General features: G+C 39.5%; 8 protein-coding genes and 1 pseudogene across 8 annotated transcripts; all 9 read left to right on the top strand.

The window, feature by feature from the left end:
• The first annotated feature begins 6350 nt into the window (after positions 1-6350).
• Positions 6351-7601, top strand: LOC104420582 (monooxygenase 2). The gene is made up of 2 exons (XM_039310601.1): positions 6351-6588; positions 6727-7601. The coding sequence occupies exons 1-2, from the start codon at positions 6513-6515 to the stop codon at positions 7251-7253; spliced, it is 603 nt and encodes a 200-aa protein (XP_039166535.1). The 5' UTR covers positions 6351-6512; the 3' UTR covers positions 7254-7601.
• Positions 7602-39911: 32310 nt separating this feature from the next.
• On the top strand, positions 39912-42090 carry LOC120286054 (monooxygenase 2-like). Its single transcript, XM_039310914.1, has 5 exons — positions 39912-39985; positions 40130-40276; positions 41187-41352; positions 41521-41749; positions 41861-42090. Exons 1-5 carry the CDS (start codon positions 39912-39914, stop codon positions 42088-42090), a joined length of 846 nt encoding a protein of 281 aa, XP_039166848.1.
• Positions 42091-57712: 15622 nt separating this feature from the next.
• LOC104418964 (monooxygenase 2) lies at positions 57713-60745 on the top strand. The gene is made up of 7 exons (XM_010030452.3): positions 57713-57731; positions 58040-58164; positions 58313-58459; positions 59103-59171; positions 59352-59517; positions 59681-59909; positions 60021-60745. The coding sequence occupies exons 2-7, from the start codon at positions 58091-58093 to the stop codon at positions 60554-60556; spliced, it is 1221 nt and encodes a 406-aa protein (XP_010028754.2). The 5' UTR covers positions 57713-57731; positions 58040-58090; the 3' UTR covers positions 60557-60745.
• Positions 60746-64611: 3866 nt separating this feature from the next.
• Positions 64612-67405, top strand: LOC104418965 (monooxygenase 2). The gene is made up of 6 exons (XM_010030453.3): positions 64612-64748; positions 64899-65045; positions 65676-65744; positions 65930-66095; positions 66259-66487; positions 66599-67405. The coding sequence occupies exons 1-6, from the start codon at positions 64675-64677 to the stop codon at positions 67132-67134; spliced, it is 1221 nt and encodes a 406-aa protein (XP_010028755.2). The 5' UTR covers positions 64612-64674; the 3' UTR covers positions 67135-67405.
• Positions 67406-81353: 13948 nt separating this feature from the next.
• Positions 81354-84234, top strand: LOC104418967 (monooxygenase 2). Its single transcript, XM_010030454.3, has 6 exons — positions 81354-81476; positions 81618-81764; positions 82389-82457; positions 82640-82805; positions 82972-83200; positions 83340-84234. The coding sequence occupies exons 1-6, from the start codon at positions 81403-81405 to the stop codon at positions 83873-83875; spliced, it is 1221 nt and encodes a 406-aa protein (XP_010028756.2). The 5' UTR covers positions 81354-81402; the 3' UTR covers positions 83876-84234.
• Positions 84235-85744: 1510 nt separating this feature from the next.
• On the top strand, positions 85745-88440 carry LOC108953843 (annotated as a pseudogene).
• On the top strand, positions 85961-87742 carry LOC104420577 (monooxygenase 2). Its single transcript, XM_039310913.1, has 4 exons — positions 85961-86034; positions 86097-86243; positions 87133-87298; positions 87464-87742. The coding sequence occupies exons 1-4, from the start codon at positions 85961-85963 to the stop codon at positions 87740-87742; spliced, it is 666 nt and encodes a 221-aa protein (XP_039166847.1).
• A 3673-nt stretch (positions 88441-92113) lies between the features above and the next one.
• LOC104418968 (monooxygenase 2) lies at positions 92114-94853 on the top strand. Its single transcript, XM_010030455.3, has 6 exons — positions 92114-92248; positions 92390-92536; positions 93180-93248; positions 93431-93596; positions 93763-93991; positions 94103-94853. The coding sequence occupies exons 1-6, from the start codon at positions 92175-92177 to the stop codon at positions 94636-94638; spliced, it is 1221 nt and encodes a 406-aa protein (XP_010028757.2). The 5' UTR covers positions 92114-92174; the 3' UTR covers positions 94639-94853.
• A 13449-nt stretch (positions 94854-108302) lies between these two features.
• Positions 108303-111236, top strand: LOC104418970 (monooxygenase 2-like). Its single transcript, XM_039311567.1, has 6 exons — positions 108303-108462; positions 108602-108748; positions 109392-109460; positions 109643-109808; positions 109973-110201; positions 110313-111236. Exons 1-6 carry the CDS (start codon positions 108389-108391, stop codon positions 110846-110848), a joined length of 1221 nt encoding a protein of 406 aa, XP_039167501.1. The 5' UTR covers positions 108303-108388; the 3' UTR covers positions 110849-111236.
• Positions 111237-119567: the final 8331 nt, after the last annotated feature.

Raw genomic sequence — 119567 nt, 5'->3', positions numbered from 1 at the left:
TCAAAGATTTGGGACCTCCCAAATACTTTCTTGGCATTGAAATTGCCAGATTTGACAAAGGAATTTCTCTCAGTCAAAGGAAATTTGTCTTGGAAATCTTTTCTGAAGCAAGGTTATAGGCTGCAAACCAGCAGTAATACCCATTGAACAGAATGTCAAATTGACGACACATGAGTATGATCTTGATTCTCCTTCATCAAACAAGAACCCATTGCTTAAGGATCTATCAGGGTATCAGCGACTTGTTGGAAAGTTGATATATCTTACCATGACAAGACTTGATATATGTTATACTGTACAGATACTCAGTCAATTCATGCATATGCCAAAAGAATCACACATGAATGCAGCTTTGAGAGTTGTAAGAATACTTGAAGGGATGCCCGGGATTCGGTATATTTCTATCTCGTGAATGTGATATGGGGATGACAGCATTTTGCGACACCGATTACGCCACTTGTCCGATGACTAGGCGATCTATCACCGGCTTTTGTATCAAATTGGGAAAGTCGCTAATTTCGTGGAAGACCAAGAAGCAGTTTACCGTATCATTGTCATCAGCTGAGTTTGAATATCGAGCCATGGCAAAAACTACCTGTGAGATAATCTGGATACGAGGACTTCTTTCAGATTTGGGAGTACAAGTCAGTGGACCAAGCAAATTGTTCTGTGATAATGATGCTGCACTTAAGTTAGCAGTGAATCCAGTTTTTCATGAGAGAATGAAGCACATAGAAGTTGACTATCATTTCACTCGCAACAAAATCAAAAAAGGAGTTCTCGTGACAAAAGGCATCGGAACAGTGGATCAACCTGCAGACATTTTCACTAAGCCACTATGCTAAAGACAACACAAATTTCTATTGAGCAAGCTAGGTGTCCTCGACATATATAGGCCACTAGCTTGAGGGGGAGTGTTGGAAGATCTTAGTGTAGATGCTGATTATAATTGATTCTAGTATATCTTTGATTAATTCAGTAAATAGGAAATTCTGATTATTGTATAGTCTTTCCTAGTTTATTTTTCCTCCTTACATTATAAGTGTACATTGTACTGACATACAGAAATCAATACAGAGAAAACACTTTTCCATATTTCCTTCTCTCTTCCTCTTTTCTGTCATGTTAGAAGGTTTCATGATCGATGCGCGAGACTCTGTTCTTTTTTATCTAGCGCTCGTTGAAAGAAAAAGTCTTGACGTCGAGCAAGATATATAGACCTGCCATTAATATGATCAATCTAAGACGACGGTGCAACGAAAGAAGGGTTACCTGAGAGGCAACGTCAGCCCTAAGGACAGACTTGAGACGGTACACCAATTACAGCAGCACAGTCCTGCAATGGCATTTTGGACGCTGGATGAGCCAGGCACCGTTCGCAGATGCTGGCAATGCCTCCTTGCAAATTTCCCGACCGAATGAGTCCAGCTAAGAATCTCCAGAGAAGGTTCATGCAAGAGCAACCGAGAGGAAACAAAGGCTATCGATGGTGGCAGTTGCCGCGGTTGAGGAGGTGAGGGTTTGTCAGGGTTTTGAAGTTGGTCCTGCATCATCATACCTTCACTTGGAAACAAGAGACAAGAGGAAGTAACGTGGCGGCCCTCTTGGCATCATAGGTCCCTTTAATTGCATCGCCCAGGAACACCCGCTATTCGACATTCGTGCGTGAATAATTCTAGCTTTTGAACAAAACCAATCCGTACAAACGACACAGACAAATTCTTCTCGAGTGCTTGTGCTCGGCTTGCATGGTGAGAAATCGGCTTGCTACTGCTGTGTCACGCCCCAGTCATCGTGCGTGACGTTACTATTCACAGATTGTGAGTGAACTCACTCGAGCAAATTACTTACTAAAATCATCCACGACACCCGAAAAAAAACGAATTGCCAAGACGTCCGTCCACACTCGTCCACGATCAAGTTCATCGGGATGCAGGTCACTGTGGACAGTATTCATGGGAGTCATTCTTCGAGCTAGAGTCATGATTTTCAAAATAGTACATAAATGTACAAATTCGACAATTGGAAATGAAATTATTGAAACCGGTAATTTGAAAGCATAACCCATTCCCTTGCACTTCTCTTCACGTCACTTTAAAACAATTAGTCTTATACCAATAATATTTAAAAACTTAATTATTCCATTTATCTAACATTAATGTTACTTAAAAATATGAGATAAGTGCACTAATATTTTAAAACTTGTCACAAAAGTATAATTTAATCTTAAAACTTACAAAAATTACGATGAAGTTCTAAAATTTATGAAATTGGTGCAATCAAGTATTTCCATTAACTTAATCTAATTTGATAACAAGAAATGCTGATGTGGCTTTTTTTATATATTATTTTGCTCTCTGCTATGGGGTGTTTTTTTAATGTTGGTCCTACTGTACTCTTAGGCCGCGCTACTATGGCTAAAACTATGTCTTTTTGATCAAAACTTATATTTTAATAGAAATTTTAATTAGATTATATTAAAAAATAAGCTAACTTTCAAAAAAAGGAAAAGGAAAGGGAAAAACTAGGCAAGGGTTGCAAAAACTTCCGAAAAAATATAAAAAATTACAAAAATTACAAAAATCGTTCAATTTAGCACCAACTATGCTATGTAGAATAATTGATACTAACTAGATCGACACGTTAATGATTTCTAGTGAAAATAAATTGATAAATTGTCAAACTATTTATGACTAAATTGACAAATAGTCAAAATATTTAGGACTAAATTGACGCAATTGAAAATTATAAGATTTGATAGCTACCATATAATAGGTTTATGATTTTTTGGGCATTTTTTTTCAACAACGCACACACATGCTGACCCACCAATGGGATCTGCAATGTAGCGAAGTAGCGAACAAGACAAACACTAAGTACGTCACATTAAACAATCGTATTGAATTTAATCGAGGACGTATAGGTAGTCATGATTAATAAACAAGAAAAACAAATCTTGGTACCAACCGACACCTTAACGCGAGCGTATGATGAACAAGAGGAGGAACCAGAACGCTTAGTAATGCACACACACGATGGGCCCCCCATGGGATCTGCAATGTAGCAAAGCAGCGGACAAGACAGACTAAATACTTCACATTAAACAATCGTGTTGAATTCAATCGAGGACATGCCGGAAGTCTCGATTAATGAATAAGAAAACATCTCTTGGTACTAACCCATATTTTCTTAACGCGAGTGCACAATGAAGACAAAGAGGAGGAACAACAGCCCCCAATAATTTGGGCACACCTGGCGCCCCTATGGATTCTGCTATCTAGCAAAGCATCGGACATGATAGACACTAAATGCGTCACATTAATCAATCATATTGAATTCAATCAAGCACATATAGGTGGTCATGACTAGTGAATAAGAAAATACATCTTGGTACCTACCGATACCTTCTTAACACGGATTTACAATGAAGAATAAGAGTAGGGACAAAAGTTTTATGACGAGCTCAACAAATTGTTTTACCAATTCATTACTATAAGCCATGGTTTCCCAACAATTAATGGTAAGATTCGTCGTCGCATCGTCTTTCATTCATTCACTTTTATCATTTCGCCTCTCGTCTTCTTTTATATCTTATTATGTTTATTAAATTATGTCTCAAGTTTGATTTTATATACGATACCCGATACGCGCAAAATATGTACATGCTAAAATGAGAAAGAACGTCTGTGGAGCATTTGATGAGGAATGGCGTGTGATAGGAGCCGAAAGAATCCCGCCCTCGATCTGCGCTTCACGTTGATAATGAAGGCTACAATCCATTGGATTCTTCTCATTTGTCAGCATGAAATAAGGCTGAAGGGTTGATCGTCCAATCTCTTCTACGTCATTAAATGCATGCACATGGCCATGTGCATGCATGCTCGTAGAAAAAGTTGGTCAACACTTGCTGCTTCAGAAGCCTATCATGTGGGCGCCGAATTCACCCTCTCTTCTTGGTCATCTTTTGTGGGCTTCTCTTGTTTTTATTAATAAAGAAAGAGGGAAGGCAGGAGCTATTTTCCTTCTGCATGGTCATACGCTCACCCTCTCATTAATCGCATGGAGGTGCATGCTTTGAAGATCGGCGCCGTTCCGACAATTCTGGAGTACAATATTATTTTGTTTCCTTCCCTTCCATCGATAAAAGAGAGAGAGCTTCGGAGGACGAGCTAGCAGCAAAAGAAAAGAGCTCGAGAGAGAGCGAGAGAAAAGAGCTCGAGAGAGTGTGAGAGACGAGAGAGCTCAGAGAGATTTTGTGCTGAGTTGAGTCCATTGAGTGAGTTGTTAAACACCGTGAGTATTGGGTGTACAGTATGGCTAGGAAACACTTGAGTGCATATATGATTGTAATCTTGTAATTCTCCGATTTATAGTGGATTATTTTGTTGGCTTTTTCTGTGGACGTAGGTTCCGATATTCCTCTGAAACCTCACTACCCCAGAGAGAGAGAGAGAGAGAGAGAGAGAGTCAAAACAAGGTGTTGTATCATGGAATTGGTTGAGGACATAGTGATAGTTGGAGCCGGCACAGCTGGACTTACCACTGCTTTAGGACTTCATAGGTATCGCGTTTTCAATTGAGTACTTAGTCTTTATAAAGCGTTCTGTTAGAAAGTTGCTCAGTCACCTTTTGCACCCTGTGGATGTTTTTGCACATGTTTTCCGTCTTGAAGTGTGTAATTGAATGATGCCGTGGGTGCTGCAGGCTGGGCATTAAAAGCTTGGTCTTGGAATCCCATGATTCTTTGAGGATCACGGGTTTTGCGTTGACAACATGGACAAATGCTTGGAAGGCCTTGGACGCGCTCGGGATCACGGAATCGCTCCGTCGGCAGCACAACCAGCTCCTTGGGTAAACGAAGCAACTCACTTCTCTTGCTTTAGCTGATATGATTATGCTTCCTTCGCTCACTTTAATATATTAGAAGACCAGCTGCAATTTGAATGAATAGCAAGGCATTATTTTGAACCCTAAAATAGAACGCACGATTATAAAGTGATTAGTTAGTTTGGTCTACCAGGATAGTTGACTGTCTAATGTTTTTCTGACATCCAAGCATGTAGAGCGATACAAAAACTGATTGGACCGTTCAAAGCGACGTGCTGAATTGCTAGTGGTATTTAAACAAGAGCGACAAATTCGAATATCTTTATTTTTGTAAATACCATTCAGATATCTTTGAGCAAAACTCCATGTCGAGAAGAACAAATTTCCCTCATTACAAACTCATTTCTGCATCTTTCTCTGGGTTCGGACATGGTTTAGCTTTTAGGTAGTTTGGAGTATTTAGGGTGATTGTGAGAATTGAGGATTGGAGGATGGGCAATAAGGATATTGTTGTTTTCAACAGGTATGTAAGTAGACATTAGATGAAAGATAAGGTATATTTTCAGCGTTATCTGTTGCATAAGCTAGTTTTCTATACCGTAAGGGGTAAAGAAACTTCCGAGAGTTGAATGCAGACAAACTATATCCACCGTATCATGAAATGTCTTCTACCAAGTATATCCATCAGACCTTCGGTCTCATTATCGAGCAGAACGACTTCCAAGCCTTTGTGCTGCCGGAGATACGACTGTTTCTCCAAGTTTTTCTTTCCATCGGTCTCTGAGAAAGAGTTGAATTGGGAGGAGGTATTACACTCAGTCAGATATTGCAGAAGCACCATGCCATATAATAGCACGTGCACAAGATGCATGATGACACCTAAGCGGGACAAACGCCTGAACTTAAAATGAAAGGCTTTTCTGTATTATTTTATCAATAGGTAGTCCTTCCTCTCATGCCTCTGTCCATGCGAGTTCCATTGACATTTTAGAGGTTCTTATTGCAGGGTGATGACCACTTCCACAATTTCGGGACTTCCTACAGCAGAGAGACCATTCAGTGCCACGGGGACACAGTTAAGTCATTTAAGTTCGTAATTAGCCAGTCAATTAATTAGATTCGGCCCTTGCACATCATGTGGAAAAATGAACATTGCTTTCCCTTGTGTAATTGGGTGCAATACTGCAGGAGAGACCATGAAGTTCGCTGTATGCAGAGGAAAATCTTGATGGAAACACTAGTGAAAGAACTTCCAAGTGGCACCATAAAGTTCTCTTCCAAGGTTGTTTCGATTGAGCAATCCGGCAACCTTAAACTTATCCATCTTTCTGATGGTTCAAATCTCAAGGCGAAGGTATTGCATCATCCTTTACCATTAAGTAGGAAGATTTGAGTAGAATGACAGTGAGATATCTTTGCTTGAGGACAACCCCTTTGTCTGCAGAAAATGGGCTCACTTTTGCAAGCAAAACGATGTCTTATGGTTTAAGTGACCTTTCTGCTAACGCTTTATCTCTAGCTGCTAGGTGTTGCTCGGGTGTGATGGAGTGAACTCGGTTGTGGCAAAATGGCTAGGCTTCAAGGCGCCTGCTTTCGTTGGCCGATTTGACATCAGGGGCACCGTGTATTACGAGAATGGTCATGGTTTTGAGCCCAAGTTTTTCCAGTTTGTTGGTCAAGGAGTCATGTCTGGCATTATCGCGTGCAATGATAAGACCATGTATTGGTTTGCCAGTTTTTCTACTTCCATGTCCAGCCAGGGTGAGTTTCTAAGTGCTCTCTTTATTTATGAAGAAAAACCCCTTTCCTTGATATGAGCCGGCATCCGCATATATTAAATTCTTCTTGTCAATCACACATACTTTCTGCAAGCACTTTATGTCATTTTCTGTGATGAAGAGATGGAAGAAAATCCAGCTGAGGCGAAGCAATTCGTGCTGAGCAAGCTCGGAAAAGTTGCCGATAACTTTAAAGCTGTCATACGCGACACAGAATTGGAAAACTTGTCCATAGCTCCACTCAGGTTCAGACACCCATGGGACATTTTATGGGGACGCATAAGCAAAAGCAATGTCTGTGTAGCTGGAGATGCATTCCACCCCATGACTCCAGATATAGGCCAAGGAGGCTGTTCGGCTCTAGAAGATGGGGTCACCTTAGCAAGATGCCTCGGTGAAGCCTTGAGGGACAAGCAAGGCATTAGAAGTGAAGAGTACAAGAGGATTGAGATGGGCCTGAAGAATTATGCCAAAGAGAGAAGATGGAGAGCATTTGAGCTCATAAGTACAGCCTATATGGTGGGATACATCCAAACAAGCAATGGCAGGATATTGAGCTTCTTAAGGAATAAAGTGCTGGGCGGGTTCTTCGCCAGGCAGCAGCTGAAACTAGCGAGTTTCGATTGCGGGAAACTGACAACTTCCTGAATTCAGACCCTACTCCTATATTTCGTTGTTTCCTTTTCATGGTACACAGTGTTGTCTCCACTTGGTGGGATACATCCAAACAAGCGATGGCAAGATATTGAAATTCTTAAGGAATAAGTACTGGGTGGGTTCGTCGCCGGGCGGCAGCTGAGACTAGCGAGCTTCGATTGCGGGAAACCGACAACTTCCTAAAATTCAGACCCTACTCCTATATGTTGTTTCCTTTTCATGTTACACAGTGTAGTCTCCACTTTCCTCTTGTTTTTTCTCCTCTTTTTCGTTCTCTTCATTTGATGAAAGCCTCAGCTCATGGAAGTTATGTGTTTATGCTGTACTCTCCCTAAGTCTTTATGCGAGAATGTGATTTTCCATTTATAATTAGGGGAGGCATATCCATGACTGTTCCCCTCGAAGAAAAATGACAAAAAAATCCTAGTGTAAATTTCTCTGTCTGTCTGTCAAATATGCGTGTGTTTACATTAAAATGCTTCAGAGAATGATTGTAATCAAAAGTAAATCTTGGAAGCAACGCATCCCTATGATTAGCCAGTTTGTCCCCAAGTCAGTGTAAGGAATCGAGGACCACTTTGACTGAGGGACGAGTTAAAACGTCAATTAAGCGCATAGGAAGACCCGGAGGTCGTAGTAATATGGCAAATACGCGCAATGTTTCACCTAATTCAATTTCACAAGTAGTCAAATGTCTGTAAGAGTTTTCTTTATGTGGGCTACATTAATTGAGATTGTAATTACCGTTTTACGGCGTTGGTCTAATAAGGTAAGGCATAAAAGCTTCTTAATGGTCGGATATGGGGGGCATTTGTGTGGGCCGAGTTGGGCCTAGCCCGTGATGAGAGGGCCCGTCCAAAACTCTATAAATAGCGCTAAGGTCCCTCCTCTAGCCCTCACTGTTCCAAAATTCTCTCTCAACTCGCATAAGGTAATCTGTGAGTGGCGGTCTCATCGAGCCAGGATTCGAGGGTTATAGAGGTGAAGATCTTCAGCATTGAAGGCCCGAATTGTTGTCATTTTGCTCCAAGAACGATGAATACCAAATCAGGTACACAAATCTTCGTCTTTAACCTTAGGATGTTCGATATTCTAGTTATGTTGATCTTGGGAAGCCGTTTAGACGGCCTACATTTGGTATCAGAGCCTGCATAAACTAGAAATCGAACATAGGGAGCTGCTTTGAAGAATTTATCCGAATGAAACTTGATTTTGACCATGTAGTCAGATTAATCTTGCTGAGCTGAGAGTTTTCGTGGGTAGCATGTCTCCGGCGGTGGCCGAATTTCCTGTTAATACCCATTTTCGGACTTGACCTCAACTCGGAAAGTTTTGCTCGTCTTTCATGATTTTTGGTCCGATAAAAGTGAAATTTTATTGTATATATGGCTTCTCCTCGTTGATACGAGCATTTTGGTATGTAAAACGCCTCAAAACGACGCCGGAAGCGGCCGCACGCGCCTCCACGCGCCGAGACGGAGCTCGGAGTCGGCCCCACGCGCCGCCGCGCCGTCTCATGCGCGCTGATGCGTGGACCGACACGCGGCTTCGCGCTCGCGGACCGCCTCGGCGGTTCCGCCTCGACGGTTCCGCCTCCGCCGACACGTGTCGGAGATGACGTCATAGTGACGTCACACGCACCGCCTTACGTGCGACCGCCACGTGGCATGTGACGTCACGGATGACGTCACCTTGATCCGACCCGGGTCAACCGGGTTGACCCGAGCCGTTGACGGTTGACCGGGTTGACTTGAATCGTTGACCGGGTTGACCCGAACTGTTGAACTTTGACCGGGTTGACCCGACCCGGTGACCTTTGACCGGGTTGACCCGACCCGTTGACCGTTGACCGGTTTGACCTTACCCGTTGACCGGTCGGACCGGTTGACCGATGACCGGTCGGACCGGTTGACCGTTGACCGGTCGGACAGAATCGGTACGCCAGCGTGTGCAACTCACGCGCCGCGCACTCTAGCGGCGCGTGAGGGCGCGTGTGACGTCCGTTGGGCGCGTGGTTGATGTCGCCGTGCTCGTATGTAAATTTCCTATCTTTTGGTGTGCTTATTTGTATTTTTTGATGCATTTATGGATATGAAAATGCATGTGAAACCCTAAGGTATGTGATTTTGAGGTAATTTTGGTGTATTTTCATGAATTTCTCTATGGTTTTGGAAATACAAATGCATGCCTATGATTATATCATCACTTGAGGAATATGTGTAGTGTTGATTTATTAAAAGCATGTATTAGTGGATGGAGCAATGCAATTAGCATGACTTGTGATTTTTAGTGACAAATAGCCCATGTCATAAAGTCTAAAATCACATGTGAAAGGTAAATGTGAGTTATAAAGTTATATCCCTGATATGAGATAATTTCGATAATTCAGTTGGGTTGTGACCGCCAAATTGGCACACTTGATTGGTTTTGAGAAATATCGTTCGCATATTGTAAAGGGATGTCTTCTATTCTGATGCATGTTTATACTCCCAAAGGAGGTAATTGTGTGTTAGTTTATGGAGGGATACATGTACATCATATGGTTGAAAAGTGACTAGCCTTAGTGGTTCATACACCCAAAGGTGGTGAATTCGCGAAATGTTAGAATATATTTTCCTGGACCGCTGTCATGTGAAGAGTATACAATTGCATGTCATATATTCTACCCAAAGGTGCTTATATGATGATGTATGTAGCTCTTAAGATATGTGTTTAGCACTCACATGATGCTAATTATATGTATTGCTTGTAAAATCAGTCACCTTCTTTGTAAATGGCAATTCCATTGCGATTGAGGTTCTTACTGGATCAAACTTCAAGAAATGGAAAGAGGATTTTCTGTTTGGGATGGAGTTGGTAGATGTTCACATTGCTCTTACTGAGGATAGGCTGGCAGACCTTACTGATGCCAGTACAGAAGTCCAGAAAGTACGTTTTGCTGCATGGAAAAAGAGTAATAGGATTTGCTTGCTCATTATGAAACGGTCAATTCAGGAACATTTGATGAGTGGCTTGCCAATTGACTGTACTGTTAAGGAAATGATGGAAGCTTTGGAGGCTAGGTATCGTGTCTCTTCCAATGCTGAGATAGGTACTCTTATGCAATCACTCTTTAATATGAAGTATGATGGTTATTTCGGAGTTAGAGATTATGTGCTTAGGATGGTAGATCTTCAGACAAAACTCCGAATTCTTCAAGTTGATATCCCTGAAGCTTGCATTGTGCATCAAGCATTAAATACTCTTCCTCCTGACTTTGGAATTATCAAGACGAACTATAGTTCGCAAAATGAGACTTGGTCGATCAATGACCTTATAGTTAGAGTAGTGGCAGAGGAAGAGAAACTGAAGAAAGAAAGAGGGCATCTTGCCTTGTATGCCTCTAGTTCTGCCAGTAGGAAGGGAAAATGGATTGCACATCATAGAGGAAATCCTAAAGCCATAGGGACTTCTAACCATATAGCCCCTAAGAGGGGAAATCCTGAAGCTGCTGGCCCCTCCACCACTGTGGTTCCTAGAAAGGCACCTTTTAAGAGGGAGGGTGTCCTTTGTTACTTTTGTAGGAAGAGGGGACACATAAAGAAACATTGTGATGGCTATAAAGCTTGGTTGTCTAAAAATGAGCATAAAGGTAATGATTCTTTGGCATTTGTCGTGAATCCAACCTATACGAAGCCACATCCAGTTTCTTGGTGGCTAGATAGTGGTGCGACTAATCATGTTGCATTTACCATACAGGGATTCACAAATATAAGGACGCCAAATCAGGATGAATCAAAGCTCACTGTGGGAAATAACAACAAGATCGACGTTGAGTTCGTGGGAGATGTCATTTTGATTTTAGATATTGGTTTTAATATGATGTTAAGAAACACTTTCTATGTATCTTCCTTTAGACAGAACTTAGTTTCCGTATCATGTTTGGACATGTGTGGTTACTCTTTTGAAATAAAGAACAATACAGTATCTATGTTCTTTAGTTCAAACAAGGTTGGATGTTGCAACATGTTTAATGGATTGTACGGATTGTGTTTATCTCCCAATGATATATACGGCGCTAATACAATTGAAAGTGTTGTTCCCAAAAGACCTCTACCTAAGGAACAGTCTTATGCGTTATGGCATAAACGATTAGGTCATATATCCAAAGAAAGAGTGGAAAGGCTGATAAAGACTCACATCCTGCCTACTCTTAAAAGTGACTTAGAGACTTGCATAGACTGTTGTAGAGGAAAGATGACTAAGATAAAGAAGAAAACCGCAGTTCGAAGTTCTGATTTACTGGAAATCATTCACACTGATATCAGTGGACCCTATACTACAACTTTGTGCAGAAATTTTTATTTCATCACGTTTATTGATGATTATTCTCGGTATGGTTACCTATTTCTGATTAAGGAAAAGTCTGAATCTCTTGACAAATTTAAGATCTATCGAACTGAAGTTGAGAAACAGTTAGGAAAGGTAATAAAGGTGGTTAGATCTGATCGAGGTGAAGAATATTATGGTAGACATGGTAATGTTGGGCAAATTAAAGGACCATTTGCTAAATACTTAGAGGATTCTGGGATAGTGGCTCAGTTTACTATGCTTGGAAGTCCTGAACAGAATGGAGTGGCTGAAAGACGCAATCGTACTCTCATGGATATGGTAAGGTGTATGATGAGTAGGACTAATTTGCCTGATTTTTTTATGGGGTGAGGCTTTAAAAACAGCCCTTTATATATTGAATCGTGTTCCTACCAAAGCTGTTACATCGACTCCTTTTGAGTTATGGACTGGACGCAAACCAAGTTTGAATCATTTCAAGGTGCAGGGATGTCTGCAGAAGTAAGATTAAATAATCCAACATTAGGCAAGTTGGAGGCTAAAACCACTCGATGCTACTTTGTATCTTACTCAGAATATTCAAAGGGATATCGGTTTTATAATCCAAGTGGAGGAACAAGGATTGTAGAATCACAAACGGCAAAGTTTCTGGAATTTGATGTAGCCGAAAAGCATGATTGCTCACAAATTAGTGAACATGACAACATGATGAGACCGGTTATGTCTTTCTCCTTACCTATGCAGACAATTATGGAGCCTACTGTGCCATAAACCGAACCTGTTAATACCGATAATCCTATTGATGAAACGGCCACAGATGAAGTTCTTCAAGTTCCTCAAACTCAAAATGAAGTTATAGTGGCTCCACTTAGAAGGTCTACTAGGGAAAGGCGTTCAGCTATACCACCGGACTATATAGTCTATTTAGGAGAACATGATTACGATATAGGCTGCATTATAGATCCAGTGACTTATATAGATGCCGTTTCCTGTCCTCAATCAAGTTTGTGGTTGGATGCAATGAGAGATGAGATGCAGTCTATGAAATATAATGGCGTTTGGGAGCTTGTTGAATTACCGGAAGGATGTAAGCCTATAGGTTGCAAGTGGGTTTATAAGACTAAAAGAGATTCAAAAGGAAAGATTGAGAAATTTAAAGCCAGACTTGTGGCCAAGGGCTTCACTCAAAGAGAAGGGATAGACTATGAAGCAACCTTTTCTCCAGTTTCTTCTAAAGACTCATTTAGAGTGATCATGGCGTTAGTAGCTCATTTTGACATGGAATTACATCAGATGGACGTTAAAACTGCTTTTCTAAATGGAGACCTTGATGAAGAGGTTTATATGGTGCAACCTGAAGGTTTTACAGTAAATGATCCAAGTAAGTTTGTGTGTAAACTAAATAAGGCTATTTATGGTCTCAAACAAGCTTCCAGACGGTGGTACTTGAAATTTCACAATGTTGTTACTTCTTTTGGTTTTGTTGAGAACAAAGTAGATCAATGCATATACTGCAAGGTCAGTGGGAGGAAATTTATTTTTCTTATACTTTATGTGGATGATATTTTGCTTGCAAGTAGCGATGTTGGATTGCTGCGAGAAACAAAACAAATGTTGTCAAAGAATTTTGACATGAAAGACTTAGGTGAGGCATCCTTCGTTCTTGGAATTGAAATCCATAGGGATCGTTGTCATCGTATGTTAGGTTTATCTCAAAAGGCATATGTTGATCGTATTTTGGAGAGATTCAACATGCAGGATTGCAAACCAGGAAATGTTCCTATTGTTAAGGGTGACAAGTTAAGTCTCTCCCAATGTCCTCAATCAGATTTTGAGAAAAAACCAAATGAAGGATGTGCCTTATGTTAATGCGCTTGGAAGTATTATGTATGCTCAAGTTTGCACTAGACCAGACATCGCTTTTGTAACAGGGCTTTTAGGCAGATATCAGTCAAATCCAGGTCACAATCACTGGGTTGCTGCCAAAAAGGTCTTGAGATACTTGAAAAGAACAAGAGATTATATGCTGATGTATAGATATGTCAATGATTTGCGATTGTTGGCATATTCAGATGCAGATTTTGCTGGTTGTGAGGATGATAGGAAGTCGACAACAGGATATATATTCATGTTGGCAGGAGGTGCAGTATCATGGAAAAGTGAGAAACATAAATCTATATCTTCCTCTACCATGCAAGCGGAGTTTATAGCATGTTTTTCAGCTGCTACTCAAGCAATTTGGCTTCGGAACCTCATTAAGGAATTGACCGTATTTGATTTCGTGGATAGACCCATACAGTTATATTGTGATAACAATTCTGCTGTGTTGTTTGTTAATAACAACAGAAGTCTCAAAGGGTCTAAGCATATGGAGGTCAAGTTTTTGACCATAAAGGAAATGGTACAGAATGGTGACGTTATAGTAGAGCATGTTCCCACGGATGATATGTTGGCAGATCCACTGACTAAAGGCCTACGCCCTTGTGTATTTGAGCGACATATCATGAACATGGGCTTAGGAGAATCGGTGGATACTATCGTTTAGTGGGAGCTGTTTCAGGTTTGCTCTGATGAAGTTTACTTCTGTATTTTGTTACTTTTTGTAACGTTTCGATATATGTCAACTCCTTCTGTATAAGTTATTATTGAGTTGTGTATATATATCTAAGGAAAATCTCAAGGTACTGTGTAAATCTTGAGTAGAGGCTAGGGGCATCCAGTTATTAGCCTTATACATATGTCTCAGTTACACATAAAGAAAGGTTAACCATAAAGATGAGACATATGTGGGTTCATTAGAACCATAAAGATATTCTCTAGTGCCACATCCGATTTTCTGTGACACTTAAAGGAAAGAGAATGGTGACCAACAAGGGTGATAACACATAAGGTATTACTCTTTATGAGGTGTTATCCGTTTGCCACACAACCATATTGAATCCATATCAATAAAGTTGAAAGCATTCGTGATTATGGAAGGCTCTGTATGAATACATGCAGTTATCGCCATGATTCGGTGCTGGAGACCTTATGGGATAGGATTGACTATTAAGAATTGCTACTAGACCAACATAAATGTGCGCACATACAGTACATTTTCAATTAATATAGCCCAAGTGGGAGAATGTAAGAGTTTTCTTTATGTGGGTTACATTAATTGAGATTGTAATTACCGTTTTACGGCGTTGGTCTAATAAGGTAAGGCATAAAGTTTCTTAATAGTCGAATATGGGCTTGGCTTGTGTGGGCCGAGTTGGGCCTGGCCCGTGATGAGAGGGCCCATCTAAAACTCTATAAATAGCGCTAAGGTCCCTCCTCTAGCCCTCACTGTTCCAAAATTCTCTCTCAACTCACATAAGGTAATCTGTGAGTGGCGGTCTCATCGAGCCAGGATTTGAGGGTTATAGAGGAGAAGATCTTCAGCATTGAAGGCCCGAATTGTTGTCATTTTGCTCCAAGAACGATGAATACCAAATCAGGTACACAAATCTTCGTCTTTAACCTTAGGATGTTCGATATTCTAGTTATGTTGATCTTGGGAAGCCGTTTAGACGGCCTACAATGTCCGCATATCTAATCTAGATCTATAAATAATAAAAAAGTTGGGTAGAACAAAACTTTACTGTTCACCCCCTCATCATCCCAAAACTTCGTTCCCTTCTACTTCTCTTCATATCACGTGGAAACAATTACTTTTACACTGAAAAGATAAAAGTGTAATTAATTGTTCCATTTATCTACATTAATGTTTCTAAAATAGTAATTGAAAATTGATTCACGTGACATATAAAGATGTCATTGCTAATTTATTATATATGTGGAATGATAAATGACTACTCAGTTTTTATATGTTGACATAAAAAAAAATAATACATGTAAAATCTTTCTTTTTATCTAAGACAAAGGAACATAGTTCCTTTTGTTTTTATGTATCGTCTAAAATATTTTGCGATAGATATTTATGTATAAATTCACTTCCTTATATTGTTATTTTTTTTTTCAACATCTAAAGGATTGCTATAGAAATCCATAATCTATCTAAAATCACAACGTGTCGAATCTATCTATACTACAATCTATCTCTTCTATATATGTATTATCCAGCTACATATAAACATATATAAAGACTACGTTTCCAGGCTCTGATTTTTAAAATAGTGAATGTATAATTCTTTCGTGTTTGAATAAATCTTAAATACATATTTATTATATTCTAACAGTTAATATTTATTACACTCTAACGGTTATTATAGAATTAAAATACAATAATAAATGAAGCACTTTCAGGTAATTTTCTTGGTTCGATGATGCCAGACTATATGAAAGCAAAAGTTTCGACCTTTGAAATGTTTCGAATCTTATATATCCTTGAAACCCTTAATTTAAAACCATCCTAAAAATAAAATATGGCCGCAAAATTGTACTGGCATGGACCCTAATATCGAACTAATACTTTAAAAGACAATGTACTAATGCAATCAGCAATAATGCCACGTGATGGACAGAATAAAAACTAATTAACTTCGTAGATTAGTCATACAATTGAAGTGCCGGATACCTCAGGTGTCAAAATTTGGTATGGGTGGACACTAAAGTGTTGAAACTTCCAAAATGTATATTTAAGTGTCAAAATCGGAGAATAAAGGAGCAGTTAAGTGCCAAAGACGGGAATTTTCGATCAAATTACGGACATGACATGTTTCAGCGACATTTTTTACTGACGTGGCAATTGTTTAAAAAAATTGTTTATGTGGCACTAACATAGTTAGATAAACCCAGATCGACGTCATTTTGCCCCCAAATTTGATTTTAAAATTAAACATTAATTAAATTAAAAAAAATTATTTTAAAAAGAGGAGGCAGTGTTCGACAAGGGCCTCCATAGTCCTTGCCGCTGCCACCCTATCGAGGGTCGAGGAGGGTCACCGGGCCCCAAAAGAAGCTGGAGATGTTCAACGCTTCCCGTATTAGACTGGGCGCAGCAACAAGAGGACAAATTAATTTGCCCCCAAAAGAAACCTGCAAAGAGCTAAATGGACTCGTGCGAATTATTCTTGAGTTGTGTCATCAGATTGACGGCAGGCAGCGCTTGTTGCTACTTGACGATGAGGCTCGTCGTCACCGGATCACACGGGAGCTATAGCTGCGTTCTCGTGGGTGCAGCCAAGAACAGGAGCTGCGTCTGAATCAGCAAGAAAGGGCCTCACCAAAGACCTGCATGTTGAAACAAGCCTCGACAAAATTTAGGTGTCAACAAATACATAGCGACTGTTGGTGCTGGCATAGCAGGCCTCACTACTTCTTTAGGACTTCACAGGTGATTCTACTGGAATTGGAGCAATTAGAACTTGAAAGAGTTGTTCTCTAAAAGTTTCCTTCCAAAGCACTGGCCAAGTCACTGCTAAACACTAAAAAGAGCCGTTTTTATTAGGATATGAAAAAAAGGAAAGCATGTTATCATATGTTCACTAATTTATACATTGAGGTGAATATCCCGGGCCCCCAAAAAAGAAATGGACTCCGTTGGAAGAGGACCGGTCCTCGATGAGCTTTAAGTCATAGCATTCAGGTCTTGTTACATATGGCTGGAGATTCTCGGGGTCTCGCTCAATGGATTCGTAGGCGATCATTTTGAGATTGCGGAAAAAGGCCGCCTTTCCGTAGCCTTCAGAAGGGAAACTGCCGCTCCCCATTTGCGTTCCCGTATGAATACCATACTTTCGTGAGTTGTATACCTCTCCGCCCCAACTAATTTGAGTGGCAAAGCCTTTTAGAAGAGTGAAGAGTTCTTTGGGCCAGTATCCTACTTCCTCTTGCCCAAGGTGCAGCCACCACCATCCAGTAAAATCATCCTGAAATGCTTTCGTCAAAGCACGGAAGTCTCGAAAATATCCCATGTGCATTTACCAAAAAGATTGTTCCCTTACCTTCGTAATGTTTACGGCTATTTCGTATTGCTGTCCTTTATAGGTGGAAACTGGTGAAATCACAGCGCCTAGAGCAATTCTTTTATTTGTCTGGACGAATCCGGGGCATTTGAGATTGAAGCAGCCAGTTTTTTTATAGCCATCAGTCTAAAGTCCACCCAAGAAAAGCATGTCAATGTTTGATATGTTTGTGAAAATTTGATGAATTGTAAGCGGTCAGAAGAGTTAATAACTCACTGTCCAATATATGAAAATCTGTGCATCGAGGCCAGTACCGTAAACTGTATTAACCTATAATAAAAGCGTTAACCACTTATCTTCAAAATCTACGCACATTTAGAATACCAATCATGTTAAAATCTTCAGATTTGATCATTCTAAGTTCTTACCATCCATCCAGCCTCCACAGAGTTCAAAGAGTCTAGGGCGCCTGATGTGACCCAAATTTGAGAGATACTAGCTTCGTCATTCACTGCTAAAGGTTTCCACACATTAATTTTTGCACTGGCTCCTTTGTAGACGCCATCGATCAAAGATACCTCAGCATACTGACCAGCATACAGCAAACTCATAAGGAAGTGAAACTTAGGGATTAACGCAAAAACAAAAGTGCAGCTAAAAAATCAACGCCTCGCTAAGTCATATCATGATATATTTGCACATACTTCATGTCCACGCGGTGGAATGATGATAGCGTCGTTCGAATTGAGCCGCTTCACGTGTGGTTTCGAGCGCATTAAATGATGATCGGTATGATTTTGTGGTCTTAGAATGGGTATTGTTCCTTCAGGGCATTCACCATTTTTCCACCAAGCTTGACCGAGCGCACCTTCCACATCTACCTCTCCATTCGCTTTCGGATTTGAGCTTGGTTTTATCTATTCATAAACATGCCAACTTCAGTGATTGTTTAATAAGCTGGGCGAACATATATAAGGTTGTATAACGATACATCTGACATTAAACAAACCGAATTTCTTAGACATCATGCGATATTAAAACAATTGCTCTATGATGGCCCTCATCATTAAGGTACTTATACCGTCATCGCTGCACTTATTCATTTCTACTGCTAACTGCAAATTTTACGTGGGAGGCACAAGACAGAAATTGGTGCAAGTTACAAGTTAAAAATGAGGGGACAAAAACCTGTATGGTATGGTTCTTGAGGAGCGGATGATCAAAAGCGGGTTGCTTGAAGATGTCAACACAATCGATCACTTCACCAGTTTCATAACTCTGTAGCAGGTTCTCATACATTATCTTAACAAAAAGAACATATTTAAAAGAGAAAAAAAAAGGTGAAATAGCAACGGGCAGAGTTCAGGAATGACCTCAATGGTTTTTATTGTTCCTTTAGGCTTATCGAAACCTGTAACTTTGCTTGATATAGGGATTCTCGCTCGAGCATGCCCATCGCTTATTGAACTAATAATACTTATCATTAAAACCAACCATTTGGGTGGACTTACCATTGTCATTGCAGAATCAACCAAAGTACTTTTGAAAATAAGACAAGGCAATGTCCGTCCTTATAGACACATATATCATTTTACCTTGGTAGACTTCAAATTTGAATCCTGGCAATAAAATTAATAGCCTGCCGTGGATCACCGTTTCCATAAGAAGAAAACAATTCTTTTTTTGGCAAGTTGGATTGGGTTTTTGCACTTGAAAGGAAACTTAATCAAAAGGAGATTTGCATCAACGATCAATTATTTTCCTTCAACAGATGGAACCAAAAACAGGTCAATTTTCGTACATGTAACAAATTCTCATTTTGGAGTGGCCATCAAAATATCACATTGATGGCAAGTATATAATATGCATATATATAGTTAGGGGTGGCAAAATGGGTCTTAGACCTGTTTAACAATTAAAGACTTAATATATGTGGGTCTTAACGGGTCTTAAATGAAGTGGATTTAGAATTAATTTTCAACCAAAATCTCACAATCTCTCTCTTCCCTCTTTAACTTTACCAAAAAAAATAAAAATATTTTTATAAAAATCGAAATTATAATTATAATTATAATTATTTTTATTTTATTTAATTTTTTCTTTCCTTTTTTTTTTTTTTCCTTTCTTCTTCCTCATTCGGTGGTCAACATGGCAATGGTCGGCGACCAGCCAGGAAAGCCTCAAGCTCGCCCGACGCCGGCGAGTTCGAGTCTCGCCGATCCGGCAAGACTCAAACTTGCCGGTGTCGGGCGAGACTTAAGCTCGCCGACGTCGACGAGCCGGGCGAGCTCAAGGCTCACTTGTGGGCGATCACCGAGCGTCGTGGCCGGCGGCCGGCCAAAGAAGAAGAAGAACAAAATAGCAAAAAGAAAAAGAAAACTAAAAATTATATTTTTAAAAATAAAAATAAAAATAAAAATAATTAAAAATTTATTTTTTAAAAATAAAAAATAATCAAAATTTGATTTTTAAAAATAATTATTTTAAAAATTATAAAAATTGTCCATTAAATTTGTGTTTTATAAAACTATTTTAATAATACCATTTTAAATATATATATATATATAAGAAATAAGTTTTCTTATGTTTAGTTAAATGAGTCAGGTAAGGATTAAGTATAGGTCGGGTCAGAGTAAAAAAATTTGCACTGCAATAAATGGGTCATAAATGGGTTAAATGAGTCAAACCATTTATGACCCGACCCACCCGTTTAACGGGTCTACATATAATATATATGGCAACGGTAATGAGTGAAATTGCTTTGGTGGCGAAGGGCAAAGACAAAATGGTAAGTATCTCTCTTATGCTGCAAAGTCGAGTAAAGTGCACATACCATACGAGTATCTTCCTCATGATACCTAAATTGACCGGAGTTCATACCTACAATGCTCTGTCTGTTTAGTCCTTGACAAGATGATCTTGATCGAGAGCATTAGGATAAGCTAGCTCATCGCCAAAAGTGACGCGACTTTGCACTCAAATTTCAAGCATGGTATACGACTTGCATCAAAACTCACCAAAGACATTATCATTAACAGGATATTAATGTTGAGTAATAATGCTAGACCTATCAAGACTCGTCCATTAAAAAATATTTGCCAAGGGATGTATAACAGACTCCTATGGGTGTTTGAATAATTTACTCAGCCTGATATCACATGTGGAGGAACGATCTAGTACAGTGCCTCGGTAGTATGCAAGTGAAATTAAGCACATATATCTTGTCCCACATCACCTAGGAGGGAATCCCAGGTTAGTTGATAAGGCGTAAGCTTTCTACTCTATGTAATGTGTTTTAAAGCAATAAGGGCCAAAGGCCTAAAATGGACAATATTACATAGTGGTAACCCCTAGATCTTTACAGGTGGTATTAAAGCCGAGTCTCGATAAGTATGGAGGTACGATCTAGTGCTATGCCTTAAGGAGTGGAGAATGTGACGACCTAAACTCGATAAGTATGGAGGTACGGTTTGCTGCAACAACTTGACAGTACGCAGGTGAGGCCAAGCACATGTCTCTTATCTCACGTCGCCTAGGAAAAGTCTTGAACTAGTTGATAAAGCTTGGAATTTGCCTACGAGTCTGGTTTCGTTGACGTTTTCGAACCGGTTTTGGGAGTATCAATTGTCAAATACTATTTAGCATTCAAGTCTGAAAGAACGCATAAGGAAGCAAGGAGCGTAGGAGAAGAGTGGAAATTTGGGGAGAAATATTTTCTATTTCTTCACTTGTAATCAATGTATAGCACTTAGTAATTATATTACAAGATGTACATGTAGAAAAGGCAATTAAATATTCTACAAATCAATTTAATATTTCTATCTAATCCCTAATTGATTCTATAATCAAATCAGATCGAAACCAAATTCCTGGCATATCTTTCGGATCTTTGGGCATATCTTCCGACACTCTCCCTCAAGCTGGTAGATATCCAAGATGCCTAACTTGCTTAGTAGATATGCATGCTGTCTTTGATATAGAGGTTTGGTGAAGATGTCTGCAGGTTGTTCAGCTGTTCCAATCCCTCTTGTCTCAATTATCCCTTTTTGAATTTTCTCCTGAGTGAAGTGATAGTCCACTTCTATATGTTTGGTTCTTTCATGCATAACGGGATTTGCTGTAGGCTTGAGGGCCAATTTGTTGTCACAAAAAAGCTTTGTTGGTCCTTTCAATTGTACTTCGAGGTCCCCAAGCAAACCTCGTATCCACACAATCTCACATGTGGTTTTTGCCATGGCTCGATATTCTGCTTCGGCTAAAGATAAAGACATTGTTGCTTGCTTCTTGGTTTTCCATGAAAGAAGAGAATCTCCCAGTTTAATGCAAAACTCAGTGATGGATCTTCGACTCATAGAGCAAGTTGCATAATCTGCATCGCAATATGCCGTCATTTCCATGTTGCATCTTCTAGATAGACATATTCCAACTCCTGGGCACTTCTTCAAATACTTCACAACTTTCAAAGCGGCATTCATGTGAGATTCCTTCGGGTTGTGCATAAATTGATTGAGATTTTGTACTGCGTATGATATATCGGGTCCGATCATAGTCAGGTATATAAGTTTTCCAATGAGCTTTTGATAACTTGTCGGATCTTTTAGTACAGGATCATCACCCTGAGATAGTCCCCCAATATGATCCATTGCAGTCAATCTGGTATTTTGCTCAATTGGAATAATTGCTGGCTTGCATCTAGATAAACTGGCTTCTAAGATGATCCCCAATACAAATTTCCGCTAACTAAGGGAAATTCCTTGGTGGGATCGAGCAATCTCAATCCCAAGAAAATATTTTGGTGCTCCCAAATCCTTTATATGAAATGTTGTATGCAAATATTTCTTAGTACTCTTTATTGCAGATTCATCATTTCCCATGATGAGGATGTATCTACATATATCATTAAATAAATAGATGATGTACCTTTAGTCCATGTGAACAAGGCATAATTGTACTTGGATTGTTTGAAGTTTGCATTAGTGAGAGCATTAGCAAACTTGGCGTACCATTGCTTGGAAGCTTGTTTCAGTCCATAAAGGGATTTATGGAGACGACATACTTTATTCTCCCCCTGTCTCCATAAGCCCTGAGGAATATCCATGTAGATTTCTTCATCTAGGTCACCATGAAGAAAGGCGTTGTGGACGTCCATTTGGTGTAACGACCAATCATGGATTGCTGCAATTGATAAGAATGAGCAAACTGTGACATCTGTTTTAACTGGAGAAAAGGTTTTGTGATAGTCAAAACCCTCTCATTGAGTATATCCTTTGGCCACCAACCGAGCTTTGAAACGCTCAATGGATCCATCAGCTCTATATTTGACTTTATAGACCCATTTGCATCTTATGGACTTTCTATTCGGAGTCATATTGCCTAATTCCTAGGTATGATTATCAGTTAATGCCTGTAATTCTGCTGCCATAGCTTGTTGCCACCGTGGATCTTTAGATGCCTCATCATAACTAGATGATTCCCTTCCATAAGATATATGACTAATGTAACATCTATGTTCCAGCGAAAACTTATCAAAGGAGACATAAGAAGATATTTGATAGTTAATACCTGGCGAATTAAGGGAGGCACATAAATAATCCTTGGTCCATGTTGGTGGTCGTGTGGCTCGCCCTGAATGATGTGGATGATCTGTTGGTGGTGGAGGAGGAGATATTTCTTCAATATTGGTTTCTAGTAGAACATCATAATCATTCTCCATATTGAGTTGAGCAGCAAGTACAGTTTTAATTGCTTTCTTCGGATGCAGCTGGTTAGGTGAAGCTGAGTGAATAACTTGGTCTGGGGATGCTGTGAGAGAATATTCAGGAGATACACTTTCCTCGTTTAAGAAATGATGGGAATTGGTTGGGATACTCCAATCCTCTGTGTTTTCATGAAATGGAAAGACAGTTTCGTGAAAAATGACATCTCCGCTCACAAAAAAATCTCCTATTGATGGATCAAGAACATAATATCCCTTATGTAGGTTGGGATAACCCATGAATATGCATCTCCTAGCATGTGGACTCATTTTGTCCCGAGATTGCATAGTTGTGTTGTAACATAGACAACTGAAAATCCTTAGATGGTCTAGTGTTGTTTTTTTTTTCATAAAGTAATTCGAAAGGCGATTTACCAGCTAGTATCCGAGTAGGCATGCGGTTGATGAGATAAGCTGCAGTAAGAACACAATCTCCCAAATAATTCTCTGGAATAGACCCCTGAAACTTCAGAGCTTATGCGACTTCTAACAGATGACGATGTTTACGTTCCACCACTCCATTTTGTTGCGAAGTATAAATGCAGGAGCTTTCATGTAAGATGCCATGGGACAAGAAAAGTGAGCTGTAGTCATGATTAAAAAACTCTTTCCCATTATTAGTGCGGATTCGCTGAATTGACTTCCCAAACTGATTTTTAGTCAAAATGATAATTATTTTTAGATGTGTGGGAACTTGAGCTTTGGACTGCATCAGGAATACCCATGTGGCGCGAGAGTGATCATTCACAATTGTGAGAAAAAAACATGAACCATCATGATGTAGTGTGTGATAAGGTCCACGGACATCCACATGAATTAATGAAATTTTTTTACTGGAACAATTCCTATTGGAAGGAAAAGGTGTGCAAGACTGTTTTGCGAGGGGGCATATATGACATTTAGAGCAAGGAAAAAAAAGCACTATGACCCATTCTCGAATGTATAAGAAAATTCTTATCATTGGTAGTGACATTACAAAATGACAATTTATTCAAGGGAATTGAAGTCAAATCAAAATGACCTGGGAAATAGGTCCAGAAATATAATCCTTCGGAAAGACTACCTAAGCCTATCAGTTTCCCAGTCAAAAGGGCCTGAAAAAAACAAGTGTCGGAATCAAAGAATACTTGACATGAATTTTCCTTGCAGACTTTGGACACGATATAAGATTGAATTGAAATTGTGGGACATAGATGACATTTTGAAGGGTAATTTGAGGACTCAGTTGAACAGTGCCTGTCAAAGTGACATGAGTAATATTCCCGTTTGGAATAGGTGTATCTAATTTCTTATGCAAATTGGAAAAAAAACTCGTATCCCAAATGATATGATCACTTGCCCTTAAGTCAACTATCCATGCCTTTCTCAAAATATAATTTATCAGGCAATGAGATATACCTGAAAAACTTCCTCCTTTATTTGCAATGCCTGCATCAACCGTTGATATTGCCCATAGGTAATGAGTTGGTCACTACTTAGATTGGTATGTCCAGTAACTTGGCAAGCTACATAATATTCTTTCTTTTTTTCTTTTTCTCTTGGCTTCCCATGCAATTTCCAACAATTATCTAATGCGGATGTTTACAGTATTCGCAATACAATTTACCTCTCCCTTTTGAATTTTGGCCAAAATTCCTTGAAGATGCGGAAATGATATGGCCGTCCGATGTTCTTTTCGCGGAATTATATCCGCCGTCCAATTGAGCGGAGAGATTGGACCCCTGCAAACCGTCGGATCCCCGCGGAAGATCTGGACCATTGGCACCGTCCCTTTTAAACACTCTTTGGCCGCTGCCTCGCAACCCTAGCTTCTCTCTCTCTCTCTCTCTCTCTCTCTCGGGCTAGGGTTTTGAACCCTAAATCTCGCCGCTCCTCGTGAAGCGCAAGAGCGACGTTGTCACTTCCTCGCGCATGTTCTAGTGCTGCAAGTTGCTGGCTTTCTTCTTGGGCAGCTAGTTGGAAAATTTGTCTAAGGGGAGGCATTGGATTCATCGCCAGGATCTGTGAACGGAAGGTCAGGTACATCTCATTCAGAATCAAAAAGGAAATGAGTGGTTTTTTTTTTCTCTCCTTTATAGATCTATACTTTGCTCAAGGGTTTCCACTGGTCCCTTGAGTTTTTCCTCCGCGGCCTCGAGCTCGTTCCGAAGTGACGATAGCTTGTTGTAACAAGCAGTGACCGTCATATTTTCTTGCTTGAGTTCGTTCAGGTCCTACATGAGAGAAAAAATCTTGGCTTGATCCAACTTCTCATACATTTCTTTGATGTTGTCCTACATCTTCTTTGAGTCCTTTGTCGGCGGGAGATTGGCCGCGACGTCCGGAGATGCAGTTGCTGATCCACGTTCAGATGAGGTGGTTGCACTTTCTCCAATGTCGGGCCAGTCGCTCGCCTGAAGGAACGGGTACGATTCCATCGAGGAAACCGTCCTTGTCCTTTGTCACGAGGGCTTGCTGGAAGTCCTGCGACCATCTGGAATAGTTTTTCGGCCTAGTTAGTTGCAAAGTGATCACTTGCAATTATGGGCCGTCGGCAGTTGACACGTACAGGGGGTCACCGAGCTCCGATCAATCGGTGACGGCCACGATTGAAAAGGGCATAAAGTTGGGCGAGAGATTCGGGTAGGGATTCGTCCTTATGCCCGACCCGCTAGGCCCGATTCCATGACCTGTATTATAAAATCCCGGGTAGGGATTTGTTCCCAAACCCGGTTCGCCCGACCTGCCAATTTGTTTTGGTTCGACGGTTGGGCTTGCTCCACTCATGGCTGGTGGGCTCTCGTCGGGTTGGATGCTACTCTGGTAGCTTACAATCCCCACCAATAAAATATTTGGGCCTAGTTCAACGTACCATAGATAAGGTACCCACTGGTAAGGATGGCTCGAAATGAGCTGCCCCATGTTTGACTGAGCCAGAAAGAGTTGCCACTGTACGCCTTGGGCCTGAACCTACTGTTGGGTTACGAGAATCAGCCCAAGATGGCCTTGTGCTTCCGAGATCTGTGGTGTGACGTCTCCTTTAGATGGAACATTAGTAGCCGAGGACGAATTTTCTTGGTGAGTCATGGTAACGGTTCGTGTTTGCTTCTTCTTCCTTTAGCAAAAAAAATGATTCCTTCGTAAATCTCTTTTTGTACACCAGAGAATTCGAAAGGCAATCAGTGCGGAAGCAGGTTTAGGAGCCTGTGGCTATAATACCGTGAAAGAACGCGTAAGGAAGCAAGAAGCGTAGGAGAAAAGTGGAAATTTGGGGAGAAATCTTTTCTATTTCTTCACTTGTAATCAATGTACAACACTTAGTAATTATATTATAAGATGTACATGTGGAAAAGGCAATGAAATATTCTACAAATCAATTGAATATTTCTATCTAATCCTAATCGATTCTATAATTAAATCAGATCAAAACTAAATTCCTAGCATATCTTCCGGATCTTCGGCCGTATCTTCCAACGAAGTCCGGCCGAAAGCATGGTGAAAGGATATAACAAGGAGAGCAAAAACTTGGTCACTGCAATGTACGTTTGATGTGACCCGTGGCACCATCAATCAAAATACCCCCAGGGTTCGAGGCAGTATCGTCCAGAAAGAGGACTTAAAAGTACTTGAAAGTAGATCTAGGGTCGGATGACTCATCGGATCATTTACACTGTGCAGCGCCACATGCTAAAAAAGGAAAAAAGAAAACCTCAAATGCTCTGAGCACGAGATCAATGTACCAGAATCGAACTTCGTCGATTGACATCTCACACAAATTTCTTGATTCAAACGATATGGCTTAGGAAAATAATTATTCGTATATTAATGAATCCTATAGGGTCTTTTGGGCTTTAGGATTATTCTCTCGAGCTTGAGATGAGTATTCTAATTATGATTTAATTTCCCAAGTAACCATCCTCACCTCTCTCCCCTTCTTTTTTCGCTTCAATTGTCTTCTTCAACCTTCGGTTATGAGATTAGTTGTGATAGGCGGGCGGGGGGAGGGGGGCTTGTTGAGCTAGTCTCACCCTGCCCTCCCTCTCTTGTCAATTTGGTTTGAGTTTTCCCGTTCTTTTCTTATTTTCTAGAAAAGAATCATCAAAGTACGGGAATAATCGTGTAGCGATTTGGGGAAAACTAATTGAGGGTTATTGACCACAAATTGCCGATGAAGTAAGCCAGCACCTCCAGCAAAAACGCCTGCTGTTTTCTTGACTTCCGGCGTGAGAGGTATAAAGTGGGCGAACCTCGGATTATTTTGAATGGAGACGAGTTTTAACTGGGCATCCCTGGTATTCAGCACTTCTGAACCTTATTTCTCTCTGAAGAAATTTTCAAATACAATCTGAACAGATTGGAAGTGCTATTTTAGCAAAGGAAGGACTGCCTTCTAGTAAATCATTAAAAACTTTTATAAGCAAAGATGTCAACATGGGAAGTGAGAAGATGTGGATTAACTCACATCTTCACCGTACTGCAATATGAAGACATCATGAACGAAGGGGAAGCAAGAACACAGGTCAAAAGGAGGAGGTAAATCGTGAATTTTTTACATGCCCTTTTCCACCTCATGAATTTCAGTCGCAAGATCTTCCAGAGGAAAGACACCGATTTTTTCTTTTGTTCCCCAAGCTCATCATGTCCATGCATTCTAAATAATAATACAAACCAAGTAGAGAGATACAAAAATCATGAAAGAACGCAAGCAAACATAGGAAGGATATTTAATCGTAACTGCAAAAGAGACATGAAGATTGAATGAAAATATAGAGGAAACTAAGGGAAAATTTCAAATAAGAGCCCAAAGTGTTTTTGTTTTCTTAAGTAAGAGTTCGAAGTAGATCTTATTTCAAATAAGAATCTGAAATAGTCAAATAGTCTGAAATAACGGTTTGAAGTGGCCAAAGGCCAAATCATCTTAAATAAGAGCCTTTGGCTTCCTGATGACTATTTCAGCCATCAAAGAAAAGGTATTTTGGTCCAAAAAATAATATATATATATATATATATATATATATATATATATGTATATATTAGTATTTTGGTCCAAAAACTAGTGACGGTGGTGCGATGTACGCAATAGCAACTTGAAACCCATTCGAATAAGGTAGAAGACGTCATGAATTGTCCTGACCGTCGTAATTATAGCTTGCTAAAACTTGATCTATGCCGAGGCAATTCGATGTATTGAACATAGGAAGATAGAAAAACAAAGGATCGACGGATAACGCAAGAATACATTACATGACAAAGAGTTTGTTGCAGGACTGAAGGGACTTGTGATGGGGATCAATTAATTAGATCATCAATTTTCTTGAAAATAAAATATGTATATTTTTATGAACCAACTGATGATCATTACACGAATCAATTAGGAAATTTGTATTATCTTCCTGTGTTCACATAATTAGATCATCAATTCTCTTGGTCCTTCCAAGACCATAACTTTTGCAGCCGCAAAATTAGATCATCTATTGATTTATGTAACATATAAACGCGCCATTGCTATCCAAGACCATAACTTTTGCAGCCGCAAAATTAGATCATCTATTGATTTATGTAACATATAAACGAGACATTGCTATCCAAGACCATAACTTTTGCAGCCGCAAAATTAGATCATCTATTGATTTATGTAACACATAAATGCGCCATTGCTAGTTTTTCATACATGTGGAATGATAAATAACCACTCAGGTTTCATATGTTGACATAAAAAGAATAATACATGTGAAATCTTTTTGATACGGAAGACAAAGAAAATTTGCGATAGATATATATGTATGAATTCTCTTCCCTATATTTTGTTAAAAAAATTCGCAATATCTAAAGAATTGCTATAGAAATCCATAATCTATGTATTATTACAACACATCCGTAATCTATCTATACTACAATCTATCTATTCTATATATGTATTATTCATAAAGACTACGTTTCGAGTTCTAATTATTAAAAATATTGGATATATAATACTGTCATGTTTATATAAATCGTAAATACGTATTAATTACATTTTGACAATTAGTATTGTATTATAAATAGCATAATAAGTAAAGTGCTTTAAGGTAATTTTCTTGGTTCATTGATGCCAGACCATAGAAATCACACGCCAATTTAGTTTCCAATGTATACGAAAGCATAAGTATCGAAGTTTGGAATGCATTCGACCTTATAAATCTTTGAAACCCTTAAATTATAACCATGCTAAAATAAAATATGTAGGCAAGATCATAAACGGCATGAGCCCCAATATCAAACTAATACTTCAAACAACAATGTGCTCATGCAATCCACAATAATGCAATGCGATGGAAGAATAAAAATTAAAGACCCTACTAATTTAGACATAAAATTGTATACATCAGTCGAGCACAAGCACTAGTCATGGTTACAAAGGAAAGATAATCGCTTTTGATTTTGGTATCGACTATTACATTAGACTGGAAAGAATAGGCCCATAGCCGGGGTGGATAGAGTAAGAACAAGAGCTACAGACACAACATACATATTTTAACATTCGGTAGTTACTATTTGACAGACCAATATACCGTGGTGGCTTCCATATTAGTGTCCTGCTCCTCGTTGCATGATGCAGTCAACATCTTTCTACAGTTGTCTTCATCGTCTTTGCCACTTTTACCTTCTTTATAATAGGCCTCACCCGAGAGAGAGAGAGAGAGAGAGAGAGCTGTGGATTCACGGAAGAAGAGAAAGACGTAGTGATTGTCGGTGCTGGCATAGCAGCCCTCGCTACCGCTTTAGGACTTCACAGGTGATTGAACTGGAATTGGAGCAGCCAGAACTTGAAAGAGTTGTTCATTAATGATGTGTTTAATAACCATTCCGTTTCGAAAACAATCAGAAATAATTTTTATTTTATTTTATTCCTGAGAATAATTTCTAAGTATTTGAAAGCATTTGGTAATTGCCTAAAATTTTTATTTTCAAAATAGAATTACGTTTGCTAACGTCCTCAAAATTTTTAATCCAAATAATTTTCTTTTAATTTTTTAATAATTTTATTACTTTTTTCTTTTTTTCTTTTTCTCCTTTCTTTCTCTTTTTCTTCAACCTTGGCCTGTCACGGGCCTTGGAATGACTGGCGATCGGTCGAACGAGGGCCAACAATCTCGTTGGAGGGTTGCCGGCCTCTGACAAAGCCGCGCCTTGTCAACCAAGTCTTGGTTGGGGGAGGAGCCTCACCCAGATTTGGTGAGGTCGAGTCTTGTCTAGCCAAGGCTCAATCAAACCTCGCCTAGCCAAGCAAGGTTTGTTGATGGCTGGGCAGGCCTTGACGAGCTTGCCGGACCTCGCCCTAACCTGGCGAGCCTTTGGGAAACTCCTTAGACCTTGCCCAACTAGTCGCCGATGACCGGTGGCAAAGATGGCCAACGGCAACAATGGTGGAAGAAGGAGAGATAAGGAAAAAGAAGAAAAAGAGAAGAGAAAAGAAAAGAAAGAAATTGGGTTGGCTTGATTTTGGAAATGTTTCTGGTAATAAAGAAGTAATTTTTTTTTTACTACTTAATTATGTTCCAAATTTATTTCTAGGAACAAAAAAAATTATCAAACGTAAATCTATTCCTAAGAACAAAATAATAGAAATTATTACTGTTTGGCAAGTTGCCAAACGCACCCTAAAAGTTTCTTGTTCTGCTATGTCCCGTTCTCACCCTCTTTTATGTTTGTATTGCTGATAACTTTTTGTGCTGCAGGCCTGGCATCAAAAGCTTGGTTTTGGAGTCGTCTGGTGGGTTGATAACCACAGGGATCGCATTTACAACATGGACATGTACTTGGCGGGCCTTGGACGGGGTCGGCATAGGCAAACCGAGTTTCAGGGTGACTGATGAAAATCCTCCTCCATTTGCTGTGGCTAAGATGAACATATTTCTTATTCTTACGATTACTGTGATTTTTAATTCCAATTACAATTCAAATTTATAGTGCAAAGATATGAGCGTTTTAGCGATTGGCTTGGCCTACTTGGTTACTTGACCAACTATTGTTTTTCACTCGGCTGAGCCTGCCTCAGTGGTATAGGGCGGAGACATCATTCTAATTGGGGATGATCGTGGAGAAACCATTCTCAAATTATCATCAAATGGCTTATACTGACTGTCCCTTAGGATTTGAGCTTGTTATTGACAAGAATGATTTCCAAGCCTTATGTTCCTGGAAGTGTGGGTGTCTTTGGTTGGTGATGTTTTCATCTAAAGAGTTCGCCTTTTGACTGGGTTTTCAAGAAGGAATGCATTAGGAGTGCATGAGCACCGTCACACGACATCTGATATGCGACATAAATAAATCAACTCTAGATGAAAAACAAGCTTGCCCTGATATCAATTCAACAGCTAGTTTGGCGTGGCTCTTGAGAAATCGAGGATGCAGACGATGAGGAATGAATTCGGATGATGATGATGATAGAGAATGAACTCAGTAGGCGAAGGATCTGTACAAGAAATGTCCTTCCTTTTATATCTTTGTATCAGAGTCTTATACATTGAGAAATCAAATGCAACAGAGCAATTCGAATCCCCTGTTCTTCACTCTCCTTTGTTCTCTTTATCTCTCCTTGATTCCTTGACGAGCTTAACTCTTTCTATATATATATCATATGGAGAGAAGCTAGAAAACTAATAACAGAAAGGAAACGAACTAACAGATTTTTACAGCTATTTACAACAGAACAGCAACTTTGACAAATCAAGCTTGGCAATCCACGTCTTCTGTATTGTATAATCTTCACCGTTGATAAGTCTGGCTATCCGTGTCTTCTAGTGTTGATCAGTAGCTGACTTTCGATGTAGCAGAGTAAGATAAGGATCTTAATCTTGATCCTTTAACATCCCCCCTCAAATTGGGAAGGGTGAAAGATCCCATTCCCAATTTGGTTCGGAGAGTAACATGAGCTAAACGTGAGAGTGACTTAGTAAAGATATCAGTTAATTGAAGATGAGTAGAGATATATTGAACATGAATAGATCCAGAAGAAACTTTCTCACGTACGAAGTGAAAGTCAACTTCAATGTGCTTAGTTCGAGCATGGAGTATTGGATTGGCTGTAAGAGAAATTGCTGATTTGTTGTCATAGAATAAGGATGTAGGTGATTGAAGAGAGATACCAATGTCTCGTAACACAAAGCTTATCCAGGTGAGTTCAGCAGTTGTCGAAGCAAGTGCACGATATTCTGCTTCTGTGGAGGATCTGGAAACAGTAGGTTGTTTCTTGGCTGACCAAGAAAGTAGATTAGATCCAAGAAATGTACAAAACCCAGTTGTGGAGCGTCGTGTGATTGTACAACCGGCTCAATCAGCATCTGAAAACCCATAAAGGTTTACTGAACTTTGAGAATGAAGATAGATCCCAAGATGTATAGTACCTTTGACATATCGAAGGACTCTTTTTAATTGGTGAAAGTCTGCCACTGTAGGATGTTGCATCTTTTGACAAAGAAGATTGGTGGCAAAAGCCAGGTTTGGTCGAGTAATGGTTAAGTACTGAAGACCACCAACTAAGCTTCTGTACTCAACAGGATTTGTGAGCTGATTTGTAGTATCAGCCATGGAAATTGATCGAAGTGGCAAGGGTGTTGAGATTGGTTTACAATCAGCCATATGAGCTCGTTTCAACAAGTCAGTGGCATATTTTGTTTGGCACAGGAATAGATTCTGTGAAGTACGTTTGGCTTCAATGCCCAAAAAATAGTGAAGATATCCAAGGTCCTTCATATGGAAGTGAAGACCGAGCTTCCGAATTAAGGTAGTTAAGAGCTGGGGTGAGCTACCGGTCAAGATGATATCATCAACATATAGTAGTAATAATACTGTATGTGATTCAGCATGAAGAATAAACAATGAGGGATCTGCTGTGCTACAGAAGAAGCCACTTTCGAGTAAAAATTTGCTGAATTTATCGAACCAAGCTCTTGGGGCTTGTCGAAGACCATATAAGGACTTTTGAAGCAGATAGACATAACTTGACTTTTGAGGGTGTATAAAGCCAGGTGGCTGTTCCATGTATACAATCTCATTCAAATCTCCATGGAGAAAAGCATTCTTAACATCAAGTTGATGTATTGGCCACTGTTTTATCATAGCTAGAGACAGTACTATTCGGATTGTTGTGTGTTTCACAATAGGGCTGAAGGTCTCAGTGAAGTCTAGTCCTGCTTCTTGGTGAAAGCCTTTGGCGACTAGACGAGCTTTTAGTCTGTCAAGACTCCCATCTGGTGCGAGTTTGGTCTTATACACCCACTTACAGCCTATCACATTCATCTGGTCAATTCTGGGAACTAATGTCCAGGTTTGGTTTTCATCTAGAGCATTCATTTCTTCTTTCATAGCCTTATACCAAACTTTATCAGCTAAGGCTGATTTGATAGACCTTGGTTCCATAGGAACTCGATACTCGGCTAAACAAGCATACTTTGGATTTGGTTTTCTAATCCCAGACTTCAGTCGAGTCTGCATATGATGATCATTAATAGTACCTTGAGAAGAAGACAGAGTAGAATTGTAGTGCTCTTCACCAGAACTACTGTCAGCAGGTAGATCATTGTGTGAAGATGAAGAGCTGGTAGTATGTTGTTCTTGAGTGGTAGATAGATCTGTAGACATGATATCTATTGAAGTTAAGACCGGTTGTTCATCTGTTGTGCTTTCATTCTGCATAGGTATTGAGGAAACGGTCTGAGGTTGTTGTCTACTATATAGGTGATGATTATAACAATCATCTATATCAGGATGAATCTGATTTTTGGCTGACTGATGGAGAAGACCATTGTCTGTTGACTCTGTTCTTGGAGGTTCGAAGAAATGCATTCCTCCAATCCATTGTTTGTATAGAGTTGTATACTGTCCATACTCATTGGCCAACCTCTTTGTGAAAGGATAAGAAAGTTCATCAAAGACAACATGTCTACTGATATACACACGATCATCAGTGGGTACAAGACATCGATATCCTTTGTGCAGATTCGTAACCCAAAAGATACGGGGAAGAGATCGAGGATCAAATTTGTGGCTTGCATATGGTCTCAAGCAAGGATAGCAAGCACAGCCAAACACCCTTAAATGATCATACCTTGGCTGTCTATTATGAAGTTTATTATAGGGTGTATCCATCTTCAGTTTTGGTGTGGGGAGAATATTTACAATGTAATTAGCTGTCACAAAGGCATCTACCCAAAATTTTAGTGGAACTTTTGAGTGATATAGCATAGCTAAGCCCAGTTCAACTATGTGTCAATGTTTTCTTTCTGAGACCCCATTCTGTTCTGGTGTGTGAGGACAAGATATAAGCTGTTTTATCCCATAGTTTTTCAGATGAGTTTGGAACCTGTTGCTTACGAACTCTCCTCCTCCATCACTCTGGAAGGTTTTAATCTGATGATTGTATTGCCTTTCAACTATCTTTTGGAATTGAACAAATATGTCATAGAACTCAGACTTCAACTTCATAGGATATAACTAGCTGTATCGAGAAAAACTGTCAACAAAAATCACATAATATCTAAACTTTTGAAATGAACATATTGGTGAGGGTCCCCAAATGTCACAATGAACCTTTTCTAATGGAAGACTTGATGTAGAATCTGACAAAGGAAAAGATAGAGCTGTACTTTTTGCTATTTGACAGCTGCTGCATACATTCTTAGATGTTGAATTAAAATGTATCAGCTTATGTTTTTGCAGATGTTTCACTACCTGTGCATTTGTGTGAGCTAATCTCTGGTGCCATGTGTCTTCATCGACTGTCCTTTGCCTCTGAGTAAAGAAAGCTTCTGTAGTTTGTGGATTAACTTGATAAAGCCCTCTAGTTTTCCTTCCGAGCTTCACCATTATTTTGGTATTGTTGTCATTTACATAAACACTAGTTTTATCAAAGATAAACGAGCAAGGATAGTCATCTGTAAGCTTAGATACTGAAAGAAGATTCTTCTTTATCTCTGGAACAATTAGAACATCATTAAGAGGTAATGTATTACCCTTTGTATTCAGCCAAGTATCGCCAATGTATGTTACAGGTAAACATGATCCATTGCCTATCATAACAGTATCATGTCCTTGATATTTAGAAAGAGTATGAAGCATACTAGGATTGGCACTGATGTGGACTGTAGCACCAGTATCAGGATACCATTCGCTTCCTGTTGAATCTTCAATATGCATTGCTGTTAATGCTGCTGGAATGTCTTCTGCTTGATAAGAGTTGTCAAACCGATACCAGCAGCGAAGAGCATCATGTCCAGATCGTTTACATATTTGACATTCCAGTCGAATACTACTTGTTTCTTTCTCATCCAGTAAGTTCTTATTTGAGTTTACAGAAGGATAAGTTTTGATGTTCTGGTACCTTTGAGAGTAAGTGGTATAGGGTCTGAATCCTTGATTCATTGTAGAGACAATATTTCTCTGTCTGGGGGTGTTGATCTCCTTGTCCTTGGTTTAAGATATATGTTCTATAATTCTGATTTCTTTTAGGATAACCAAAGCCACGACCTCTATTATTAACAGCTCTGCCACGACCATAGCTTTGACCTCCTCTATAACTTCCTCTTTGAGATATAAATCCAGAAGTTTGAGAGATGTAATCTCCATTAGTGTTTTCTTTAGGTCAGAATCGAGACTGTCTTTGCCCAAAATAGGCCAAATTCAGGTTGAACTGATTCCTGGAATAGGTCTTCAGCCTTGATTCAAACCTTTCTAATTGGGCAATCACCTCATCATACTCAGGTTGAGGCTTTAAGCAATATATGGTGGTTCGAAAGTTTTCATATTCAGGGCCTAAACCTTCCAATACACCAAACATTTTGGTTATTTCATCCACAGGTTTGCCTATTGCATTCAACTGATCACATATGGATTTATATTCCTTGAGATAAACAGAGAGGGTTTGTTCATGCTTTTGGCACGACTGCAGTTTTCCCCTTAGTTCGAACTCTCTAGCAATTGACTTCTGTGTAAATCGTTTCAGAAGAGTTTGCCATACTTCAGATGATGTTTCTAATCCGATTATTAAGCTCAGAATATTTTCAGTAACAGCCCCACTGATCCATGATGATATCAACTGATCTGTTCTAGTTCAATCAGTATAATCTGGATTGATAAGATCAGCTTCACGACCTTCATCCTCTCTCTGCAGCATTCGAGGAGGCGAAGGAATATCGCCATTAACAAAACCAAAAAGATCTTGACTTTTCAGAAATCTTTGGATTTGAGCTTGCCACAATAGGAAGTTGTCTTCAACAAGTTTGATTGTGACAAAATTTGAGATATTCACATGTATTGGAAAGGAGTACTTTGGTGTTATGATCGCCATTGTTACGATCCTTTAGCTTGAAGAAGAAGATATCAGTAATACTATGAGCTCTGATATGATTACCTTGATACAGAGAGTTTCTGGAGCTTCAGATCTTCTGTCTTGATGCAAAAACCTACTGCTGAATGGATCTTTTCATTCAGATGCAGTAGAACATGCTCTGATACCATGAGAAATCGAGGATGCAGACGATGAGGAATGAATTCGGATGATGATGATGATAGAGAATGAACTCAATAGGCGAAGGATCTGTACAAGAAATGTTCTTCCTTTTATATCTTTGTATCAGAGTCTTATACATTGAGAAATCAAATGCAACATAGCAATTCGAATCCCCTGCTCTTCACTCTCCTCTGTTCTCTTTATCTCTCCTTGATTCCTTGACGAGCTTAACTCTTTCTATATATATATATAACATATGGAGAGAAGCTAGAAAACTAATAACAGAAAGGAAACGAACTAACAGATTTTTACAGCTATTTACAACAGAACAGCAACTTTGACAAATCAAGCTTGGCAATCCACGTCTTCTGTATTGTATAATCTTCACCGTTGATAAGTCTGGCTATCCGTGTCTTCTAGTGTTGATCAGTAGCTGACTTTTGATGTAGCAGAGTAAGATAAGGATCTTAATCTTGATCCTTTAACAGCTTTATGGCCGACTCGAACTGATATTTGAGAGGCTCTGGTGCAGGTTGATGACCTCTTCCACAGTTTCTAAACTTTCTAAAGCTGAGAGAAAATCCGATGCCACGAGGACGCAGCTAGTCATTTGGACTCATGAAGATCTGTGTGACTTAAAATTGCATTCGGAATTAGCCATTCAATTAAAACAGATCCATTCCTCACATTTCTTGCGAAAATTCAAATGCATTCCTAATTTCCTTTGTTAATGGTTATCCTTAAGTATGGCATGCCTTATTAACTTGGAGCGTCTATTGCAGAAGAGTCCATGAAATTCGTTGCCTGCAAAGGAGAACCTTGTTGGAAACTCTTGAGAAAGAGCTTCCTAGCGGCACTATAAAGTATTCCTCCAAGGTCGTGTTGATTGAGGGAATTTGGCTACCGTAAGCTGGTCCATCTCTCCGCTGGGTCAATTCTCAAGGCGAAGGTGTGGCATCATAATTACCATTAATTAGGAAAACCTACTTAGAATGACACAGACATATTTTATGCTCAAAAGACGCCCCTTTGTTAAAAATTCGCTTTCTTGTCTGAATGAGATATCTATGATTTAACTTATCTTTATGCTTATGCTCTATGTCAAAATGCTAGGTGTTAATTGGGTGTGATGGATTGAACTCAGCAGTGGCAAAATGGCTAGGCTTCAAGAGGCCTGCTTTTGTTGGCCGATCTGCCATCAGGGGCTCTGTGTATTACGAGCATGGTCAGCGTTTCAAGCCTAAAATTTTTCAGTACATCCCTGAAGGAGTTAGATTTGGTGTTATCGCTTGCAATGACAAGTCTATTTATTGGTTCTTCACTTTTTCTTCTTCCAGCAACAGTGAGTTTCTGTTCTTCCTTCGGTATGAGTTGGCTTTTGGCAACTGTTAGATTCTTTTACTCTGTTTTTCATATTATCTACGAGCAAACAATGTCACTTTCCCTAACGCAGATGAAGAGATGGAAGAGAGTCCAGCCAAGATAAAGCAATTCGTGGTGGGCAAGCTTGGAAAAATACCGGACAACTTGAGAGCTGTTATCGGGAGAACAGAAACGGATAACATGATACTGTCACCGCTGATATTTTGACCCCCTTGGGAGATTCTGCTGGGAAACATAAGCAAAACCAATGTCTGCGTAGCCGGAGACGCATTCCACCCCATGACACTGGACATTGGCCAGGGAGGCTGTGCGGCTCTTGAAGATGGCATCGTCCCCGCAAGTTTCCTAGGTGAAGCCTTGAGGGACAAGCAAGGCACGGGTAGTGAAGAGGAATACAAGAGAATTTAGATGAGCTTGCGGAATTATGCCAAGCAGAGAAGATGGAAGGCATTTGAGCTAATAAGCAAGGCTTATATGGTGGGATATATCCAACAGAGCAATGGCAGGGTATTGAATTTCTTGAGGGACAGGCCACCTTCTTTGCCGGGCAGCCGCTGAAGATGGCGAGTTACAATTGCGGGAAGCTGAGCGCTACTTGAATTACCCCGTTCGTTTACTTAACTGTGTTTTGTGTGGGCATTTATGCGGGCCAACCTCATCATATACGCAATACTAATAAATCATAGACTATATAAATCATACATATCAATGTAGTTTCTAATATATATGAGAGCACGAGTTTTGAATTTTGAAATGTTTTTAACCTTATGTATCTTTGAAATGCTTAACTTATAACAACATTAAAATTGGTGAAAAATTGTCCAAAAAGCCTTGAAACTTTTCAATTTGGTCATTTATAGTTATAAAATTTTTAAGGATTTTTCAAGATAGTTATTCCGACCAATTTTGATCAGATATCACCAATGTGGCGATACAATCAAGGCCGGCTATCCTATATAGTATTGTCACGATTATGAAGATGAGTTTTGTAATTTTTAAAATTTTCTGAACTTTTTTTTGTTTTCTTTTTCTTTCCATTTTTTCCTATGTGTCTTTGCCGAGACCTCGGCGATGGCTAGTAGGGCTACGGCACCCTTGCCTAAGGTTCGCTGGCCATTGCTAAGGCCTCAGCAATTAGCAGAGGGAAATAGAAAAAAAAAAGGAAAAAGGGAGAAAAGAAAATGAAATAAAAAGAAAAACATAGAAAATTTAAATATAATTACAAAGGTTGTCTATATCAGCGCCGGTCGTGACGGCTGTGCCACATAGGATAACTGACATTAAGTGAATGGTCATGTCAACTATATTAGGCCAAAATTAGTGAGAACTATATCGTCAAAATGTCTCGGACTATATAACCATATTGAAAAGTTTAGGATTGAATTAGTGGTTGTACAAAATAAGATATATGTGCAAGTATGCACAAGCATAAACACTAATATCGAGCTAACACTTGAAATGACAATGTACCAATGGGATGGGGGACAAAAAAAGAATTAATTACGTTACTAGTCTAACAAGACGATTGTATTAAATTCAATCACGCACAAGCCTTGGTCATGATCACGATAGAAAGAAAAAAAGCACATGGCAATTGCCGTGGTACCTAGATTTAGAAAAAGACCTTCGGACATTTTACACTCGCTGAAAAGTAATTACCAAACCGATATACGCATTGGCTTCCGTCATTAGTGTGCTATTCGTCGTTGCATGAAGTCATCATCTTTCTACAGTTTGTCTTCATCGTCTATATAAGAGACCTCACCCGAGCGAAGGAGCCACCGAGCGAGCGAGAGAGAGAGAGAGAGAGATCAAGCTGTTGATTCATGGAAGCAGTTGAAGACATAGTGATTGTTGGTGCCGGCATTGCAGGCCTCACTACAGCTTTGGGACTTCACAGGTGATTCTGCTGGCATTGGAGCAGTTAGAACTTGAAAGAATTGTTCTCTAAAAGTTCCCTGTCCTTCTGTCTCATTCTCACCTTCTTTCTGTTCGTTCGTATGTCTGATGTTCAGGTTAGTACTGATAATTTTGTTTGTTGCAGGCTTGGCCTTAGAAGCTTGGTTGTGGAGGCGTCCGATGGGTTGAGAACCACAGGGTTCGCCTTTTTGACATGGACAAATGCTTGGCGGGCCTTGGATGCGGTTGGCATCGGCGAACCTCTCCGCCAACAGCACAACCAACTTTCTAGGTAACTGATGAAAATCCCCCTCCATTTGCTATTGCTAAGAAAAAAATATTTCATATTCTTACAATTACTGTGATTGGTAATCCCGATTACAATCCCGATTACAATCCGAATGAACAGTGCGACATAACATCGAATGCACGAACAAAGACATGAGATTTTTAGTGGTTGGCTTGGCCTGCCTGGTTACTTGACCACCCTTTCATTTTCACACAGCCAAGCCTGCATCAAGGGTATAGGGTGGCCACGTCATTCTAATTCGAATGATCATGGAGATACATTTTCACATGATCATGAAATGACTTGTACAGATGGTCCATTAGAATTTAAGCTTGTTATCGACAAGAATAATTTCCAAGCCTCATGTTTCCGCAAGTTTGTCTGTGGATGTGATGTTTTCATCTAGCGAGTTTGCCTTTTGATCGGGTTTTCAAGAAGGAATAATAGGAGAGGGATTGGACGCATCCTGATAATGCTGAGAACACCCACGCTAGAATTGAGTGAGCACCTTGTCATGACATCTGATATGCAACATAGATCCATCAACTCCATCAACTCTAGATGAATAAGATATATGCCGTGATATTAATTCAAACAGCTAGTTCTTTTTCTCATCCCTCTATGCCCAATTTGAATTGATATTTGCGAGGTTCAGGTTCAGGTTGCAGACTACTTCCGAAGTTTCTGAACATCCTACAGCTGAGAGACAATTTGATGCCACAGGGCCACAGTTAAGTCGTCTAAATTCATGACAATCTATGTGATTTAAAATTTCTTGTGAAATTAGCCATTCAAACAATTTAGATCCATTCCTCACATTTCTTGTGCAAATTTCAACCGGTCCCTAATTTCCTTTGTCAATGGTTTGCGATATGTGTGGCATGGCTTTTTAACCTTTGCACATCCATTGCAGACGGGGCCATGAATTTCGTTGTGTGCAGAGGAGAACCCTGTTGGAAACTCTTGTGAATGAACTTCCTAGCGGCACCGTAAGGTATTCATCCAAGGTCGTGTCAATAGAGGAATCGGGCTACTCTAAGTTGGTCCATCTTTCTGATGGGTCAAGTCTCAAGGCGAAGGTATTGCATCATAATAGCCATTAATTAGGAAAATCTGCTTAGAGTGACAGAGAGATATTTTATGCTCGAGAGATGCCCCTTTGTCCGTGCAAAATTTGCTTGCTCGTCTGAGCAAAATATCTATGGTTTAATTTATCTTAATGCTTATGCTCTTTCTGAAAATGCTAGGTGTTAATTGGGTGCGATGGAGTGAACTCAGCAGTGACAAAATGGCTAGGCTTCAAGAAGCCTGCTTTTGTTGGCCGATTTTCCATCAGGGGCTCTGCGTATTATGAGCATGGTCATGGTTTCGAGCCTGAATACTTCCGGTACAATGCTGAAGGCGTTAGACTTGGTGCCATTGCTTGCGATGAGAAGTCTATATATTGGTTCTTCACTTTTTCTTCTTCCAGCAAGAGTGAGTATCTGTACTTCCTTAGATATGAGTTGGCTTTTGGCAACTATTAGATTCTTTTACCCCGCTTTTCATATTATCTAAAAGAAAACAATGTCACTTTCCTTAAAGCAGATGAAGAGATGGAAGAGAGTCCGGCCAAGACGAAGCAATTCATGCTGAGCAAGCTGGGAAATATACCAGACAATGTGAGAGCTATTATTGAGAAAACAGAACCGGCTAACATTATACTGTCACCGCTGAGATTTCGACATCCGTGGGAGATTCTGCTGGGGAACATAAGCAAAACTAATGTCTGCATAGCCGGAGATGCATTCCACCCCGTGACGCCAGACATCGGCTAGGGAGCCTGCTCGGTTCTGGAAGATGGCATTGTCCTAGCGAGATGCCTGGGGAAGCCTTGAGGGACAAGCAAGGCATGAGCAGTGAAGAAGAGTACAGGAGGATTGAGATTGGCTTGAAGAGTTATGCCAAAGAGAGAAGACGGAGAGCATTTAAGCTCATAAGCACGGCTTACACGGTGGGATACATCGAACAGAGCAATGGCAAGGTATTGAGCTTCTTGAGGGACAGAGTATTGGCCAGCTTCTTGGTTGGGCTGCCGCTGAAGATGGCAAGTTACGATTGTGGGAAGCTGAGAGCTTCCTGAACTACCCTGTCTGTTTACTTATCAATGTGTTTTGCGCGGACATTTACATGGGCCGATCTCATCATATACACAATATTGGACGCAAATTGCGCAACCCCAAGATCTCCATAACCATAACAAGAACATGCATAATTGAGTAGAAAGATTAACGCACATGTTTTAGGATCCATCGAACATAAAGCGGAAGCAGAAAAGGATTACCCACATATATCAAGGGGATCCACGCATCAAGTCCTTCTCCTCTATTGCCATCCGTATCACTGGCTCAATGAGGCGGCCCCCTTCACGTTTAGCGTTAGGTAAACGCCCCTTAGGTGAGGATACATGTGAGAATTAGGGTTAGAGGAGAGACTTGAGCACTATTTATAGAGTTTCCAGCCAGTCTCCCTCATTACGGGCTAGGCTCAACTCGGCCCACACTAGCCAGCCCATATTAGACTAATTAAGAAACCTTCTATCTCTCTTTAAACCAACCCCGTTTTTCGGTAACTGTAAAAACAGTAAATTACAATATCAATTAATTTAGTCCACATTAGGAAAACTCTTACATTCTCCCACTTGGACTATATTAATTGAAATCGTACCGTATGTGCGCACATTTGGTCTAGAGATAATTTTTAATAGTCAATCCTATCCCATAAAATCTTAAACACCGAATCATGGCGGTAAGCGCATGTATACACACGAGCCTTCCATGGTCACGAATGTTCTCAACTTTATTGATATGGATTCAATATGATAGTGTGTCAAATGGATAACATCTCTCATAGAGAGATCCCATTTGTCAGTCACCATTCTCTTACCTTAGGTGTCATAAAAACTTGTGCCACTAGAGAATGCTTTATGGTTCCAATGAACCCACATATGTCTTGTCCTTATGGTTAACCTTTCTTTATGTATCATAAGACATATGCACAAGGCTAATAACCGGATGCCCGGATACCCCTAGCCTTCACTCAAGGTTTATACAATCCCTTGAGACTTTATCAATATGTATTCAACATAATAACAATACATTCAAAATATTTTATTGAATGCAAAAATTGATACATATCAAATCGTTACAAAGTGTAACGAACACAGATGAAACATTTATCAGAGTAAAGCCAAAATAACTCCCACTAAACAACAACATCTCATGATGCTCCTAGACCCATGCTAACGATATGTCACTCAAATACACACAGGCGTAGGCCTTTTGTTAGTGGATCTACAACTACATCATCTGTGAAAATATGTTATATTATAAGTCACATTTCTGTATCGTTTCTTTATGGTAAAAAATATTTGACCACCATATATTTAGACCCATTGAGACCTCTGTAGTAAATAAATAATACTACAAATTTGTTATCTCAATACAACCGTATGGGTCTATCCATAAAGTTAAAACGATCAACTCCGTCATGAGATTCTAGAGCATAATAGCCCAAGTAACAGTCTAAAAGAATGTTACTAACATTGCTTACATAGTAGAAGATGACATAAAACTTTATTTATTGCACTTACTGCTAACATAAATATGTATTATGTTATTGATTGCATGTCATCAGAACAACCAGCAAAGTTTACATCTAAATACCCTACTAACTGCAAGAATTGAACATGTCTATAAATTAGCATATAATCTCGTCTTCTTTAAGTACCTTTAAATCTTCTTGGCAGCAACCCAGTGATCGCGTCTTGGATTTGATCGATATCTGCCCAGAAGTCCCATCACAAAGACAACATTTAGTCTAGTGCAAATTCAAGTATGCATTATACTTTTAAGTGCACTGACACAAGGTGCACCATTTAATTAGATTTTCTCAATATCTAAATAAGGACAATGTGATAGATTCAGTCAATCACCCTTAACAACAGGAGCAATTCCTGGCTTGCAATAATGTATATTGAATATTTCCAATATACAATCAGCAAATGTCCTCCGAGAAAATCTAATATAATATGATATGAAAAAAACAATCCTTACAAATCTCAGTACAAAGGATATAAGATGTCTCAAGGTAACAACTTGTAAGCAAAAATATTATGTACATCGAGTATGGGAAAAAATAAAATAAATTTCCTCCCACTAACCTTGCAAGTATATTGAATTACTTTGTTCCTAATTGAACAAAAAATAACAACACTATGAAACTTTAATAATATTGTCTGGAAACTTGCTTAAGACTATAAATAAGATTTTTCAGTCTACACACAAGTTCACTTGAAACATCTATTGCAAAATCATTCAGTTGCACTTATAGATTTTGTATCTATATAACATAACTCCAAATAAAAAGAGTTATTAATGCCACATTCACTCTGAAAGAATCTTTTAAAGAAATAATTATTTCTTCACTATAAACAATACACCCCTCTTTCAGAGTGAAAACTTTAGTTATCAATTTGGCTTTAAATTTCACAATTTTTCTTTGAAATCCTTTTAGTTTTGTACGCCAATTTGCAACTAATGAACTTATGATCTTTAGACAAGTTAGTAAATTTCCAAACATGTTTCATAGATTGTATATCGCCTTTTATGGCATCTAATCATATACTTAATTGAGGATAAGAAACAACATTTATTTATGTCGATAAATCAACCATGTAGTAGATATTTTGGTCATGCTCTCACGAATAGACTATATAGTCTAATGGAATAACCGATCGTCTTTCCCTAACAAATCTCCTGAGTAAAGCTATAACCACTTCATTCTATACTTGAGAGGTTTGAAAAAATTTCATCATAAACTATATCAAGAATAATACCTTAAACATCATCAAGTTTAGTCTATGGTACAGGAGATTCCACAATTGTCTGTATCACAATTATCTATTTAGGCAAAGACAAAGACACGGTGATTTTCCATCGTACTATTATCCTTAATAGTTTGAGAGCAGCTATCCTCGTCAAACTGTAGAAACTTTACAGTATGTGATACCATAATTCTTGTATCTTCTTTAGGGTCTTAAAATCAATACCCTTTTGAACAATCTAGGTAAGATACAAAATAATTCCGAGTGAATCTAAATTCCAACGCATCTAGTATTGGATTAGATAATCTCACTTCTGCATAACACCTTAAACTTTAATATGATTCAAGTAATTTATGTCCAGTGTATAATTCAAAAGAAGTTGATGAAACAACTTTGATAAGAGACACATTTTGTATGTGAAAAAGTTGCTTTCATAATATCAGCCCACAAAAAACAGATAAATTAGTCTTACTAATCATACTCATCACCATATTCAATATGGTGCATTTATGCCTTTCGGCCAAATCTTTTTGTCAGAATTTTCAAGTATAGTAATTAAATTACCACCCCAGAATCTACCAAGTATTTGACAAATGACCCTTTAAGCTATTTCGCATTGTCATACTTGCTAAAATACTCATGGCCACTGTTAAATCTGACAACCTTTTAAGACTAATTGTAATTGTTTTATTTTTTATCTCGATTATTTTCCTTAAATAGAAAACTTTTGAAAATAACATTTTAATCATATACGAGATGTATATGTTATTAGGATTTAAACACAATCTTTGCAGATGTGTCCTAATTTCAATATCAGACAAGACATAATTTCAAGCAATTAAGGCTTCCATAATTTTATAGCAGTGCAGTCCGCAGGCAAACCTCTTTTCAAGTGTTCCCATGGACAGTAAACAAATTCTATTGCTCTTTTCTCAAGCAGCAAATCATATGTTCATAACTTAAAATTTGAAGTAGTAAAAATCTCAATAATAATAAAGTTATTAATTACAGAAAAGGTGACTGAAAATCAAGCAATGTATATAATTAGTATCATGTGAGCACTGTGTAACTTGACATACAAGTACACATCCAGAGAGTTACATGCATAATCATATAATCACATTTGGGCAGAATACATGACATGCAGTTGTACACTCTCCACATGATAGCGATTATGAGAATATATTTAAATTCTTCGTGAATTCATCACCTTTGGGCATATGAATTACTAGAATCAGTCACTCCTCTACCACACTATCATGTATCCCTCCATGAACTAATACACAATCACCTCATTTGGGAGTATGATTACGCATTAGACCAGGAGACATCCCAATCATCATACGAGACCAAAATTTCTCAAACTCAATCAAGCGTGCCACTTTGGCGGTCACTACTCAATTGAATCATTGAAATTCTCTCATACTAGGGATATAAACTTTACTCTTCACATATACCATATACATGTGATTTTAACTTTAGTGATAGGGGCAACATATCACCAAAATCACATATCATGCTAATTACATTGCTTTATTCATTAATAAAAATTAATCATACATATATATATATATATATATATAAATATATATACAGCGAACCTGAAAGACAGATTCTAATGAGATCATTGATCACAGTAATACAAGAAACTTCTCATAACAGAGAATAAAACATCTCTTATGCACTCTGATTACATATTACTAGAACAACATAAAAAGAATACTGATCGAAAATATCTCTCACAAATTAACATCAATAGTAATACGGGGTGCACCAAATCAACAAGCTTGATAACTAATCAACTATTGCTCATGAGTTTCATACGGCAAAACATGACTCCAAAGCCAACATCTGATTTATTAGCCAATTTTAAGCAACAAATTATCATTGTAATCAACCAGTGGCCTATTAATTGAGTCAAACTAGAGAACCAAATATCTAAAATTTAACAGTAGATACTATTGCTCTGCGTAAATATTGCTATACTCCTTTACCATAAAAATATTCAACTTGATAGACATTAACAAGTGACCAGATGAGTTCATGTACAATATGCAGTAATTTAATTGGCATGCATTACCCACATACATCAGATATGTTAATCAGTACAATTAGTTTGGTAACGAGTTCTTAAAACGTCCATCGTTCAAAGATTACTAGCGTGTCAATGAGTATGCTTGAGCAATAAAAGTTTTATAACATTTACTGTTTCTCATCAGCTCAATACATAGCTCAATTACTATTCCATAATGGTTGTATCTCATTAAACCAGCCTCAGTTCACAATAAAATTTGATTTTTATTGATAAATCACACATTATAATGATTATGTGATAATATACCTATAACCCAACACTTATATTTCCAAAAACACAGAAAATATAAGAAAAATACGCAAAAATACACGTATTTAGGGTTCCGTATGTATTTTCACATCCATAAAATCATCAAAAATATAAAATAAATATACCACGAGATAGGAAATCACCATACGAGTCCAACGCTACCAGCCACGCGCCGAACGGAGCCTCCACACGCCTGCACGCGCCGCCTGAGTGCGCGGCGCGTGGAGCACACGCGCGGCGCGTGTTCGACGTGCAGGAGGCGCGTGGCCGCGCGTGGGGGCCCGTGTGGCCTCCTCCGGCGACGCGCCATCCACGATTTTCTTCGTCTCATCAAGCCCAGTCCGAATATATAATTTAATTTAATTTTTATTGAACGAAAAGTCTCGAAAATCGCAAATTAGGGCAAGATCCGCACTAATTAGGGCTAATCCATACAAATTAGGGCAAAATCAATTGCGTTCAAGTTCTAAGGTTATGGAGGCTCTGATACTACATGTTGGACGCAAATTGCGCAACCCCAAGATCTCCATAACCAGAACAAGAACATGCATAATTGAGTAGAAAGATTAACGCACTTATTTTAGGATCCATTGAACATAAAGCGGAAGCAGAAAAGGATTACCCACATATATCAAGGGGATCCACGCATCAAGTCATTCTCCTCTATTGCCCTCCGTATCACTGGCTCAATGAGGCGGCCCCCCTCACGTTTAGCGTTAGGTAAACGCCCTTAGGTGAGGATACATGTGAGAATTAGGGTTAGAGGAGAGACTTGAGCACTATTTATAGAGTTTCCAGCCAGTCCCCCTCATTACGGGCTAGGCTCAACTCGGCCCACACTAGCCAGCCCATATTAGACTAATTAAGAAACATTCTATCTCTCTTTAGACCAACCCTGTTTTACGGTAACCGTAAAAACAGCAAATTACAATATCAATTAATTTAGTCCACATTAGGAAAACTCTTACACACAATACTAATAGGGGAGATAGTTGTGTCAAGCTGTGATAGGTTTGCTTCGCCTCTCAAATACCAGAGAAAGGGTTCTTGTCTAGCTAGAGACAGCTTTGTGAAGTGAAGTACAGAAAGTCCCATGAGGGAACTTTTATGTATGGTTTCAGGAATGTAACGGAGGAGTCTTATTCACATAAATAAAGTCAACTACCATTCATAACTCATGATTTTGCATTTTTGGCAAATTTGTTGGTTCTTTATTGACGAAAAGACTTCACTCATCCTTTTATATGCCGGGCCGCTATAAAGTCAACACATCGAATCAACCATTACAAAATTCCAACGTTGCAACTAGAGAAACTTTTCGCCGGACAGGAAGTTTGTCGCAATGGAATCAACTGCCATTCATTATCTCAGACAGCATTTGCTTTAGAGTTTGTAAAATGAAAATGTTTTTCATCATTTCAAATGGGTTCGAGCCCATTTAAAAACTTGTATTTAAATGTGTAGTTGGATGAAAATATAATATATCTGTCCCCAATAAAACTTGACATAAGTATTTGAAAAGGCCAAAATAAGAATGAGACCACGAAGTAACAAAAGATAACATCTAAACATATGAAGTTTTAGTCCGATAAAAAGATGACGGATTGGAACTTGACCCCACTCCGCCAAAATAAGGGAAAGATAAAGAAAATAGTTCGTATATGTACAAACCATTCCCTTCCACTTCTCTTCGCCTCACATTGAAGCAATTACTTTCATTCCAAAAGAAAAAAACTTAATTATTTCATTTATCTAACATTATGCTACTTAAAATTATTTTAAAATTGATTCATGTAATATATAATGATGTCATTACTAACTATTAATATATGTGGAATAATTTCAATTACTTAATTCTGTATGTTGACATTAAAATAAAATAAAAAATATTTGAACTTTTTTAGTATAGATTGAAAAGAAACATCGTTCCTTTTGTTCTTATGTGTCACCTAAAAACATTTTGCAATACATATATGTATGAATTCTCTTCCTCACATATCTCTTAGAAAAAGCTTTGCCGCCTAACATAGATAATACATATTAAGATCATTTACTTGGTTCAGTGATGCTAGACTATATAAATCATACATATCAATGAAGTTTTTGATATATAAGAAATCACAAGTTTCAACTTTTGAAATGTTTTTAACCTTATGTATCTTTGAAATACTTAACTTACAACCATGTTGAAATAAGGGAAAAGTTGTCCAAAAAGTCTTCAACCTATTGCATGATCGCCAAATCAGTCATAAATTTTTTAATTTGGCTAATATAGTTCTAAAGATTTGGACAATTTTCTAAAGTAGTCATTCAAACCAATTTTAGTTGGATATTGCTATCATCAACGTTAGCCCATATGGTACAGTTGGCACTAACATGAATGATATTTGTAATTTTTTTTTTTAAAATTTTCTTAACTTTTTCCTTCTTTTTTTTTCTTTTTCTTTTCTTTACATTTTTATTTCCTATTTGCCTTTGCTAGGGCCTCAGTGATGGCCAACGAGGGACACGATGCCCTTGCCTATGGCCCACCAATTAGGGGTGTCAACAATTCGGATTTCCAAGAAATCCGAACATAATTGTTAGGGTGAGTGTTTGAACCAAACTAAATATGATCCAAACCGAAATCGGTTCGGTTTTTCGATTTTCCTCCTTTTTTTTTTTTTTTTGGCCCATTTCACAAAGTAAATTGTGAGGTCTTCACGTTCTGACATTGAAGGGGCCTGTTTTTTTTTTAAAAAGGTACACACTCTGCTCGCTTGAGAGGAGATAGCCAGACAGTCGAGAAAGAGAAAGAGGGACAACACTGGGTCGAGGATCAATGCGGGTGCTACTAAAGGATGACATGACGACGAGCTTGGATGTCGCTAGTTGCAGTGGATCGGTGGCCGGAGATTTATGGTGCGAATGGTAACGTTTCTGTTCTTTTTTTGTTCCGGGAACGAAACAAAAAAAAGTGTTTTTGTTCCGGGGAACAATTTTTGAACAAAAGAACGCGTTTGGTAACGTTTGCTCGGGAATAAAAAATGAATAGAAACACGTTTGGTAAATTTTATTCTTTTTTTGTTTCTTTTAATTTTTTAAACATTTTTATTTTATTTTTTATTTTTTATTTTTTTTTCGGCCGGTCACCGGCCTCGGCGACTCGGCCAACGGGGCCGGTAGCCTCGCCAGATCCGGCGAGGCCGAGCGTCGCCGGATCCGGGCGAGCTCGAGCTCGCCCGGCCATGGCGAGGCTCGGCCTCGCCGGATCAGGGCGAGCCCGAGCCTCGACGGTCGGTCGCCGGCCATGGCCAAGGCCGGCGACCGGCGAAAGAAAAAAAGAAGAAAAAAAGAAGAAAAGAAGAAGAGAAGAAGAAGAGAGAGAAGAGAAATGTTTCTTCAAGAAATGTTTACGGAGTAAGAAACAACAAATTGTTGTTTCTTTTTTGTTCTTATTTCGTTCGAAACGAAAAAACAAAAAAAAAGAACATAAACGCAACCAAACGCGTTTCGTTCTTTTTGTTCTCGGGAACACTTTCCGTACAGAAGTGTTCCGGAAACGTTTCTAAGAAACTGAAACAGCGTTGGTGAAACACTAGTCCCAAGAAATGACATTTTACTGCTCTTCTTTGGCGTTTTCCTCTTTTTTGTGTTCTCTCCACTCTAACGTTATTCTCTCTTCATTTTGTCTTTCTCTGTATGTGCAGGCAGACTTCTTTTTTTTTTTTTTTGTGAAAGTATCCCCCCTCCTTGTAGTCTCTATCTCAGTTTGTTCCCCTCTCTCAGCTTGCTCTTGTGCTTTAACCCGACAGCAACAGCTCCGGCGACCACCACCACGACAGATCAACCCCTGTCTAGTTGAGCCGGTCTTGTTGCCAAGCTTTCCGGCGAAGTCTTGCAAGGCAACTAGTAACTGAGACGATTTTACTGTAACAAGGCGCAGTAATGGAATGGAGAAGAAAGATGAACATTAGGGTTTCTTGATGGCGATTTTGAGAGGTGTGAGTAAGGAGAGAGAATGTGTAAATTTCAGTTCGGTTAACCGAAATGAACCAAAAAAATCTAAATCGAAGAAGAGGGCGTTATTTTTCGGTTATCCAAACCAAAAATCGAACCGAACTGAAAATGCAAGAAATTTTGGTTCAATTTCTGTTTTGGTTTGGTTCTAACACTCCTACTGCCAGCCATTGCTGAGGCCTTAGCAATCAACAGAGGAAAATAGAAAAAGAAAAGAGAGAAAAAAGGAAGAGGATAAAAAAGAAAATACTTCGAAAATTTAAAAGAAATTGCAAAAATTGTCTAGATCACGCCGGCCATCCTAGCTATGCCATGTAGAACAACTTGGATAATCGACGCTAATTGAACCATCAATAACTTAAAATCAAAATTGGCAGGAAAAACTACGGTGAAAAATGTTGATCAAATTAAAAAGTTAAAGATTGAATTGAACCAAACAATAGATTTAACGTTTTATGGATAATTCTCCTTGAAAATAAGATTCGTGTGCTAGCACACACGAGTATGAACACTATTATTGAACTAACATTTAAAACGATAATGTGCTAATGGGATCTTCGATAATGCAATGCAACAGACTAAATAGGAATCAGCTACATTACTAGGTTAGATAGACGAGTGTATTAAATTCAATAAAGGACAAGCCTTAGTAATGATTAATGGGCCCATGTGAGGATAACATGTCCACCCAAAAAGTATCAAGTGACTCTTATATGAGGCCGAACCAAATAGGATCTCATAAGGGGAATGATTGCTTAGGCCCGATAGGGGAAAAATTGTTTAAATAAAAAATGCCTCGAGCCACAAAGGCAATGGGAAAAAAGCACAGTTGGTTTTGGTATCAACTAATACATTAGACTAGAAAGAACAAGTCAATAGCCGAGGTGGATAAAGTAAGAACAAGAACTACTAACTCACCATAAATATTTGGATTAATGCCCTGAAAAATCCCAAATTGATACACGTGCGATAAATTTATCTCAAAATCTCTGAGTGTCTCTAGGCTCTGAACTAAATGGCGAGTGGTTTTCTGCTAAAAGGCTGTCCTTGAAGGGCTTGAACGGGTTGTTCGCCCACTGTGGGATGCATACCTGCAGGAAATTTACTCTCCTTCCCTGGTTCTAAGTCTAGGTCCATTCATGGTATCAGAGCCATGGTTTCGTTTTTGATGTTATCCATTCCATGCGCTTGATAGGTGAATCCAGAGCTGAGAAGATCTCTTCTCATCATGTCTACAGAACCAGAAATCTTCGAAGCACCAGTTTCTCTTGCACCTTCATCTTCATCTTCAACACCTCCAGAATTTCGAGTTTCCAATGCTTCTAAGATAGATTATCTCTATGAAGTCTCTCTTAGCGATGAAACAAAGATTTCTGAAACCCAACTCCCCCTCATGAACCCTTATTCTGCTTTCGCCAAACCAACCTCATCATTTTCACCCATCCGCTTCATCCGCCAGCTTATTCACCAAACCCCAAAGCAAGTAAAGGAGTACGTCCAGTCCTCCAAATTCGATCAGCATCCCATTCCTGCTACTGAAAAAGAATACTTTGTTACTCTCCAGATCCCTCCAGAATTTCCCGAGACAATGGGCTCAACAGGATACACTCATGTCCATTATGGAGCTGTTCATCTTGCTCTCACGTTCCACGGTCGTAAAGGTTTGCCAGTTGTGGCAAGAATAGCGTTGTTAGACACCAGGTTTTTACAATACCAGCATGCTTGCATTGGTACTATTCAAACTACTTTGAATGTAGAAACAATTTTTGTCACTCTGTACCCCAACTTCAACATCGCCCTTTCAAATCCCCAGTTACTTTCTTTTATGAAAGTCCAAGTTCAATTTACTGGAGCTCCTCAAACTGCTGACTCTGTAGCTGCAACACTACATTACTAGATGGTTTATCGAGTGCAGAACCATGCACTTGACCTCAACTTCAACAACGGTAATGAAGATGCCTTGTTCATCTCCATGCAGAATAACCAGGCATCCTGTATCCATGTTCCTAGACAGATTCCAAAGGATACGTTGGCTAAGCTCCTTCCAGAGACCTGGATTACCAACTACGAAAAGCTACATCAGCACAACAAGCCTTTCCAGTCTACGGACTCAGAGTTCGTAAGGAAAAAAGATGGAACTGTTTCCATCAAATTTGGCAAGGAAAAGGAAGAAAGTCCTTCTATCTTCCAAACCCTCTTCATGATTGAACCATGTGTTCCTCAATCCATTTCCAAGCCAGATCCAAAAAAACATGTTCGACACTTCGATGGTGATGGACATCCTGTTCATTACTATAAAGACAATTATGGTCATTGTTTTGGGATCCTTTCGCCAATGTTCCTCCGCATAGATTCTCTGACGAGGTAGACCTTTTTGCAAAATCTCCACCTCGACGGAAAAGGCTAAAGGATAAGATGTTCCAAAGGTACTTGGACGGAGATTCCTCCGTTGATACTCTTGGTGAATGTGATAAATACCAATTCATGGTTTCTTATGCACCACCTCCACCACGAGTCCGAAGACTACATTCCAAGCCTTACGGATCCACCAAAAACACCACCACCATCTCCTCCCTAGAAAAAGCAAGTCCTCTCTCCATTTTATAAGCCAATCCTTAAGTGGGCTAAGAAGCACTCTTACCCCCTCGAAGTTCCGGAAGAAGCACAACCCACTTCTTCTATCGCTATGTTTCGGGATACCGATTTTCCTCCTCTTGTCAAGGAAAGTTCTAAACTCTCATTCCGCTTGCGAAGAGTTTATTGATCCCCATGGTAGATACCGCCATGTTCCTAAAGTCCCTACTCCCACTGATGTGGATGAACATGGGAGACAGAAAAAAACCTCTGCTGCTGAAGCTGTTCTAAATTGGCAATCAGAGACTCTGTTGGCACAAAACAATGCCTTCAAGGCAATTGACTCCAAAATTGGAAATGTGCAACAAGATCTCCGAAGGTATGATGAAAGTACCAAAAAGATACTTTCTGAATTCCAGAAAAGGCTTCACGCCTTGGAATCAGGACAACATCTTGGGTACCATTATTTTGAAAATCCGAAGCCAGAAATAGAGAAGCTCAAAAAACAAATTCAGCTTCTTGAAGAAGGAAGGTTCAGACCGTTTGACCCATCGGCACCTCCTGTTAAAACCGGGTATTTACCCCCACCGCCACAAACATCCATTTTTGCCACTATTCCAACAGATCCTTACAGAAGAGAGCCGGATATGGCAGACATACGAAATTGCCTCAAAGCCCTACAGAAAGAAAAGGGGAAAGAAAAAACACCACCTACAGGATCAAGTTCCATTGTTATAAGAGAAAGGCCAGATCAGATGATGCTATCAAATCCATTAGAATCTTTTTTAAAGGATTTAGGCACCTAGGAACCTGACTCTGTTATCCAACAACCTGAACAACCTGATCCTCCCAATCTAGAAAAACAGACTCTGCTCCCAGTAGAACAAACTTCTCATGATACTGAAGCAGAATCTTCAGTATCCCTCTCCTCCTCTTCATCCTTCTCAATTCCTACAGTTGATACTCTTCCCATTGCACCAGTAACTTCATCAATATTCATGGCTGACCCCCTAGATGATGATATGGAATCAAATTATTCTGACCTAGAAATGGGTCAGACAAGCAATCCTACTCAGCATGTATCTATAGCATCAAAACAATTCTTTACCATTGATGATATTCCTTATCACAAATGGTCGATAAGGCTTGAAGAATTTCATACTTGGCTGAATACCCAGTCTATCACCAACCATGATATGAATGATGTCTTGTACAACTTTGTTACAAGATTCACAGGAAGCTTGAAACTCTGGTGGCAATCACTTTCAGAACAAGACCAGATCCATTTTCTGATGTCACCTAATTTCAGCCATGCCATCACTCTCTTATATCATGTCTTTGTGGGAAAACCCGGTGATCTTATAGAGATAAAAAGAAGAGAGTTTTTTTTTACCACCGCCCGTGGTGGCCGCGCGGTTAAGGCTTGGTACCCTCCACGCCAAGGGGAAGAGTTCGAGACTTCGTGGACGCAGTGCTTCAATGCTCAACGCGCGTCTTACCTGTGGATGGGCCAGCGGTGGGGGCCCTACCCATCCCAGGGTTTACTCTCCGCCGTGAAGCGGCGCACCTGGGTCACCAAAAAAAAAGAAAAAGAAAAAAAGAAGAGAGTTTTTCGAAAGACGATGCTGCTCTCAGAGGAAACATCTTGATAAGCATTACCGGATAATGCTTCAAACATTTTATCAAGTTGGAGCAAACCAAATCTGAAGCATGTTTTCCTTACTTCCATCCCGAAAGAACTATCCCAGATGGTTGAAAGATCGTTCTTTGGAAAACAAAGGCGAGTACAAGATATTCCATTGGGAGAAATACAGCAAGAAATCCATCTATGCCTAAAAGAATTATGCTTAAAACGCCAGATGGTCCGTACATACATCATCACGGATGACAAACGCCTTGAATCGCTTGCTCCGTTAGGAGTTGAAAATTAAATGCTCCAAGAAAAGGCGTGATGGTACATGTGGCAAGTATTCCGGAAGAAGAAACACTACAAGAAGTTTGGATAAACAAATCCAAACATGGCTCCAAGCATTTCTGGAAAAAGAAGAAATGGCGATACCTACGCAAAAGAAAGGATCGCACAAGCCACAAAAAATCAAACCGTTGCTACATTTGCAATCAGAAATGACATTTTGCCAAAAATTGTCCTCAAGCGAGAAAATGTCAGAATCATCTAATCCATCACATTGAGAATGAAATAGGTATTTCTCTTGAAAATGATGATATTGAATCCTTATTCTCGCCGATGAAGAACCATCTAAACAAACACTTTGTGCCATTCCTTCTTACCAAACTTAGGTGAGGAGAGTGGGGCTCGGAGTCCGAAGATATTTTCCATATATCACCATCATCCCAGAACCGAATCTTGACATATATTGTCCCCATTTCCCCGTAAAAATCCTCACATCAAAGTTTGCTAAACCTATCACATTGTTATTGCTCTCATCGACACAGGAGCAAGTTGTTCGTTCCCTTAAACTTGTGTATTTATGATAAATTTATCTATGTTAGTTTCTATTAAATTTTATCGTCAAATTATTAAGTTAAATGACACGTAACAGTTAACTGGTATACTGGTTTGGGATTTTACTCTCCATTTATTACAGTTAATTTTTTGTCGTATTAATCCAACGAATGATATATTTGTCACAAATGCATAAGTTTAGGGTTTTTGTGATTGAATAAATTTGTTTGGAATAAATTTATCACAAACATATCATTTTTGGATTTTTTTTTTTTATGGTTAGTTTGAACAAATTTATTACAGGTATATCAATTTGGGGATTTTTATGATCAAAAAATTAATTTAAAGTAAATTTGTGACACGTATATCAGTTTATAATTATTCATCATATCAAAAAAATATTCTGTGGTTCGTTAGTGCCACGTCATTAGCTGACGTGGCACTCACGAATTTACTGATACCCAATTAAAAATTGACACGTGGATGTTGACATGAAAATCTAAAAGGTTAATTTTTTTTTCTCTTTTCTCCTCCATCTTCGACCTCCGCTTCGCCTGAGCTCCGCCATCTCCACCACCCAAGTCGCCGCTGCCGCCACCGTCCCTAAACCACTACCCCACCGTGGCCGCCACGATTTGCGGCAAAGCTGTTGAGCTCGTCGCCGGCAGCCATGGACGAGCCAAGACTCGAGCTCAAAGCTGTTGAGCAGCAAATCAGATCTGGAGATGTAGAGGAGCGTTGCGGCAAAACAGATCTGGAGATGCAGAGGAGCAGTTGGCCATGGACGACTTCTCGGTCTGCGGCAAAGCTGTTGAGCTCGTTGCCGACAACCATGGACGAGCCAAGACCGGAGCTCGAAGCTTTTGAGCAGTAAACTAGATCTGGTTTGCTGCAAACCAGATCTAGAGATGTAGAGGAGCGGTCGGCCATGGATGGCTTCTCAGTCTGTGGCAAAGTTGTTGAGCTCTTCGCCGACAGCCATGGACGAGCCAAGATCTGGAGAAGCAAACCAGATTTGGAGATAATCTTCGCGTCCACTCTCTCCGTCATCTCGCTGGATTTGGAATTGAGGCATGGGCGGAGGAGACAGCCAAACTGGTTTGATGCGGTGCCGACAACTCCAACTCCGCTGGTGGCGATGGCAGAAGGAGCCTGGAGGGGCGGAGGTTGGGTTCCTGCGTGCAAACGGAAGAGGATGAAGAGGGAAATCTAGGTGGATTAAGGGGTTTTTAATTTAATTTTTTTAATGAAATGTGTCAATTTTTAATTGGGTATCAATAAATTCGTGAGTGCCACGTCAGATGATGACGTGGCACTCACGAACCACTGAATATGTTCTCATATGATATCAATCCTAGATATTTTCAACAAGTGCTGGTTAGTGGTTACTGTTTAGTGTTGACCAGACCAATTTACGTATTCGCTTCCGTCATTAGTGTCCTATCTGTCGTTGCATGCCGTCATCATCTTTCTAAAGTTTGTCTTCGTCGTCTTTGCCTCTTTTATCTCTCTTTATAGCAGATTTCACCGGAGAGGAGAGAGAGAGAGAGAGAGAAATCAAGCTGTTAATTCATGGAAGCAGTTGAAGACATAGTGATTGTCGGTGCTGGCATAGCAGGCCTCACTACGGCTTTAGGACTTCACAGGTGATTGTACTGGAATTGGAGAAGCTACAACTTGAAAGAGTCGTTCTCTAAAAGCTTCTTGATCTGCTGTCTCATTCTCACCCTCTTTATGTTTGTTAGTATGTCTCTGATATTCAGGAGAGTGCTAATAATCTGTTGTGTGTTGCAGGCTTGGCATTAGAAGCTTGGTTCTGGAGTCGTCTGATGGGTTGAGAACCATGGGGTTCTCCCTCACGACATGGACAAATGCTTGGCGGGCCTTGGATGCAGTCGGCATCGGAGAACCGCTCCGGCGACAGTACAGCCAACTTTTTGGGTGACTGAAGAAATCCTCCTCCTTGCTGTGGCTAAGATGAATAAATTTCTTACTCTCAGGAATAAATTCATTTGATAATTCCAATTAATTTGAATGTGTAGTGCGACATAGCATTGAACCCACAAATAGAGACATGAGCTTTTTAGTGATTGGATCAGCCTACCGTCTTACCTGACCACCTATTGTTTTTCACTCAGCTGAGCCCGCATCGAGGGCATAGGGCAGACAAGCCATTCTAATTTGCAATGACCATTGAGAAGCATTCTTACACGATCATGAAATGGCTTATGTTGACTTCCCGTTAGAATTTGAGCTTGTTATCAATGAGAATGATTTCCAAGCCTCATGCTCCCAGAAGTGTGAGTGTCTGTGGATGGTGATATTTCCTCTCGAGAGTTAGACATTTGTTCCAGCTTTAACAGGGAACGCAATAGGAGAGGGATTAAAGACATCCTGATATTGCTGAGTACCCACGCTAGAATTGAGTGAGCACCTTTACATGCCATCTGGATTCTGATATGCAACATATATCCATCAACTCTAGATGAAAAAGATGTTTGACATGATATTAATTCAACAGCTAGTTCCTTTTCTCGTTGCTCTGTGCCCAATTTGAATTGATATTTGAGAGGTTCTGGTTCAGGACGCAGACTGCTTCCACAGAATCTGGACTTTCTACAGTAGAGAGACAATTTGATGCCCCGGGGACACAGTTAAGTTGCTCAAATTCATGACAATTTATGTGACTTAAAATTGCTTTTGAAATTAGCCATTCAAATAAAACAGATCAATTCCTCACATTTCTTGCGCAAATTTCAACAGATTCTTAATTTCCTTTGTTAATGGTGTGTTATGGATGGCATGTCTTTTCAATTTTGTGCATCTATCGCAGACGAGGCCATGAAATCCGTTGCGTGCAGAGGAGAACCTTGTTGGAAACTCTTGCGAATGAACTTCCTAGCAGCACTATAAGGTATTCATCCAGGGTTGTGTCGATCGAGGAATCAGGCTACCTTAAGCTGGTCCATCTTTCTGATGGGTCAATTCTCAAGGCAAAGGTATTGCATCGCCAATAACCATTAATTAGGAAAATCTGCCAAGAGTGACAGAGATAGTTTTGCTCGAGAGAAGCCCCTTTTTCTATGCAAAATTTGCATGGTCTGAACAAGATGGCTACGGTTTAACTTTTCTTTATGCTTATGCTCTATATGAAAATGCTAGGTGTTAATTGGGTGTGATGGAGTGCACTCAGCAGTGGCAAAATGGCTAGGCTTCAAGAAGCCTTCTTTTGCTGGCCGATCTGCCATCAGGGGCTGCGTGTATTATGAGCAGGGTCACAATTTCGAGCCTAAACCCTTTCGGTACTTTGGTGAAGGAGTTAGATCTGGTGTCATCCCTTGCAATGACAAGTCTATTTATTGGTTCTTCACTTTTTCTTCTTCCAGCCAGAGTGAGTATCTGTACTTCCTTCGATATGAGTTGGCTTTTGGTAACTGTTAGATTCTTTTACTCTGCTTTTCATATTAGCTACAAGCAAACAAAGTCACTTTCCATAACGCAGATGAAGAGATGGAAGAGAGTCCGGCCAAGATGAAGCAATTTGTGTTGGGCAAGCTTGGAAAAATACCGGACAACATGAGAGCTGCTATCGAGAAAACAGAACCGGATGACTTTATCCTGTCACCGTTGAGATTTCGACCCCCATGGGAGATTCTGCTGGGAAACATAAGCAAAAATAATGTCTGTGTAGCCGGAGATGCATTCCACCCCATGACACCAGACATTGGCCAGGGAGGCTGTGCGGCTCTGGAAGATGGCATTGTCCTAGCGAGATGCCTGGGGGAAGCCTTGAGGGACAAGCAAGGCATGAGCAGTGAAGAAGAGTACAAGAGGATTGAGATGGGCTTGAAGAGTTACGCCAAAGAGAGAAGATGGAGAGCATTTGAGCTCATAAGCACCGCTTACATGGTGGGATACATCCAACAGAGCAATGGCAAGGTATTGAACTTCTTGAGGGAGAGAGTATTGGCCAGCTTCTTGGCCAGGCTGAGGCTGAAGATGGCGAGTTACGATTGCGGGAAGCTGAGAGCTTCCTGAACTACCCTGTTTGTTTACTTATCAATGTGTTTTGCGCGGGCATATACACGGGCCGATCTCATCATATAGTACCCTGTTTGTTTACTTATCAATGTGTTTTGCGCGGGCATATACACGGGCCGATCTCATCATATACACAATAATAATAAGGGAGAAAATTATGTCAAGTCGTGATTGGTTTGCTTCGTCTCTCAAATACCAGAGAAAGGGTTCTTGTCTATGCAGAGACAGCTTTGTGAAGTGAAGTACATAAAGTCCCATGAAGGAACTTTCATGTACGGTTTTAGGAAAATCAAGGAGTCTAATTCACATCTATATCATCAACTACCATTCATATGTCACAGGCCGAGAGATTCCTTGACCTCGGAACGACCCGCGGCCGCCTGGCAAGCGAATTCGCCAAGCCAGGTTTCTTCTATAGCTTGTTCCACGAACAATACAGTGAATGCTTCTTTGTGCGAGATTCTACCACGCCCAGCTTCGCTTGGGCGTCTAGTTCATCGAGTGAGACAGCAGATCTCTTTAGGCACAACAACTGATTTCGGCCTGCCATGGCCTCGTTAGGAAAATGGCATCAGCTCCCGACCAGTTTGTGCACAGGAGGCCTATCCGTCTTCAAAGCTCCTAAATGATATAATCCTTCTATCCTAGAACTCCTAGCACCAATCGTTCTGATGCCACTCTTACGGACCAATTGTGTTCTACCCTTTTGCCTCACACTCATCACCAGATAATCCCAAGTACCACTCACAAGTGTCACGAGTACGGGAGGATTCACAGACCATGACATTCTCCCCCACTCAATTCGCAACACCCTCGTTGCAATCTGCTCTATCGCTTCCTTGCATCCCTTAACCATTGATGTGCCACTTTTGGGATTTCACATCGAATGGTCACACTCGCCCAACAAAACCGGTTTTGCTCCATTGATAGCCTCTTTTGATCTCAGCCACTCGGCCTTTCTCGGTCACCTGCGCTTTCTAGCAAGTGTGGCATTTTTCGCTAACCACATCTTTTGGCAGCACCATTTCAGCCTAACCAGCATCTTGACCCCAGCAACCCAATAGATGTTCTTTTCTTGTTGAAAACACGGCAGTAGACCTCTTCTTTGTATTCACCCATCAATCCAGGAACGTTATCCCCATTCAGTGAGGATTCGGTTCTTCTTAGACTAGCTATCCACTCGGCAACAAGCCAACTCGTCCCAGTACCCAATGTCATCCTAGGAGCTGAGAGCCCCGCTACGTTTGGGCATCTTTTGGCCCCGGCAGATTCCTCTTCGCCCACTAGGACTAGTCCCACTCGGACTTATCTACTTGACCCGCATTGGAGCGAGGAGTCTGATTCTCCGACTCGCTCACTTACTGGAGGGATTCTTACTCTAATACCAATTGTCACGGGCCGAGAGATTCCTTGGCCTCGGAACAACCCGCGGGCGCTTGACGAGCGAAATTCGCTAGGCTAGCCTTTCTTCTATAGCTTGTTCCACGAACAATACGGTGAATGCTTCTTCGTGCAAGATTCTACCATGCCCAGCTTCGCTCAGGCATCTATTCCATCGAGTGAGACAGCATATCTCTTTAGGCACAACAACTAGTTTTGGCCTACCATGGCATTGTCAGGAGAGCGGCATCAGCTCCCGACCAGTTTGTGCATGGGAGGCCTACCCCGTCTTCAGAGTTCCAGATATAATCCTTCTATCCTAGAACTTCTAACACCAACCGTCCTGACGTCACTTTCACAGACCAGTTGTGTTCTACCCTTCTGCCTCACACTCCTCACTAGATAATCCCAAGTGCTACTCACAAGTGTCACGAGTACGGAAAGATTCACGGACCATGACACATAGCTCATGGTTTTGTATTTTTAGCAAATTTGTTAATGCTTCATTGACGAAAAGACTTCTCTGGCGGTTCTTCAGTCACAAAAAAAAAAAAAAAAAAAAAAAAAGACTTCACACATTATTTTATCTACCGGGCCGCTATAAAGTCAACACATCAAATCAACCATTCAAAATTCCAAATTTGCAACTAGAGAACCTTTTTCCCCGGATGGGAAGTTTGGTGCAATGTGATCAACTGTCATTCATTATCTTAGACAGCATTTGCTTTAGAGTTCGAAAAATGGAAATGTTTTTCACCATTTCAAAGGGGTTTGAGCCCATTTAAAAACTTATATTTAAATGTGTAGTTGGATGCTAAGACCAAACATTTGTCCCCAATAAAAATTTGACATAAGTATTTGAAAAGGCCAAAATAAGACCACAAAATAACAAAAGTTGATATCTAAACATATAAAGTTCTAGTCCGACAAAAAGATGACGGATTGGAACTTGACACCACTCCAAGAAAACGTCAAAATCACGGAACGACAAAGGAAAATATTACGGAAATGGACAAACCATTCCCTTTCACTTCAGTTCCAATCACATTGAGGCAATTACTCTTATATTAATAAGATAAACTTAATTACTCCATTTATCTAACATTAATGTTACTTAAACATATTTTAAAATTGATTCATGTAATATATAATGATGTCATTACTAATTTATTATATATGTGGAATAATTTTTTATTACTTAATCTTATATGTTGACATAAAAAAAGATGTGAAATATTTTAGTATAGAACGCAAAGAAACATTGTTCGTTTTGTTATTATGTGTCGCCTAAAAACATTTTGCAATAGATATATGTATGAACTCTCTTCCTTATATATCTTTCAAAAAAATCTTTGCAACATAACATAAATAATACATATTAAGGTAACTTACTTGGTTCAATGATGCTAGACTAAATAAATCATACATATCAATGTAGTTTCTGATACGTATGAAAACCGAGGTTTCAACTATTGAAATGTTTTTTTTAACTTATATGTATTTTAAATAAATTTACAACCACATTAAAATAAGGGAAAAATTGTCCAAAACTTCAACCTATTGTATAGTCGCCAAATCAATCATAAATTTTTCAATTTAGTTATTATAGTCCTAAACATTTTGATAATTTCCTAAAGTAGTTATTCCAATTAATTTTAGTTGGATATTGCCGATGTTGCAGTTAGTCAACATTGATTGTCTTATATGGTATAATAGATGTTAATGTGGATGATACATGTAAGTTTTTAAGATTTTTTTTAAGATTTTTTTTTTAATTTTTTTTGTTTTCTTTTTCTTTCCAATTTTATTTCCTATTTACCTTTGTTGAGGCCTTGGCGATGGCCAACAATGGCCACGATGCCCTTGCTTGCGGCCCGCCAACCATCATCGAGGCCTTGGTGATCGGCGGAGGGAGACGAAAAAAGAAAAGAAATAGAGAATAAAAAAAAAAGAAAAAAGAAAACACTCAACAAATTTTGAAGAAGTTGCAAAAATCATCTACGTTAACACCAATCGTTCTGGTTGTGATACATAGGACAACTGGAATGATCAACGATGCTTGAATTGCTAGTTAACAGTTTCATATCAAAATTGGCAGAAAAACTACATTGAAAAATCGTCAAAATATTTAAGATTAAATTGATCAAATTAAAAAATTTAACATTGAATCAAACCACATAATAAATTTAGTATTTTATGGATTATTCTCCTTGAGAATAAGAACGTGTGCACAAGTGCGATGAGACACTTGAAATGATAATATGCTAATGGGATCCACAATATTGCGATGTGACAGACACTATAAGAGTTAACTACATGACTAATTCAGACAGACGATTGTAGTGAATTCAATCCAGCACAAGCCTTTGTAATGATTACGACGGGGGAAAAAGCAAAGTTGGTTTTGGTAACACCTAATAAATCAAACTAGAAAGAACGAGGCAATAGCCGTAGTGGGTGGCCAAACGAAGAAAGGAGCTACGAACACACCATAAATATCTTAACAGTTGCTGGTTACTATTTGCCAGGCCAATATACGTTTGCGCTTCCGTCATTGGTGTCCTATCTGTCGCTGCATGCCGTCCTCATCATTCTACAGTTTATCTCCGTCGTGCTATCTGACGTTGCATGCCGTCATCATCTTCCTACAGTTTGTCTTCGTCGTCTTTGCCTCTTTTATCCATTTCATCTTCGGAGACCTCGCCCGAGAGAGAGAGAGAGAGAGGCGTTGATTCATGGAAGCAGTTGAAGACATAGTGATTGTTGGTGCTGGCATAGCAGGTCTCACTACAGCTTTGGGACTACACAGGTAATTGTACTGGAATTGGAGCAGTTGGAACTTGAGAGAGTTGCTCTCTAAAACTTCTTATTCTGCTCCGTTTCATTCTTACCCTCTTTATGTTTCTTGGTAATGTCTCTGATATGCGAGTGAGTGCTGATACTCTGTAGTGGGTTGCAGGCTTGGCATTAGAAGCTTGGTTTTGGAGTCGTCTCATGGGTTGAGAGCCACGGGGTTCGCCCTCACAACATGGACAAATGCTTGGCGGGCCTTGGACGCAGTCGGCATCGGCGAACCGCTCCGCCAACAGCACCACCGACTTCTTGGGTGACTGATGAAATTTTCCTCTTGCTGTGGCTAAGATGAATATATTTCTTATTCTTAGGATTAATGTGATTTGATAATTCCGATTGCAATTTGAATGTGTATTACGACATAGCATGGAACCCACAAATAAAGACATGAGCTTTCTAGTGATTGGATTGGCCTACGGGGTTTACCTGACCACCTGTTGTTTTTCACACGGCTGAGCCTGCATCAAGGGTATAGGGTGGACAAGCCATTCAAATTTGGAATGATCATGGAGAAGCATTCTCACACGATCATGAAATGGCTTATACTGATTTTCCATTAGAATTTGAGCTTGTTATCAACAAGAATGATTTCTAAGCCTCGGGTAACCAGAAGTGTGAGTGTCTGTGGATGGTGATGTTTTCTCCAGAGAGTTTGACAACTGTTCGGGCTTTAAAGAAGGAATGAAATAGGAGTGGGATTAGACACATCCTAATATTGCTGGATACCCACGCTAGAACTGAGTGAGCACCTTTACATGACATCTAATATGCAACATACATCCATAAACTCTAGCTGAAAAAGATATTTGCCATGATTAATTCAACAGCTAGTTCTTCTTCTTGTCACTCTGTGCCCGATTTGAATTGAGAGGTTCTGGTTCAGGTTGCAGACTGCTTCCACAAGTACTGGACTTCCTACAGCTGAGAGACAATTTGACGTCACAGGGACACAGTTAAGTTGTTCAAATTCATGACAATTTATGTGACTTAAAATTGCTTTTGAAAGTAGCCATTCAAATAAACCATATCAATTCCTCACATTTCTTGCTCAAATTTCAACGGATTCTCAATGTCCTTTGTCGATGGTGTGCGTTATGATGGATGGCATGTCTTTTCAACTTGGTACGTCTATTGCAGACGAGGCCACGAAATTCGTTGCTTGCGGAGGAGAGCCTTGTTGGAAACTCTTGCAAATGAACTTCCTAGCGGCACTATAAGGTATTCATCCAAGGTTGTGTCGATTGAGGAATCATGCTACCTTAAGCTGGTCCATCTTTCTGATGGGTCAATTCTCAAGGCAAAGGTATTGCATCATAATAACCATTAATCAGGAAAATCTGCCAAGAATGACAAATATTTATGCTTGAGAGAAGCCCCTTCCTCTATGCAAAATTTGCTTGCTTGTCTGAACAAGATCGCTATGGTTTAACTTATCTTTATGCTTATGCTCTATGTGAAAATGCTAGGTGTTAATTGGGTGTGATGGAGTGCACTCAGAAGTGGCAAAATGGCTAGGCTTCAAGAAGCCTGCTTTTGTTGGCCGGTCTTGCATCAGGGGCTCTGTGCATTACGAGCATGGTCACAGTTTCGAGCCTAAGTCATTTCGTTGCTTTGGTGAAGGAATTAGATCTGGTGTCATCCCTTGCGATGACAAGTCTATTATTTGGTTCTTCACTTTTTCTTCTTCCAGCAAGAGTAAGTTTCTGTACTTCATTCGATTTACGTTGGCTTCTGGCAACTACTAATTTATTTTACTCTGCTATTCATGTTATTTGCAAGCAAACGATGTTACTTTCCTTAATGCAGATGAAGAGATGGAAGAGAGTCCGGCCAAGATGAAGCAATTTGTGCTGGGCAAGCTTGGAAAAATACCAGACAACATGAGAGCTGCTATCGAGAAAACAGAACTGGATGACTTTATCCTGTCGCCGCTGAGATTTCGACCCCCATGGGAGATTCTGCTGGGAAACATAAGCAAAACTAATGTCTGTGTAGCCGGAGATGCATTCCACCCCATGACGCCGGACATTGGCCAGGGAGGCTGCGCAGCTCTGGAAGATGGCATCGTCCTAGCGAGATGCCTGGGGGAAGCCTTGAGGGACAAGCAAGGCATGAGCAGTGAAAAAGAGTACAAGAGGATTGAGATGGGCTTGAAGAGTTATGCCAAAGAGAGAAGATGGAGAGCATTTGAGCTCATAAGCACGGCTTACATGTTGGGCTACATCCAACAGAGCAATGGCAGGGTCTTGAACTTCTTGAGGGACAGAGTACTGGCCAGCTTCTTGGCTGGGCTGCCGCTGAAGATGGCGAGTTACGATTGCGGGAAGCTGAGAGCTTCCTGAACTACCCAGTTTGCTTACTTACCAATGTGTTTTGCGCCGGTATTAATATGGGCCGATCTCATCATATACCCAATACTGATAGGGGAGATAGTTGTGTCGAGTCGTGATTGGTTTGCTTCGCCTCCCATGTATCACAGGAAGGGTTCTTGTCTATGCAGAGACAGGTTTGTGAAGTATAGAAAGTCCCGTGAGGGCACTTTTACGTATGGTTTCAGGTATGTCAAGGAGTCTTTATTAACATAAATATCATCAACTGCCATTTATAACTCAGGATTTTGTTTGTTTGTTTGTTTTTTTTTTTTTTTTTTTGGTGTGGCAAATTTGCTAGTTCTTCATAGTCGAAATGCCTTAACTCATCATTTTATATGTCGGGCCGCTAAAAATTCAACACATCGAATTGGCCATTCAAAATTCCAACGCGGCTTCCACGAACATGAAGTTTCGTGCAATGGGGTCGAATGTCTTTCAAACTTGAATTCAAATGTGAATGTTAGTTGAAAGAAAAACAATACATTTTTCCCAATTGAAAAATGACATAAGCATGTGAAAAGGCCAAAACAGAGCGAGACCGCAAAAAAAGGAAAATATAATATCTAAATTTATAAAGTTTTGGTCCGATAAAAGGACAACGAATTAGATCTTGCCACCACTGCATAAAAGCGCCAAGATGAGAGAAAGATAAAAGAAAATAATACGTAAATGTACAAACTCGACAATTGGAAATGAATTTATTGAAACATGTTCTTTCTGTTCTTATGCATTGCCTAAAAACATTTTGCAATATATATATGTATGAATGAATTCTCTTCCTTATATATCTCTTTAAAAAGCTATGTAACATAACATAAATAATATATATTGAGGTAATTTACCTGGTTCATTGATGCTAGACAATATAAATCATACATGTCAATGTAGTTTCCAATGTATATGAACACACAAGTTTCAACTTTCTAAATGCTTTTAACCTTATATATCTTTGAAATATTTAACTTACAACCGCATTAATATGAGGGGGAAATAGTCCAAAGAATCTTAAAATTGAAGCTATCAGTTCGATAATAAACTTTTTAATTTGGCCATTAAAATCCTAAATATTTTAACAATTTCCCAAAGTAGTCATTTGGTCAATTTTTACCTAATGTCGCCAATATAGCAGTTAAGTTAACATTGGCCATTGTATATGGTATGACTAGTGTTGATGTGGATTATTTTTGCAAATTTTTTAAAAATGTTTTGATTGTTTTTGTTTTTATCTTTCCAATTTTTTCCCTATTTCCCTTCACTAGGGACTCAGGGATGTCAAGCAAGGGCCACGAGACCCTTACCTGTGATCTACTGGCTATCATCAAGGCCCCAGTGATCGATGGAGGGAAATAAGAAAAGAAGAAAAGGAAAAAACTCTAAAAATTTCAAAAGATATGCACATATTACCCACAACTGCATCAGCTTTGTCATATAGGATAATTAATGCCGACTGATCTATCACGTTAACAATTGAAAAAATATATTGAAAAACCATTAGAAGGTTTAGGACTAAATTGTAAATTTTATCATTGAATTAACAGCCGTACAATTGATTTAGGACCATATGAATAATTTTCCCTAAAAATAAGATATGTGTGCAAGTATGCATAGGTACGGACATAAGTATCGAACTAATGCTTAAAATAATAATGTGCTAATGAGATCCTTGTTGATACATAAATTTTGACTACTCTAGAAAAATAAAATAAAAATCGCATCGAAACAAGAAAAAGGAAAAAAATGGGGAAAATCAATCCGATTGATTATGCATGAAAATTTAAAATTCGATGAATATTCAAACTTTAATAAATGCGGAAGCAATTAGGGAATTGGGTAAATAAGGGGCGAGGAATTTTTTTTTTTTTTTGATAACCCAAAGAACCTCGTAAGCCAACAGCTAGCGAGCAAACCTTGGGGGAGTGACTGTAGGACCCATCACCACAATATTCCAAGTAAGAATCCCTAACGACGCTTCTGGAATTCGAACTTCTCCCATTCGTGAAAGGGAAAGAGCCCGAATCAGCTACACCGCTGAGTACGGTGGTTAAAAGGCAAGGATTTTGACAAAAGGAAATGAATCGAAACAAAATTGAGCTGATTGTGAAATCACGCTCGATTTGCAACCATAAATCAATGCAACAAAATAGAGAAACTCAAAAAATACCATAGAAAACAGCTGATCAGAATCACTATAAAAGAGTCACAATTTTCATGACCAAAGGGAATCACCGTAAAAGAATCACAATTTCATTTCAAGAGTGGGTTTCGACTCCCACATCCTCCAATAAGGTAAGGGCAAAAATCTGAGAGTGAGTGCTAGAGTAGGATTAAAATATGACCGACAAAAAGAAAAAATGAGTTGAACTCAAAAAAAAAAATGAGAGAAGATTCAGAAGCTTTCGTCCATCTTGGTTTCTTTAACAAAAAGAGAAAAAAAAATATTACCGGTCGCGGTGGCTCCGCTAGCAAGCCTTCCCCATCGTGGGGGACCCACTGACCCTTTCTCGGAGGGCAAGGTTTGACTCTCTACGAAGACGCTTGGCATCTTTCCGTTTCATGGGAGTGGTGGATGGGCCCCAAGGTTTACTTAAGCCGCTCGCAGCATACCGGCTTCCTAGGTCATAAAAAAAAGAAGAAGAAGAAGAAAGAAACAGCGAGAGAGAGGCGACGTGAGAGACAGGTGAGGAGAGAAAAAAATAAAATAATAAAAAAAAAAATCACTGTGCATCTTCTTCCTCCCGCACCCGTCGCCTGCGTCTCCCCCGCGAAGCTCGTCGCGCCGATCTCGCTCGCCGACGCCACCCCTGCCGCTCGTCCGCGAGCACCGCGCGACACCTCTGCAACCGCCCGTCCTCTTCCGTCGCCGCACCACAGCAGCCCGCGTCACCGCCGACTGCTGCTTTCCCTCCGCCCAACGGCGGCGCCCATAGCAGCCCGCTCGTTCCCCCACGACAACTCGACACCTCTGACCCCTGAAGCTTTGTCGCCGTCGCTCTTGCCCCCGTGAAGCTGCTGCAGCTAGCAACGCCCCTGCCTCCGAGCACCGTCGCCACAGCAGCACCTTCGCTCGACGCCGCGAGCACTCGAATCCGACGCCGCTTCTGCTGCTCTTGCAGCATCGCCGCTCGGAACCCGACGCTGCCGTGCCCCTCACCCGCGACTGCGCCTCCGCCTCGCCTCCACCTGCGGCACCCGATGACCAGCGATCTGCTGTCCAGCACCGCTCGCCCGACGACCGCGCTGCGCCGACGCTTGCCCGCCGCCGTGCCTGCCAGCCTCTGCCCGACGACCGCGCCTGCAGCAGCGCCCGACGCCCTCGCCGCTCCGCCTTGACCGCCAGCTGCAGCAGCCTGCATCGGTCCCCCCTCTGTCTCCGCCGCTTGCAGCGCCTCCACCGCCGCCTACAGTACCATCTCCGAGCCTCCTTCCGGCGAACCCAGCAGCTGCCAATACACCAGCCCGCTGCTGCCCATCACCGTCCGCCCGGCGCCGACCAATCTGCTGCCCCTCTTTCCTTAGGTTGCTTACTTTTCTTTTTATTTTTATCTTTCATTCTTAGGTTATTTTACTTTATTCTTTTTTAAGTTTTGCTAGTATGGTACCAATTGGAATATTAGGTGTTTATTTTCGTTTTATGCATGGGTTTTACCCAAAATTATTGTAATTATTTAATTTGATCCGTAAGACATCGGATAATTTTTTTAATTATATTATTTTTAGGCATTTTGATAGTATTTTAATTGCTAAATTATTATAGTTATTAGTTTGATTTGTAAGATTTCGGATCAAATTTTTAATTATTTTGAACTTTATGTTGTCATGTTGAGGGTTAAAATAACCGTTTAGCCTGTGAGACAATGGATTATTTTTCGGTTATTTTAATGAATATCTTAGATGTTTATATATAGTTGTTTATCTTGGAAAAAAACTAAAAAACATAAAAATCAAAAAAATTAAATCTTGCATCGGAGTGTGTTAGTAAATTAGGATTGCATTTTTTAGGATTGCACTTTAGATAATTTTTGGAATAAATTAGGATTGAATTTTTTAGATAGAATCTTAAATAATGTTTGCACATTTAGATGATCTTATTTTTCTTAAAAAATATTTTTTTAAGATAGGATAGGGTTTAAGTCAAATTAATCTTTAAAACATATTATAAAATTATTCATTTTAGATGGTTTTAATTCCGAATTTTAATAAGAAAAATACAAAAATATTAGGTGCATGTCAATTAGTTTGCATGTTAGGTTCATTTAATTAGAAATAATTTGTTAGTAAAATTAGGTCATATAATTTAAATGCATGATTTATGATAAAGTTCTAGTTAAAAGAAAAATCCAAAAATACTTGCTTTAGTGTGTGGAATTTATTTGGTACAATTAATTTTATTCAATATTTAATAATAATTGAGCATCTGTGTGATCACCCCTATTGTATAATAGTAATTTAGGTTAAAATAAATTCATGCTGCCTGCAAAAGTATTTTTGAAAATTAAAAATAAATTCTACTGAAAGGACATTAGAGAAATCTAGTATAACCAAGTCCCCGTACCTTTAATATCTGGTTCGTATGAGTAAAATAATTCTCTCATTATTTTACTTAGGTGTCTAATCGACCTACCGTAAACCAATTAGTGGCTACTCCTAGATAATAATCATTTGCATGTTAAATATTTAAACTTTAAGTCGCGAATTGATATGGACTCGAAAGAGCTCGAGCTAAATTTAAAGACTTAGTAGTCCATTAATCTAAACTTAGGTGGTGCACCCAAAATTTAGGTTGCGACAATCCTTAATAATGCAACGCGAATGACAAAATAAGAATTAATCATGTTACTAGTTTATTCTCCGTGAAAATAAGATATGTGTGCAATCACGCACAAATGAACACTAGTATTGAATTAACAGTCCAAATGACAATGTGCTAATTGATTCCTCAATAATGCGATGCGGCAGCCAAAACAATAATTTATTACTTTATTAATTTAAACGGACGATTGTATTGACTCAATTCAATCAAGCACGTGCCTTCGTCATTACTAAAAGGGAAGAAAAAAGCACATTCGGTTTTTGATACCACCTGATACATTAAACTAGAAAGAGCAGGGCAATAGCCGGAGCGGCTAGACGCCGAGCAAGAGCCATAGACACAACATACATATCTTGGCATTCGATTGTTACAACTTGCCAGACCAATTTTGTAATATTATGCAATAATGTAATATTATGTTAGTGGGCCCCAAAAGAAGAAACTGAAAAAGAAACTGAAAAGTCAGTAAAACAAAAAGGAGAGGGGAGAGGGCTCGGCTAAATAGAAGCTGAGAGTTCCCTCGACCAAAAAGAAAAGAAAGAAAAGACGAAGAAGAGGAAGGAGAAGAGAAAAAAAAAAAAAAAAGGAAAGGAATTTTGGCACGTGCACGTCTCGGATGCCTCGCCAAGCCGACTCGACTCCATAACACAGCACCCGGTAAGAGATCAAGCCCTCGTTCGTCCGATTGAAGTAATTTTTGGATTTAGGACTTAAATTCGAAATTTTTGGAAAACTGAGCGGCGAAGTCTAATTTTGGAGTCGTTGAGCCGTGTATTTTTGCAAGAATGGTAATTTAGGGTGTTGTGGAGCCGTGGGATTTTACGGATCGTGATTTGAGCTTATGGTTTGTCCGAAACAGAATTTCAAAGTTTCCCACGCGCAGTGAACAGTACGCGTCCAGCAGCTTTGGGCCCGTATTTTGTCATTTTTCAGCTTGATTTTGGGATGGCCAAGTCGGGATTCTTGTGATATGTTTCAAGGGCTCTCTATTGAATATAAGTACGTTCGGATCGGAGTTCGGAAGAAAGTTAAGGCGCAATCAAGTTTTGCACTTAAATTTCGTGTTGCGAATGGCTTGAACAATCGCTTTGGTTATGCGATTTGTTAGCGCGTAGAAGTCCTTTTGTTAGAGTTAAGGCGTAATTTAGTTGTTTCGAAGTAGAGACAGTGTTTTATTAGATTTTAACATTTTTCTCGGTTATTTGATAGGACCTTGAATTCGACGATACGAGTATCGTTCGTCGTTTGGTCGTCGACGACGAGGTGAGTGGTACTATATCTTCTTTGGTTTTATAAAATCATGTCTTGAAGTATGTATGTATATATATTGAATCAAGAAGAGCATTTTTATTGTATAAAAGTCAGATCGAGCAATTGCTACCCTTTGGTTGATTGTGAATCTTTGAAAAGCACGTTATACGAGGTTTGTGGAGAAACATATATGAAATTGCTTTGCGACTGATTTATAAAAAGGTTTATGATGATTTGAGAAACGGATATGAAATGGATGATGGGCTATGTTGCAAATTGTTATTTGTTTGGTTTAAGACATTGATTTATGGATTGGGTTTCTGGTATTGGAGAATGGTTATTTATGCTCAATGTGATTTTGTGAACCCAATGAGGGGTTTTGGGTTATGCATACCAGGTTTAGGATATCCTTCGGGCCTAGCCACCGGCTTTGTAGGTGGAGACCTTGCCAAGGGGGAATCTTGGTCGCCTTGTCACAGGGCGTTGTGTCGTGACCATGGTTAGTTATTGAGCAAAGATTGATCAATGGATAGACCATTGATATGTGTTTTTGATGGAGATTATTCGATGGATTCGACCATTGATACTTGACTTTTGATGGCGATTCAAATGAGTTTTTCGTATTAGTATAAATTTTTGATGATAAGAAATAACTTTTATATAATTCGATATGTATTTTATATATTGAATTGGTGTTATGAAATTTGGTATTGTTTTGTATACATGCATAGTGGTTGTTCGATCTGCTTAGAAGATATGTACTACTCACTGAGCTGTGGTTGCTCATCCCATTCCTCCTTTAATCTTTTCAGGTTCCTCGAGCTAGCGGCGAATAGAGCGAGTGCGTAGTCGGTGGGAACTTTTGGGGAGTTCTATTTTGTTTTTGGTATGGTTTAAAGAAGTGGTGCAAATAATACTTACTAGTAGTTGGATCGCCGAGTTTTAAACGTATATCTTTTTTTCTTTTGGTGGATTATAGAAACTCGATGTTGCAACCAATTTGTTGGTTCATCGATATATATATGGTTTGAGATATATATAAGTTAATATCAGTTTGTTGGTTGTATTTGAGGCTGCGTCCTGTGTAAAGAAGGACGGCCGTGTCATTCCCATTCTTTGTGGTTTTGGGGTGTGACATTTTTGGTATCAGAGCCTAAGTTTTGATCTTTTTGGGTGTAGTTATGGGACGTTGTGAGGTTGTGTGCTAGATTTTATTTTTTGCGTTAGTCTTCTAGATTCTAAGGTGTAGTTTCATTCTTGGATTCAGGTGATCATGAGTACCGACTCTGAGACACTTGCCTCGCTTCGTAGGAGTCGCAAAGGCAAGCGGGTCGCTACCCCTGAGGCTAGAGACATGCCTCAAGCTTCTCGAGGTGCGTCTTTGAGAAGGAGACTTGAGGACCGCTATGATAGGAGTCCTGACTTGCGCGAAGTCAGAGAAGAGGATCAAGAGCCAACCCGTTCAACTGAATTTGAACAGGCAATGATCCATTGGTATCGCCAAGCAAAGGAATTAACTGGAGATGGAATGACAGGTTCAGGCACTTTTGCCCATTTTAGAAAGGCGAAACCACCCACTTTTGATGGGAAAGCTGATCCTCTTGCGGCCGAGCGTTGGATTAAAAAAGATTGATGGGATCTTTGAAGCTGAAGAGGTTCCCGAGGATCGAAAAGTTAAATTTGCCACCCAATACCACGGAAGGTGAATCGAGTTTTGGTGGGATGGAATGAAGCCAAGTCTTGGAGGTAGGGATGTTATTATATCCTGGGAGGACTTTAAAAAGGCGTTCAATGCTCAATTCTTCCCAAAGTCATTCCAAGCAAAGATGAAGGGTGACTTTGTACATGTATCTCAGGGTGACTCCACTGTTTTGGAGTATTCAGTCCGCTTTAATCAGTTGAGTAGATTTGCAGAGCACTTGGTAGCAAATGAAGAAGATAAGGCCGACCATTTCCTAGGAGGGCTCCGACCTGAAATTAATTCCGCACTTGCACCTTTCGTATTAACAACTTATAAGGATGTGCTAGAACGAGCAATCAAGGTGGAACAAAGCATTCTAAAGCACGGCACACAAGGAGCGCCTCAACCCAAAAGGTTTAAGCCCACAAATGTGCAAGGTAGCCATACTAATGATAGTGGAAGGCGAAGAGGCCTCAGCTGGCCAGGACAGTTCAAAAATCCAAGTAACCAAGGCCCTTGTAATACATGTGGAAATTATCATTACGGTTAGTGTTATCGGAAAATGGGAGTATGCTTCTCATGTGGGAAAGCGGGACATATGCTGCGAGATTGTCCTACACGAAGGAATCCTCCTATTGGCAATAGATCATGTAATCTATGTGGGCGACAAGGGCACCTAGCACACCAGTGTTTCGGGCGGAGGAATACCCCTTTCGTTGGTAGGCCCCAAGAGAACCAACAAAGACAAAGTACAAGTGGGAAAGTTTTTGCAATGACGAAGGAGGATGCGGCAGCATCTAACGCGGTGGTTGCAGGTAATATTTCTATTGCCTCGCATTGTGCTTATGCGTTATTTGACCACAGTGCTACGCACTCCTTCATTTCAACTGAATTTGCAAAAGAAGCTTGCGTGTTGCCGACCCTCTTGAATGTGAATTGTGTGTTGATACTCCCTGGCGATTTCTTAATTGGTCATCATGTGTTCAAGAGGTGAGTGATTCAGATTAATAATGTTGAAATGCCTGTGGATCTAGTGGAGTTAAATATTCGAGATTTCGATGTTATTATAGGGATGGATTGGTTATCTACCTATCGTGCGATTGTTGACTGTTTTTCAAAGAAAGTTATATTTAGACTTTCGAATCAACCCGAATTCTCTTTTTCGGGAAGTTGTCAAAACACTTCTCCAATGTTGATCTCGGCTTTGCAAGCGAGGAAACTTTTGAGAAAAGGTTGTTGTGGTTATTTAGCTTGTGTAAAAGACACAAGTAAGGTTGTAGTAAAGTTGGAAGATGTTCCTGTCGTTAAAGAGTTTCCAAGTGTATTTCCTAAGAATTTACCAGGCTTGCCTCTTGATAGAGAAATTGAGTTTTGCATTGAATTGATGCCCAGTACAGCACCAATCTCTAAGGCACCATATCGGATGGCACCCACTGAATTGAAAGAATTGAAAACGCAGCTACAAGAGCTTTTGGATAAAGGTTTCATCAGACCCAGTGTTTCGCCTTGGGGAGCTCATGTTCTATTTGTGAAAAAGAAGGATGGTAGTATGCGGCTTTGCATAGATTACCGAGAGCTTAACAAGGTAACGGTCAAAAACAAATATCCTTTGCCCCGGATTGAGGATTTATTTGATCAACTTCGGGAGCTCGGGTATTTTCCAAGATCGACCTTCGTTCCTGGGTATCATCAATTGAAGATAAAGATAGATGATGTGCCTAAAACTGCTTTTGAGAACAAGGTATGGCCATTACGAATTTCTCGTCATGCCTTTTGGATTAACAAATGCGCCTGCTGCCTTCATGGACTTGATGAACAGGGTGTTCAGGGAATATCTAGACAAATTTATTGTGGTGTTCATTGATGCAATCCTAGTATATTCGAAGAGTTTAGAGGAACACGAACAACACTTGAGGTTTGTCTTGCAAACTTTGCATGAAAAGAAGTTGTATGCCAAATTTAGTAAGTGTGACTTCTGGCTTGAGCATATAGAATTCTTGGGTCATGTGATCTCGAAAGATGGCATATTAGTGGACCCAAAGAAGGTTGAAGCGGTTGTTAAGTGGAATCGTCCAACAAATGTTACGAAGTGAGAAGTTTTCTTGGGCTAGCCGGCTACTATAGGCGATTTGTAGAGGGGTTCTCAAAGATTGCTGGTCCACTTACCCGTCTAACTCGGAAGAAAGTTAAATTTGAATGGTCAGACCAATGTGAACGCAGTTTTCAAGAGTTGAAGAGACGGCTGGTGTCGGCTCCTATTCTAACTCTACCTTCTGGAAGTGGCGGCTTCGTAATTTACTGCGATGCATCCAAAGAAGGTTTGGGTTGTGTTCTTATGCAAGATGGTAAAGTTGTTGCCTATGCTTCGAGACAATTGAAATTACATGAGAAGAACTACCCCACTCATGATTTGGAATTAGCGGCGGTTGTGTTTGCCTTGAAGATATGGCGACACTATTTGTATGGTGAAAAATGTGAAGTCTTTACCGATCACAAGAGTCCAAGTATATCTTTACTCAGAAAGAACTAAACATGAGGCAAAGAAGATGGCTAGAACTTTTGAAGGATTATGACTTGTCCATTAATTACCATCCGGGTAAAGCTAATGTGGTAGCGGATGCTTTGAGTCGTAAATCATTTGGAAATATGGCAGCTTTGCTCACTTCTCAGAAATCTATTCTTGAAGATATGAGGAAGTTAGACTTGGAGGTGTTGGTGCAGCAGCTTGGTGCTCAATTAGCTAATCTTCAAGTACAACCTATGTTGATTGACAGAATTAAGGCTAAACAGAATGAAGATCCACAATTACAAAAAATTAGAGAAGGTGTGGAAGCTGGAAGACAAGTGGATTTTGGTTTACACGTAGATGGATCCTTAAGGTTTGCGGTCGACTATGTGTTCCGAGGACTCAAATCTGAAAAAGGAGATTCTGCAAGAAGCTCACAGTACTAGATTTTCAATTCATCCGGAAAGCACTAAAATGTATAGAGACTTGAGAGAAAACTTTTGGTGGATCAACATGAAAAATGATATTATAAAATTTGTCGATCAATGTTTAGTTTGCCAGCAAGTGAAAATTGAGCATCAGAAACCAGGTGGGCAGTTGCAACCTTTAGAGATACCTAAATGGAAGTGGGAGCATATTGCCATGGACTTTGTAGTCGGTCTACCGAGGACACCAAGTGGTAAGAATGCTATATGGGTGATTGTTGATCGATTAACTAAGTCTGCTCACTTTTTGTCATATCGATTTGGTCTTTCAATGGAAGATATGGCAAAGCGATATGTTAATGAGATAGTGAAGCTTCATGGAGTTCCGGTAAGCATTATTTCTGATAGGGATCCTAGGTTTGTGTCTAACTTTTGGAAGAGTTTTCAAGGAGCATTGGGCACTAAACTCAACTTGAGTACAGCTTTCCATCCACAAACAGATGGACAGTCAGAGAGAACGATCCAGACATTAGAGGATATGTTGAGATCATGCATCATTGACTTCGGCGGTTCTTGGGATGAACATCTACATTTGGCAGAATTTTCTTATAACAACAGTTATCACTCCAGCATTAAGATGGCACCCTTTGAAGCTTTATATGGCCGAAAATGCAGAAGTCCTATTTGTTGGGACGACGTTGGTGAGAAAAGACTAACTGGCCCTGAGTTCATTCAACATTCAGAAGAGAAAGTTAGGTTGGTTCGGGAACGTCTTGGAACGGCTCAAAGTCGTCAGAAAAGTTATGCGGATCTGAAAAGACGCAAGCTAGAATTTAATGTGGGGGATCACGTATTCTTAAAAGTTTCTCCTACGAAGGGTGTAATGAGATTTGACACACGTGGGAAGTTAAGTCCAAGGTACGTGGGACCATTCTCGATCTTAGAGAAAATTGGTGAAGTCGCTTATAAATTGGCTTTGCCACCGGCATTATCAGGTGTCCATAATGTGTTCCATGTCTCTTTGTTGCGGAAATATGTTCCAAATCCTGAACATGTGCTAGACTTTACACCATTGAGATTACGGGAGAACTTGACGTATGAGGAGCATCCTATTCGCATTGTCGATAGGAAGGATCAGGTATTGCGGCGACGAACCATTCCTTATGTAAAAATACAATGGCAAAACCATACCGAGAGGGAGGCTACTTGGGAACTCGAGGAGGAGGCAAGACACAAATACCCTCACTTGTTTCATGATTAAAGTACATGTAAATTTCGAGGACGAAATTTTTTTAAGGATGGTAGAATGTAATATTATGCAATAATGTAATATTATGTTAGTGGGCCCCAAAAGAAGAAACTGAAAATTCAGTAAAACAAAAAAGGAGAGGGAGAGGGCTCGGCTAAATAGAAGCTGAGAGTTCCCTCGACCAAAAAGAAAAGAAAGAAAAGACGAAGAAGAGGAAGGAGAAGAGAAAAAGGAAAAAAAAGGAAAGGAATTTTGGCACGTGCACGTCTCGGATGCCTCGCCAAGCCGACTCGACTCCATAACACAGCACCCGGTAAGAGATCAAGCCCTCGTTCGTCCGATTGAAGTAATTTTTGGATTTAGGACTTAAATTCGAAATTTTGGAAAACTGAGCGGCGAAGTCTAATTTTGGAGTCGTTGAGCCGTGTATTTTTGCAAGAATGGTAATTTAGGGTGTTGTGGAGCCGTGGGATTTTACGGATCGTGATTTGAGCTTATGGTTTGTCCGAAACAGAATTTCAAAGTTTCCCACGCGCAGTGAACAGTACGCGTCCAGCAGCTTTGGGCCCGTATTTTGTCATTTTTCAGCTTGATTTTGGGATGGCCAAGTCGGGATTCTTGTGATATGTTTCAAGGGCTCTCTATTGAATATAAGTACGTTCGGATCGGAGTTCGGAAGAGAAAGTTAAGGCGCAATCAAGTTTTGCACTTAAATTTCGTGTTGCGAATGGCTTGAACAATCGCTTTGGTTATGCGATTTGTTAGCGCGTAGAAGTCCTTTTGTTAGAGTTAAGGCGTAATTTAGTTGTTTGAAGTAGAGACAGTGTTTTATTAGATTTTAACATTTTTCTCGGTTATTTGATAGGACCTTGAATTCGACGATACGAGTATCGTTCGTCGTTTGGTCGTCGACGACGAGGTGAGTGGTACTATATCTTCTTTGGTTTTATAAAATCATGTCTTGAAGTATGTATGTATATATATTGAATCAAGAAGAGCATTTTTATTGCATAAAAGTCAGATCGAGCAATTGCTACCCTTTGGTTGATTGTGAATCTTTGAAAAGCACGTTATACGAGGTTTGTGGAGAAACATATATGAAATTGCTTTGCGACTGATTTATAAAAAGGTTTATGATGATTTGAGAAACGGATATGAAATGGATGATGGGCTATGTTGCAAATTGTTATTTGTTTGGTTTAAGACATTGATTTATGGATTGGGTTTCTGGTATTGGAGAATGGTTATTTATGCTCAATGTGATTTGTGAACCCAATGAGGGGTTTTTGGGTTATGCATACCAGGTTTAGGATATCCATGGGCCTAGCCACCGGCTTTGTAGGTGGAGACCTTGCCAATGGGGGAATCTTGGTCGCCTTGTCACAGGGCGTTGTGTCGTGACCATGGTTAGTTATTGAGCAAAAGATTGATCAATGGATAGACCATTGATATGTGTTTTTGATGGAGATTATTCGATGGATTCGACCATTGATACTTGACTTTTGATGGCGATTCAAATGAGTTTTTCGTATTAGTATAAATTTTTGATGATAAGAAATAACTTTTATATAATTCGATATGTATTTTATATATTGAATTGGTGTTATGAAATTTGGTATTGTTTTGTATACATGCATAGTGGTTGTTCGATCTGCTTAAAAGATATGTACTACTCACTGAGCTGTGGTTGCTCATCCCATTCCTCCTTTAATCTTTTCAGGTTCCTCAGCTAGCGGCGAATAGAGCGAGTGCGTAGTCGATGGGAACTTTTGGGGAGTTCTATTTTGTTTTTGGTATGGTTTAAAGAAGTGGTGCAAATAATACTTACTAGTAGTTGGATCGTCTGAGTTTTAAACGTATATCTTTTTTTTCTTTTGGTGGATTATAGAAACTCTGATGTTGCAACCAATTTATTGGTTCATCTGATATATATATGGTTTGAGATATATATAAGTTAATATCAGTTTGTTGGTTGTATTTGAGGCTGCGTCCTGTGTAAAGAAGGACGGCCGTGTCATTCCCATTCTTTGTGGTTTTGGGGTGTGACAAATTTACGTAGCGACTTACGTCATTTGTGTCCTATTTGACGTTGCATGCGGTCATCATCTTTTTACCGTTTGTCTTCGGCGTCTATCCTGTTTGTCGTTGAATGCTGTAGACATCTTTCTACAAATTGCCTTCATCGTCTTTGCCCCTCTTCTCTCTCTTTATATGAGACCTCACCCGAGGGATGGACAGATAGCTCCACAGAGAGAGAGAGAGAGAAAGAGAGAGAGAGAGAGTGAGAGAGAGAGAGAGAGATCAAGCTGTTGATTCATGGAAGCAGTTGAAGACATAGTGATTGTTGGTGCCGGCATTGCAGGCCTCACTACAGCTTTGGGACTACACAGGTAATTGTACTGGAATTGGAGCAGTTAGAACTTGAAAGAGCTCTCTGAAAGCTTCTTGTTCTGCTCTTTCTCACCCACCTTATGTTCGTTCGTATGTCTCCGATATTCAAGTCAGTGCTGATAATCTGTTGTGGGTTGCAGGCTTGGCATTAGAAGCTTGGTTCTGGAGTCGTCTGATGGGTTGAGAACCACGGGGTTCGCCTTCACAACATGGACAAATGCTTGGCGGGCCTTGGACGCACTCGGGATCGGCGAACCACTCCGCCAACAGCACAATCAACTTTTTGGGTGACTAACGAAATCCATTTCTCTTGCTGTGGATAAGATGACTATATATCTTATTCTTAGGGTTGCTGTGATTTGATTATTCCAATTCATTTGAACGTGTGGTGCGACATAACATTGAACCCACAAACGAAGACATGAGCTCTTTAGTGATTGGCTTGGCCACCTATTGCTTTTCACATGGCGGAGCCTCCATCAAGGGTATATAGGGCAGACACGTCATTTTAATTTGGAATGATCATGGAGAAACATTCTCACATGATCATGAAATGGCTTATAATGACTGTCCGTTAGAATCTGAGCTTGTTATCGACGAGAATGATTTCCAAGCCTCCTGTTCCCAAAAGTGTGAGTGTCTCTGGATGGTGATGATTTCATCTAGAGAGCTTGCCATTTGTTCGGATTGTAAAGAAGGAATGCAGTAGGAGAGGGATTAGACACATCCTGATATTGCTGAGTACCGACGCTAGAATTGAGTGCGCACCTTTACATGACATCTGATATGCAACATAGATACATCAACTCTAGATGAAAAAGATATCTGCCATGATTTTAGTTCAACAGCTAGTTCTTTTTCTCATGGCTCTGTGCCTGATTTGAATTGATATTTGAGAGGTTCTGATTCAGGTTGCAGTTGACTTCCACAATTTCTGGAATTTCTACAGCTGAGAGACAATTTGATGCCACAGGGGCAAGGTTAAGTTGTTTAAATTCATGAGAGTCCATGTGATTTAAAATTGCATGCGAAATTAGCCATTCAAATAAACCAGATTTATCCCTCACAATTTTTGCGCAAATTTCAATGGATTCCTAATTTCCTTTGTTAATGGTGTGCAATATGTATGGCATGTCTTTTTAACTTTGCCCATCTGTTGCAGACGAGGCCATGAAATTCGTGGCGTGCAGAGGAGAACCCTGTTAGAAACTCTTGCGAATGAACTTCCTAGTGGCACTGTAAGGTATTCGTCCAAGGTTGTGTCAATCGAGGAATCAGGCTTCCTTAAGCTGGTCCATCTTTCTGATGGGTCAATTCTCAAGGCGAAGGTATTGCATCATATTAACCATTAATTAGGAAAATCTGCTTAGAGTGACACAGATATTTTATGCTCGAGAGAAGCCCCTTTGTCTATGCAAAATTTGCTTTCTTGTCTGAACAAGATATCTACGGTTTAACTTATCTTTATGCTTATGCTCAACGTGAAAATTTTAGGTGTTAATTGGGTGTGATGGAGTGAACTCAGCAGTGGCAAAATGGCTAGGCTTCAAGAAGCCCGCATTTGCTGGCCGATCTGCCATCAGGGGCTGCGTGTATTACGATCACAGTCACAGTTTCGAGCCTAAATTCTTCCAGTTCTTTGGTGAAGGAGTTAGATTTGGTTTAATCCCTTGCGATGACAAGACTGTTTATTGGTTCTTTACATTTTATTCTTCCAGCAAGAGTGAGTTTCTGTACTTTCTTCGATATGAGTTGGCTTTTGGCAAATATTAGATTCTTTTACTCTGCTTTTTGTATTATCTACAAGCAAACAATATTTTTGTATTAGCTACAAGCAAACAATATCACTTTCCTTAATGCAGATGAAGAGATGGAAGAGAGTCCGGCCAAGATGAAGCAATTCATGCTGCAAAAGCTTGGAAAAATACCCGACAATGTGAGAGCTGTTTTTGAGAAAACAGAACTGGATAACATTATATTATCACCGCTGAAATTTCGATCCCCCTGGGAAATTTTGTGGGGAAATATAAGCAAAACCAATGTCTGTGTAACCGGAGATGCATTCCACCCCATGACGCCAGATATTGGCCAGGGAGGCTGCTCGGCTCTAGAAGATGGCGTCGTCCTAGCGAGATGCCTGGGTGAGGCCTTGAGGGACAAACAAAGCATGAGCAGTGAAGAAGAGTACAAGAGGATTGAGATGGGCTTGCGGAGGTATGCCAAAGAGAGAAGATGGAGAGCATTTGAGCTCATAAGCACAGCTTACATGGTGGGATACATTCAACAGGGCAATGGCAAGGTATTGAACTTCTTGAGGGACAGAGTACTGGCCACCTTCTTGGCCAGGCAGTTGCTGAAGATGGCGAGTTTCGATTGTGGGAAACTGAGCGCTTCTTGAATTACCCTGATTGTTTACTTATCAGTGTGTTTTGTGCCGGCATTCATGTGAAAGGGGAGATAGCTAAGTTGTGATTGGTTTGCTTCGCCTCTCAAATATCAGAGAAAAGGTTCCTGTTTATGCGGAGACATCCCTGTATGATTGGAGCAACGACAAAAGAATTTGTGAAGTGAGGCACAAAAAAGTCTAATAAAGGCACTTTTATGTTCGGTTCCTGGGATTTTAAGGAACGACAACGTGCCATAATGGTCTTTATTGGGGCGACATGCATTTCTTTACTGTAAAACATCGCTTTTCATTTGAAGAGCATGATTTAGTAAAATTTACGTATGGAACAATTTCTTCAATTTGTCTTTTGAATCCTCTGGAATAAGATCTTGTAACTATACATCCGAGGGGTCGTATTCAAATGAATACAAGATCTTGCGAATCCTATTGCACGACCCAGCCACACCTTGAGGGCTAATGCTTGCTGTCGGGCCACCAGGCATCACCCCCCACAAAGTCTGCGCGACTCCTCTCTACGTGTGGATTCTCTCCCGAAATTTTCTCCTTTCTCTCCTGATTCCGAAGTCTCAGCTGATATTAGTGTTCTTGAATGGGTGTGGCAAGGAGCTAGATTTGATGAACTTGTCTCTATTCCATCAGCAATTTGTGGAATTCTCTTTCGCTATTCTGCTATTAAGGACAGTTATCTGCATTGATTCATCCTCTGGTTTTTTCTCAACTGCAGGTGCTTGGAATGCAGTTAAGAAGAAAAGGCACCAAAGTTGTGTGGCATAGGCTGGTCTGGTTTTCAACTAACATGCCCAGATTTTGTTTTATTTCCTGGCTAGATTCTTGATAGGCAGCCATTCTTAGAAAGAATTGGTCGATGGTCTGCGCCTGGTGGGTCTCCGTTGTTTTTATTCTGTTAGAAGTGTAATGAGACTGGATCTTATTTGTTTTTGAATGTCACTTGTCTGCTCAAGTATGGTGCAAAGTCCAAGCTGAATTTACTTGTCTTCCGCAAGTACAGAAGGTCATGGAGGCTGCAGAAAGCTTTGGTGAAGTTCCTTTCGAATGCTTGCATTTATTTCATTTAGAAAGCAAGGACTGCTTTGCTTCGTGATGCTGCATCTGTGGCTGTAACAAACTGATTTGACGAGGGCGGGAATGGTCACCAGGGCCAAAAGGGCACGAATGAATGGAATCATGCACCGGATAGGGAGAGAACGATTCAGAGATATATATATGTGAAAAATAGAATTAACTTGTTGACAACAAGTTTTGTTTTTGAAACTCCAAAGTTAAGTGAGTCCAACATAGAGGACTATCAAGATGGCTCACCTCCTAAGAAAGTGGCTGCTGGTACCCAAAGGACAAAACGGTGAGACTTGATATGGACAGGCCAAAGTGGACAATATCTTGAGTAAATAATCCATGAATGTCACAGTGATGGAGACCCTTCCTTTTTTTGCTTTTTTCATCACAAGATGGAGACCCTCCATTTGATTAGATTTGCTGTAAAACATCGTTTTGAGGGCTCTGTCAGCATGAAGAGAAATGTTACGTAAGATTTCCATAGGCTTCTGTGTTCTAATTAGAATTTTTGTCTAAATGTCCAAGACTTGCCTTTATGAAGTATTTGTTGTGCAAGTCTTCAATTTATGTCGCAGCATTCCGCAGACTTAGGAGTTTGCAGTAGTAGTGTCTTGCTCGATTGCTATGTTGGGCTTGTTGCGGGAGTAGTCACCCACTTGGTCGGGAGTTGATGCAATACAATAACATATCCAAAGACAGACGGACGCACGCGCATACGTAATTGAACCCATCGTACCTCATCGCGTCAAAACTTGTATTTTATAGCTGACGGCTTCTGTAATCCTGTCGGTGTTCACTTTTCGTTTGTCTTTGCACGCAATGCATTTCTTGGGCATCATATCTTGCATAATTTACTGGTGACTCCTGATCATCATCTTTGTCCCTAATACGTTTTTTACGCTTTATGTTGCTGTCTGAATTGGAACTCCACTACCCATTTGAAACCTCAGTCGCAGGTACTTTTAAAGCACAAGACACTAGTCTCCAGTCAAGACTATTGACATGGAAGCAGTTGAGGACATAGTCATTGTTGGAGCTGGCATAGCTGGACTTGCCACAGCTTTAGGACTTCATAGGTTTTGTACTTGAAGCAATTATGATATTCAGGTGAGTGCTGATAATCTGTTGTGTGTTTCAGGCTTGGCATTAGAAGCTTGGTTCTGGAGTCGTCTGATGGGTTGAGAACCACGGGGTTCACCCTTATGACACAGACAAATGCTTGGCGGGCCTTGGACGTAGTCAGCATCAGCGAACTGCTCCAGCGACAGCACAGCCAACTTTTTGGGTGACTGATGAAATCTTCCTCCTCTTGCTGTGGCTAAGATGAATATATTTCTTATTCTCTGGATTAAATTCATTTGATAATTCCAATTAATTTGAATGTGTAGTGCGACATAGCATTGAACCCACAAATAAAGACATGAGCTTTTTAGTAATTGGATCAGCCTACCGTCTTACCTGACCACCTATTGTTTTTCACTCAGCTGAGCCCGCATCGAGGGTATAGGGCGGACAAGCCATTCTAATTTGCAATGATCACTGAGAAGCATTCTTACACGATCATGAAATGGCTTATGTTGACTTTCCGTTTGAATTTGAGCTTGTTATCAATGAGAACGATTTCCAAGCCTCATGTTCCCAGAAGCGTGAGTGTCTGTGGATGGTAATATTTCCTCTCGAGAGTTAGACATTTGTTCCAGCTTTAACAGGGAACGCAATAGGAGAGGGATTAAAGACATCCTGATATTGCTGAGTACCCACGCTAGAATTGAGTGAGCACCTTTACATGCCATCTGATATGCAACGTATATCCATCAACTCTAGATGAAAAAGATGTTTGACATGATATTAATTCAACAGCTAGTTCCTTTTCTCGTTGCTCTGTGCCAAATTTGAATTGATATTTGAGAGGTTCTGGTTCAGGACGCAGACTGCTTCCACAGGTTCTGGACTTTCTACAGTAGAGAGACAATTTGATGCCCCGGGGACACGGTTAAGTTGCTCAAATTCATGACAATTTATGTGACTTAAAATTGCTTTTGAAATTAGCCATTCAAATAAAACAGATCAATTCCTCACATTTCTTGCGCAAATTTCAACAGATTCTTAATTTCCTTTGTTAATGGTGTGTGTTATGGATGGCATGTCTTTTCAATTTTGTGCATCTATCGCAGACGAGGCCATGAAATCCGTTGCGTGCAGAGGAGAACCTTGTTGGAAACTCTAGCGAATGAACTTCCTAGCAGCACTGTAAGGTATTCATCCAAGGTTGTGTCGATCGAGGAATCAGGCTACCTTAAGCTGGTCCATCTTTCTGATGGGTCAATTCTCAAGGCGAAGGTATTGCATCACCAATAACCATTAATTAGGAAAATCTGCCAAGAGCGACACAGAGATAGTTTTGCTCGAGAGAAGCCCCTTTTTCTATGCAAAATTTGCATGGTCTGAGCAAGATGGCTATGGTTTAACTTATCTTTATGCGTATGCTCTATATGAAAATGCCAGGTGTTAATTGGATGTGATGGAGTGAACTCAGCAGTGGCAAAATGGCTAGGCTTCAAGAAGCCTTCTTTTGCTGGCCGATCTGCCATCAGGGGCTGCGAGTATTACGAGCAGGGTCACAATTTCGAGCCTAAATCCTTTCGCTACTTTGGTGAAGGAGTTAGATCTGGTGTCATCCCTTGCAATGACAAGTCTATTTATTGGTTCTTCACTTTTTCTTCTTCCAGCCAGAGTGAGTATCTGTACTTCCTTCGATATGAGTTGGCTTTTGGCAAATGTTAGATTCTTTTACTCTGCTTTTCATATTATCTACAAACAAACAAAGTCACTTCCCCTAACGCAGATGAAGAGATGGAAGAGAGTCCGGCCAAGATGAAGCAATTCATGCTGGGCAAGCTAGGAGATATGTGGGATGACATGAGAGCTGTTATTGAGAAAGGAGAACTGGATAACTTCATACTGTCACCGTTGAGATTTCGACGCCCGTGGGAGATTCTGCTGGGAAATATAAGCAAAAATAATGTCTGCGTAGCCGGAGACACATTCCACCCCATGATGCCGGACATCGGCCAGGGAGGCTGCGTGGCTCTGGAAGATGGCATCGTCCTAGTGAGATGCCTGGGGGAAGCCTTGAGGGACAAGCAAGGCATGAGCAGTGAAGAAGAGTACAAGAGGATTGAGATGGGCTTGAAGAGTTATGCCAAAAGAGAGAAGATGGAGAGCATTTGAGCTCATAAGCACGGCTTACATGTTGGGCTACATCCAACAGAGCAATGGCAGGGTCTTGAACTTCTGGAGGGACAGAGTACTGGCCAGCTTCTTGGCCGGGCTGCCTTTGAAGATGGCGAGTTACGATTGCGGGAAGCTGAGAGCTTCCTGAACTACCCTGTCTGCTTACTTACCAATGTGTTTTGCGCCGGCATTAATACGGGCCGATCTCATCGTATACACAATAAGAATAGGGAAGATAGTTGTGTCGAGTCGTGATTGGTTTGCTTCGCCTCTCAAATATCACAGGAAGGGTTCTTGTCTATGCAGAGACGGGCTTGTGAAGTACAGAAAGTCCCGTGAGGGCACTTTTACGTATGGTTTCAGGAATGTCAAGGAGTCTTTATTAACAGAAATATCATCAACTGCCATTTATAACTCAGGATTTTGTATTTTTTTCTTTTTGGCAAATTTGCTAGTTCTTCATAGTCAAAATGCCTTAACTCATCGTTTTATATGTCGGGCCGCTAAAAATTCAACACATCGAATTGGCCACTCAAAATTCCAACGCGGCTTCCACGAACATGAAGTTTCGTGCAATGGGGTCGAATGTCATTCAAAACTTGAATTCAAATGTGAATGTTAGTTGAATGAAAAAACGATACATTTTTCCCAATTAAAAAATGACATAAGCATGTGAAAAGGCCAAAACAGAGCGAGGCCACAAAAAAAGGAAAATATAATATCTAAATTTATAAAGTTTTGGTCCGATAAAAGGACGACGAATTAGATCTTGCCACCACTGCATAAAAGCGCCAAGATGAGAGAAAGATAAAAGAAAATAATACGTAAATGTACAAACTTGACAATTGGAAATGAATTTATTGAAACACGTTCTTTCTGTTCTTATGCATTGCCTAAAAACATTTTGCAATAGATATATATATATATATATATATATATATATATATATATATATATATGTATGTATGTATGTATGTATGAATTCTCTTCCTTATATATCTCTTTAAAAAGGTATGTAACATAACATAAATAATACATATTGAGGTAATTTACCTGGTTCATTGATGCAAGACAATATAAATCATACATGTCAATGTAGTTTCTAATGTATATGAACACACAAGTTTCAACTTTCAAAATGTTTTTAACCTTATATATCTTTGAAATATTTAACTTACAACCGCATTAATATGAGGGGGAAATTGTCCAAAGAATCTTAAAATTATTGTGAAGCTATCAATTCGATAATAAACTTTTCAATTTGGCCATTAAAATCCTAAATGTTTTAACAATTTCCCAAAGTAGTCATTTGGTCAATTTTAACCAAATGTCACCAATATAGCAGTTCAGTCAACATGGCCATTGTATATGGTATGACCGGTGTTTTTTTTTTTTTTTTTTTTTTTTTTTGTGGTAAAAGTAAGCAATATATTGGGGGAGCCAAACTGTACAAACGAGATGGCTTCAAAACTTGCACTCATGAAGAACAGGCTCTAAATGAGTGAAAGGAAGCCGCAAGAAAAGCCAAACGGCTACAACAAGAACAACAAAGAAAGGCCTAGGCGGCAAGCACAATGGGCAGCCAAACGTAACCAAACCAACCAAAAAACTCTAAGTCTGATCCCTAGAGAAGATAATGGGGTCAACATCCCAAGATAGTTGCAACCTTCCATTTTTGATGGATTCCTCCACGTTCCTGAAGGTGACCGCCTTGTTTTTAACAACTTGAAGGAGATGCTTTTTCATGGCCGAAACAGAAACCTGCTCCCCTCTAAAGAGAATGCCGTTCCTGTTGTTCCAAATAATATGACACATTGCACCAAAAGAACAACGGGTAACACACTTATAAAACTCCTTGCCTGAAAGTATAGTTATGGCCCAATGTAGATTATCAAGCCAAGGTCTATTCCGCCAAGGAAGGTTACACCTAGCCACCCAAAAGAAAGCAATACTAGCCATAATGCGGCATCCAAAAAAGAGATGATTTATAGAGTCGGGCATAACATTGCAAAAAGGGCAGGAAACATCATCAATCCTAAGGAAAGACTGGGTAGGAAGCCTACACTTGGTGATGAGCCAAAGGTGAAATTGGTGGCAGGATAGCCTTGATCCAGATGAAAGAATGCCAACTGACACGTGTCTTCTTCTGCCTTAAAGCCTCCCAAGCCGAGCCAACCGAGAACATGCCGGACGAACTCTCTCTCCAACAAAAACGATCTTGGTCTCCAGACAAGAAAGGAAGCGGCAAACCCCAGGACTCCAACACCGTCCTGATAGTCTAGCCATCCTCAGAGAAAAGGTCAGCCACCGAGGATTGTCTAGAGAGACCAGAGCTGTAGATGAGTGAATCTGAGAAATATAAGTTCAAGAGGCCCCTAGGGTGCCGGTTGTTGAACCAGAGTGACACTGATAGGCCATCACCTATCATCCAAAAAAAGCTAAGCCGAAATTCTATCCTGATTTGAAGAATCTTCTTCCAAGCCCAAGAACAACAAGTCGGCTTTGTCGCGACCCATAAATTCTTTCTTTTTAAGAAGGTGGAATGGATCCACTCACACCACAGTGATTCCTTATCTGAAAACAAGATCCATATATGTTTGAGCATGGCCGCCTTGTTGCACTCATGCAATTTGCGAATGCCAAGACTGCCCTCCGCCTTAGGAAGGCATACATCATCCCAGGAGACCTTAGCACCCCCTTTGCCCAACTCGGGGCCTCTCCAAAGGAATTGTCTAATAATACGCTCAATCTAGTCCAGCACTGCCGCAGGAAGAATAAAGACACTTGCCTAGAAGGCTTGAATAGCATGAAGAACTGACCTAATCAATGTTGATGTGGATTATTTTTGTAAATTTTTTAAAATGTTTTTATTGTTTTTGTTTTTATCTTTCCATTTTTTTCCTATTTCCCTTCACTAGGGACTCAATGATGTCAAGCAAGGGCCACAAGACCCTTGACTGTGGTTTACTAGCTATCATCGAGGCCTTGGTGATCGATGGAGGGAAATAAGAAAAGAAGAAAAAAGAGAAAAAAGAAGAAGAAAAAACTCTAAAAATTTCAAAAGATATGCAAATATTACCCACATCTACACCGGTTTCGTCATGTAGGATAATTAACGCTCACTAAACTATCACATTAAGAATTGAAGAATTATATTGAAAAATCATTAGAAGGTTTAGGACTAAATTAATCAAATTGAAAAGTTTATTATTGAATGTTAGCTGTACAATTGATTTAGGATTCTATGAATAATTTTCCCTAAAAATAAGATATGTGTGCAAGTATGCATAGGTATGAACATAAATATTGAATTAATGCTTAAAATAATAATGTGCTAATGAGATCCTCAATAATGCAATGCGAATGACAAAATAAGAATTAATCATTGTTACTAGTTTATTCTCCGTGAAAATCAGATATGTGTGCAAGCACGCACGAATGAACACTAGTATTGAATTAACAGTCCAAATGACAATGTGCTAATTGATTCCTCAATAGTGCGATGCGGCAGCCAAAACAATAATTGATTATTTTATTAATTTAAACGGAAGATTGTATTGACTCAATTCAATCAAGCACGTGCCTTCGTCATTATTAAAAGGAAAGAAAAAACCACATTCGGTTTTGATACCACCTAATACATTAAACTAGAAAGAGCAGGGCGATAGCCGGAGCGGCTAGACGCCGAACAGGAGCCATAGACACAACATTCATATCTTGGCATTCGATTGTTACAACTTGCCAGACCAATTTACGTAGCGACTTACGTCATTTGTGTCCTATTTGTCGTTGCATGCGGTCATCATCTTTCTACAGTTTGTCTTCGTCGTCTATCCTGTTTGTCGTTGCATGCAGTAATCATCTTTCTACAAATTGCCTTCGTCGTCTTTGCCCCTCTTCTCTCTCTTTATATGAGACCTCACCCGAGGGATGGGCAGATAGCTCTAGAGAGAGAGAGAGAGAGAGAGAGAGCTGTTGATTCATGGAAGCAGTTGAAGACATAGTGATTGTTGGTGCCGGCATTGCAGGCCTCACTACAGCTTTGGGACTACACAGGTAATTGTACTGGAATTGGAGCAGTTAGAACTTGAAAGAGCTCTCTGAAAGCTTCTTGTTCTGCTCTTTCTCACCCACCTTATGTTCGTTCGTATGTCTCCGATATTCAAGTCAGTGCTGATAATCTGTTGTGGGTTGCAGGCTTGGCATTAGAAGCTTGGTTCTGGAGTCGTCTGATGGGTTGAGAACCACGGGGTTCGCCTTCACAACATGGACAAATGCTTGGCGGGCCTTGGACGCCCTCGGGATCGGCGACCCACTCCGCCAACAGCACAACCAACTTTTTGGGTGACTAACGAAATCCATTTCTCTTGCTGTGGATAAGATGACTATATATCTTATTCTTAGGATTGTTGTGATTTGATTATTCCAATTAATTTGAATGTATGGTGCGACATAACATTGAATCCACAAAGGAAGACTATGAGCTTTTTTAGTGATTGGCTTGGCCTACCGGGTTACTTGACCACCTATTGCTTTTCACTGGCTGAGCCTCCATCAAGGGTATATAGGGCAGACACGTCATTTTAATTTGGAATGATCATGGAGAAACATTCTCACATGATCATGAAATGGCTTATACTGACTGTCCGTTAGAATTTGAGCTTGTTATCGATGAGAATGATTTCCAAGCCTCATGTTCCCAAAAGTGTGAGTCTCTGTGGATGGTGATGATTTCATCTAGAAAGCTTGCCATTTGTTCGGATTGTAAAGAAGGAATGCAGTAGGAGAGGGATTAGAGATATCCTGATATTTCTGAGTACCCACTCTAGAATTGAGTGAGCACCTTTACATAACATCTGATATGCAACATAGATCCATCAACTCTAGATGAAAATGATATTTTCCATGATTTTAGTTCAACAGCCAGTTCTTTTTCTCATGGCTCTGTGCCCCATTTGAATTGATGTTTTGAAAGGTTCTGATTCAGGTTGCAGTTGACTTCCACAATTTCTGGAATTTCTACAGCTGAGAGACAATTTGATGCCACAGGGGCAAGGTTAAGTCGTTTAAATTCATGAGAGTCCATGTGATTTAAAATTGCATGCGAAATTAGCCATTCAAATAAACCAGATTTATCCCTCACAATTTTTGCGCAAATTTCAATGGATTCCTAATTTCCTTTGTTAATGGTGTGCAATATGTATGGCATGTCTTTTTAACTTTGCCCATCTGTTGCAGACGAGGCCATGAAATTCGTGGCGTGCAAAGGAGAACCCTGTTAGAAACTCTTGCGAATGAACTTCCTAGTGGCACTATAAGGTATTCGTCCAAGGTTGTGTCAATCGAGGAATCAGGCTTCCTTAAGCTGGTCCATCTTTCTGATGGGTCAATTCTCAAGGCGAAGGTATTGCATCATATTAACCATTAATTAGGAAAATCTGCTTAGAGTGACACAGATATTTTATGCTCGAGAGAAGCCCCTTTGTCTATGCAAAATTTGCTTTCTTGTCTGAACAAGATATCTACTGTTTAACTTATCTTTATGCTTATGCTCTACGTGAAAATGTTAGGCGTTAATTGGGTGTGATGGAGTGAACTCAGCAGTGGCAAAATGGCTAGGCTTCAAGAAGCCCGCATTTGTTGGCCGATCTGCCATCAGGGGCTGCGTGTATTACGATCACAGTCACAGTTTCGAGCCTAAATTCTCCCAGTTCTTTGGTGAAGGAGTTAGATTTGGTTTCATGCCTTGCGATGACAAGACTATATATTGGTTCTTTACATTTTATTCTTCCAGCAAGGGTGAGTTCCTGTACTTTCTTCGATATGAGTTGGCTTTTGGCAAATATTAGATTCTTTTACTCTGCTTTTTGTATTATCTACAAGCAAACAATGTCACTGTCCTTAATGCAGATGAAGAGATGGAAGAGAGTCCGGCCAAGATGAAGCAATTCATGCTGCAAAAGCTCGGAAAAATACCCGACAATGTGAGAGCTGTTTTCGAGAAAACAGAATTGGATAACATTATATTATCACCGCTGAAATTTCGACCCCCGTGGGAAATTTTGTGGGGAAATATAAGCAAAACCAATGTCTGTGTAACCGGAGATGCATTCCACCCCATGACGCCAGATATTGGCCAGGGAGGCTGCTCGGCTCTAGAAGATGGCGTTGTCCTAGCAAGATGCCTGGGTGAAGCCTTGAGGGACAATCAAAGCATGAGCAGTGAAGAAGAGTACAAGAGGATTGAGATGGGCTTGCGGAGGTATGCCAAAGAGAGAAGATGGAGAGCATTTGAGCTCATAAGCACAGCTTACATGGTGGGATACATTCAACAGGGCAATGGCAAGGTATTGAACTTCTTGAGGGACAGAGTACTGGCCACCTTCTTGGCCAGGCAGTTGCTGAAGATGGCGAGTTTCGATTGTGGGAAACTGAGCGCTTCTTGAATTACCCTGATTGTTTACTTATCAGTGTGTTTTGTGCTGGCATTCATGTGAAAGGGGAGATAGCTAAGTTGTGATTGGTTTGCTTCGCCTCTCAAATATCAGAGAAAAGGTTCCTGTCTATGTGGAGACATCTCTGTATGATTGGAGCAACGACAAAAGAATTTGTGAAATGAGGCACAAAAAAGTCTAATAAAGGCACTTTTATATTCGGTTTCTGGGATTTTAAGGAACGACAACGTGCCATAATGGTCTTTATTTGGGCGACATGCATTTCTTTATTGTAAAACATCGCTTTTCATGTGAAGAGCATGATTTAGTAAAATTTACATATGGAACAATTTCTTCAATTTGTCTTTTGAATCCTCTAGAATAAGATCTTGTAAATATACATCTGAGGGGTTGTATTCAAATGAATACAAGATCTTGTGAATCTTATTGCACGACCCAGCCACACCTTGAGGGCTTATGCTTGCTGTCGGGCCACCAGGTATCACCCCCCACAAAGTCTGCCCGACTCCTCTCTACGTGTGAATTCTCTCCCGAAATTTTCTCCTCTCTCTGCTGATTCCTCGTTGACAGGCTTATTAATCATCGCAAGATCTTTCGAAGGGTCCAGGAGGCTACCTTTGCTTGTGGTGTGTAAGCTGGCTGGTGCACGGGATGTTGGAGGCAGCCCAAGGCAGGTTGTAGAACTTGCACATCAACATGTCTTTTCAACCCGTAACTAAGCAATAGAAAATGTAGAATTTTAGTTGAATGAAAAGATAGTACAATTTATCCCAATCAAAGCTTGACAGAAGTATTTGAAAAAGGCTGAAAATAGGAACGAGACCACGAGATGAAAGAAATAATATCTAAAGGTTATAAAGTTTTACTCCGATAAAAGGATGACGCAAGTCGACACCACCAAATGAAAACGCCAAAATAAGAAAAAGACAGAAGAAAATGTACAAATTTGACAACAGGAAATGAAATTATTGAAACTAGTAATTGAAGTTTATGATTCCTTATTCTGTTTGTATGACGAAGTCTCAGCTGATATTAGTGCTCTTGAATGGGTGTGGCAAGGAGCTAGATTTGATGAACTTGTCTCTATCCCATCAGCAATTTGTGGAATTCTCTTTCGAAGGACAGAGTTATCTGCATTGTTTCATCCTCTGGTTTTTTCTCAACTGCAGGTGCTTGGAATGCAGTTAGAAAGAAAAGGCACCACAGTTGTGTGGCATAGGCTGGTCTGGTTTTCAACTAACATACCCAGATTTTGTTTTATTTCCTGGCTAGATTTTTGATAGGCAGCCTATCTTAGAAAGAATTGGTCGATGGTCTGTGCCTGGGTATCTGTTGTGTTTATTCTGTTGGAAGTGTAATGAGACTGGATCTTATCATTGGATGCAAAACATGCAGCCCAAGATCTCCATAATTAGAACAAGAGCATAGATAATTGAGTAAAAGGATAAACACACATGTTTTAAAATCCATCATTCTTGATATAAAAGCAGAAAAGCGATGATCCTAGGTCCTTCTCCTCTATTGCCATCTATATCACTGACTTAATGAGACAGCCCATCACCCTTTAGCACAAGGTAAATGCTCCTTATGTGAGGATACTTGTGAGAATTAAGGTTAGAGAAGAGATTTAAGTACTATTTATAGAGTTTCCCACCAGGCACTCTCGTTACGAGTTAGGCTTAACTCAGCCCATATTAACCAGTTCTAAATTAAGATTAATTAAGAAATTTTATATCTCACCTTAAACTAACCTCATAAAACGGTAAATTACAGTAGTCATTCAATTTAGCTATTATAGTCCTAAAATTTTTGACAATTTTCTAAAGTAGTCATTGTAGTTAATTTAAGTTGATATCGTCGATGTTGCGGTTAGTCAACATTGGTTGTCCTATATGGTATGATGATGTTAATGTGGATGGTGCTTGTAAGTTTTTAAGATTTTTTATTTTCTTTTTCTTTTTCTTTCCAATTTTATTCTCTATTTACCTTTGTTGGGGCCTCAATGATCGCCAACAATGGCCACAATGCCCTTGCTTGTGGCTCGCCAACCATCAATGAGGCCTCGGTGATTGGCAGAGGGAGACAGAAAAAGAAAAGAAAGAGAGAAGAAAAGGAAAAAGAAAGAAAACACTTAACAAATTTGGAAGAAATTGCAAAAATCATTTACGTTAACGCAAATCGTTTTGATTATGCTACATAGAACAATTCGGACGATCAATGTTGCTTGAATTGCTAGTTAACAATTTCATATAAAAGTTAGCAGAAAACTACATTAAAAAAATCGTCAAAATATTTAGAACTAAATCAATTAAATTAAAAAAAATTAAAATTGAATCGAACTACATAATAAATTTAGCATTTTATGGATAATTCTCCTTGAGATTAGGAATGTGTGCAAGTGCAATGAGTATGAACACTAGTATGGAACTTAACAATTGAAATGATAATGTGCTAATGAGATCCACAATATTGCGATGTGACCGAGGATATAAGAATTAACTACATGACTAATTCAGACAGAAGATTGTATTGTATTCAATCAAGCACAAGCCTTAGTAATGATTACGACGGGGGGAAAAAAGCAAAGTTGGTTTTGGTACCACCTAATACATTAAACTAGAAAGAAACAGGCAATAGCCGTAGTGGCCAGATGAAGACAGGAGCTGCGAGCGCACCATAAAAATCTTAACACGTGCTGGTTACTATTTACCAGGCCAATATACGTTTTCGCTTCCGTCATTGGTGTCCTATCTGTCGCTGCATGCCGTCCTTATCATTCTACAGTTTGTCTCCGTCGTGCTATCTGACGTTGCATGCCGTCATCATCTTCCTACGGTTTGTCTTCGTCGTCTTTGCCTCTTATCTTTTTCATTATCAGAGACCTCGCCCCGAGAGAGAGAGAGAGAGAGAGATCAAGGCGTTGATTCATGGAAGCAGTTGAAGACATAGTGATTGTTGGTGCTGACATAGCAGGTCTCACTACAGCTTTAGGATTGCATGTAAGAATTATTGTGACCTACGTGATATGATTTATTATATGGTTTAATAATTATTAAAATGCTATAAAATAAATAATTATTAGTTACGAGAAGTTGCGACTCTAATAAAATAAAATGGTATATTATTTTGATGGAAGACACATTTTCAACGAACATATAAATAGAGTCCGGTCCTCTCTCCACCCAAAACGAATAATAATAACTGAAAGGAATTTGGTATTCTCTCCTCCATCGATTGAATACAGTAAAAAATAATGGGTTAAGGGAGAGAAATCGGATTTTTTCATTTGGTTCGAGTTATTTGGATTTGCCACAACGATCATCATCAAGTGTAGCACTATGGATAAATGTATGTCTTCATCTAATTGTGAAAATCATGAAGATCAAAAGATCATTGTTTACTTTGAATTTCCGCATCAAGTATTATATGAATTGTCTAACAGTTAGTATCAGAGCATTTGATTTATGATCTTATGATTTTTCCGTTTAAAGAAATATTATAATTTATGTTTGATGATTCATTGAATGATCCTGTTCGTATTATTTATAGTTGTTAAAATGTTTTCGGATGATTATGGATAAAGAAAATCCGAATGATGGAACATTCTTCATGGACGAAAATGGCGAAGAAAAGTTACTGTGCGCAAGTGGAAAAGGACGAAAATGGAAAAATTCGAAATTTTGAGGGCAAGTAAGAAACTCGCCGGTTCTGAGTAAATCCGGCAACCCACCGCTTGATTTCGGACCCACACCGTCGCACTGCCATGAGGAACATTAGTCATGAGTTTTTCCGGTATATTGGTGTTCGCCGGAGGCTAATCGAGCGGCGAAAGCCATGGTGGTGGAGGTTTTTGTGTTCTAAAAATTTTGGTTTGATTTGGGGCCAATTTCTTGGTCATTTTCGCCGAAACTTAAACCCATGTGGTCGTGCCGGCATACTCCAGAAAACCCATTATTTTATTTGTGTCTGGGATGGGCTACCGGAGAAGAAACGGGCGGCGAAACCGCGGCGGAACGGCGAAAAACCGGCAAAAAATCGCGTCTGTGCACAAGGAAGAAGGCGTGTGGGCCTCACGCGCGCGCTGCAGTTGCAGGCGCGTGGACCCACGCGCCACGCGCTCTCACGTGCTCTCAACCGCTGCGCGTGTGGACCCCACACGCGTGGCAGTTGCCGGGCGCGTGCAACGCATGCGCCTGCGTGGCACGCGCCCGAGGCAGATGCAGGCGTGTGCCGAGCAGGCGCCTGACGTACCGCGGCGCCGTTTTTAATTTAATTTAATTAATTTTTTTCTGCCCCTGTTTAATTTATAATTACGATTCTACCATTGCTGATTATTTACCATTTTGCCTCTGTATATTAAATTTATGGTTCTACCCTTATGGAATTATGATTTTATGATTTTGCCCTTATGCTTTAATAAAGTTTTTGTCCTTGTGTGCAAATTTGGTAAATATTTGTATTTTACAATATTAAAAATTCATATTATGAATGGTTTGTTAGTCACCAAAGTGGCCGAATCTTGAAGTTTTTTGAATTTTTGATATTGTAAATTATCTTATTCAATTATCCATGATTAATTGATGCTAAATATGAAATTGATATGTTTTATATCATTATTGGAGTTATGGGTATATTGAAGTTCATTTATTATAAGAACTTAGGGATTAACCCAAAAGTTAATTATTTTCTTATAATTCATGAACATGATGGTTGATAATTAATATGACTTGTTAAATTTGTTTGTATATCCAAAGATAATAAATAAATTTTAATAAGATATATTTACAATTATCAAATAAAAGTTATTAGCATCATTATGGTATATATATATATATTTGTATATCATAGGATCGTCCAAAGGAGAATTATAATGTACATGTGTCGTTTAGTTTGAATCTGATTATGTGATATTCTCAAATCATTAATGTATGAATATTTTCTTACACATTTGCAGTATCTGTACCTGTTTCACTCCATTCACACGTCTCATATGTTCCCTTATTCAATGGGGTAAATTTTCCTGATTGGAGTGAACAAGTCCAGTTTCACTTAGGTGTCCTGGATCTTGATTTAGCGCTTCAAGCTAAGAAACCAGCTGCTATTACTGATGAAAGTAGCGATGATAAAAAGTCTTTCCATAAAACTTGGGAAAGATCGAACAGACTGAGCTTAATGTTCATGCAAATGACAGTTGCAAACAACTTAAAGATTTCTCTTCTCAAGACTAACAATACTAAGGAATTTATGAAATTTGTGGAATAGCGTTTTCAAACTGTTGATAAGTCACTTGCTGGTACATTGATGAGCACACTAACCACCATGAAATATGATGGTTCGCGTACCATGCATGAGCATAAACTTGAAATGACGAATTTAGCAGCAAAGTTAAGGACTTTGGGAATGAACATGGATGAGTACTTTTTAGTATAATTTATACTTAATTCCTTACCTCATTTGCAATATGGGCAATTTCAAATGAATTACAACACTATAAAGGATAAGTGGAATGTAAATGAATTGGCCAGTATGCTAGTTCAAGAGGAAACAAGGATAAAAAATCAAAAGGCTCATTCTGTTCATCTCTCAAGTCATCAAGAAGTTTGAAAGAATTTCAAGAGGAAAAGTGGAAGGAGCAAGAAGAAATGACTACACATCCTGAATGACTCTTCAAAAGCTTCTCAAACCCACAAGAAGGAACACAATCTTATTAAGTGTCATTTTTGCAACAAAATTGGACACTTGAAAAAAGATTATTTAAAATGTAAGGCTTGGTTCAAAAAGAAAGGTAAGTCTTGTGCTTTAGTATGTTTTGAATCAAACTTTATTGAAGTATCTCATAATACTTGGTGGATTGATTTTGGTGCCACCACTCATGTGTCAAATACGATGCAGGGATTTCTTATGATCCAAACTATAAAGCCAAATGAAAGTTATGTGATTACGGGGAATAGAAACAAAGCTCCAGTTGAGGGCATTGGCACTTATCATTTGATCTTAGATACTGGACATTATTTAGATTTGTTTCGAACCCTTTATGTACCTACATTTTCTCGCAATTTAGTTTCTTTACCAAGACTTAATGTGGCGGGATTTTATTGTAAGTTTGGATCTGAATCTTTCAGTCTATTTAAAAATGATACTCTTATTGGAACTTGAACTTTATGTGATGGTCTCTATAAATTTAGACTTGATTATACTTTTGTTGAGACATTAATGACACTACATAATAATGTTGGCACTAAACGAAGTTTGGTGAATGAAAATTCTGCTTACTTATGACATAAACGTTTGGGTCATATATCCAAGGAAAGAATGCAAAGATTAGTGAAGAATGAAATTCTTCCAAATTTGGATTTTACTGACATTGGAGTGTGTATTGATTGTATTAAAGGTAAACAAACAAAACACACTAAAAAAGGTGCTTTCGATGTTCCATCTTTTGGTAAGGAAAGCTATTTCATAACATTTATTGATGATTTTTCACGTTATGGTTACATTTATCTATTGCATGATAAGTCTCAATCAGTGAATGCACTTGAAGTGTATATTAAAGAGGTTGAGAGGCAATTAGATAGAAAGGTGAAAATAGTAAGATCGGATAGAGGTGGTGAATATTATGGAAAGTATGATGAATCGGGACAATGTCCAGGTCCATTTGCTAAATTCCTTGAAAGACATGGCATTTGTGCTCAATACACAATGCCGAGTACACCACAACAAAATGGTGTAGCAGAAAGGCGTAACCGTACTTTAATGGAAATTGTTAGGAGTATGATGAGTCATTCATCTTTACCCTTATCTTTGTGGATGTATGCTTTAAAGACTTCTATATACTTATTAAACAGGGTTCCTAATAAGGCAGTTCCAAAGACTCCCTTTGAACTGTGGACCGAAAGGAAACTTAGTTTACAACACCTTCATGTTTGGGGTTGTCAAGTAGAAGTAAGAATTTATAATCCACATTAAAGGAAATTAGATTCAAGAACGACTAGTGGTTATTTCATTGGTTATGCAGAGAAATCCAAATGGTATAAATTTTATTATCCTAATCATAGTACAAGAATTGTTGAATCTGGAAATGCTAGGTTCATTGAGAATAGTGACATCAGTGGGAGTGAAAGAATGCGTGATGCTTGCATTCAAGAAGTAAGGGTAGAAGTTCCTATGCCTAAAGCTTCTAAAGTTATTCTTGATATTGTAATACAATCTAATAATAATCGAGAACAACAAATTAATGAACAAACACTCGATAATGGAGATGTCAATAATGAACCTCTAATAGCCGAGTCACAAGAAATAGCATTAAGGAGATCTCAAAGAGAAAGGAGGTCGGCTATTTTTTATGACTATATGGTTTATCTACAAGAGTCAGAAATTGACTTAGGAATTGGAAATGATCTATATTCATTTTCTCAAGCCATGGAATGTGAAGATTCTAATGAATGGTTTAATGCCATGGAAGAAGAGTTAAAATCCATGCATCAAAATCAAGTTTGGGATATTGTTGAATTGCCTAAAGGATGTAAGAAGGTCGGATGTAAATGGGTCTTTAAGATCAAGCGCGACTCAAAAGGCAATATTGAACGACATAAAGACAGACTTGTTGCAAAGGGTTTTACTCAGAAAGAAGGCATTGACTATAAAGAGACATTTTCACCAGTTTCTAAGAATGACTCACTTAGAATTATTATGGCGTTGGTGGCTCATTATGACTTGAAGTTACACCAAATAAATGTAAAAACCGCATTTCTTAATGGGAATTTAGAAGAAGAGGTTTATATGGACCAACCCGAAGGCTTTTCAGTTAAAGGAAAGGAACACATGGTATGTAAATTAAAGAAGTCAATATATGGACTTAAACAAGCTTCCCGACAATGGTATCTTAAGTTTAACGATACCATAACTTCATTTGGATTTAAGGAAAACACTGTTGATCGGTGTATATATATGAAGATTAGTGGGAGCAAGTTTATTTTTCTAGTTTTGTATGTTGATGATATTTTGCTTGCTACTAATAATTTTGGTTTCTTACATGAAACCAAGAAATTTCTCTCTAAGAATTTTGAAATGAAGAATATGGGAGGGGCAACATATGTGATAGGAATAGAAATATTACGTGATAGATCACAAGGATTATTAGGATTGTCTTAGAAAGCCTACATTTGGAAAATTTTAGAGAGATTTAATATGAGTAAATGTCCAGCAGGAATAGTTCCAATTCAGAAAGGTGACAAATTTAGTCTTATGGAATGTTCGAAAAGTGAATTGGAACGAGAACAAATGAAAAATATTCCTTATGCATCTGTTGTGGGGAGCTTAATGTATGCACAAACTTGCACCAGACCAGACATCAGTTTTGCTGTCGGAATGCTAGGCAGGTATCAAAGTAATCCTGGAATTGATCATTGGAAAGCTGTAAAGAAAGTTCTTAGATACTTGCAATGAACGAAGAATCATATGCTCACTTATAAAAGATCTGATCATCTCGAGGTGATTGGATATTGTTAGGGAAATCCCTTATGATGTTTTGAAGATGACAAAATAAATCAAAGGCTACTAACATGTTTGATGGTTGAGTAATAGATCATGCAGATAATAGAACATGTAAAGGATATTATCAAAGTCGAAGACCGCGACTCGAGACTCAAAGTCGAGACGAGACTCAAGACTCAAAGTCGAAGACCGCCGGACTTTAGTATCAAAGTCTGTTCTACATCGAAATCTGTTCACTCGACTAATTCAGTTGAACGTGAATGATGAACCGAAGACAGACTCTATCTGAAGCTGAACCAGAAGATAGACTCTATGCTGAAGCTGAACATGGTACAGACCTTAAAGTCTACAGACCCAGATTGTAAAGTCTCAAGACTCATATCGTAAAGTCTCAAGACTCAGACTTTACATCCAGATTCGATGAATCGTAACTCAAGCCCAATCATACAACGGCTAGTGATCTGGTTTGGATTCCACATCAAGATTGATTTGATTGATTCAATCTAATTGATTGACGATTGGATCTTGAAGACAAGAATTCTATACGAAGAAGCTTTACTTATGGAAACCAAGATTTCGTTTGTATGGGCGATCGGAATCAATTTGGGATTTTACCTTTGTCACTCAACGGCTACCAAATCTTCTAGATACAGAGCTGTCCAATGGGTATATTGGAAGACGATTCTCCGGGATGCTGTCCAACGGTAGTTTGGAAGTGGAGGAGTATTTAAGGAGATCATGGACCGATGAGCAAGTAAGAGACGGAGCGTAGAATTTATAATTCCAAAGTACGAGCGACTTTAGATCATATACTTGTCTCTTGAGAGCTTAAACGTTTGTAATCATGAGAGAAATACCAAGAGAGTGACTTAGTGAGATAGTGTGATCTACTACTAAGTGTTTGCACTCGGAGTTGTAATCTCTTGTTGATTGCATAGTGGAATCCAGCCAAGAAGGCTGTTATCGTGGGAGAGTGGACGTAGGCTTGGATTAAGCCGAACCACTATAAATCTCGTGTTCTTATTCTCTTCCTTAACTCCTTTATTTTGTTCATACTAGCACTCTCAGATATTCAGATTTAGACTTAGCTAGATGTGTCGATACAAGAAAATCAACGTTTGGTTACTTGTTTCTTCTGGCTGGAGGGGCAATTTCATGGAAGAGTCCGAAGCAGTTAGTTATTGCTGCATCCATTATGGAAGCTGAATTTGTGGCATGCTTTGAGGCCACAATTCATGGATTATGGCTGCGGAATTTTATTTTAGGGCTTGTGATTGTCGACAGTATTGCCAAGCCGCTGAAAATTTATTGTGATAACTCTGCAACAGTTTTCTTCTCCAAGAACAACAAGTATTCTAAAGATGCTAAGCATATGGAGATCAAATACTTGTTTGTCAAAGAAAAAGTTCAGAAACAAATAGTGTCAATTGAGCACATTAGCACCATTCTTATGATAGCAGATCCCTTAACAAAAGCACTGCCACCCAAAACATTTAATGAACATGTTGAAAAGATGGGCGTTATTGGACGTCATTAATGTTTGTATTATGATTGTATTAAGTTTATGTATTTGACACTTTGAGCTCACCTACGTGTTTATGATATTTCATGTTTTCTATTTAGTATACATTATGGAAATAGATTAATGTTAAACATGATAGTTTCTAAAGAAACATTATGGTTGGACTATTACTGTACTTCTCATTTATGGATCATGTTAAGTAAAGTGCTATAATTGAAGTGCATAGAAGGGACTATGTCGATTAATGACATACAACCGCTATGACTCACATTAGTTTTCTTTACCTAATTGTGATTATTATGTGATTGCCAATTTAATGAAATTTTATAGCATAATCTTATTGTGCACATTATAGTCTTTATTAAACCATGAAAGGAGAATCATATGGGCCAAGTGGGAGAATGTAAAAATTATTGTGACCCACATGATATGATTTATTATATGATTTAATAATTATTGAAATGCTATAAAATAAATAATTATTGTTTACGAGAAGTTGCGACTCTAATAAAATGAAATGGTATATTGCTTTGATGGAAGACACATTTTCAACGAACGTATAAATAGAGTCCAGTCCTCTCTCCACCCAAAACGAACAACAATAACCGAAAGGAATTTGGTATTCTCTCCTCCATCGATTGAATACAGTAAAGAATAGTGGGTTAAGGGAGAGAAATCGGATTTCTTCATTTGGTTCGAGTTATTTGGGTTTGCTACAACGATCATCATCAAGTGTAGCGCTATGGATAAAGGTATGTCTTCATCTAATTGTGAAAATCATGAAAATCAAAATATCATTGTTTACTTTGAATTTCCGCATCAAATATTATATGAATTGTCTAACAATACACAGGTAATTGTACTGGAATTGGAGCAGTTGGAACTTGAGAGAGTTGCTCTCTAAAAGCTTCTTGTTCTGCTCCGTTTCATTCTTACCCTCTTTATGTTTGTTGGTAATGTCTCTGATATGCAAGTGAGTGCTGATACTCTGTAGTGGGTTGCAGGCTTGGCCTTAGAAGCTTGGTTTTGGAGTCGTCTGATGGGTTGAGAGCCACGGGGTTCGCCCTCACAACATGGACAAATGCTTGGCGGGCCTTGGACGCAGTCGGCATCGGCGAACCGCTCCGCCAACAGCACCACCGACTTTTTGGGTGACTGATGAAATCCTCCTCCTCTTGCTGTGGCTAAGATGAATATATTTCTTATTCTTAGGATTAATGTGATTTGATCATTCCGATTGCAATTTGAATGTGTATCGCGACATAGCATGGAACCCACAAATAAAGACATGAGCTTTATAGTGATTGGATTGGCCTACGGGGTTTACCTGACCACCTGTTGTTTTTCACACGGCTGAGCCTGCATCAAGGGTATAGGGTGGACAAGCCATTCAAATTTGGAATGATCATGGAGAAGCATTCTCACACGATCATGAAATGGCTTGTACTGACTTTCCATTAGAATTTGGCTTATGCAGAGACAGGTTTAGGAAGTACAGAAAGTCCCGTGAGGGCACTTTTACGTATGGTTTCAGGAATGTCAAGGACTCTTTATTAACATACCATCAACTGCCATTTATAACTCAGGATTTTGTATTTTTTCTTTTTTGGGCAAATTTGCTAGTTCTTCATTGTCGAAAAGCCTTAACTCATCGTTTTATATGTCAGGCCGCTAAAAATTCCACACATCAAATTGGCCATTCAAAATTCCATTGTGGCAACTGGAAAACTTCTTCCACGAACAAGAAGTTTCGTGCAATGGGGTCGAATGTCTTTCAAAACTTAAATTCAAATGTGAATGTTAGTTGGATGAAAAAATAATATATTTTTCCCAATTAAAACATGACATAGGCATTTGAAAAGGCCAAAACAGAAAATAATATGTATGAATTTATTGAAACATGTTCTAAATTTGAAAAGGCCAAAACAGAGCAAGACCACAAAAAAAGGAATAATAATATCTAAATTTATAAAGTTTTGGCCCGACAAAGGGATGACGAATTAGACCTTGCCACCACTGCATAAAAGCGCCAAGATGAGAGAAAGATAAAAGAAAATAATATGTAAATGTACAAATTTGACAATTGGAAATGAATTTATTGAAACATGTTCTTTCTGTTCTCATGTATTGCCTAAAAACATTTAGCAGTATATATATGTATGAATTCTCTTCCTTATATATCTCTTAAAAAAGCGATGCAACATAACATGAATAATACATATTGAGGTAATTTATCTGGTTCCTTGATGCTAGATAATATAAATCATACATGTCAATGTAGTTTTTAATGTATACGAACACACAAGTTTCAACTTTCGAAATGTTTTTAACCTTATATATCTTTGAAATATTTAACTTACAACCACATTACTATGTGGGGGAAATTGTTCAAAGAATCTTAAAATTATTGTTAAGCTCCCAATTCGACAATAAACTTTTCAATTTGGCCATTAAAATCCTAAACGTTTTAACAATTTCCCAAAGTAGTCATTCGGTCAATTTTAACTAAATATCGCCAATACAGCAGTTCAGTTAGCATTGGCCATTGTATATGGTATGACCGGTGTTGACGTAAATTATTTCTGCAATTTTTTTAGAATGTTTTGATTTTTTTTTCATTTTTATGTTTCCATTTTTCCCCTATTTCCCTTCACCGGGGACTCAATGATATCAAGCAAGGGCCACGAGACCCATGCCTATGGTCTACTAGCTATCATTGAGGCCCCGACAATTGATGGAGGGAAATAGGAAAAGAAGAAAAGGAAGAGAAAAAGAAAAACTCTAAAAATTTCCAAAAAAAAAAAAATGCAAATATCACCCACATATGCACCGACTTTGTCATGTAGGATAATTAACGCTGACTGAACTATCACGTTAACGATTGAAGAACTATGTTAAAAAAATCATTAAAATGTTTATGAATAAATTGATCAAATTGGAAAGTTTATTATTGAATTGACAACCGTACAATTGAATTAAGACCCTATGAACAATTTTCCCTAAAAATAAGATATGTGTGCAAGTATGCACAAGTATGAACATTAGTATCAAACTAACGCTTAAAATAATAATGTGCTAATGAAATCCTCAATGCGAATGACAAAATAAGAAACAATCATGTTACTAGTTTATTCTCCATGAAGATAAGATACGTGTGCAAGCACGCACGAATGAATACTAGTATTGAATTAACAGTCCAAATGCGATGTGCTAATTGATTCCTCAATAATGCGATGTGGGAGCCAAACAATAATTGATTACTTTATTAATTTAAACGGACGATTGTATTGACCCAATTCAATGAAGCACCTCAATCAAGCACGTGCCTTCGTCATTATTAAAAGGGTAGAAAAAAGCACATTCGGTTTTTGATACCACCTGATACATTAAACTAGAAAAAGCAGGGCTATAGCCGGAGAGGCTAGACGCCGAACAAGAGCCATAGACACAACATTCATATCTTGGCATTCGATTGTTACAACTTGCCAGACCAATATACGTAGCGACTTACGTCATTTGTGTCCTATTTGTCGTTGCATGCGGTCGTCATCTTTCTACAGTTTGTCTTCGTCGTCTATCCTGTTTGTCGTTGCATGCAGTAATCATCTATCTACAAATTGCCTTCGTCGTCTTTGCCCCTCTTCTCTCTATATAAGAGACCTCACCCGAGGGATGGACAGATAGCTCTAGAGAGAGAGAGAGAGAGAGAGATCAAGCTATTGATTCATGGAAGCAGTTGAAGACATAGTGATTGTTGGTGCCGGCATTGCAGGCCTCACAACGGCTTTGGGACTATACAGGTAATTGTACTGGCATTGGAGCAGTTCGAACTTGAAAGAGTTCTCTGAAAGCTTCTTGTTCTCCTCTCTCACCCACCTTATGTTTGTTCGTATGTCTCCGATATTCAAGTCAGTGCTGATAATCTGTTGTGGGCTGCAGGCTTGGCATTAGAAGCTTGGTTCTGGAGTCGTTTGATGGGTTGAGAACCACGGGGTTCGCCTTCACAACATGGACAAATGCTTGGCGGGCCCTGGACGCACTCGGGATCAGCGAACCACTCCGCCAACAGCACAACCAACTTTTTGGGTGACTAACGAAATCCATTTCTCTTGCTGTGGATAAGATGACTATATATCTTATTCTTAGCATTGTTGTGATTTGATTATTCCAATTAATTTGAATGTATGGTGCGACATAACATTGAACCCACAAAGGAAGACTATGAGCTTTTTTAGTGATTGGCTTGGCCTACCGGGTTACTTGACCACCTATTGCTTTTCACATGGCTGAGCCTCCATCAAGGGTATATAGGGCAGACACGTCATTTTAATTTGGAATGATCATGGAGAAACATTCTCACACGATCGTGAAATGGCTTATACTGACTGTCCGTTAGAATTTGAGCTTGTTATCGATGAGAATGATTTCCAAGCCTCATGTTCCTAAAAGTGTGAGTGTCTGTGGATGGTGATGATTTCATCTAGAGAGCTTGCCATCTGTTCGGATTGTAAAGAAGGAATGCAGTAGGAGAGGGATTAGACATATCCTGATATTTCTGAGTACCCACGCTAGAATTGAGTGAGCACCTTTACATAACATCTGATGTGCAACATAGATCCATCAACTCTAGATGAAAATGATATTTTTCATGATTTTAGTTCAACAGCTAGTTCTTTTTCTCATGGCTCTGAGCCCTATTTAAATTGATATTTGAGAGGTTCTGATTCAGGTTGCAGTTAACTTCCACAATTTCTGGAATTTCTACAGCTGAGGGACAATTTGATGCCACCGGGACAAGGTTAAGTCGTTTAAATTCATGAGAGTCTATGTGATTTAAAATTGCATGCGAAATTAGCCATTCAAATAAACCAGATTTATCCCTCACAATTTTTGCGCAAATTTCAATGGATTCCTAATTTCCTTTGTTAATGGTGTGCAATATGTATGGCATGTCTTTTTAACTTTGCACATCTATTGCAGACGAGGCCATGAAATTCGTGGCATGCAGAGGAGAACCCTGTTGGAAACTCTTGTGAATGAACTTCCTAGTGGCACTATAAGGTATTCGTCCAAGGTTGTGTCAATCGAGGAATCAGGCCTCCTTAAGCTGGTCCATCTTTCGGATGGGTCAATTCTCAAGGCGAAGGTATTGCATCATATTAACCATTAATTAGGAAAATCTGCTTAGAGTGACAGATATTTTATGCTCGACAGAAGCCCCTTTGTCTATGCAAAATTTGCTTTCTTGTCTGAACAAGATATCTACGGTTTAACTTGTCTTTATGCTTATGCTCTACGTGAAAATGTTAGGTGTTAATTGGGTGTGATGGAGTGAACTCAGCAGTGGCAAAATGGCTAGGCTTCAAGAAGCCCGCATTTGTTGGCCGATCAGCCCTCAGGGGCTGCGTGTATTACGATCACAGTCACAGTTTCGAGCCTAAATTCTTCCAGTTCTTTGGTGAAGGAGTTAGATCTGGTTTCATCCCTTGCGATGACAAGACTATTGATTGGTTCTTTACATTTGATTCTTCCAGCAAGAGTGAGTTTCTGTACTTTCTTCAATATGAGTTGGCTTTTGGCAAATATTAGATTCTTTTACTCTGCTTTTTGTATTATCTATAAACAAACAATGTCACTTTCCTTAATGCAGATGAAGAGATGGAAGAGAGTCTGGCCAAGATTAAGCAATTCATGCTGCAAAAGCTCGGAAAAATACCCGACAATATGAGAGCTGTTTTCGAGAAAACAGAACTGGATAACATTATATTATCACCGCTGAGATTTCGACCCCCGTGGGAGATTCTGTGGGGAAATATAAGCAAAACCAATGTCTGTGTGGCCGGAGACGCATTCCACCCCATGACGCCAGATATTGGCCAGGGAGGCTGCTCGTCTCTAGAAGATGGCATTGTCCTAGCGAGATGCCTGGGCGAAGCCTTGAGGGACAATCAAAGCATGAGCAGTGAAGAAGAGTACAAGAGGATTGAGATGGGCTTGCGGAGGTATGCCAAAGAGAGAAGATGGAGAGCATTTGAGCTCATAAGCACAGCTTACATGATGGGATACATCCAACAGAGCAATGGCAAGGTATTGAACTTCTTGAGGGACAGAGTACTGGCCACCTTCTTGGCCAGGTGGTCGCTGAAGATGGCAAATTTCGATTGCGGGAAACTGAGCGCTTCTTGAATTACCCTGATTGTTTACTTATCAGTGTGTTTTGTGCCGGCATTCATGTGAAAGGGGAGATAGCTAAGTTGTGATTGGTTTGCTTCGCCTCTCAAATATCAGAGAAAAGGTTCCTGTCTATGCGGAGACATCCCTGTATGATTGGAGCAACGACAAAAGAATTTGTGAAATGAGGCACAAAAAAGTCTAATATAGGCACTTTTATGTTCGGTTTCTGGGATTTTAAGGAACGACAACGTGCCATAATGGTCTTTATTTGGGTGACATGCATTTCTTTACCGTAAAACATCGCTTTTCATGTGAAGAGCATGATTTAGTAAAATTTGCGTATGGAACAATTTCTTCAATTTGTCTTTTGAATCCTCTGGAGTAAGATCTTGTAAATATACATTCGAGGGGTCGTATTCAAATGAATACAAGATCTTGCGAATCCTATTGCACGACCCAGCCGCACCTTGAGGGCTAATGCTTGCTGTCGGGCCACCAGGCATCACCCCCCACAAAGTCTGCACGACTCCTCTCTGATATAGCTAGTATAAGTACCTAGAGGGGGGTGAATAGGTATATAAAGGATTTTTCTCAATAATTGCACAATACTAGACAGTTGATAGATTTGAGACAAACGATAATCAAAGTAAGACTGAGAGAAGAGAAAATTGAACACGTGGTTTATAGTGGATCGGCTTATGTCAAGCCTATGTCCACTCTTCTGCACTGACAGCCTATTGGCTGGATTCCACTATGAACAAAGAGATGTTACAGTGTTGTTCTCCCTTACTTTCTCGGTGTAGATGATCTACCACACTCGCTCAAGGTATCATTAAGTATAGACACTCTTTGTGTGTACAATTTTGCTCAAAATGTATCGACTGATAATCAAGGTACTTCAGACTCTGAAATTTCTCTATCGATCATGCACTAAAGCAACTAGAATATCTTCCTTTTATACTCCTTTATGCCATCATATCCGTTGGCACTTACCAAAGGAATTCCTCCAATCTACCCGTTGGACGGAATCAATCAAGAAGATCATTCGAGCTATTAAAGGAACCTGACGATAGCCCATCCATCCTGTTCGCCCATACAATCAGGATCTTGGTTTCCAAGAATAGAACCTTCCAAGAACATTTCGTCGACCATCGGATCTTCAAACGATCTTGATTACGAATAAAAGAATCCGTTATATTTATCCAGCCAAGAGATCTTTTCTAGAGGATAAGACCAAATCCTCAACCAAATACTTTGGCTCTAGATTGCCTTCGTCACTGGATTAGAAAAACTGTCAATGAGAATAGTCTTGAGTCTTGAGTCTTGAGTCTTGAGTCCGGTGATCCGAAAGTCTTCGGACTCTAAACGGAGAAGGTCCGTACTTATCCGAGACTAGGCGATAGAAACGTTTTGTCGGCTTCAAAATATTCGGAAAGATTTCTCCAACAATCTACCCCTTTTTGATGGTGACAAAACTTTCCTGTAGATTTGAACAACTTTGACCTGCAAAACATTACTCAAGCAATATGGCTATCTCATAAAATAAATCAACCAGACTTTGCACCCACAGAAAATTGGTTAGTTTTTCATGAGTAAGACCATATAACAACACTTGATATAAATGCAAACAAGTCAAACATCAAAATCCACACAAGTCGGTCAAATTCAAGTTCACACCCAAGTCATACTCAAATATTCAAACACGTCAAAGTTTTAAAGAGTTTAAAGAGTTCAAATTGCAATTCTCCCCCTTTTTGTCATCATTAAAAAGGTGAGAAAAAAGTCAAGTCTTCTTGGGAACGCGCACAATCTGGAAATTTCCCATCGATTGGATGATGCCTTCTAGCCTCTTCAAGTCTTCCCGTAGATGAGCCACCTCTTCTCCTTTGGCATTGGCTTGAATTTGAAGAGCGAGGGCTTTCATTTGATCTGCCAGGGTAACAGAAGATGCTTGTCCAGCATTCTTCATGACTTGAAGTTCACATTCCAGAGCATAGATTTGACCCTGCATTTCCAGAAGAACATCAAGGATACGACGAAAATCTGCTGTATTGTCCGTCTGTGTGCTTGCATTTGCTTTTTCGGATGGAGTGAAGGCAGACGATGGAACTTCAGTGTAATCAAGCAGATTTGGTGTTGACGTATCATGTCCTTCTTCAGGCATTTGAGAAGCCTGAAAGTCTTCTGGATTTGTTGGTGAGCGACTCACACCTTCACTATTGACAGCATGTGGTGTAGTCCTTCCTTGCTCACCATCTCCCCTTGTCTCTAAGACCTCAATTGGGGAAGAGTGATGGTCATGCTCTTCTGCGCCTTGATTCCCTTCCTCTGCAGCTTCATATGCAGACTTTTCTTTTTCTGCTTCTCCTTCTGCTTCAGCTTCTTTCTCTTCATCTTCTTTCTCTTTCTCTTGTTGCTCCTCTGCTTCTCTGTTCTTTGCTTGTCCCTCTTCTTCTCTATGTTCTTTTTCTTCTGCTTCTTTTCCTTTCTTCTGATGTTCTGTTGATTCAGGTACAGAACGTCTGGTTCTTTTCAATGTAGGGATAGTGAGATCTTCCTCTTCATCTTCATCCTCCAAGATAAGAGCTCTTTTCTTTTTGGATGGAGCACCCATGGGCTCCTTCCCTTTTTTCTTTGATGCAGAAGATGCTGGAGTCTTCACTTTGAACTTCTCCATTGCCTTACTAAGCTCTTTCAGACGCATTTTAGTCAGCATTTTCAAACCCACCACCATTTTGTCGCATGGTCGAACACAAAGAGTATGTGGAGGTTCAATGTTCAAGTGTCTGAAGATCTTGGTCACAAGACCAGAATAAGGCAATTGGCCCTTGTCCTTCACCATTGCTCTATACATGTGAAAGAGAATGGTGTGAGGGAGAAAGAACTTTTTCCCTGAATTGATCGCATACATCAATTTCGCCTCGGAATTAGACACGTCAGTCTTTGATGTAGACTTTGGCCTAATACAGTTGATCACAATTTTGTGAAGTAAGATGTTGATGGCATGCATTCTTGAATAGGTAACTCTTCCTTCTGTACTCCTGTCTTTGACAAGTTCCAGAGTGGTACGAGCGATTGAAACCTTGATTGGTTTATATCGTCCTCTTTCGACTCCAATTATGTCTGCCAACATGTCCACATCTATCTCATAAACTTGGTCTCGAACACTGAATGATATTCTATTCGCATCCAAAAAGCTAAGATTCGAATAGAAGTATGCTGTTAATTGCGCATAACCGTCTGTGGTATCGGAGCAGAATTGCTCAAGTTGAAGCAAATTTAACTTCTCCCTTAAGTTCATATTAATGGCATCCAAGAAATCGAAATCAACACTCCTAGAATTTATCACCCTCGTTTCAAGTCAAGAACAGATTCTCCTGTTCCTTCGATTTAAACAAGTCCTTCCTTTTTCCCTTCACCTTCACAGCAACTCCCATTAGAGGTTGAAATTCTCTGAACATTTTATCATCATCGTTCCCGTCAGTCGGATTCAGTCTCGATACACAAGGGTCACTTGGAATATTCGCAAGTGCTTCCTCAGCCTTTCCTTTGGGAGCAATTCTCAAATCCTCCATTCGTCGCAAAAATATATACTCATTCCCATAATTCTTATCTTTAAGGAAATCATCTATATAGTTCAGCGGAGTCCCAATGCTCTTCATTGCACGATAGAGCTTGTAAATAAAAGAGGGTTTTGGACTCTTACAGTGGTCTGCGTCCTCGATTATTTCTTCCTCCAGTTGATGACTCACATCTTGTGGGGTAGATGATGAAGAGTGACGTGGTGGAGAGTGAATCGGGCTCTATTGCTGACTCGGTAAATCTTCCTCTTCGGTGAGATCGAAATGGGTAGGTCCCTCCTTCATTCTCTATGGTCCCCTGTTTGCGATTCTTGAAGACTTTCTCGAGGAAGACATCATTTCTTGTCGTTGAAAGATTCCTTTACTCGCTTTCCCAAGAAAAGATGACAACTTTCTCGAAGATAAACACGAAGTAGAAACAGGATTGGGAGGAGAATGCCTTTTAGGGTTTTGAAGTGTAAGCGAGGAAAACTGTATGTATATAACTCAGTTTAAAAAGGAAAAACCAATCGGCACAAAGGAAAATGAACAAACGCCTCTTTTAAAATCAATAACTGCAAATAGAGGTTAATCCCTTTTAAAGAGACAAGGTTCAGTTTTTTATGGAAATTATAAACTAATGATCGTACCTTTTTGAGATTGAATATAATAACAACTTACAGTCTATAGCCATGAATGTCTGAGTCTGAGGGTTAGAGAGTCTCTAGACTTTAACTTCCTCAAGCTTCAAAATGTTGAGTCTGGAGAGTCTCTAGACTTTAACTTCCTCAAGCTTCAAAATGTTGAGTCTGGAACGGATGAAATCGAATTGATTTTTCTCCAAAGGCTTTGTGAATATATTCGCTAGTTGATTTTTTGAATCAACAAATTGAATTGAGATTTCTCCATTTTGAACATGATCTCTAATGAAGTGATGGCGAATCTCTATATGCTTTGCTCTTGAGTGAATGATTGGATTTTTAGTGAGATTGATTGCGCTGGTATTGTCACATCTAATCTCTGTGCATGAGTCTTCAATTCCAAAGTCTTGTAGCTGTTGTTTTATCCACAGAATTTGCGAACAGCAACTTCCAAGGGCTACATACTCTGCTTCTGTTGTTGAAAGAGCCACAGTGCTTTGTTTCCTTGAAAACCAAGACACTTGTCCCGTTTCCAAGCAACCGGCAAGTTCCCGAAGTGCTCTTTCTATCAACTCGCAACCGGCCAGATCTGCGTCGAATATCCCGGAAGATTAAAGTCTCCCTTCTTAGGATACCAAAGACGATGCTTGACGATGAAATAACGTATTTAATAATACGTTTCACAAAGACCGAGATGGGATTCTCTAGGATCGATTGAAACCTAGCACAGATGCAAACACTCAACAAAATGTCGTCTAGAAGCAGTAAGATAAAGAAGTGAACCAATGATGCTCCCGTACAGCTTTTGATCAACTTTCTTCCCTTCTTCATCTTTGTCTATCTTCAAAGAACTTGACATCGGTATGTCGGTCTTTTTGCACTTTTCCAGTCCAAACCTTTTGACAAGATCATTAGCATATTTTTCTTGATAAATAAAAGTTCCTTCCTTCAATTGTTTTACTTGAAGACCAAGAAAGAATGTTAACTCTCCCATCATACTCATTTCAAACTCATCCGCATAGACTTAGAAAATTTCTTGCACAGACTTTCATTAGAGGATCCAAAAATAATATCATCCACATATATTTGAACAAGTAAGAAACTTTTGTTTTCCTTTTGATAAATAAAGTTGTATCTACTTTACCTTTGACAAAACCATTATGTATTAAGAACTTACTTAGTCCGTCGTACCAAGCTCGAGGTGCTTGCTTTAAACCATACAAAGCCTTTTTCAATCAAGCGAGTCCGGCTTCTTTGGGTCTTCAAACCCTGGTGGTTGTTCCACATAAACTTCCTCATGGATAAATCCATTTAGGAAGGCGCTTTTGACGTCCATTTGGAATAACCTGAAATTTTTATAACAAGCTAACGCAAGTAATAGTCTAATAGCTTCTAACCTTGCTACTGGTGCGTAAGTCTCATCATAGTCTATTCCTTCTTCTTGCGTATATCCCTTGGCCACGAGTCTTGCTTTGTTTCGTACGACTCTTCCTTTCTCATTCATCTTGTTCCAGAACACCCATTCAGCTCCAATAACAGTTTTACCTTTTGGTTTGGATGTCAATTCCCACACATCATTAATGTTGAACTGTCTAAGCTCTTCTTGCATAGCTTCAATCCAGCTTTCATCAGATAAAGCTTCTTCTATGCTCTTTGGTTCAATTTCATAAACGAGAGCCACAGCACTAGACTCTTCTCGCCTTTTGGATCTGGTGTGAATTCCTTCATTAATTTCGCCGATAATGAGATCTTTAGGATGATTGGTCTTATGCTTCCAGTTACTTGTTGATTTGTCTGGTTGATGGTCTCTTTCTTTATTTGAATCTTCACGAACAGCTTGATGCTGGTCTTCCAGAGTCTAAGATGCTTCTTGAGTTGTAAGCTTTGGAGGGTCTGGAGCAGATTCAGACTCTTCATGATGAGTCTGACTGGATTCATCTTGCGTTGAGTCTTGAAATTTGACATTCATTGACTACTCCACAGACTGGCTCTTCTTGTTATAGACTCTGTAGGCTTTGCTTGATATAGAATATCCAAGGAAGATGCCTTCATCCGATCTTTCTTCAAACTTACCAACTCGATCTTTTGCATTTTTCAATATAAAGCATTTGCAACCGAATACATGAAAGTATGACACAATAGGCTTCTTATCTTTGAATAACTCATAAGGGGTTTTCTCTAGAATAGGTCTTAAGAATACTCTATTGATGATATAGCATGCTGTTGAAACAGCTTCAGCCCAAAATCGTGAAGAAATCTTACTTTCAATTAAAAGGGTTCTAGCCATTTCTTGAAGAGATCTATTCTTTCTTTCCACAACTCCATTTTGCTGAGGAGTATATGGAGAGGAGAACACATGCTTAAAACCAGATTCATCACAAAATTTTATAAAATCTTGATTTTCAAATTCACCTCCATGATCTGTTCTTATACTTGAGATAACACATCCTTTTTCACTTTGAACCTTTTTAGCAAATTTTTCAAAATACGAGAAGGTTTCGGACTTACTTGCAATGAAATATACCCAAGTAAAACGGGAGTAATCGTCCACAATTACTAGGCAATATTTTTTACCTCCAATACTGGGTTAAGGTTGGTCCGAAGATATCCATATGCAGCAACTGTAGTACATGATTAGTAGAGACATGATTTATTGGCTTAAATGAATTTCTTACCTGCTTTCCCAGAATACATGGAGTGCATGGATCAGTCTTTTGGTATGGTAATTTGGGTAGACCTCGAACAAGCTGCTTTGATGAGATTTTGGCTAATTGCTTCATGTTGACATGACCAAGCTTTCTGTGCCATAAGCTTGCTTCGTCTTGAATTGAGATTAGACATTGCGATTCATTTGGTTTCACATCCAAAAGATAAATATTTCCATGTCTTCGACCCATGAAAGACTGAGTAGAGTTTTTACTGATTCCAGAACATATTCCTTCTTGAAAGAAGATCTTAAAACCAGTATCACACAATTGACTAATGCTGAGAAGATTGTAATTGAGTCCTTCCACTAAGGAAACATTACTTATTGTGAGATTTCCAATTTTCACAGTTCCAAATCCCACAATACTTCCTTTGCTGTTTCCTCTAAATGAAACTTTTCCACCGTTTACTTGAGCAAGCTTTATAAAACAGTTTAAGTCTCCTGTCATGTGTCTTGAGCATCCACTGTCAAGATACCACTTTACCTTTTTCTTGACGGAGACCTGCATTTAAAATAAAGTCTCAAGCTTTCTTTGGTACCCAAACTTTCTTGGGTCCTTTGGTGTTAGTAAGATAAGCGGTATTAGCCCATACTTTTTTAATGGTTTCCAAACCATAGGACACTCTTTTTCAAAGTGATCCGGACTGTTGCACTTTGAACATCCGAGAGCATTTTGACCTACGAGACTTTACAAAAACTTTCTTGAAATGATTTTTGTAAGCCTCTCTCGGGGGTCTTTTCTTAATTCTTTCTTTTACTTTAGGAAAATCAATCAAGGGAATTATTTCTGCTGTCATACCTAGACCGGACTTATTGAAGTAAGGTCTTTGAGCTGAAAGAATTTTTTCAAGTTTTTCGGACCCTATTGAAAATTTCTTTGAAATATTTGATAAGTCAGTTTTTAAAAGAGCATTTTCTTTCAAAAGATTATCTTCATTTTATTTAAGAGTGGAAACAGTCAAGTCTAGACTTTTAACTCTTTCTTCTAAAACGTTTTCCTTTTGTTTTAGAGCTGAGTTTTCCTTCTTAAGTTCAGAAATTCTTTTGAGAGAAGTCTTGCCTCAAATTCACTGTCTGAGTCTGATCCAAAGTCTGAGTCTGATTGTGCCATCAGACATAGGTTGGCATATTCATTATCACTTTCTTCACACTCTGTATCACTCTAGGTTTCGGCTTTGAGAGCTTTTCGAAATTTTTCAGCTTTTCCTCTCTTCTTCTTCGAAGAGGACGGTTAGGTACGATGTGTCCCTTTTTCTTACATTCAAAGCAAACTACATCTTTGTTTGGTTCCTCATCATCAACAAACTTGGTCTGCTGTCTTTGAAAGTTTTGTTTCTTTGAGTTGAACATTCTTCCTTTTCTATTCAGTTTTCGAATCTTCTTATCATGAGAGCAAGCTCCTCATCGTCCATATCATCTTTAGAATCTGTATCATCGAATCATCATTTGATTTTAATGCAATAGATTTCTTACCTTTTGGATCTTCATCTTCATTGATCTGTTCCACTTCATAAGATCAAGAGTTCCAATCGGCTCGTCGACGAGATAGTGGCATAATTCTTTGCGTCTCTCTTATTGAAGTCTTTATGTGATTCCAATCCTTGGAGAGTCCACGCAGTAGCTTGTTTACCTTCATGGGATCAGAAATTGTTTGTCCTTAATTCTCAAGACCATTGACAATATATGTAAAACGGCTAAACATGTCAGTTATAGATTCTCCTGGTTTCATTTTGAAGGCTTCATATTGACCGAGGAGAATGTTAATTCTGGTTTCCTTCACTCGATCTGTTCCTTCATAGGTGATATGCAATCTGTCCCAAACT

This window comes from Eucalyptus grandis, chromosome 4 (genome assembly GCF_016545825.1).
Source record: "Eucalyptus grandis isolate ANBG69807.140 chromosome 4, ASM1654582v1, whole genome shotgun sequence".
Lineage (NCBI taxonomy): Eukaryota > Viridiplantae > Streptophyta > Magnoliopsida > Myrtales > Myrtaceae > Eucalyptus > Eucalyptus grandis.
The sequence above is the reverse complement of the archived record's forward strand: the minus strand, read 5'-3'. Positions and strand labels throughout refer to the sequence as shown.

Excerpts from the sequence above, each read along its gene's own strand:
- LOC104420582 (XM_039310601.1), top strand. The coding sequence starts at position 6,513 with ATGTCTGGCATTATCGCGTGCAATGATAAGACCATGTATTGGTTTGCC. Across the intron at positions 6,589-6,726 it reads TACTTCCATGTCCAGCCAGG|AGATGGAAGAAAATCCAGCT; the intron begins GTGAGTTTCTAA and ends TCTGTGATGAAG.
- LOC120286054 (XM_039310914.1), top strand. The coding sequence starts at position 39,912 with ATGGAAGCAGTTGAAGACATAGTGATTGTTGGTGCCGGCATTGCAGGC. Across the intron at positions 40,277-41,186 it reads CAGCACAACCAACTTTCTAG|ACGGGGCCATGAATTTCGTT; the intron begins GTAACTGATGAA and ends CATCCATTGCAG. Across the intron at positions 41,750-41,860 it reads TTTTTCTTCTTCCAGCAAGA|ATGAAGAGATGGAAGAGAGT; the intron begins GTGAGTATCTGT and ends TCCTTAAAGCAG.
- LOC104418964 (XM_010030452.3), top strand. The coding sequence starts at position 58,091 with ATGGAAGCAGTTGAAGACATAGTGATTGTCGGTGCTGGCATAGCAGGC. Across the intron at positions 58,165-58,312 it reads ACGGCTTTAGGACTTCACAG|GCTTGGCATTAGAAGCTTGG; the intron begins GTGATTGTACTG and ends TGTGTGTTGCAG. Across the intron at positions 59,172-59,351 it reads TTTGATGCCCCGGGGACACA|ACGAGGCCATGAAATCCGTT; the intron begins GTTAAGTTGCTC and ends CATCTATCGCAG.
- LOC104418965 (XM_010030453.3), top strand. The coding sequence starts at position 64,675 with ATGGAAGCAGTTGAAGACATAGTGATTGTTGGTGCTGGCATAGCAGGT. Across the intron at positions 64,749-64,898 it reads ACAGCTTTGGGACTACACAG|GCTTGGCATTAGAAGCTTGG; the intron begins GTAATTGTACTG and ends AGTGGGTTGCAG. Across the intron at positions 66,096-66,258 it reads GGTCAATTCTCAAGGCAAAG|GTGTTAATTGGGTGTGATGG; the intron begins GTATTGCATCAT and ends TGAAAATGCTAG.
- LOC104418967 (XM_010030454.3), top strand. The coding sequence starts at position 81,403 with ATGGAAGCAGTTGAAGACATAGTGATTGTTGGTGCCGGCATTGCAGGC. Across the intron at positions 81,477-81,617 it reads ACAGCTTTGGGACTACACAG|GCTTGGCATTAGAAGCTTGG; the intron begins GTAATTGTACTG and ends TGTGGGTTGCAG. Across the intron at positions 81,765-82,388 it reads CAGCACAATCAACTTTTTGG|GTTGCAGTTGACTTCCACAA; the intron begins GTGACTAACGAA and ends GTTCTGATTCAG.
- LOC104420577 (XM_039310913.1), top strand. The coding sequence starts at position 85,961 with ATGGAAGCAGTTGAGGACATAGTCATTGTTGGAGCTGGCATAGCTGGA. Across the intron at positions 86,244-87,132 it reads CAGCACAGCCAACTTTTTGG|ACGAGGCCATGAAATCCGTT; the intron begins GTGACTGATGAA and ends CATCTATCGCAG. Across the intron at positions 87,299-87,463 it reads GGTCAATTCTCAAGGCGAAG|GTGTTAATTGGATGTGATGG; the intron begins GTATTGCATCAC and ends TGAAAATGCCAG.
- LOC104418968 (XM_010030455.3), top strand. The coding sequence starts at position 92,175 with ATGGAAGCAGTTGAAGACATAGTGATTGTTGGTGCCGGCATTGCAGGC. Across the intron at positions 93,249-93,430 it reads TTTGATGCCACAGGGGCAAG|ACGAGGCCATGAAATTCGTG; the intron begins GTTAAGTCGTTT and ends CATCTGTTGCAG. Across the intron at positions 93,992-94,102 it reads ATTTTATTCTTCCAGCAAGG|ATGAAGAGATGGAAGAGAGT; the intron begins GTGAGTTCCTGT and ends TCCTTAATGCAG.
- LOC104418970 (XM_039311567.1), top strand. The coding sequence starts at position 108,389 with ATGGAAGCAGTTGAAGACATAGTGATTGTTGGTGCCGGCATTGCAGGC. Across the intron at positions 109,461-109,642 it reads TTTGATGCCACCGGGACAAG|ACGAGGCCATGAAATTCGTG; the intron begins GTTAAGTCGTTT and ends CATCTATTGCAG. Across the intron at positions 109,809-109,972 it reads GGTCAATTCTCAAGGCGAAG|GTGTTAATTGGGTGTGATGG; the intron begins GTATTGCATCAT and ends TGAAAATGTTAG.